Here is a 137,674-nt window from a genome sequence, read left to right on the forward strand (position 1 = left end):
ACATTGCTGTTCATCGCAGCTCAAGAATTAAGTCCTCGTTTTATGTAATTCCCTCAATCTCTTACATTGCAGACTATTCTCTTGCTCAATGCATTAACTTAGCATTTATTTTCAAACATCAAAGACGCTTAATTAATCATCCCTAATAGAATGCTTAATCTATTTTCACTCCCTAAAGTTAAATTTAATCAGCGACGAACGTTCCTTTTTTTATTTTTTATTATTCTTTTATTTCTTCACTGTTTTTCTTAAGCTAGCTCATATCTGGTAAATGTCTGGAAGGGATGTGAGCTCTAATTACCAGTCCTCCACTTGTGCTGCTGTTACTGTCTGCCTGCCTAGCAGCTCACCCCTGAAGGCAACCGTCAACCGTTCTCTCCAACCTGCAATTACAGAGAGCCCTCAACCTCTCGCCTCCTCCACTGGACCCCTCCAAAGGTTACTGACGGCAGGCCATACACCTGTCATCATTTCAGAGGCACACAGAGAAGGAAATAAAGAAATTAGAGGGAGTGTGTAACCAATTACTTCGCCTCCTTCTGTCTCAAGCCAGTCTCATGAGGAGGCTGATTAACTAATGCAGCAGAATCTGTACACTCAGTATACAACACAAACATACATTTGAAACACTTTCGAAAAGTCTTGCTGAAGTTATCTACTTCGAAGAACTAATTCAAGAAACACAGTATGTGGATGATGAAAACCATATTGTTCTCATATGCCTTAACTACACAGTGTGCTCTTCACGACATATATGCTCCTTCACCACACAACAGGGCTAATATACCGTAAACGCAATATCATTTTGTATTCTGTGTATTCTGGACGTTTTCATCACCCGTCTGGTGGGCAGATAAGTGTGTGTGTGTGTGTGTGTGTGTGGGGGGGGGGGGGGTCTAGCAGGATGGGGGGTGGGGAGGGGGTGGCGTGTGTGGGGGTGGGGGGGTGGAGTTCTCTAGCTCTTGCTCCTCTCCTGTCCTGCAGCTGTGATGCCATGCAGATGTGTGGGAAGACACAGGCACCGTCTGACCCCGCCAGCAGTTCAAAGGCCAGCGCTTCCTCAGAAGTCCGTCCAACCTTTGAAGCGAGAGCGAGAGCGTGTCTGCCTGGATATCGCACGCGTGAGAGGCGCAGCACATCCATGGAACGCCCTCTTAACCTCTCTCTCAACCACTGCTCTGAAAAAAACACTCAATCCTCCACTGATACACCGAGATTAGACTCCTTAGCCCCTCAGCTGACTTGATGGACATCAAAGGAGGAATTGACAGATCAGCAAACAAAGAGATGCTCTGGGGAAAGCTGTTGCACAACCTCTGGAGGCATTTACTGTTAGTGCTGTATAAACACTGATGAAACACAGACAGGCCCAGGGTGAGGCAACAATTCTAATTCCCATCCTTGCCGTACTCATTTGAATACTTGTTTTAGGCAAGAATATTGTGTTACATTATTATAGATAGTCAGGCATACATTGTATACAGTACATGTACGTAGATATTAGTATACTTGTATACAATGCATACACAAGCAGAACCTTTTCCTTAGTTTGAAGTTACAGTGTTTCACGTTGAAAATGGAAGTGTTCTGCCTGTGAAAAGCATAATCAAATGGTTCTCCTGGTGAAAAGCACGAAAAAACGTAATGGAGGACACCTACCAGCTTCCCTCATCAAAACTTGATCGACAAGAAGAAGCCACAAACAGAAAAACAAAATCTACCACTCTGTGCTGCACTGACCAAACCCCGTAATCGCTCCCTGATTGCTTGCTTGGTTTAGCACAGCAGGACTAACAAATGTGTGTGTATGTGCTCAGAGAACCGGAGACTGACACAGACAGTGTGGGAAGTGTAAGTAGTCTCTCAACCATGATTAAGCCCTGCCCTACAGTATGTAGCCCAGTACCACCTGAAAGCAATCTCCAGCTCCTGGGGTGTGAATCAGTGTTTGGACTCGCAGTCATTTACAGCTGGGGCTTCTGCACTCAATGTTGCAGTTCCATTACCACCAACACCGTGGTGTGAACAGGAACACCTTCCCTCAAGCACAGAGGGTCTGCAGGTGGCATACAATTCAAATTGCCATGTGTTACAACGGGCAAGGCCTTAAGCATGTCCTTCTCTCTCTCTCTCTTCTTCCTCTCCCTCCCCCTCTCTCTCCCTCTCTATCTGTGTCCCATATTGATTTGTGTTTGTTCCTGGATCTATCAAGGATAGTGAGAAGAAGGGGTTGAAATAAAGGTGAATTGCTCCAACAATAAACAAGATTTACATCAATAGTTGCTGTAGTTCAATAGCAGGGCAATCTACTAAATCCACAGTTCTGTATGTGCTGCAAAGCACCAGCCTTCACATTGCATACAATTGAGTAGCATTTCATTGAACTGTGGGAAGGCTAAACACTGTGTTTACTAGACTAATAAAGTGTCAGACTCAGACTCTCATTACAACTTTCTTCTGGAATTTATTCCAACAAATAAACAGCATTATCAACAGTCAGTGAAACTGGATACAGACTAGTTTAGAAAGTGGCATTCATGTAATGGCCTGGCTGGCTATAAGCTCCACATGTGTAGAAATAAAAACAGCATTGGACCACTTTGGCAAGAGAAGAAGAACAGCGGCCTACCTAAAATCATCCCCATCATCATCATCATCCTCATCATCATCAAAAGCAGCAGCAGCAGCAACATCCACATCACCTTCATCGTTATTGTCATCATCATCATTATCACCATCATCATCATCGTCGTCATTGTAATCAACATCATCAGCAGCAGCAGCAGCGTTATCAACATCATCATCATCATCATCATAATAATCTTCATTATTATAGGTGCCAACCAAAAAAAAAAAAAGTTCCAGTTTCCAAAAAATTACACAAGTAAGGAGGTACATAAAACGTTGTCGAATTGATTCTGTAGTACTTTGAAGCAATCCACAACAGTGATAAAATGAGGTATAGTACACTCAACTCAGTGTCAAACTATTCATATTACGCTTACAACCCATGACTTGCATTTTAATCAGCACATTCTGGTACACTTCAACAAGGTATTAGCTTAAATAACAGGTATATCAAATGACACAAAAATACTTTTTTAAACACAGTTTTAACAATCTAAATTTTCTGTGTATATTTTTTTCATGTATTAAACTTCTGCAGTTTTATATCACCAACTAACACATAAACATACTGTATTCATATTCATCATTCAAGTGAAAGACAATTCTATTCTATATCAGTGCAAAACGTCAGCGAGGAACCACCATTATAAGCAAAAGGAGGATTTAATATGCCACTGCAGGATCATACTGTATACTGTAGGATGTCAATGAATAAGAACCAATAAGGCAATGACAGACTATCTATTCTGTAATCTCTCAATTCATGTTCTATAATTATTTAAATCTCTACAATAGATCCCTTACTGCGAGGGGATTTATTATATTACAGAAAGGATACCATCATTAAGTTTAAGGCATTGTTTGTCATGAAGGAGTGTCATACAGTTCTGTGCAATCCATCAAACAACTAGCTCAATCACAATAATTGCAATACTTAATGATAATGATAATTACTTCAAAATCCTAAAAGAAATCATTACGTAACATTAAGCATACAGTAACATGGAGAACAACCGTAATAGTGTGCTATATATCACTTTTTTCATTTTTATAATGAGAGTAAGTACTTGCTCTCATGGTCGAATTCCACTACCAATTGCCCCTCTCTGCTTTTAGATGACAACACAAGTTTTAAAAGTTTTTTTTTTTAAATTCGAAAATATACAGAGTCAACCATTTACAGACGACAAATCTATCATCAAATTAGATAGAAATTAATTGTGTCAGCATTTCCCCCTTTAAATGTTCAAGTATCACATTTCTGGTGCCAGGTTTCATTATGTCTTCAGCAAATGAATCAGAGCTTCTGTGATTTTGGCTTACTGGACATTAACTTACAGAACCTAATGTATATTACTTTGGCACTCTGCATCTTTTCTCATAGAAATCTCACTGTTAGCACTTTGTGGACATGTCAATCCAAATGCACTTCAGATTCAGGTGCTAATTACCAAAAGCAAATCGCATTTCCCCGCCAAAATCTTACGATCAAATATCAGGTAGATATATAAGCTTTCAGTAGACAGTACAGTATGTCTAGCCTTTTCTGTAGCTACATGGACTGTTCGTACAGCTCAGTGAAATAACAATGAACCGAAATAGAATATCTATGATTAACAGGTCAAAATAAAACACCCACGTCTGTTTAAGCCAACCCTGTAAGATGCACATAATAACCCCTCTGATACAGAGTCTCCTTACTTCTGATACAGAAAACAAAACAAACAGTGATAACAACAAATACAATGTGTAGGACTCCCCTCTATCATCGTACTGATTATACCTTGTCAGGCAACAGGTAATCGTCCCTCAGGATGAAGCCTGTGGTCTGATTATGTCTATATTAAGTATAACTCTGGGAGTAGGAGGTGTCGCTGATATAACTGCTGCTTACTGTACTGTGCTTATGTGGGCTGCTACATTGTTTTGCTAATAAACAATCACATTATTCCAACCGAATTGTCATTGCAGGTATGCTGACACGTACGTAGGCGGTGGTAAGGGAGCAAGCACAAGGATAGAGATATTTTTTTTTATAACTGGACTGATTATAATTCTAATTGCAGCCAGTACTTTTCTCATCATTAACTTGTGTAGTACTGTATGTCATTATATATTTTTAATTGTACCATTATGGCTAAGTTGATTGTGATTGTCAGTCTGGCAGAAGAGTAAAATCTTTTGTATATTGTATTTTCTCTAAAAGACTATTTATCCAAAAGAGTGAGGGGGGGGGGGGGGGCTTCTCTCGATGGAGTGCAAGCCGAGGCAAGCACTGTCAATTATGCTACACTTGATCACCCAACCTGAGGGGCAGACGTCAGTCACTCACAATAGCAGCACTGCTAACAATCCCAACTGAGGAACTTTCTCATTAAAATTGTACTTGGCTAGTGGGCGAGGACTTCAGTTGGGCTAAGAAAACACATATAAGACATACAAAAAAAAACATTTAAATATGAGAGGAAAAGAAAAGGTCTCAGAGTGTGAATGCCTTCTGTCACTTCACTAAGTGTAAGTTCACTCCCAGCCTCCCGAACTGTGAAGTGAGGCTTGTATGAAAGACAAGTTAATGAGACTATGAATCTAAGGTGAGACAAGAACATTAGAATTGCAAGAGTTTGGTGTGCAAGTAAGTGACATTTTGGCATCTATAGACAGCTCTTATGATGTCTATCTAATGGCGAAAGGACCTGACTGAAATCCTTAAAATCATTGAAGTATAGAAGCTACAAGCAAAGACCGAATTACAACACAATAAACCTTGTTCCCAGGCTAATAAGAAAGGAGGTCTGGTGGGCCGGATCACAACCCAAATGGGTTCAGTTTGATGGCCAAATGGCATATGTGTATTAACAAACCATATTTTAAAATCTAACTTATTTTTTTGTATGTGCAAAAGGTCACTCACTGAACACTTTATTAGGAACACCTGTACACCTCATGGTGTAGGTGGTGTAATGGTGTGGGGAATATTTTCTTGCCACACTTTGGGCTCGTTAATACCAACATCATTGCTTGAATGCCACAGCTTATTTGAGTGTTGTTGTTGACCATGTGCATCCCTTCGTGGCCACAATTTACCCGTCTTCTAATGGCTACTTCCAGCATGATAATGCACCATGTCACAAAGCAAAAGTCGTCTCAAACTGGTTTCATGAACATGACAATGAGTTCAGTGTTCTTCAGTGGCCTTCCCAGTCACCGGATCTGAATCCAATAGAACACCTTTGGGATGTGGTAGAACGGGAGATTCAAAGTTTGAAAGTGCACCTGAAAAATCTGCAGGAATTGCGTGATGCCATCATGTCATCATGGACCAGAATCTCAAAGGAATGTTTCCAACATAGAATCAATGCCACGAAGAATTGAGGCTGTTTTGAGAGCAAAGGGAGGCACTACCCAGTATTAGTATAGTGTTCCTAATAAGGTACTCAGTGAGTGTATATATACATATATGTGCCTTTTAAGTACATTTTATATGTTTTTCAATATTTTTTTTTTAAGATTTCTTTTTACATTTTCACTGAAATCTAATATTTTAGAAAAACATTAATGGTTTTAATAAAACAATAGGCCTTCCAGTCCCAGTTTAGTTGTTGGCTCCTGTAACATTTTGAAAATGTCACTTATGCCCCTTGAGCAACAAACCCTTGATTGTATCATGTTGAGAGTTAAATTCCTGAGCCTGTCAAGTAAGAAGCCTCAATATTTTTCCTGTATCATATTTCCATCACTGTAATGCATCTGTTTTCTCAGCTCCTTTTGTGCCAGGTTTGGATTGAGCTACTTTGCTACATTTCAACATCATAACAGTTACTTATTACCCGTGAACACAGTGCACAAAATAAATATACTCCCATACTTTCTAGAAGTGGTATAAATACATATGAAGGTATTGTAATGTGAAAGCATAAAAACGCTGTGAAATAGAACAGTTGTCAGTGTCAACAACTAACACCTGACACTGGCCAATGAGCTCTTAAGCTGCTTTTAGGAGGAATAAATCTGCCTCGCCGAGTTACTTCAGGAGGTGGAGGAGTCTAACAAGATCGCTCATCTTCTTCAGAACAACTTCAGCGTACTGAGCAGCTCTGGAGCTGCAGTATGTGTTCTGACTGGATGAGCACAGAAATACAGCTGACTAATATCCAGAACTTCAACTTCCATGTGAACAAAAAACAAATGTGATCAGTCAGATGATGAGGTTCTGTCCTCTTGCAGCTCGATGCTGACATCGCCAATCAGGTCCAATCTTGTGAACCAGCCGTCCTGGGGACGAGGTTCAAAAAGTTCAAGCAGACTCTCTGAGGAACAGCCTCAGCTCTCAGCTTCCTGTGTTCCTGACATCTCACAAAGACATCTCCCCTAAGACACTCTCCTCAAAGACACTCTCCTCAAAGACACTCTCCTCACTCTGCAGTCTGCACTATGTTGTTCCCTCTGTTCTCGTGGCCCCGTCCAGAAGCGTTCAGAGAACTGCGCTTCAGCAGCCTGTTGATGATGTCACGGCACGTCTTCCTGTACTGATGGCGGAGCAGGGAGTACACGAAGGGGTCGCAGGCCGCCTTGCTGTAGGCCAAGCACTTGGAGACTATTCCCCAGTGATGGTTGATAGGCACTGCTGGAAATAACTCCAGGATCCTGCAGTCAAGCAAACGGAGGGGGAGAGAGAGAGAGAGGGAGAGAGAGAGAGAGAGAGAGAGAGAGAGAGATGGAGAGAGAGCGCAAATTAACTACATTATGTCCACAGAGCTCTTTGTAGAACATAAACAAAAGGCTCTGGGCATGCATATGTATGGACGTGACTCCCTGCCTATGCCATAGTGCATACATATCAGCCCTAACTCTCTTTATCAGCATGACCACATTCAAATGCGAAGAGAAGAGTACATTTTGAGAACAGGCTACTTCAAAGCTATAGCATATGTATAAGTTATTAGTATTCAAATTATGTATCGACAAAGCCGTTAGTGTAACAGTTACTTCTCTCTCATTTCAAGAGGTCTTGGGGTGCATCGTTCATTTCTGTTGTACATGACAGTCCTCTGTGTACAGCACTGTGAAGTCAAGCCACTAACCCACTACATACAATATACAGCAGCTTGCTGTCAAATGTGAAACAATGCGTTCCAAACATTTCTTCTTCTCTATCCAATCTATTCTGTTGACATGAGTCAGTGTTTCTCCCACCCAGAGATTTCTTTTCCTCATTTTTAGTTGCAACCATTTCCAGCACAGCAGAATTTTCTGTCAGAAAAGTGGAAGTCAGACCCAGTGGGAACACAAAGCAAACATCTGAGCGTTCGGAAAGTCAGCAACAATCCAATTAATTTGGGTTATAACTGGATACACTATGTGACTCCAGACCATGGGAAGGACTCTCTTTCTTTGAACTGGAGATAAAACGCAATTATGTCAAAATATCATTGTTTGCTTGTTTTGTAACTGTATTTTTCGGTGGATTTGTGGTGGCCTATTCGTTTTTAAGTGCATTTCAAAGCAGCTGTCTGTATTAAACATTGAGGTTTTTTTAATAATGCTAATACCAATATTGGAATTTTGTCAAAAAAGGAATATACACTGCTTATCAGTTGAATGAGAGGGCCGATAGAATCTCAAAATGGTGACAGCCATTTATCTGTTCATCTGTCGTTTTCCCTGTGCAACCAAAATCCTGAGCAAATGCCTGCACTTCCCATTATTATTACTCCTTCATTACTACACACACTAACCAATCAAGCGTTCTCAGCACATAAACACTGTCTACAGTATGGACCAACAGACCCAACATCACGCTGGCTTTTGTAAAAAAACATTGAGTCATGCCTGAATCACATGACTATAGCTGCCTGCTCACTTCAAAGTGTTGAGAGTCAGCTGGGAGTTAAGTGCTGTAAGCTACTTTACTGTATAGCTTTTACACTATATACTCTATCTAAAATGTCATATCTTTCAGAGACATGTATAGAATAGCAGTAGTCAAGTTTTTAGTGCTGCATGTTGTGCTAGTAATTGCTAAATTGCTAGCCATGTGTGACAGGACTAATATGTGGAGTCATTATGCACTGTACACATGCTGTAAGAGGGTGAGTCCATACTGTCAGTGTGGATCATCATAGAGATAAGCCTAGTCCTGGACTAAATCACACTTTCAATGGAGATTTCCATTCAAAATTAATTTTAGTCTAGGACCAGTCATCATCTAGGTCTAGAAAACCAGCCCATATAGTCCCAGCCATATTTTCTGTTACTATAAACTGTTTTCAGAGAAAATACGTTGCAAAAGAAATGGCAATACACAGTGTATTCTCTTACCATCAGCCCCGTATAATGTATATAGACTTCAATAATTGATGCTAACAAGTTGTGGATAAAGCTGTGTGTTTTTTCGTTCAGATAACAAAGCCAGCATGATATCACTCATGCATCTCACTCAGGCTTTGATACATCATCTGCACCCTCACAGTTTTATGTTTATGAGATGGGAAGGTTAGGGTTAGGGTTAAGGTTAGGGTTAGGGTTAGGGTTAGGGTTTATACATGGCTTATTACTCTACACGGCACAATCCAGAGAGGGAAACTGCTAACACAGCAGCGGGAGGAGCGGCATATCACTTATCACAAGGTCAGCCACTCTCATCTCTAGACTCTCTGGACTGTTCTGTTGAGATAGGCAGGAGGAGGTTGAGTTGCATGGGTGGGGGGGGGGGGGGGGGTTGTGGACACACACACACATGCACGCGCGTGCACACACACACACACACACACACACACACACACACACACATACACGCATCACACACATACCCACTCTGTGCCGCAGTGAATCTGCCTGCCATGTGTTATGTTATGATGAGTCAGTCATGCCCAGTGAGAGAGTCCCCCTGGGTCTCCCTTCGTCTCTCCACTCACCTCGTGATCACGTAGGGAGCGAAGCAGACCATGAAGGTGCCGATGAAGGTGCTGATCTTCCTGGTGGCTCTCTGTCGTCTCCTCTTCTGCTCCTCCAGACATCTCTGTCGGACACTGTCCAGGCACAACATACAGACATTACAACTGGGATGAGCTGGATGAGCTGACAGATGAACTGGCATGATTGACAGTTGTGGACATAGAGGAAGACAGACTGCGTGTCTGTGTGTGTGTGTGTGTGTGTGTGTGTGTGTGTGTGTGTGTGTGTGTGTGTGTGTGTGTGTGTGTGTGTGTGTGTGTGCGTGCGTGCGTGTGTGTATATGTGTATATGTGTATATGTGTGTATACACACAACCCCTTGGGTGGGTGTCATGCAGTCATATTTCTATAAACAGGTAATAACTACATTATTACACATATACTAGCATGCACACAGTGTGAGATGGTTTTGTGGTCTGGTGTAGAGTAGGTGATGATTGACATCATAATAATGCATAATAAAGCTGTATGCATTATGGATGACATTAATAGTATTCTAATAATATCAGATTGTCCCCCTCATGAATAGTCAAATAGTGTATTACTGTTATTGACAAAGCAATAAAAAGCCACTATCACTTATTAACAAAGCACAATGCATGCTAGAAAATATTATATTCATGCAGGTAATAGAGAGTGCCAAGCGTGATCATCAAAGGGGTTAAATATCTGGGGTCGCTGCATGCATAAAACCTATTGTTGTTTGCCTTTTTGGTTTGCTTTGTAGAGGATGATTCATCATAACTCATCATATGAAAGTCTATGTTAGACCAAGATCAAGCTGTGTTGAGCACTATACACTTTGACAAACAGGACTCAGTAGCCAAGACAGAGTCCTGTAAATGTGATTGACTATTATGCCTCGATGGAAAGATATAATGTCCAGTCTGATGATTTTTAGAAAGTCATGGACATCTTGAAGACAAAGCACCCTACTGTGAGATATTCAAAATCATATGGCTGGCTTGTCAAGATAGAGAATCAATGCAATCTTGAAGTGCACTGCAACAAATGATTGAATAATGACATAAGAACAGTTGCCTATAAAAACAATGACAATGTGAAGTGCAAACTAACAACACAAATGCTGACCACAGTGAGCTTGAGCGAGGTGCACAGTCAGCACACAGAACAATTTAAGTCAATGTCTAAGACATGCTCTTACCTTGGGTGAATATCAACGAGCAACACTAAAGTTTGCATTGTGATAACATCTATCCGTTTACAGTGGAACCTTGCCACTTTAAGCACTTTGAGGTATGTAACACATAAGACTATAAAAGACAGGAGAAAAGTGAGGGAGTGAAAAAACACTGTAAAGATAACAAATTGAGTCTGACTGTTCGCCCTCACGTCGGCTAGTGTGCATGAGGCGTAAAGTTGATGATATCCCACCCACGAGAGGCAAGCGGCCACTGTTGAAAAGGACATGGAATGCACCCATGTGTAGCCGAGCACGATAGCCGCGTCTCTGTGGCGCATTTTGGAGTGGTACCTCAGCGGGAAAACGACAGCTATCCACCTGTCGATGCTCAAAGCTGCCATGCTCAGCATCGAATTAGTAGTTAGAAAGGTCTCAAAAAAGCCAACCATCTGGCAGAACCCTTCACCTCCAGGTTGACCCTTATTGACGAGTCCCACCAAAGTCAGGGGCATGTTGGACACAGTCAGCAACAAGTTGCAAAAGGTGAGGTTGAGGGTAAATATACCGGGCACCTGCTTCCTGATCTCCGGGTTGTACAGAAAGCAGATCAGCACCAGCACGTTGGACAGCAATGACACTATGATAATCACTACCACCAAGAGAGAGAGAATTACCTCCGCAGTGTCCATGGTGTGTCCAAAAAAATTATTCCGACTTTTGGTAATTGTATCCAGCCACCATATGTGGTTGAAGAGTGGCCATGGCGTTAGCTGTAAGATTCATCCATAACCATGTCCATGCATTCCCAGTTATATCCCGAGGAGAAGATCCGCTTCTCTCCACGTCATTGCCCTGAGACTTTTGCATGAGCCGGCGGAAGAGATGTCCGTCCAACTGTTACGAGGATTCCATCATAATGAGCGGCGTCGGGATGTGTGGGAGAGATTCGAACAAGTAAGCTCCCCCATCTACAAAGTGCAAGAAACCACCTCTGTCAGACGTGCTCTGCCACTGCGTCTGCAGCGGGTGCTTTCTGTGATGCGCTCTAAAGGCATCACCACTCGCGCTCACTTCAGAGACAGTAGGCTACTGTCGTGGTAGTTATTATACTGCATGAGTTATAAGATATTTATTTTGTATGCCGTTCGAGGGAATTATTTATAGAAACAAAAGATTCAAGTTGAAAACATTGATCCTATGAGAGGGGCCACATCATCCTTAAACAGTAGCTGCAGGTGTGTGGCAACATCTGTGGGGGGAAAAACTACTGAGTGCAGGCAATTCACTGTGAAATATGGGCGTATTAAACACAAAGAGAATGACCTGAGAGGCGTAACACTATGTTGTTTTAATGAGTTGTGGTATTACATCACTATACTTAATATACTTTAAACATGTTTGTTGCCAATCATTGTCTGATGCACTGTACACAATAACATGTCAACAATTTCAATCCAGTGCCATAATCGAAGCTCCTCTTTCCCCCTGGTTTATCTCTGACATTGGGTCATTTGCAATTAAATCTGTCCTAAACCCTCTTAGTCGAATACTAATCATAGACAAATGATCCACTATCTACCTAACATAATCAAATTGAGTGTTCACCCAAACAAGTTGCTCTTTGGCTGTTTGCTAATGCGCTTTAGAGTGCTTTGCCCTGTACTCCTGTATTACTATTGCTTTCCAAAACCATGTATTTGTTTTCTATTTGAGATGCTTGGCTTGAAATCTCTCCATGAGTCTGCTGCTTCATCAGACTGATGAAGTGCAACATCTTGTTCAGATGAAGGCGGTTGATCCCCCCCCCCCCCCGTGCCCCTCCGGATACGAGCGTGTGGAGGATTTCTGTGTTGCACAGCGTCTTCCCCAGGCACGGGAATCGATCTGAGGGTGCTGCACGTGAGCCTCTGATGATGAGAAGGAAGGGATGGAGCTGGGGTGGGGGGTGGGGGGTGGGGCTGAGTGTGTGTGGGCGGCAAGAATCTTTGTTTCTGGCAACACACACATGTGCACTACCATACTGCAATATTCATATTCCTCCTTTGTTAAGAAGATACAGAATGAAATGATAAATATAGGAGAGAGTGATTAGAGACTTATTAGATAGGGCTCCATATTCTAGCAATTGTATGTTCTTAGGCTTCAATGCCTCTGGGTTATGGATAACAGAGTAAGTGCTTGCTTGCAAATAGAGTTGTCTAGAATAGCATCATATTTGTTGGGTGTACACCGCCGCAGAGTGGAGCTGAGCTGATGGAGCCCGCTGCTCTCTCTAAAGGGAAGCAAAGGGAAGCCTCTGCAGGGCAAGGGCAGACGGTCCTGCCAGCTGCTGGGTATTAATACCAACCCAAGGGGCACCTCTCTACCCAGGGCCTGAGTAAGGCTTTGTCAGGGCTGGCTTGTGGTGGGTGCATTTCCACATGATGGTGTTTCACATGAGGAAGCAATCGCCCTTCGGAAGAACGCTCCCACAAGAGCTGCCATGCAAGGGTATTAACAGTTCTCCACCTTGGCTGTTGCTGTCGACTATGAGAGTGGCTCTTGTGGCTGAAATTCTAAACTAACACAATTCTCCACCTTTAAAAGAGTTGAATATTTCAATATAAATAGTCCTATAAGCATGATGTTGGGTTGTAAAAAAAAAAAGTACTGAACCCTGGAAACATCTGCTTTGATTGCATAATGTCAACACTTACCAGGGGCGTAGAGCCATTAGTTGTTCTCAGAATGTCATTCACAAGTAGTTAAATGTCATTGAGCTACTCAACGCACCTCCTTGGTATCATCATCACTGCAATGACTTGCTTAATGTCAAATATGTACTCAACAAACAAAGATGCCATTCTATCTTTCTTCTGCAGGCACACATGATGCAGGCACACATGAAATACCCCTCTCCCCCCCCCCCCCCCCCCAGAAATACCCCTCTCCCCCCCCCCCCCCCCCCCCCCAGACACAAAGTCAGGCAGTCACTGCTTCAAATGTAGTGCATAGAACAAATCCACACATAACTGCAACCCCAATGATTGCACACCACATGAGTCTAGAGAGGTCTGCACTGAATTAGCAGTAATGAAATTTGCATGTACTTCAATACATTATCTCTCAACAGCTGCCTATATGCACCCAAAGACAATCAGTTTGAGGGGAGCATTGTGTCCACGTAGACGAATGAAAATGTAGGTTTTGTTTGGGGTGTACACATTGTTGAGTAGATGTCTTGCATCCACTTCTGGGCATAGGTGATATCCCCAACCATGGATGAACACTGAACAGGTCTTCCTGCTTCTGGTATGAGGAAGGAGGGGTTTATTCCTTCCTCTCCAGCTGTGCTGCGTTTCACGCTAACAGGAGGTATCGATAATTCACTTTTCAAGCAACAATGCTGTGATAGACCTTTCACAGTTTGTTAATTGAGGATAATGTGCTCAGAGATTTTCTATAGACCTTGATCTCTTGAGCGAAAGTGAACCTTAATGTGCCTAGTCTGCGGTCCTCTGTGGCTCAGTTGGTAGAGCATGGCGCTAACAACGCTTAGGTTGTGGGACCATATATACTGAAATGTATGCACTCACTGCAATGTAAGTTGCTTTGGATAAAAGTGTCAGCTAAATGGCATATATTATAGTCAGTAAACTCTAGATGGGTGAATCCTGAGGTATAATTTCCACCCTACGATAGCATTTGCACCAGGAGGTGTCGAGTATGCCTTCAGCTCAAACTGACAATGTTAGTTAAATGGTTCCACATATGTGTTATTTTTTGCCTGTCTTTACGGCTGTGATTTTCCATACAATATATGTGGGTCGTGTTTATGGTAATCTCCAATCAGAATGCTTTGAGGAGTCGTCTGTGTTTACTATCTTTAAGACAAGATCTTAAGACTTCAGAGCTTCACTTTGAAGATAATACCTCTTGTCAGAAGATTTAAGAAGTGAAGGACTCGACTGTGCAAGATGGCGATGAGAGAAAGAGCCTGCAGCAGTCTTCCTATTCGCTGTGACAGTGTGGGTTAGAATTAGCTGCCAGGTCCAATAACACACTTGGCTGGGCTAGGATTGGCATGTTAGAGGCACATTTAAAACATGGTTTTAAATGTATGTTTTACTCACCCAGCTGGCTTTCCTAACCCTAAAACCAAATGCCAACCGTGATGTTGTCTCAAATGTTATGCTGTACACTGTGGGTATATTTAGATACGGAAAGTGGAGTTTTGTGGTGCTGATTTCTCTGAGGAGTCAAAGACACAGTTACAATTGGGAATATATATTTTACTTTTAATTAACATTTTTGGACACTTTTATATATCGCCATTGATTCTTCAAGAATATAACTTATGAATGCAACTTATGAATGCCCCAGTGTGAGTACACTGGCTGACTGACTGACTGACTGACTGACTGACTGACATGACAGTGACTGAACTGATCACATCCTGTGCCCAGCTCCGCTCAGGAAGCTCCAGGGCTTTCTAATTGGTTCAGCTCAGATTCACCCCAGCTACAAATGATAACCACTAATGACAGCCATGACCATGGCTCACAATGTCCCCGTGACAAACTCAAAGCGCCTCTATGAAATCTCACACCTTACAATGCAAGTTATAGATGTGGACTTATCTGTAATGAGATGGTGTAGGAATAGTTGAGGAGAGCTGCTGTAGGAGCCGTGCTGAGAGAAACAAAGTGAAGATGAAAAGCAAGACTCCTTAATCTCACCTCAAATTTCTTTTTTCGGGCGATGATTACAGGAGAACTTTGTCCTTTCACTCCTATTTACTGAGGTTCTCATTTGGCCAGCCTTGGTGTGAAATGTTCTGTGATCAGTGTGAAGTTGTACCCTGCTGCCAGCCAGAGTATAACAACTTGATAGGAAGCAAACATAGGCTTCTATGTCTATAAATAACAGGTATATGTGCATGATACTCTGTGTATGAGTTGGTCCTTTTACTGTAGGTGCCAGAGCCTTCAACAGTGGCACATTCCAATTTAAAATTCAATATGCTAAACATTTGACTATCTTGATGTGATTATGTGTTAGTTATAGTTAGTAGTTGATGATGTAGCTATAGTTTGCTGTTTATTCTGCCCAACTCCATCATCATACAGTAACTCTCCACATGGCGTGAATCTGGAGAGGATTGTTGTTCAGGGACCTCCCTCTCCTCCAGCTCCAACTCAATGCCTGGATGAGCAGCATTTCTCCAAAACACTGATGGACAGGCTGGCGCCCTGTCTGGTTACATTAGCTCTGGTGTGTTCAGGGGAACCCGTTGCTGAAGCTAAGATCATGCTCAGCAATGTTACCGCTGTCTTGTTATCGCAACCACTGCTGAGCATATTTGAGCATTTTCATTGTATGTTGTAAAGATAGATGGTAATGTAACGGCATAGTGACACCTGTAAATTGGTGTATCTGTCGAAGAGGTGTATCCACAAAGCATTTCTAATGAAATCACGTCTCGTTCATTTCAATTCAATTTAATATGGGATGTGCATGGATTCCCCCTTGTTAATGCAATCTATACTGACAATGCCCTGTGATGAATTGCTGTTGGCCTGTTCATTAAAATTCTGCCAGCTCTAAAGGCAGTGGGTGATTCTCCTTATCTTGAGGCTTTGCAGTGCTATGCTAATGTGTGCAGTTCATTAGCAAGACACTGATGGGCAAGTTCAGGGGAGACTAATGACCCTACCTAGTAGTGTACTGTACAAATACTGCTGGTACAATGACCAAATAACTGTTTATGAAGAAATGCTGTACATTTAATACATTCTCTGTACATTTAATACATTCTTTTCATTTAATGTAGAATAAGCTATAGTGTAAACTGCCGAACCTTTCAAAATTGAATAGTTGCTTCAAGGAGCTTTCATCTGGACAAAAACGTTCATATATGAGACCATATGTTCAGGTGTGCTTATTTCTGAGTCTCTAGGGCATCGTTTATTTCACAGATGGTAGACAAGAGCAGGTTAGGAAGTCAGATGATGTCTGTTACACATGCTAGAAAGAAGACATGATTTAGTCCTATCTTTCCAAGAGAGAAAATATCAAGAACATCATTGCTGATAGTGATAGCTTGACGTTTCAGCCAACAATTGTTAAAGGTCACGGATTACAGTTTGGATCAATCGAAGTGGAGCTGGTCAGCCTCTCATCTCTTTATTTCCCACATGATAACACAATGATATTACTGTGAATACTCCTCTTTACAGTGAGCACCCTCTACACCAAACAGTAAAACCACACAAAATTAGTGATATCTACTAACAATCTTTTTGGTATAAGTCTATCACAATCACTTCTCCTTTTTTGGTTGCAGTATAATTTTGAGATCCTTATGTTGCATAGATGGCAAATCACTGGATTGTGTCATTCGGCTCTCTTCCAATCAAGAAGACACTGTATTACGTGATTCTGTTTGAATCACCAATTATACTAAATATTGAAGCTAGTTGTCCTTATGCATTAATACACACATTAGTAAATAAGATCATATTAATTGGAAACAGCGTGATTTCTCCAATAATGGGAGTTTTATTGCACTTTGGCAATGATATTTATAGTGCTTGAAATTGCTTATTTTTAGACGGCAAAAGTAGCTGCAGAGCTTGTGTGCAGTCAAGAAAGCACGCTATGTGTTTCATATGGACACCCCTGGGCATCTTTCCATAGGTTAGACAGATTCTCTCAGCTCTGTACTGTATGGGGAATGTCTGGATGATACACTGGTAGGGAAAAGTGCATTGCTGTGTGTCACTGCCTGGCTAAATCAAAGTGCATGTCCATCTAAGCATGCTAATAAAACCCATGTGCATTGAGGAGCCAGAAGCACTTGTCTTGCCTTTTTGAGATAAAAATATGTGAAATTATTCTCTTGATGTCACATTCCGCCTGGCACGCTCTCAGCCGGCCATGTGGGTGACATGCTTGGCTTTGCAAGAGGGACTGAGACCGTTCATCCTTCATCCTCAGCTTAAGCTTGACCACCTGTGTGTCCCTTTGATATACAGCACCTTCTTCCTGGAGGTGCCCGTTTTGAAAGGAAATAAATCCTGCATTGTAAAGTTGTAAAGGCAATTTTCTCACTCACTGATCTAAAGCCAGAGTTAAGTTGATAAACTCCTTAATTAAATGTCACAGTTTTTCAATAACTCTTGGAGAAAAAGCCATTCATTCTTCATTCACCTGTAATAGAAATGTTAATTAAAAATGTCATTATTCATTTTTCCCTTTAATCTTTTACATGAGTACCTCACGCAATAAAGTCACATTTTAGCTTCATTTTAGCTTCAAATATAGTAATTGCATTTTGCCATGATTAGAGAATGAACAGTGTGTATCCTCAGTACAGTATGTGGAAAACCTCCCTGCCTCACAATCAGTAGCTGCAATTAACCTTAGTAGTGGTTCTCTCAGCCTGCAAATCTCACACAGTAATAGAATCAATCACTCAACTCCAGGCACTGCTCTGCCCTTTTAATAGATATGGGATAAATACAGTTTGACGCTCTGCAAAGGATTGTACTATAAATCAGTCAAATCCCTATCACATATTGAATTTACAAAGTCATTCATGATATATATAACTTAAGACCAAGGCTATTCACCCCAGCCAATTATATTCAATGTCATACATTCATATGCAGAGTGAGAGAAAATTGAGGAGAAAAAGGAATTTGACCATATACTGTATGAGTAACATGATGTTCTATTCACTAAAGTATTCTCTCTAAGAGATTGTACAGGGGCTTAGTCAGGTTTGCATTTGTATTAAACCATAGGGGTAATACTGTTATATGGTTACTGTGCTCATCAAAAAATGGAGGCAATTGTTTCACATTTTGTCATGCTGGTGTTAATGTAAGACCCACCACTGTATGCTGTTCAATGGCACCTCCTTGTGGTTAAGTAATGTCAGTGCTGTAGTTTTGCAGGATGCTGTTTATAGGAGGTGATTAGCATAAAATACATTACCATTATTAATGCCACTTAGTTCACACCATTAGCATTAAATTATGGTTACGGCTGAATCATCCTCACATTACTGAGCATTATCTACCTGAGGAAATCATTTAGTGTCGTTACAAGGTAGCACAAAATTGGTCTAGAAATATTCTACAATATTGTCCTATTAAACTGTAAGCCATGAAATGAGGCAGTTGGGATATTGGGCTAAGTGAAAATAGTCATTCTAGATTTTACAATGTCAAGATGTAGTGCAGTAGTTAATTCATGTTCATGTCGAATTCAGGTTGAATCCAAACATGCACACACATTTATTTTATTTGGCAGAGAAATACTGAATTACAATGAATCCTTTACAATTCCACTGAGGGGTGAAAAACAGGCATGGCAGATGAAGGTGAGTGCATTGTTACATCACATTTGAACAACAAATAGGTCGTAGTGAAGGGTCCAAGACAGAGCTCCATTTAATCCCCACACTGTAGTAGGAGTGTGTGTCATGAGCACCCAGCTGGGATGGAGGCACTCCACTCCTTGTTGAGATTAATGGCAGGCCCACACGGCCATTAGAGTGTGGAGACTGCAACGGCAGTGCCCCCCCCCCCCCCTCACCCCCCACCCCATCTCCTCTACTGCCCCCTCAATGCCCCAGCAGCAATGGAAGCTATTACGGGCCCCACACTCTGAATTACAGGCATTTAGTGAGCATATGAAAAAGACAGATTTTAATTACAGGCATTGGTTGGTGATACCAGGGGAGAAAGAGAGAGAAAGTGAGAGAGAGAGATATAGAGAGAGAAAACCAGATGGGGAAGAGAGGTGGAAACCTCTTGTGTCCCCAGAGTAAGAGCAGCATATTTAATTGAAGCCTTCCACACATGTGGATCCCACAGTGAAGTGGGTCCGTCTCTGGTGAATTAGAATAGAAATGAGAGTGAGTAATGCTCAAACTAAGGCTCAAGTGCCCTAGCTCACTCCCATTTACTTGATAATTTCAGCTTTTTTATTACGGTTCCAGGCCTTTCCCACATACAGAACACCAAAGGAACAGTAGTTTTTGATTAAGAACTTCAAGATCATGAGACAGACCGTATCAAAGCCATTCATGAACCAATGATGGTGAAGTTCTATACTCTTCAAAGTATCTGTACAGTACCGTATATTTGGTGGTGGGCACACCCATTCACTTTTCACTTTTCACTTTTGTAGGTGCAAGTACTACTGGATTTGGGTGAAATAGACCCCCAAACCATAACACAGCTACATGCTTAGCCACCAGAGGGAGCTCATTCCCTATGCTGTAGCTTTACAAGTCTGGATAAAGTGGAATAGTATTGGCGGCCCCTTGGTCCCTAGACGCTGATCTGAGGTCAGTTTCAGTTCAGTTTTTCCCCAAAGCGTTAAAGGTCCAATATGTAACATTCAAGATTCCTAAAAGCTTCCTAATGGTTGTAATGATGATGTTTAATCTGGAGCAATCAGGGAATGAGATCCCTTGAAAGAAATATTTCATTTACGAACACTGTTTTGTTCCGGAAAAAAAGCACTTTCTAAAATAGAGTGTCCTACCTGACACTCGGTTTGCATATAAACATGTTGTTATTGCCAGGGGTGTTCTAGGGGAATGGACTTACCAATTTTCACCTTTCTGTCTCCGGTGGCTGCCTTTTCAAATCGTGCCCATTTGCAGAAACACAACAGCTAATGACCATTAGCAAGTCCATTTCAGGGGGTTATATTATTATTAGAGAGGATGTCTTGTTTGGAACTTCTAACTGAATTTCACAGTGATGGCCAGGGGTGGCAGATTTCTGACTAACTTATGCCCTGCTACTTTAAGTTTAGGGTTGAGATGGGTAAACTGATCCTAGATTAATGCTGATGTGTCATTTATATTTACAGCAATGTAATACCTCTTGGCTTACATGCCATTCTACAACAGAGGGGCCTATGGATTTGTTAGCTGTCAATCATGGATGCCATTCAGATCCACTATCAATCAATCAGAGCCTAAGACTTACCCTAGGGTTAGGGTAACACAGCAATCAGTTTCACATTTCACATAAATGCCTCCAAAATACAGTCCAAAAGAAGAGTCACTGTAGGTTATTTCAGTTCAAATTGACATAATTCCCTGCATTTGGATGGTTGGATCAGCCTGAGGTAGCATGTCAAATGGGTCGTTGTTTAGAAATGGGTTGTTTCCCTTTGTGTGTTGGTCATCTGATAGGTGGGACTGACTAGAGACTGCAGCCCTGGCTGTATGTGTACATGAAAGGCCAACTGTAGATGATGACCCGCTGACTGAACACATCCAGTCCCTCGCCAGCTCTGGCTGTCTGTCTGCCAGTTCTGCAACAATATCCATGTGGAGATGGACAGATAGATGCTGATGTCATCACCTGTAGACCTCACTAATCCACTATCAACAGTCAACACCCCCCCCGCCCCCTCCCTCCCCTCCCCACCCCTCCCTCTCCCCCTACCTGATTTGTCCCAGTTACCAGGTGGCAGTAGAGAGAACAGAAAACAACAACCCTTGTCCCACACTAGCATGCAAACAAGCATGGCTGGACATTGTCTCCAGGACAATATCACTCTCAGCTGAGATAGAAGTACTGGTGTTCTGGCTCAAGGGGATAGCAGATTTGTAAATGCAAAAAAAGAACAGAAAAACGTTGCATCATTCATACTGTTTGGACATAACAATCTGTGAGGGGAACATAATGTGAGTGGACCATAATGTAATTTGGGGAAAAGAAGAACAAAAAACATGTTCTGAAACTTTTACTTGTCTAACATTTTCTGGATATCAATGATGCCATGATATCATCATTTCCATACATCAGATGATGTGAAATCATAATTGCGGAGTAATTGTAGTGCAGGTCGTTGGAGCGGCTCAAGTTGATGTGGGCATCAAAAGAGGTCGGAATATTTTTCATTTTTGTGGCTGTAATAAGCAGGATGGTCTGACAGACACACAAAAGCTCTACAGTTTCCTTGTGGATCCCTTGAAATAATTGGCACGGGCCTGAGCAGCCTCAAGGTATGGACACTCATCAGAAAGACCCAATCATTGGGGATTTATCGTGATAGATATTTTTGAAGTCTCTTTGTCTTTGAACTGTCTTACAGTTCCGGATAGTACTTAAAGTACACTATGGAGAGCTTCTATGATAGCTCTATACCATACTCAGTATTGTTTGAGTATTGTCAGTACCTCTTCTGCCCTGTAGAGGGCAGGATAGACAATCTGTCCATTACACCACTCCCTCCCACCTGAAATTCAAGAGGCACCTCTTAAAGAGAGTCACTTGCAATCAGAAAGCCTCCATTTAATTACAACACACAGGAAATTACCTGGTGAATGGGCGAGGCGCTGATAAGGGGCTGAGCCCAGGAGATGACAGCTCCCGAAACCTGAGCGCCCCCCCCGCCCACCCCCCCACCCCCCATCACAAAGCTGACTTATCACAAAAGGGCCGTCTGGAACCCTGACAATCTGATTGTACTGTCAACCCGATTCATAATTAATATATTTATCAAATTAATCACTGAAAAAAACCTTGCCGCTGCGGCTGGCCCCTCCAAACAGTGGCCAAATTCATCGGCTGCTGGCTCCGCTTACGGCTAATAACGGCGCTGTCAGTGTAATGGGGCCAGAGTGGGCCGCTGCCCCCGGGGCCCATGACAGACAAATTGCTCCTCTGTGTAGAATGATATGGGGAATTTAGAGGCAAAAAAGAAATATGTCATTGTTTGGTGACAACCACAATTGCGCCCTTGTCTCAGAGAACTATGTATTGAGTTGGACAAACATGAAAGGATCCTTTTTTGTTAGGAGAAGCTGGATGAGGTACTTGTTGGAAATACTTCAGGCATTTTTACAAGTCCTTCATCAAAAGGTTTTTGAAGATGTAATTTCTGTGTCCTGTGCCGCCACATTTGGTTTAATTACATAAAGATGCAGGTACAGGTACAAACACAAATACAATGCACGGACAATGTGTCTTGTAGTCTTTAATTTCATACTGATATTGACAGTCGCCATGACGATAATGTTCATATAGCTGTCAACGGGACCCAGGGCTGGCCTTTCTGACACTCCCACTTGACCCCTCACCCCCGTCAACAAGCTGCTGCTCCCAGACTGACTCACTGACTAAATATTCCACCGACTAGGAGGAAGAGACAGATATAGATTATTTTTTTATCAGTACTGAGATGAATCACAAAGGAAAAATGTTAACCCTATGACTGAACTCACTGGTTTTAGAAGTAATGAATTTGCTCATTGAAAAGTAAGAAGTAAACCATTGGTTACCAAACCAACTATGAGGCCTTTTACTTTTTTGTGTTTTTTGTAGTAGTACTACAGTATCAAATACCTCCAGAGGTAAATCGATCCAACCAAAAGCAAATCCCATGTCAAGTCCACAACAACATCATCTCTCTAGCTATGTAGGGTAGGCGGGCAGGTGGTTACCTCCCTTGAGTGCAGAAGAAAGCTGGTCATTGAGGGCTAATATGTATTGCTCTTGCCATTCTAAACGGTCCATCTAATTTAACATATGCCCTTTATAAAGAGTTACATATCCCCCTTTTCAAAAAACCCTTTGAGGGCAACCTGGCTCAAACGCACCAGAGGAGGATATGCAATCCCCGCCAGTCCTCTATCAGGCCCCTGGAGAAGAAAGGGTGGGGGAGGTGGGGACCCCTTTGCTGCTCGCCTGCTGAGCCTTTCACAAGACGCTCATTCATGGGCACCCCCTCGCAGCTGAGCTGTTTCTACCTGGGCCAGAACGACCGAGCTTTAATCTGACCGAATGTACAACAAGGCACCTGAACTACCCAACCGCTGAGCAAGCTCCATGGGGGTCTAGCATAACCAAGGGATCAAAAACATCTGAACTTTATCCTGGCCAGGTTCACTGCACTTCCTCCCTTGGTTGTTTGTTACAAAGAAAGGCTGGAACAGGCAGTCGGTTATCTGTGTCAATAGGATGTGGAGAACCAGTTGATGGAGATATGTTGTTTTTCAACCCCGTTTTGTTGGATAATGTCGGCTTTTAATACTGAAGAGTATGCTCAAGGATGAATCACTCTCCTTTTTATTAATGTAATACTGCCAATGTGGACCCTTAAGGGTTTTTCAGTTGAGGCACATAAGCCTGGCTGCTCTGTCAGTTATACAAAGACACTTGAATGCAACATGGAGGCTTTTTAGGCTGCACCTGCTGTTGGTGATCAATCTCTTTCTTTGCTCCACTGCCTCCCTCTAATCCAGGTCACGGTGGGGTCGTAGAGACTTACACCTCCTATGGCACGATAATGTGTGGCTGCTTAATCTATCTGACTGAACTTGCATTATGACACTGCACAGGTATTACATTTGGAAGCTTTCCATTCACACTGGCTTGGGCTTTGAGAGTGTCACATACAGACCAGAGGCGATGAGATCTGCAATACTTGGAAACACCCTCTCAGATTTTTAAAGCTCCCATACTTTTTTTGGATAATTCAGTTTTCTCTCGCCAACAGGGTGGGGGCCACACCACTATTGTATCAACAGCATTTCACCTCTGCTGCCAAAATAGCCAATTAGGCAGTGGACACATATGGTTCAATTCATGGCACTAATGAGAATCTTGAAGGGCTGCGGGGTGAGCAAGGGCTCCCTTTGTATCGTAAGACCCCTTCTGGGTTGCTGAAAGGGCGTGAAATGGACCATGATTATTGGTCATCATCCTAGGTCATCAGGAACTGATTATGAAGCTGTAATTACATGATAAATGTCTGTATTACACATAGCTCATATCTTTACAGCACCCAGGAGACTGGGGATAATAGACTGAGAGAATGGGACATACCAGGGGTCTTTTATTCCAGCCTTGTGTTCTCTAAAAGCACACAAAACACATCCCTTCCTGCAGTTTAACCCCACACAGACACTGTAATAGCTTGTTTTGCATCTCTTTCAAAGTAGTGTCCCACAGAAGTCGCATTTCTTTTTTCTGTGTCTCTTCGGTCGGTATTGCACCATGCTTTATTTTGAATTAAGTTTGACTTTTTGTCTGTATTGTTTTTGTCCACACTGCTTCATAGCATAGACATGCAGGCCGTGTCCAATATCCTGCCTGTGTTTGTGCACAATTATATTGGTTAGAAGAAGCACATAATCCATATATTTTTCCACACTTTTTTTCCTATATTTTTGAAATTCTGAAATTCTATTTTTCTAGATTAAAAACATGTTCGTCAGTCCAATGCCTTCATCATGTTCCCATTTCTCTGAACACATAAAAGCTGCTTGTTCTGTCAGAGTCAATACTGGCCTCTAGGTGGCAATAGCCACTTTAGAAGTGTTGATTTACTTTTCACTGCAGATTTCTGCTTTATGAGGTGGGAGGCATAGATATGTACTGAACAGTGGTATACTAGGGTTATTGCTCAACATAGAAATCAACCTTGTTTTAGCGAGCCGTCCTCTAGTTTTTCAAACAATGTGTGTCATTTGATTATATTATGTGATTATTACTGTGGCCCAAAACATATATGTATTTCTAATCTAATAAGCAAATTAAGTAGAACAAAACCAATTGCCATATTCAGTAATTATATTGTATACTCACAAACCATGAGGCTGACAAACTAGCAATGTTCCATCAGAGATCCATAACTTCATAAAAAAAACATCCTTCCTATTTTTTCTGAAAGGATACGAGACAAAATGAATCATAGAAGCAGAAATGAAGTCAATCCTATAATGTTGTCAAGTAAATGTCAAGAATTCCCTAATTAATACAGTACAAGAGCATGATGAATAGCCCTCGTCTTGAATTCCTGAATGGAGCCCTGAATGGAGTTGCATCCTTTCATCATCTCTGTAAAAGCTGCATCTATTTGCATAGAAACATGCCGATGTGAATGTGGCTTATTACCAGCAGTTGGCTGGAGATGGAATGCGCTGGTATTTAACTATTTGGTAAATGTGAGTCATGTTGCATGTTGTGCACTTTGAAACACAGTGTGGGCCAGCTCATCAACCTGGCACATTAGAATGAGAGAGAATACTGTGGATAAATTACCTTCCAGGCCTATTAGCTACATGTGACTTATCTTAGGGATTGGTTAAAGTGATGTGAGTGTTGTATAACCAATAGTCATTTATGATTAAATAGATGTAATTGTGCCAAGAGCAATTTATTGTAAATCTTCGCAAATATGATGGGCACGTCTGTACCTATGTTATTATATATTACTATGCTATATTATCAATGGTCTGTACACAATTTGTGTCTGTCACTGTACATATATTTGGCATATAATACAACCATAAACAACTGTAACACTGTGTATTCATCCATTGACAGTTTTCAATATTTCTCAAAATATTGGGTTAACACATCGTCCCCAGTGTTTATGTGGAGGGGCATCATCAGCAGATGACTCCTGTCATTTTCCTCTATGGAAGCCAGCCAGGTTCACCTCTGGTGATGAGGAGGTCTATAATTCACCACTAACAACTGCTTCAGCATGGTAGTGGAGGCTGTTCACCAGGGCCAGCCTGCACCGGGAACAACTTAGTCAGAGGGCCCTCTCCCTAATGGTGGCCATTACAAATAATATGTGGCAGGCAGGAGGGGGTTCAACATTGTTTCCAAAAATTGTGAAATGGCATCAAGGCCCCCTCTCACATCCAATGATAATTGAACAATTAAACTTTAGCATGCTAATTACCTCTTCACCATTGCATACTGTCTAACTAATTACTGCGGCAGGCAGACGTGTCAGAATGAAGGTTGCCTGTGCTTAGGCTTACTCCACATCAGGTGTTGTATCAATGGCTTTTATGCAGCTCATTGGCAGCATTCTGTGTTCTGTATGGACTATCTTTACTCATCTGGTTTCGGAGCTTGTCAAAAATATAATTGTTAGACTTTGTTTCAAGGAACAGTATGTTAGCATATTGGATTGTTTGTTATTGTATTGGCATTTGGCTATGTAGTAAATGTAAATGTTCATTGGGGCTATAGAGATGGAGAAAGCTTTTTATTGTCCATTATGTGCTTTGATAACAATTAGTTAATCATAATTTTCCAACTATTTTTAATAAAGCTTTATCTCAGCAAGAACACAGTGGTAATACATATTTCAGATGTAATGATGATAGTTAGTCAGGTGATTGAGTCCTGGGGGTGTTTTCAGACCACTTGCTTTAGGTCAGCCAGCTGTGACCCTAATTACACAGGTTGATTAGACATGATTTAATAAGTCACCCCCTTTGATTGGGCCAGTTAAGCTACTTATACTCTTCACTATACAATGGCAATTCTCTTTGAAATAAATGTGCGATGCTCCTCTGGCAGCATATGGTGAATCTCTCTCACATTAATAATTCAAGTGAAATGAGCAGAAATTAGTGCGCATAGCCGCAGTGATGTCACTGCTCCATTAATTCTACTGAGGTTTGGCTAATGGGTCTATCAGGAATAAAGGTATAAAAAGCCCTCCAAGATGGGCCCCTCATTTTATTGAGCACTTTTACTCAACTGTCTCAACCCCATTTTTTTTCTTTATTACATATATATTACGTATCTTCTAGCGTTAGTGACCGTAGCGTTAGTAATCCTATTTGTTTCTACATTCAAAGACAGACGTGCCTCTTCACTCCTACCTACATTCAAAGACAGACCTGTGATATTGCATTCCTTAATATTCAAATATGACAACGCCATGATCGTGACACTGTCCACCATTGTCACCCTTGCATCCAACTTAGCGAGTGAGTGAGTGACCCTGGATGCAACCCCACCTCCGCAGGGTTTCCACAGAGTGTTAACTCATTACAACACAGAGGACGCCTGAAGACCCTCCAGTGCCAAGCGTACGCCCAGGGACTCGAGGGGGCTCTCCAGGGTGCATTAGGAGGAAATGACCTGACTCTGGACAATAGAAGTCTCAGGGCTTCAGATACTACAGAACACTGCAGTGGGCCTGAGAGGGTTCCTGTTCCATTTACACCGTGACGCAGGGCTGAAATGAGAAGACCATGCATGGGTTGGCTGAAGCCACTCTTGCAGCAGCTGCAGACTGAGATTATGGTTCCTTTAATGCAACGTTTTAATTCAGATGATACCATTGTCACATGGGATTGTTTACTAAAAGAATAGCTGTAGACTATATTAGCATTGTTATTTTAGGTTACAAGTGGAGGTTACGATTTAAGAGTGGAGAGGGGAGGTTATAGTGGAAAAACTATTGTACAGCCTCCTAATAAGTACTTCATATCCTCAAGTCGGTATTCGTAATTGCCCAAAACTGATTCTAATTAAGGGTGGACTGGAAAGTCATAGACCAGAAAGATTGTAAAATATGATTTAGAATCCAACTGAAAAGGCTAAACTAGGAGTGTAGAACATATTAAATATGAATGTGTCTTCTCAAATGCAAGTAATTTGCAAGTTCCAATACAAGAGGATTTTTTTGCCGTTGATAAGCCCTGGCGAGAGATGACAACGATTGGATGTGTATTATGAAGTGATTGGAGACAATATTAAATCCCACAAAGAGGCTTTTGTTTGTGAATTCCTGTTTCAGTTCAGCCAATATTGCCTCTGTTTTAATTTGATTTCTATTTATTTTACTCCATTGTTGGGATTTTATTGAGGTTGTGCCTGCTTTATCAACCTGATCTCTACCAGAAGTGAAGGTCATGGGAGCCAGAGTGCCTCTGTTTATTGGCTTTCATTGAGTCCATATGAGCTGATTTGGCTATCTGCTTTTGATATTAAGCTCTTTCATAGCATTTTGTGCTCTCCGGATATTGTTTATCTATGTTTTGAGATATTCTGTGTGCATTTTACGGTTGAATTAGATATTCTTCATCTTTTGTAATATCCTCCTTTTTACGCCTGGAGTATGTGGTGTGCATGTGGTGTGCACGTGAGTTTTTGTGTGTCTGTGTCTTTGTGGGTCTGAAACAGAGAGAAAATGCATCATTTTCTGTTTATCAGAGCCTTGCATCTAATATGAAAAGCATTACCCCCAGACATGTCAACTGACTCTTTAATCACTCCAGTATACCTTGAAAAATGAAAATAAAAGTTCTCCACTGAAAATTGTGGTGCTCATTAAAGCACACAAAGAGATCTATTTACCACTAAATATCTTTTTCCCCTCATCTTTTACCTTGGGACAGACAGAGAACATTCTAATCAGAGTGCACACAGCTTATCATGCTGAAGAGAAAAGACGGTCATTTCCACTGTCTTTCAATGACAACAATAGGCCTATAAATAAGAACATATTTCTTGTTTGCTCACTTTCCTCTGCTGTGGTCATAGAGAGGTACATAAAGATGATTGAGGGTGGAAAGAACATGTTGTTCCCCCTGTAATTGGACTAAGCATATCAACATGCATAAGGTCATATGACTTGCTTGTTGCTGCTTGCTTGTTTGTGCTTGTTCTCCTGCTGGATACATAGACCTACTAATGTATCCACAGTCAAGTACAGGGGGGGGGGGGGACAGGGGAGAGATTGTTGTGCATGCCATTTCAATGAAAGAATGCATGGAAACTCATACTGAATCAATTATGAGATTTCCATGCTTAGCCCCAGGGTCACTTGTCATCACATTGGGGTCTATCTATGACTTTATTCCTTGTACTAGATGGCACTGTGACAATCTGTGACAAGAAAATGTCTCTTGAGCCTCTGTTCTATTCATTTGTTTAAACATGGTCTCAATTACTTGTTGTGCTAAATATTTGGGGAAGTAAAAATAGAATGCTTAGGGTTAGGGTTAGGTCAATATCCCAAATGACGTCTGGACTGACGTAACTTTTTTTGTGGGAGAAATCCGACGCTCCACGTGGTTTGTTGTTTACATCTTCCAGGAACGAGAGAGAGGGGGGGGGGTCGATGATCTGGGATTGTGAAACAGCGTTCTTGGATAGTATTACATTGCTGAGCATTTGAAAACTATATTGGCTGCATCTACGGCAACGAAATGACAAATTGCTGATTCCTTTTTGCCACTCTCTAGCTATATACCACGTAAGAGCTCAATGTATGTCTAAATGTCTTTTGTTCTAAAGCTAATAATGCTAGATAGCATGTTAGCATGTATTTCGCCTAGGAGAGATGCCTTTTGTCTTTGTTTGAGCTTTTGTTTGAAGTTGATCTCATCAAGGATTCAAGTTCATGTTCGAGCTTTTGTCGTTAAAAACTAGTCAGTTGGAAATGGAAAATATAATGATCGTAACAATAAATGTTGGTAATACTGTCTCAAGATAATTTGATGATCATTTTACCTGCTCCAGTAACTGTTCAAGCATACTCTGGTTGAGGAAACATAGACAGTTCGGTGTCAAAAACACATTTCAGTAGAAAATTTGCTCTAACAGTGGTGTTGTAGTTGTTGTTGAGATTCCAACTCATGTGCTATTTTGTGGTCTTTCTTTGTTTTTCCATTTTTATCAATCAACAAGGAACCATATTTGTTGTTGTTTCAGATACACAAGAATGTTCCAACTTGGAAGCCGGCTGGCCCAGTTTCACATTTCCTCAGTTCCAACTGATCCAGCAGGTGCCAAAGAGAGCCCACAGCCTGTGCAAACACTCCAAGACTTTCTTCAACGTGTCAGGTATGTTAAGAAGGAAGAATGTTACTCTATACTCTTGTTCTCTTGAACAACAATGCTGTAAAACAATAATGGTTCCAACATTGAGAGAAGGATCACAAAGATCAGGAACTCTGTTCAGATTTACTGTATGCATCCTAGTGAATTTAGGGCATAGGTGTGTCCTACAGTTGGTTCATAATGAGAGGGTGTATTGTTTCATGTCATGCCTTTCAGTTTTTTTTTTTCCAACAATGTCAACAGGAGAATTGGCGGGGTGAAAAAAGAGGACATTTTTTGCAATCTGCGTATCTCAAACCAGTTTCAGACAGCCAAAGATGACATCAACGTTGTTTTCCTCACAGGTGCACAGTGAAACATTAAACTAACTGTCAGTGTCTGACTCCTCAGTCAGCACTGCATTTAGATACAAAGGGAACTTCAAAGAGATAGAACCTTTTTTTATGCAACAGAAAATGATGGTTCATTGAACTACCTGAATCTGATTATATGTACTTGTTCTTAGTGACAGGAGTGCTATGCAAATAATGACATTTCTACAGTCGGCGTATAAACTATACACTCACATCCTCTTTCTCTCACTTGTGGAGGCCATGGGGTGTTCTGCATTGACGTGAAACCTTGGAGTGGCACAGTCTCCGCACAGAACCAAAGCTGGCATGTACAACACAAAGAAGAGGACCAATGCTTCACTAACACCTGCATAGAGCAGGTGGAGGACCCCCTCCAAGCTATAAAGGTAAAATGTCCCCTTTGGTCCAAAAGCTTATGACATTTAATGCGAACTGGTGGCAAATGCAGTTGGTGCAATGGTCTGATTCACCTTAGTTTGGACTCACTCATCTAAATGACAGGTAGCCTAGATCCCGCGTCAGAGTAACAAAAATGGAAATGACTAACTCTACTCTTCAATTGAGAATGGCGGTAATTATGTTGACAAGGGGGGAAACAGGTGCCCGAACACAGATGTCACCTTCTGTGCCAGGGCTGGACTGGAGTCATTCATTTCCATATGCTGTACTAGTCTACATGCTGCGTTTGGGCATAGGTTCGGATAAGAGGGCCTTGGGAGAAGTGCCCGACAGCAAATGCTCTCAACAACAGTGAAATTGCTTAGCTTGGCTCAGATGGATATTTTTAACATCAAGTCATTATTCTGTAAAAAGCCGGTACAGCTTGACTGCGTAGCAATTGTGATTTTGGGGTCACATAGTTTCCTTCATAGCTGGTTTTATTTCCATATAGTTCAGAACATTACCCACCTCAAATAGGTATATGATTATGAGTCATCTTTGCGGTTGAACTCAAGCTACAAAACATTGAGCTTTCTCTACTGAGATCGAAGTACATTGGTAGAATATGTTAAACCGTTGTACCCTCCCGTCCCCCAGACCAAGACGACTAACCTATGGCAGCATATGAAGAGGAGTGGGGTGTCGGTCCGACAGAACCTCTTCCTCCCCATCGTGGTCTTCCTCGCCCAAGACTGTGAGCTGGATGAAGAGCTGAGGAAGAGGAGGGAGCTGGTCTCTCACAGTCAACTCGATGCTTTCCTACACTCTTTCAGGGAGGGTTATGTGGCCTGGATATCGGACGCACTGACGCCTTCGTGGCTGTCTGGTACGTATGGCACTGAGTGGACGCTGCATTTCAGTCTTAAAGTACAAACAACATTTGGTTTCTAAAATGGATGCATAGGCAACTACTGTAGCTATCCGATTTTTAAGTAGGAGGAAAAGAATTTATATTCACTTCTTTAACACGACGTTCCATCGTTCAACAATGACTATACTGGTGGAGGAAGACAACATTTGGCTCTAAAAATGAGCAATTTTGTGCCGTTTGTGTTTGCGTTCCACCTGTAGGTCACCTGTCGTACAGGCAGATAGGGGAGGCACGGGAGGTTCTGAGGAGGATGGGGACCTGGGACCTGGTGAAGCTGCACTGTGGGGAGCAGCTGAAGGGAGACTACCAGGGCTGCCAGTACATCGCTCTGAACCGCCAGGAGACGGACACGCTGGAATTCTCCAGGGTCAAGGCCCTGTCTGCCCAGTCATTTTGGGCCCTGCTGGGCCACGCCCCTCAGGTTAGACCCCTGTCGCCATGACAACCGGTACACAATAACAGGACGTGTCAGATTGTGATCTGACTCCTCCCACTGACCACTGACCAACAGACTTGAAGTGAAACTATCCACAGAGGTGTATATAGCTTGGTTTATATGCCACTTGAACAGTTTTTGTCTGTCACTCTGGGAATGATAGAACTGGGGCCCAGACAAAAGTGGTAGTATGACCATAACAGCCAGCAGATGGCACTGCTACTGTAAAGTTCTGTAAAGGGCAATCCGCTCTAACAGACAGGTCTGCTTTCTAAATACAGTAGGAAAGTGAACAATTCCTTATTTCCGATCCCTTTTTGATGCAGCCGTTGATTTTCTTCAGTGCATCAGACGGTGACTGAAAACACACAAGAGTGCCTTACTTATCCCTCCTAATTTCCCTTTGAAAATGACGAGATCAAAAGACCTCTCCTGAGAAATATGAGCAGTTACAGCCAGTTGATTTAGATATGTGTTGTTGAACATTATACAACAAATCAAGCATTGCGATTGGCCTAGAACAATTCCAGCCGTCCTGCTAACCGTGATGTGGTTACGGTCCCTCTTCACTTTCACTTGCAAAATGTGCCACAAACACTCTTCAGGATATTGCAGCTTTTGTTTTTAATAACGAAAACGTTGCTAGACAAAGGGAAGGAATCTGACAATAACGGATTATTCATCATTGTTTTTGTCATCCTTATGCTGCTACACTCCTCAAAAACCAACCTGGCTGGCTATAAGCTATAGCTATTAAGATATTCTAAGGGATTTGTTTCCTGGGTTGCCATTCCTATCGTATAGACCATGCGTTCCAGAGCTATTAACCAACCTGCGTCCATAACCATGGTTATATTTCATGCTTTCCAGAACTATCAACGAACCAATTACGGGTAATAGTTATTGCGGACTACTTTTATACGCGTAGGGCATAAACTAATACATATATATCAGGAAAACCACTAGCACCATTGTTTATTGTCAGACGTATAAAAGCAGTAACACACTCAAGGGTGTGCTGTACCTAGGATATCGGAACGGCTGTTCGGGGTCGACGGCATTCGGCTGTACCCTGTGCCCATGATCGCATCACGGCAGCTCCGATATCCACAACACAGCACACCCTCTTGTGCGTTATTGCTTAATCTTCACAGTGCCTGTATAATGTCCTCGCTAAAGACTGATGAAAGCTGGGAAACTAGTCAATTAAGAAACACATTTTAGTTTTAGATGTCCTCATGCATTCAGTGGAGAGGGATGGCTCCGAGAGCGGGTTGACTTCTTAAGTGAACGTTGGAACAATTTACAGGACCATGTTAAGCACTGAACCCTGGTGGTCTTGTTAATGACTTTTTTTTTGTCAGACGGGGTTCCTTTGATCGAATCTTTGTGGCTATGTCATGTGATTAAGCATCAAAGCACCGCAATGTTTTGTCAGCCTCCCCCCCCTCTTCCCCCCCCCCCCCTTCCCCCCCCTTCCCTGCCCTCCCCTGCCTATTTACTTCCCCCTCCGCTGTGTCGATAATTTCTCAGATCACTTCCATTAGCATTGGCATGCTGAGCGTTAATTAGTCACTCAGTGTTCTGTGCTGCTAATCTCTCACAGGGGTAAGTAATGTTGTTGCCTGCGTGCAAGATGCTCATTAACTGAATGCAGTTGATTGTTTAAGAAGGTAATTGCACGTAAACACTGTCTAAAAGCAGCATTCTAGCCCCGCTCGCTTTTTTTAATTGGTTGATGTTTTGGGATTTAGACTTTGTTTGTTTTAGTGCAGGGCAATTTATTGATCTGGCTAATGAAGTAGACATGGTGGATGCTCTCTCTCCAGGTGGCATTAGACCAAAGCTGGTAGTCGCTGTGGCAGAGAGCTGCGGAGAGCAGTTATGTACTGTGATGCACCTGAAATGAAAGGCATCGCTTAGTTTGAGATTCACACAAAAATATTGGAGTGATCATTGATTTTGGGTTTTTTTCATATACGGTATATACATTTGTTCAATTAGCATGACATGAAAATTAGGTTTCCTGATTTTGTTGTAGTCTGTTGGTCCAGTCTGAAATGGATTTTCTGTGTGAAGTCATGGGTACACAGAGACAGAGGTCACAGCTCACAAGGGCTAGTGGGATGACCCTGTATGGCATTTCGTTACAGATTTAGTCCTCAGAGCCCCCTCAACTACACACCCACCCCACCGTGGGTCTGTCTGGTAGACTCTGCACAAGACTCACAGCCCGTCCACACACACACACACACACACACACACACACACACACACACACACACACACCACACACACAAAACACTGTACCGGACCCCTCCAGCTGCTCTACACTCGATACAGGGCCCAGTAGTCATCATCAGTCCGTCTCCAGTGGGCCCTAGTCGGCCCCAAGGGGACGCGTTGTGTTACAACATGATATGTTATTTTCAAAGAAATATTTGGAAATGGAAGCTGAATGGCCCTCCATCATAAGGCGGACCTCCACTCCCCATATTTCACGGAGAAACGTGACACGGTATGATAGATAGTCACGGAGTGTTTTGCCGCAAGCCCCCCCTGCCTCGTGTGACACTTCTGTCCTCTTCACTATGCAATCAGTGCGACTGCTCACCTCATGTTTACATTCTAAATCCTCATGACAAGGCAATACATTTCCACCCTGTCCTTGTACCTGAGTGTACAGAAGCCAGGGAAGATCTATGATTCGGGTGGAAATACAATAACATACGTCTTTATAAGAAAAGGAACACACGTTAGATATATATTATCTTGGACACAAGCACATTAGGTTTGGCACATGATGTTTCTGTTTGCAGGTCTTTTGGCAGAGTGACTTAGGGAAATCGTCCGCATCAGAAACTAGGCGTTGAGGAAATATTCAGTGGTTTATTTCATTTTTGTTTTAGTGCATAAAAATCTGTAATCCATTACAGGTGTGTGCTCTTCCTAAAATTGGTGAGAAAGAAGTTTTTGCAAGCCACAAAATGACTACCCTGCTTTATGCAAAAGTTGAAACAGTAATCTTGTTTTTCCATCCAACTTTAATGAATGTAAAAAAAATATAGATATAGATAGATTACCTTGTGTTATAGCATGAAATGATGAAATACTGTTTATTTTATGAATACTAAAAGGCTGATATATTACATAAATATGACTCGACAAACAATACAATGCTCACAATTACTGTAGAACAAGGATGTGCTTTGATATATCGAAAAGCTAATTGTAATTAATAGCTTTTCAAGTTTGGAACCTTCGCTACTTAATTATGCACAATGTTGACCATTTCCATTCAGCTAAAGCATAGCTCTTAGTAGTCTGCACTAGCAGCTGCTTGGGGAGGCTTAAGTGTAGCAAAGACACTCGATATCTCCCCAGGCACGTTTTCAGAGCCCAGATATAAGGCGTGTCTTTGACTTGTTACTTGTAAACACACAGGCAAGAGGAGCTCTGATATGGCCTACAGTTTCGCTCAAAGTCAGGCATCTGTTTGGGTAGCAGGGGATAGCACCAGATGCATTTACAAAGCTACCACAGTCGGTGAGGGTCTGAAATGTGTATTTTCTGCAGCGCCCCGTTCTATTATTCTGATAAGGAGATGGGAGGACGATCAGAGCCCAAAGTGGAGAATGATCGAGTAGAGAGGCTGTAATTTATTAATTATGGTCTATATTCTTAGACTGCTGCTCTGGCTTCATTCAATTTGTATGGATTGAGCAGTAATTACAGCATGCCTGTGTGTGCGTGTGTGTGTGCGCATGTGTGGGTGGGTGGGTGTGTGTGTGTGTGTGTGTGTGTGTGTGTGTGTGTGTGTGTGTGTGTGTGTGTGTGTGTGTGTGTGTGTGTGTGTGTGTGTGTGTGTGTGTGTGTGTGTGTGTGTGTGTGTGTGAAATTGAGTCTCAGTGTGTGTGTCTCTGAGACCGTTGCACTGTTGTGATGAACCCATGAATAGGAAAGGCAAGCCCAGAGTGAGGGAGAGTTAGGGAAGCTTGATGCTTCTTACATTCATCCTCAGTTGAATATGAATTTATTTTCCTGTACTTGTCCGTTTGTCTCTTGGCTGTACAGCATCTTTCCCCCCCGACTAGACTTCTCATTGGCTGGGCCATATGACTCCATCCTAGAGGTATCAAAGGAGCACTCACACACACACACATGCACACACATATAGAGCAGAAACAGAGCCCTGTAATAAAACAGTGGCTCAGAATCCCAGTCAGGGCTAATGGCTCTTAATTGACTATCGTAGAAGCAGCAGTTGAGTTCCTTCGACTGTAACCTGACTACACCTCTCTCTCGCTTGATTAATGGAAGCAGGGAGAAAAGCTGTTAATTCATTTGCTGATCTATAAGAGGAATGGATAGCGGGGTCGTAGACGGCAGGAATAATCAAGGCCCCCTCGTTGCTACAGAGACGTCTCATCTCAGACCTAGCCTCCGCAGATTCCACCCAGATTTAGCTTGTTAATTTACCTCTGTGCAGACATTCCTCTCAGCGCGCCTGTCTCCCGGGCAGCACGCGTCACACACAGGCCCGTAATGGACAGACAGGGGTGGTGTGCTGGGTGTTTGGCACTGAAAAGGCACAGTGGAGCGACATCAACCGCTTTGTTGTTAATGAATGGGAAGAGCATAAAAGGGCAGGAGCTGGCCATTTACCGTGCCTGTGTGAAGCCTGCTGCTTAAACACATGATATTGGCAGGCAGGCAGGCAGGCAGGGAGGCAGGCAGGCAGGCAGGCAGGCAGTCAGTGTCTTTTTGGTTTCCCTTGTACCAAAAATAAGATTTCAGTTATGATTTTATCTATATAGTAATAGCCATACACAACAGTACATGATTAATCATTTTTACGAGGCAAACAATAGTGTCATGATGACCTGACTATAAATGTGATTTTCACTGTTCGTCTCGCAAATTGAACGTACCAAGGAAAAGAATCAGAATGAAGATTAATGTCCCTTCAGTTTCCGCGAAACCCATTGGACTTCTCAGCAGGAATTTGTTGTGCTACAGTAATACAGATATATATTTTCGATTACCAGAAAAGGTCTGAAAGCTGCACTCATACGGCCTGTTTCACAGAGGGAGTTAAATTACCGGGCTTTTCAGTTGAGCAGATTTCCATCGATTCTCTGTTGTATCTGGCCAAGTTTGATGGAAGGATAATTTTCTGTACTTCACTCTTTCGAAAAGTTTTCTGAAGAATTCGTTGGATTAAAACCCAGTGATTTATCAAATGCAAAGCATTTTTCAACAGATGAAAAACGGTGGAAATTACCATCATTTTCAGATTTCTGTAATTGGAATGCAGCTCTTGAAAAGAAGCAGCATTTGAAATAATTTGCTCCAGAGTGTGTGTAGGAAGGCACTGAGGAAGCTAACTATGCAATTACACACGACAAGAGTGCTGCAGAATCACAAGTGTCTGTAATGAACTAGGTAAGACACCAGCATATAGGCAATCATGCAGTGGAAGGCAATGATGAACGTCGCCTTAATAATAGTAATAGGGTGTGATTAAACTCTGTAAATCTATTTTCCCTCTCTGGCTCCATGCCTCAGTGAAGGGTATCATGCAGAGATTCCATGTCTGTCAGCATCAAGATGACTCAATAGTGAGTGTTCACCTTACCATGTACTTCCTCAAAAAATACACCGACCAGTAGTGCTTTGCCATTATTTTCAGAGGGGTTTCAAGCACTCTTTTGTTAATTGAGTTAAACATCAACATGTGGAATTCATGTTTTATATTTAACATAAGGGCAGAAGATGAACACGTCTACAGTTGTAATCAAAATGGAGTGTTAATATATTTGAATACATGTTTAAAAATGCGGCAGGAATTATCTTTACATTCATAATGAAACAGCGTTTCCTAGAATCTGTTGCGTGGGACATGGTTGTTGTATAAGAACAGTAATTATATCTATTGAAATACCTGTTCCCAAAATTGCACCGGTTCAATACAAATTGAACACATTTCTGCCATGGGCTACTATACATGTATTTGAATGTCACAAACAGTCAATATGGAAAATATATCCAATAAGCATCAAAACACTACAAACTGTCCCTTTAATGGAAGAGTGCACAGCACCTGCATATTGTATGGGGTCTCCTTTTGTCTATATACCCACAACCTGCAAGTGGCGTAATTTTGAACCATTGTCCAGAGCTCTTATTCAGATTTAAATTAGCCTTAGTCACTGTTGTCTCTCTTGTAGGGCATTGATTGGCTTTACATGCATCGCCAATTGTCAAACAATTAGGCCTAAGAGACTTTTTATTCAACATCATTACATGTCTCTGATTGGGCAATATTGAGCAGCGTAAGTGCTGGTGCTCTAATTGCTTACATAAGGTGAGCCTATCACTGGTTTGTGCTCAAGGCGTTATTGTAATGCGGTTTTAATTAAACCAGGGCTGCTATTCAAAAGATATAGGCCTATTTGTTTTGGTACTTCTGGATTGGAGGTTACATTTAAGCCACCAATAGAGATGGGGATAAAATCAACAGGGGTTTATTAATAAGGAGAGCCCAGTTGTCGCACAGATACTTAATTACAGTTTTAGAAAGACGTTTGCTTTAATTGGAAGATATAAATGCAGTGAAGTGGAGCGGGCGACAGGATTAACATATCTATCAGTGATTCCTTTCTGCCAATCCATGGTTTGCACAGACTGCCGAAATACACACCGGCAATTTGCAAGTCATAAGTTTGCAGCTCTAAATGACTATCAAATTAGACGTATGTCTTTGTGTGTGTGTGTGTGTGTGTGTGTGTGTGTGTGTGTGTGTGTGTGTGTGTGTGTGTGTGTGTGTGTGTGTGTGTGTGTGTGTGTGTGTGTGTGTGTGTGTGTGTGTGTGTGTGTGTGTGTGTGCGCGCTTCTGTGTGTGTGTCCCATATTCTATCCACTCTTCAAGGCACCTGTTTTTCGAGCACAGTCTCAAATGATCTGTGTAACATTATGTTATTACTCGAGGTTGATGCACTGACTGCATATCCCTGCAGTAGAGGGCTGTTGTGTATGCTGCAGTTCTACCCTCTAATTCACAGCCCTGCCGTCTGTTATGGCTATGTGAAATTACAGATAAACCAGTTAGCAGACACTTTGCCCCATTGTCTGTTGTTTTGATAATCACCCTTAATAACGCCCGGCATCAATATGGTCTTTAAACCCGATTTGGGAGTTAATGGAGTCAGATGGGGGCAGTCAGTGTATGCACTGGGGGTAATGTCATTAGAGATGTTTGTGAAGAGCAAATTAAATCAGTCATAGATTGTGCTCTCTCTCTCAAATCAGCCAGACGACCAGGCCCGTAGAGGAAAAAACGGGGATTCATATTTTAACCTCTCACAGAAAATGCACTTATGTGGATGGAAATAAAGTAAGGGCTCTGTGAATGGATGTAAATGGTTATTGCTGGGGCTCTAATGGCTTCCTGTTAGCCGTGGCAGGTTGGAGGCAGAGCTATTCAGAAGTTAACCACTGATTTGAGGTCATAGCTTTGAGCAAATGCAGTTATTGAGCTGAATTGGTAATGTCACCAAACAATAGATTATCCAGCTGACGGACAAAGCTTACCCAACACACGGTATGGAAGTTCTGTTAGACCCTATTTGTTAAGTCTTATTCCATATTTATAAATAGTGCTTTGCAGTGTATTCGTTTGTTTTAAGTAACCACTGCATTCTTTGCATTGTCTGTCTTTTGAAGTTGCATATCTCATCCCACTTTGGTGGCTTTGGTGAATTTGCGTTTTTTTTTCCCCGCTACGCCAAACTACACAATAGTCTGCCTAATTGCCCCTGAAAAATCCCAACATGACATTTGGTCACGTTTGTTGTCAGACACTTTGGTGCGACTCCACTGTGTTTGTCTCTCGAGTGGAGAGGCTTGGCGCGTCGGAGGTGTGTTTTTCAGCGTTCCTCCAGTCTGCGTCTGGTGAGACATGAGAGGGAACAAAGAGACAGCCGTCTCTACCTGGTGTGGTGTTACGCTCACTCTGAGTTCACCTGAAACACTGCACCTATGGCTCCAGGAAACAGGCCTGCCCCACTGATACTCACCCAGGGAGATCGTTGGACTTATCAAGGGAAGAATCTGTTTCTTATTGAATGGCAGACATGCAGGTGGTGACACGTCTTACCCAAATTAAGTACAAGGCATCATTCACACCAAACCAGACTTGTCAACCTTTTAATTAGTCACCCCTATAAATAATCATGGTCGGGGTCATTGATGTTGAAAGATGTAGTTGTAATAAGTACTACGGTTTCATGATATGTATCAGTTGACTCTACGCCCTGTTTTGGTTTGAGTGTACATACGTCTACCAGGTAGTTAATATGACTTTTTAAGTTTCATGTGGACTACATTTGTTGTCAAACCACAGTCAGGATTCTGTGCAGTGCAGTGTCAGACCCTTCAGGTAGATAACAAGGAAACCAGTCTCTCTTCTCAGAGAAGATAGCTATCAGCCATTTGCAATGACACATTTCTCCTTCGGGAAAGTGAGCTGTCGTCTTCACTCCGAGAGGGTAAAAGGTGAACGATGAACCAGCAGCAGGATTTATGACTAGAACCAGACGGTAAACAGGAGGAAAGCGGTTGTCATGTTGAAAAGTGAGGGGTGATGTCATTCTGACAATTCCCCCTACACAGAAAGTGAGAGGGTGAGCAGGGGAGACATGGTTAGGTGAGCTCTCAGCCCTTTGTGTGACTCCCTCCCTCCCTCCCTTTGGCCCCAGGGCCCGGCCCTGTCAGTAGAGTCTACAACACACAGGCCTCTCCCTGCTTGGACCAGCAACTCCCTGTGGCCTGTGGACATTACCTACTCAATACCTAGACACGACTGAGAGAATAGAGAGAAAGATAGTCATACCAAATCTAAACTTGGCCATCACGCACAAAACGCCCCCAGCAGAAAATACCTTACATGGGAGCCCTACCAAGCCCTACCTGTTCAATGGTATATTTCCGCTCATTATATGACCTAAATTCTTGAGTGCACTGTGGTTCACATACACCCACCCACACCCACACCCACACCCACACCCACACCCACACACACACACACACACACACACACACACACACACGCGCGCAGCACAACATACAGTACATATGATAGTGGGGGTCTTCTCCCGCCCACCGTTTGGGGGAATCCCAGAGTGTGTTGATAAAGATCACAGACATGGTTAGTGAATGCCAACAGCTCAGACTCTGGAGATCAGACACAGTTCGTCTTGCCTTGCCTCAGTGTCTGAAGGGTAACGTGCAACGACAGCCCTCTTTGTCTGACACCCTATATGGCTGCCGCTGTCTCCACAGCCCTCACGGAGAGATACCTGGCAGGCAGGTGGAGGTGGTGGTGGAGGTGGTGGTGGAGGTGGGGGGGGTGAGCAGACCACACGGAACTCCCCCTGCATTCCTCCACTGATTTATGCCAAAGTGGCAGGCCTCCCCTGCGTCCCCCCACAACCCCCCCTAGGAGTGTGTCTGTAGTTTAACGTTAGAACGGACTACCTCCTAATTTTTTTTTATTATTATTTTATTTAAAATCTTAGATGGTACTGTAAGTAGATGTTTTCTCATAGAATATCACTGTGATTGTAACATGCTTATGCAGTCTTACAGATCAGGTGTTTACTGTAGTCAGTTGTCTCCTTTTCAGCATGTTGACGTCCCCGTGCAGACGACCACCATTTCCATGCAGGTATTTTGCGGTGTGAAATTACTCAGGTATGTGGAAGCATTTCAGTATAAACTTGCTAAGCTTTACGGTTACCACCTAAACCTCAGAACTGTGTATTGTATTCTCTCGCCGGCATTGAAATGTCATTTACAGTCAGGGCAGGTTTAAATCTGATACATCTCCACTATTGTCACATGTCTAGTGCGATGACAATGCAGCAAGAGGGTTTTTTTTTTCAGTGACATTAAATTGGCTAATTGCTGACTAACAGCTGTTGTGTCAGGCTCTGATTTCTGAGGCAGACACATTTCATCCCCCTATTATTTGTAGTCGTGTACCTGTCTGTATGCTATTAGTGTCAAGGGGGTATTGTTTCATTCGCGCCCAAATTAATAAGCGCTCACTCATTCAGGGGTGTCAGATGCTATTGTAACACAAGCCATATTGTATTCAGCAGCCAAGGCAGCCTGCAAATAGACGGCGCAATTGTTTTTTTTGTTTTTTCCTTTTTTTCCCCCCCGACACCATGTTTTAAAGGACAGTATATCTAAAGTAAACGACTGAGCGATGTGGTCTGAAATTGCGGCTGCCTTTGTTGGAGATAATTAGGTTAGCAGATAGGGCCGTGCAGGTGTTGAGGAGGGTGTGCTGTGTGGCCAAGAGGAGATGTGTTATCTGCCTGCCTGCCTGCTCATATTCTGAGGGGCCTCGGGGGTGCAGTACTTCCCACTCTATCAGAGCCCCTGGAACCCACCAACCTCTTCACTATTAAAATCATCCCGTTCAATGGTAGACAAAGGGAAGAGGGACTAAATCCCACATTGGGGTATTTTTCCCCACCTCCGATGGCGATGCTTATCTGGCTTTTGATGTTCGGGAGTAATAAAAGGCCTATTGGGCGTCCACAATGGACAAGGGGCGATACACCGGGCTCCGACGGTCGCCACCATTAACTAAAAGGCCCCGGCAATTTATGAAGTGCTGGAGATGAAAGAACATGGGAAAAAAATAATTGAAAAATTTGTCTGCTGCTAAAGAGAAAGAAAATAGAACTGTGAAAGGGTGTCCTAATATCCTTCCATCTTCTGCAAATGCAGCCAAAGAAGAAATGGCCTAAAGTATTCTTTTGAAATGGATGTGCTTCCTATTTACCTGCATGTCCAAATCTTGTTAAGGGATCCTTTGTCAAGGCTGCAATTTTTAAGAAGTGCTAAGTGTATATGGGCTTTAAGACAGTGGGTAAGAAGTCTTATTCAGTACATGGAAAATGAGAAAGAAAAGAGATCATAGACCTTGATTGATACAGCATCACGGTATAGGCTGCCACTTGGATCCAGCAGAAAAATGAAGAAGAAACCTCCAAACCCATGCTGACTCTGACAGATTCTGATCAGCTACATGTCCCTATGATGGACGCTGCATTGTGTTCTCGTTTGATTGAAGGAAATTCAATATTTCCTTATTGAGTATTAAGGGTTCTTCTTTGCTATTCTGATCATGGAGTAGCCAGCCACCTGTTGTTGCACTGGAAGATCTTCCCCGGAAACAACTGTGTTCAGCAATACACATTGAAAAAGAAACAGCTTACATCTCACTGAGGTAAACATGATGTCGACCGGTTTTCTAGTTGTAGAACTTTGAACAGATCTCTGTGGCAATTTTAGTCCCTGACATGTGGAGAGTATGTGGTAGCGTTTGAAATGTATAGGCCTACCCATTGATATACCCAAGTGACCATCCCAATGGACCTGAATCAATACGTGTGCTCTAGCACACAGATAGACGAGGCCAGAGAGGAAGCGACAGCTTGTAAACGGACAGGTCAAAGGTGAAGGCCATGAGTGTCTGCCAAGGTCTAGACGGAGGTCAGGAGCTCTGCCTTCAGGGGTCATGACCCCACTGACCTCCTGAAAGGTCACATACAGAACCTCACCTTCAGCTCCACGCATGCCAGGGAAAGCCAGGCTGATTAATCATGATCATCTTTTGAAAAAAAAAAAAAAAAAAAAAGGAAGTTGATTATATAGATTGCTCTCTTAAGCCCTAATCCTAATCTCCTGGTCTCTGTCTCTCTATGTTGTCACCCCATCATCCATATAGGTGACGGTGAAGATGTACAGGCGCGGAGCTGCTAATGGCTGGCTGGGCAAGCCGTTAAGTGCCACCACCACCATCCCCTACGACACCCATGTCATCTTCAGGATCAACGGAGAAGATGCAGACGCCAAGATCCCAGCCAATAGCGTCCACAGCATTTCCCTCAGCATATGACGTCTTTCAGTTTCCTCAGAGAGGATGAAACCATCACAGGGAGTTTTAGAAGCGCATTCATTTTTTTCTCTGTGAATTACCAGGTTGGTATGGGTGGACTAAGTAATGATATCAGTTGAAACAGGCTCAGTTCAACCGACAATAACTAACCAAACCAACCACTGGTTTGAGAGTAGCTAACCCCTGATTTCTCTTCAAAATATGCCCTGTTGTAAGGCTTCAATTGTTTTTTAAGGCATACTGTAAATGCCAACATAAATATATAGGCCTATATAGTAGACTTTATGATATATCATGTTTTTGATAAGGCTATGTGAAAGGGTTCCTTTTATCACAGTATAATCTTTTTTTTTGTATCGATTGTTTAACCATCCTCACAAACATTTCTGTCATTTCACACTGCTTGTAACACAAACTTGATTTGTCACTCTTGTAGTTTACATTGTCATACAGGATATTGTGGCATGATCACTTGCAGTGTAAAATCCCCCATTCACCAGACTTGCCTAAATCCACAGTGGTGGCCTGTCATACTCAATGACAATATTATGTTAATGAAGATGATTCAGCCAATTAGCCTGATTAACTTTCTCTTGTTTTGAATGACAATTCTAGTGTCTGCCCACACTTTAAAGTAGCCATTAATCCTCCATTATGTCAGTTTAAAGTGTCACCATGGGTCAAATCTGGAGTGTGTTGCTAATGTGCTAATTGTTGCGGTTAAAAATCTGTGGCCTCCAGCATGATGATGATGAGGGGTGGAAAGTTATTGCCTGTATTAGTTAAATGGCTATTGATGGTGATTTAGGGTGTTTTCCAGAGTTACTGTAAGGTGCTTTATTAATACGGCCACTGGAAAGAGGATGATAATTACGTATTGAAGAGAGCTCACGTGTGGCTCAGTCAGCCAGCAGCAACATTCATTCATTTTTAGGTTTCCGTGTTACTTCCCATCACTTACCCCACTCAAAGAGCTGCGCTAACAGCTAGCAATTGTATTTACTGTGCCTGGTATTGGCCTAAATTAAGTTATTTCCATCAAGATATCAGTGCCTTGAGCTAATTCAAGAGAAAAAAAGCTATCTTTGTTTTGATGGTATCTCTCTGAATGGCATCTCTCTACCTGAAATAACATTATAATGTACTCAAGCTCCTCCTCACTTTCTCAAATGTCTGTTTACAAATTTGCCTGGGGTAAAGATGTTTGATGGCTGTGTAAACAGCACGACCCCCATTTTAATGTATGTAACCCCATGTTTTCAGTGAAACAGGTTGCCTTTAGGCAACTATTTTTCAAATGATGCCTAATGTCTATTTGTATGTGTGTTTTGTACCTTAATGGGCGTGTATTTATATGTCCTTGTCAGTGATTATATGCAACTATATACAGTGCCTTTGGAAAGTATTCAGACCCCTTCACTTTTTCCATTTTTTGTGTTATACTCAATTTAAAATGGATTAAATTAAAATAATTTGACTTCAAACACACAATACCCCAGAATGACAAAGCAAAAACACGTTTTTTGAAATTTCAGTAAATGTATTAAAATTGAAATACAGAAATAGGTCATGTACATAAGTATTCAGATCCTTTGCTATGACACTCTTAAAATTAGCTAAAATGCAAAAATGGCATCAACAAATCACTGAATAAGTTGAATTGAGTCCCTCTTAATGCAAGGATAATAGTTCATGTCATTTTGGAATTAATATCTTTGTTTTTATAGGGTCTCTAATTTGCATAGGAATCAATTACACACTGTGTAGATTAGGATGTTACTACCAACTCAGCAAATTTCAGAATTTTGTCTTGATCCTGACAAACTCCCCAGTTCCTGCCGGTGACAAACATACCTATAACTTGATACAGCTACCACTATTCTATACACGAGAGATGGTGTGGAAACTGCATTGCATGTGCTGGATTTGCACCAAACTTAATGCTTTGTAGTAAAACCAAATAAACACATTTCCAGCCACTTTCTTTGCTGTATCATTTGAATTCATTGTTGCGAACACAATTATGGATATGAGAGAGATTATTTTCCATTAAAGGATTCTTTTTGGCCACTTGGTTATAGACCAATTTTGTAGAGTGCCTGAGATGATGTCTTATCAACTGTACTTTTTCCTCTCCACCATTCAACTTTGTAGAAGTCTCCCCAGGCCTCAGGGTCGCATTCCTGAACAGTTTTGTTCCTCTCCATTTGCTCCGTTTATAATGACAACCTGATCCACACAGTGTGTAATTGATTCCTATGCAAATCAGAGACCCTATAAAAAAAGAGATATTAATTCCAAAATTACATGAACTCTTATCCTTGCATTAAGGTGGACTCAATTCAACTTACTGAGTGATTTGTTGACATTTTTGCATTTTGCTAATTTTAAGAGTGTCATATCAAAGAGTCTGAATACTTATGTACATGAGGTATTTCTGTATTTCAATTTTGATAAATTTACTGAAATTTCTAAAAACCTGTTTTCGCTTTGTCATTCTGGGGTATTGTGTGTGGATTGATGGCAAATTATTTTAATTGAATCCATTTTAAATTGACAAAATGTGGAAAAAGTGAAGGGGTCTGAATACTTTCCGAAGGCACTGTATGTACCATGTCTTACTATCTGAATGTATCAGGTTCTAAACACCTATCATTGGACTTGATGATTTCATTGTCCTGATCAGCCAACTTAATGGTATGTTCTCAGTAAAATGTATGTTTAGACATTATGCTCAACCAGGCTTGAAAAACAGATTGTCGTGGATTCTCTGGGATTTTTTTATCAAAAGAAAACTGTAGAGCAATGATTTTAACATCTTCATCGATGAGTAACAAGAAAGAGTGCATGCTCATGTTATCTTGGTCTACTGGAGATAGATATAGCCTGATTCCTCTGTAAACAGGTTTGGAAATACTACAAGCACTTTCACCATTTATATGATAAACTGCAATTTATGAGGCTGGTGAATAAAGGTATGGTTAAGCCATACTCTTTGCATTACGGTTTGGGTAAGCATGCTCATTTTATCATTGATATAACTTTTTATAGAAATGAAATCAAGTACTTTACTTTATTTACACGTTTGTACTACTTGGTGTTCCAAATAAAATGATATGATGGAAGTACCTGTGTACTGTACGTCTTTTTTTAAATTTTTTACAAATTTCTTTCAAAACGATTGTAGTGGACGATAAAAACATTTGTGACCACAGAGATTAAGGTAGAATGCCAGGGATGCAACTGCTAGAAACACCACATATCCCCCCTGCTTTCAATGCTTTGAGTCGGCTGTTCCTCTGACAATTTGCGCAGACCTCATACTTGTATATGGACCTGCCTCCTGGGGAACCCTACTTTCCATGTCATTTATCACCACTGGGCCACATGCCTTAATCACAGTCTTATTGAGGAGATGGAGCACATCCGTCAGCGGCGTTTCCTGGCCTTTGAAATCATGCGTGATGTCTCAAGCATGGTGGAGGGGCAGGGATTAGGGGCGGATGGCTGGCCACAGGGACAAAGGCGACTCTGTCAGGTAGGGGTGGTGGCCGTCGGGGAGGGGACGTGGTGGAGCGGAAATCTACACGGTGACCAGACCAGAACACACTGCTACAAGGTAACAAGGTAAACCGATCCTTGCTAGAATTCCTCAGGAAGGCAGATCAATGAGGGTTCTGTTGGAGAGGGAAATCCTACCGGACATTGAGCAGCAGTGAACCCATCAAATGATACATTTTCTTTTAGACATCATGATCCTCCTTGAGACACTCTCTTTGTGGGACTTTGAGCTCAGCTCTACGTGAACTGATGGACCCAGGTAAGAAAGGCTTGGTGACCTGACCTGTCCAACAAGTGGAGGACAAGAGGTCATGACCCGGGGGTAACACCAGGTGTCTGACCCTGACCTTTGACCTTTGACCTTGGAGATGGACGGTCACTCAGCACTGGTCCCCAGGGATTGACCTCAACCCAAAGACGGACACTAGAAGTGCAGAGCCCTAGACAGAAGGGACAGACAGACCCCTATGAGGTGCCATATGTGAGAGATCAGGCTGCTGCAGCATGGCCACAAAACACTGACCACTTGCTTCTCCAGCCACAGGCTCACAATAGCCAACAGGGTATATATACTGTATGTTATGGAGGTACTTCTTACTCAGGTGCAGTGTAATTGTATTTACTATCGGATATGATTCAGCCAAAGGTGCCATAGGGAAACACACAACAGGGAAAAAAACTCTTTTGAACATGGAATAAAAAAAGGAACTAGGTTATTTCGCAGCTGAATTCCAATTCTACCAAACTCACTCAGCGCAGAGTAGTTTGACCCCAATGTTGTCCTCTCCTGTAGATGTTCCACTGCAGTCACGATGTTACACAGGTTGTGATCAGACAGAGTTCAACATGCACTTTTTAACTCTAATATTTTCCGAGAAGCTAAGCCTGTTTCGGCGGTAAAGGGCCCTAGAAATTGAATTGTGTTGTTCTGAGAGTCTAACCCTGCAGTAAATGCTCTGTTTAGTACAAGTGGTGAAGCAGACAATGTATTCAGGAGAAGCAAAGGAAGGACTTTGCTGTAATTGCACCCTCACACACACACACACACACACACACACACACACACACACACACACGTACACACACACACACGCACACACTCATTTGTCACAATAGTATTGTATGTCCTCTGTTTAGCGTTCACATGAACTTTCAGATGTTTTCAGGACCTGTACTGGAACAGAGAGATTGCTCTGATTAAAATGAATGTGTGCAAAATTACCGAAGTTGTTGAGACTCCTCAATCATGATAACAGTGATGTCTTTGTTGTACATACTGTAGTCTGCTCAGAACAAATTTTAGTATGCAATGGATGTCAACTTAGGTCACATACTCCAATGTAGTAATAGTGACCTATACAAATCTGTGTAGTACCTCTGGTATGAGCACTTAGACCCATCCTCTATGACATAGAATACTGACAATACCACAGGTATAAGTGTTTTGTTTGAGAGATTACATCAAAATAAGAAACATATAACAGTAGATACACACAGCAAAGTATAGTTCATTTAATCCATTAATGGAAACATCTGTCTGGCAGAGAGCTGTAAGTAGTAACATGGATCCCTCCATTGACTCTTCTCTTTCTTACCAGGCAGTGTTCATCCAAAATGGATTTATCGAGGGGTTAAGAGTACTTATGGGGAGAGTAATGCATTACTGTAATACCTTTTTTCAAAGTGAAGCATCTTTTGATATATTTTTCTTGGTAATAAAGGTGTCATTGTGGGAAAAATGTAATAATTTGCTGTCCCATTTCACAGGCTTTTACATGGCTCCCTGTCATGATGAAAAGCACGGCGCCTTTCTCTGAAGCCCAAAGCTCTTCTTTCCATGACCGCTATTCCATTAAAAGGCAACAAAGCATTTAGAGTTTTTTAGGATCCAAAAGGCACTAAATGTTTTTCTCACCTCATCTCTTTTTCATGTTGTTCAGAGAGTAATTGAATGTGTGAAATGGATTGGATGCTCGGAGCCTTATCTAGAAATTATTAAAGGGGTACTTTTAAAGAGACCAGTGCGTAGGCTACATAAAAAGGATATGCTTTAATGCTGCATTAAAAGTGAGAGGGGACAGAGACAGGGAACAAGAGTGGGGGGCTTAGAGAATAGCCAGTACTCAAACCAAAAAAGCATCATACTTGTTAAAAAAACCTGCAGGGAAATAAAGACAGGACATAAGTGAATGAAATGAAGCTTTTCTGCCAATTACCGAAGAGAACGAGCCCTCGGTGGGGCTCTTTGTGCTTCACACAAGCAGCCTTTCTCCTCTTGGCTCAGGCTATTGAGGGGGATACATTAGCCATCAGCGCTGGAGAGGAAGGTGCGTTCACAGTCACACAGCTCACTTTGCGCCTGATGTTGGAGACCCCTATCTGGCCTAATTTACACTTTCACTCTCCAACATCATGTTTTTGAGGAAAGAACACACACAATGCACATGCACACACACACACACGCACGCACGCACACACGCACGCAAGCACGCACGCACGCGCGCGCACACACACACACACACAGACATTTATATCATTAAGGAATGTATGCATACTTTATTATCAGAGGTATGAATATTAGAATTCTCTCCAGTCAGAGACATGAATGAAACCAAGCACTGGAGAGGATGGATGTTCTCCGTCACACAGTCCTTATCAGTGTTTATATTTGTGCAGTATTTGAAATGATACATTTTCAGCTTTTGCCCCAAAACCACAGAATTAAGTGATGATTGACAGATGTCAATAGAAATAGAACGTAGAATGACCCACAGAAATAACCATGATGTATATCTTACACCTGTGCTCAAATACAGTACTAAAGCGAATACATTTCATAGGTCTCCTATTGCCTCAGACTAATCTTTGTTGTCTACTTTTTCCAGGCCTAGACTAATCAAGACACATGAGGTTATCATTGCAAAGGAGAGGACTTGGTTTTGGAGGGTTCTATTCTCAATTCTAAGGATCTTTCTTACTGCGGTTGGCAGCTATTCTTCTGCTCTTCATCATCCTCAGGACAATCCATCAAAATATCAATTGTAGCCCGGCCAATTTTCTGACTGTGGTTTCGCCACAAGCACCACACAGCACAGATGAGATTTTTGTTTTTGTTTTTTTTTGTGTCACGCACACATCAAGCTTTTGGAGAACCTCAGATAAAGGCAGTAGAGTAGTAGTGTTCTGGGCCTCAATTTAAAAATGACATTAGTTATGATGGGAGGGCTGAACAAAGTTGGGCTCTCATCACTGTGGCTTCATTACTATGCGGAGAAACACGGCGTCCACTACCTCTGACTGCTATTTGCAAAGTTATTGCTTTGGAAAACAACATCCATCTTTCAAACAGCTTCATTAAGCCCTCTCTCCTGACCCACTCTACATTATGTTGTCAAAATGTGACACGCATCAGATTATTGGGAAGTATGAAGATCAATAAATAAACAAGAGTTGTGTGTGTAGAACGCTCCTGGCATGGCTGCTGCAGAATAAACCTCCATCCAGCATGCTGTCGTCTGCCACAGATCTGCTAATAAATGAACTGGCCCAAGGCAAGGGCTATCAATAATGATATAACGACATGTGGATAATGATAAATTAGGCCCTGGCTTTTAAATAGGGCAGAGCCTCAATGCATTGCCACTCTAAATACATACACAGGCGCTGGATAAACACACTAAGCCCGAGTGGATTCACATTAGTTTCCTAAATCTGCATTCGGATCAATGGGTAAACACTATATGACTGAATCACTAGGTCTGCCCGACCTCTAAACAGACTGTTCCGCTCCATTGACATTAGAAATGTTAATAAGTCCAATAATCAAAGTCTTTTATGAAAGTACCTCTCTTTCTGTCATTGATTTTGCTCTCACCCTGCCGATAATGCACTCGGTTAGACAAATTACTCAGACATAATGCACTTTGTCAAAGCATATTCCAGTTTTTGAGTTTAACTATCAATACATTTTATTAAATCTATTAATTATAATACATTCAAATACATCAGGTTATTAACTATTAAACTGTTCTCACATTAAAAAAACGAAAGAAATAATACAATTCAAGATGGGCAGGCTTTCCATAGAATGGTCCCCTTTGGATCTCCTCGTCAATCTCTGCCCTTCAAGTGCATTTCTCTTTCATGAGAAAACATGTAATCACAGTCCTCAAAAGGATAGGAGACCCGGTAATTCAGAAATGGGTCCTGTGTGGAGTGGCTCTGGCAGACAGTCGATAAAAGCCGCCTTGTTCGCCAAACACCTACTCTGCTCCACAGCTGCCAGTTAGGGTTTTAGTTAAGGGGGAAGGAGAAGGAGTAATTACAGGCCATCATTGGCAGGAGAAGAGCTAGTATCTATTATGGCGCAGTAGACTATTCCCTGTTTAGATGTTGATGCTGAGTGCGGATCCAGCAGGTAATACTGGAAGTGAATTGATTTGTAACTATGCGCATCCCATTTTTGCGTTATCTAAATTCCACCCCTGCCTTTGATCAGAATTTGATTCCCACAAACAATGTTATCTACCCTGTGCCCTTGGCTAGGAATGGCCACTTAATTTGTAATATTTCATTTTAAAGCAGCTGTTTTACTCACTCCAATGAGTCTATAAGAACGGGTGACACTTGATCTTCTTTAACATTTGAATATCAATGATGATAATATATCTATCTGATCTATTTATAGGGAGATTGAAGTGATGGATGCACTTGTTTAATTAGCATTATAACTACATCAAATAATCCACCATACACATTCCATATTTCCCAAGACACTGGCTATGTGAACTGCCATGTGTTCAATCTATAGATTACACAACAAAGAAAGTAAATCATGAGAACAGCTCCAAGGTATATCGGCACTAATGTCACTTAAGACCCATGAGATCACAACTGATCCCACAATGGTGTTGCTGTAAGCCTTCCTGTGCTTCCTGAAAGGCTCCGTGAGATCATACCGCCTTGACCTAAATGCCAAAGGAACAAGCCGGAGATGCACTGTATGTTACTCTTTTACGAGACAATAAAGTGTGATTTGGGGGAAATGTATGAAAAGTACACTAACAATAGTCTGAAAGATGAATGGAAATGGCCCATATTGATCTGTGGTAGTAGTTTATGGTGGCCACAGGCAACTGTCTACCGCCTGCCATTGACTGTTCAGTCTCATATGCCAATACTTTTGTACTAACTCCATCCCTTCCATGTGCATGTATTTACCAGAAGTACTCACTGCAGGTTTATCATTTGTTCTCTCTTTTTTTAAAATCTTTTTTACAACAGTAACAATGTGACACCGGCACTTAGTGAAGGTAGTGAATGGATTGCTTTAAATTGTATTCTTAAGGGGATTTACCAATAACAGCTAATAAAGCAGGCTGAAATGGATACGTGGGTTCAGTTGAATTTTGCCTGCAGTCACTCCGGCAGAGGGAACTTGAGCCTCAAAGATGTGGTGCATTAGTTCTGCTAAGCTAACTGTGAATGCTAATTGCAGGAAGGACAAACTGCAACCCTTGCCCTGTGGCCATGAACCCATTAAATAACACTGAGAGTATCGTAGCCATAGACAACATGCAAAGAGGTTGGCTTGAAAGGCCTGCAATCTGATTTCGGCTTAAACGGGGATAACAAGAAACGGTTGCAAAGTCCCCTGTGGGTGCCGTTCCCCACCCTCTTTGACATATAATGACAGTGTATAGAAACTATCTGTCACTTAAAAGCTTACCGCAAATTGTCAACACAATGCAACAGGTTCCATCATTTTCTGTTGGAATTTGTTTTCTCAAGCGTTGGTACCACCCCCAGTTCTCATGAAACCTGACAGGTGGCTCTCTGTGGAATATGTTTGGCTAAGGCTTAGGGCAGCCTGTGATTTCACCCCAATAGGAGGTGTAATGATCTGCTCACTGTTTCACCTGTCATGGTATTATTCATTGGGAGGATGACCTTATTTGATGCCTTAAAAGAACCATCAAGACTGATTTCAAAATTGCCACTAAAAATGCACCTAAACTCAACAATAAAATAACATATATTTACTCAAATACCATGCTCTTGTTTTTTCAGTGGTTGTCAATAGATTAGCAAAGACACGTTACTTCAGGCTGTTAGTCATTTGAGTGGCTGGCTTGTTTTCTGAGTGAAAGGACTCCAGTGAGTTCATTGGTCTATCCATCCTCTTTAACCTCTAGTTCCCTCTGGCTACAAACACTGTCTCAAAGATGACACTGACTGCCCCTGTTTGCATTTCATGGATACTTAGTATGGTAAGCAGCCCTTAGTGAGGGAGGTTTATTACCACAACTTTCACATGAGCCAACCTTTGATCTAAATCAAACCACTGACCTGAAGGTTTAGCTCTTAGTAAAAGGTCAATGTTTGGTAGTGGACCTTAAGTGCAAGTCCTTCTCAGTCCCTTCTGTCTGTATTCTGAGTGACAGGTGTACGAGATCTCTGTGTCGCAGGCCACAGTGGTCACATTGTGCTGTAATGAAGCGGCCTCTCACCCTGCAGTCTAAGTGGAGCAGGTGGCACGTGTCTCAGTCCACTGGCTTGGAGAGCCTGGAGCACTCCCCCGCATAGCAGTGGACCATATTCTAGCTTTCTACACAGCATTACTGCCCTTTACTGCTCTTCAACTATCATTCAAATAGAGCTCATGAGAAGAATATACTGTATGATTGGGAGCTTCTTGAGTTAACCAGTGATTATGGTAGGAAGGATTACAGAAAGGCTGTCCTCAATGATTCATCCCACCTCACTCTGCAAATTTCAGGTCTTGATGATCATTCATCTTCAGCCAACTCCTCAGGGAGCTCCTACAGTATGAGACCTCTGGCCCTCATTCTGTGACCCACTGTCATACCCAGAGTCGCCTGATTTACTCAGCCAGGTGTGCTTGCCTGCCTTTAGAGAACAGCTCTGTGCTGCTGCTTCTGCTGCTGCTACTGCTGCTGCTGCTGCTGCCTGTAGACTGGAGAGATGGATGGCTCTGAGTGTGAAACTCGGCAGTAGTGGGATACATAGCCCTGAGCCTTGCCTTCTAATTAGTTTCTAATGTAACTACAATGCTCTTGAAGAGATGTTGTCTCGCCCACCGAATCTCTTTAAAAGCATCCCTGGGGCAGTGGTGGGTTGGAGTGAGATGCTGTGGCAGGCCGCGTCCATGGCCAGTGCCAGAGGGGAGGCTCAGGTTTCCTCTCCCCTGTCATGATGTATGGTCAGCTGTAGGACACCAAGACTCCATCGTCCATCCTTCAGCCACATCTTTAGTTCTACCATGGTTACGGTGGGTCTCCAAGTCTGTCCTGGTTTATCCCTATTGTAGACTATGTAGGTTTTCATCATGCCATTGATGTTTCATTATAGCCACTTAATAAGCGCACTTAAAGGGATAGTTCACTGTTTTAAAACTTGTAGTCAGATGGTTCCTTACCTCAGGAGAAACTGTATTTCATGGTTCAGAGTTGTAGTACTAGCATACATTTTTTTAAGCATTTGTGGCCAAATCACCTCAAATGAACTATTTGACTCTGTGGCTAAAGTCAACTAAAGTTAGTAGTGACTATTTAAACAACTCTGAACCATGGATTACAGTTTCTCCTGGCCCATAGACTACTTTCAAGTTAAGGAACCATCTGACTATAAGGTGTAAAATAGTGTAAGTATCCCTTAAGGATAAAAGAAACTATGCTAACAGTTGTGCTCCAGGTCCAACTCTGAGGCACTGTACTGTAGACCTCCCTCTGTCTCTGTCTGCCTTTAAAAACACCTTCAGCCATATCCCCTGATGAGGAGTCAATGAGCTACATGTAGTGTGCTCTGCTTCCTGTGAGAGATAGCTGTAGGGTGAGCGCTCAGAAGACAGCTTGACTGAAACACTACTCTCACAGCAGCTCTGCCCCAGAGAGAAGATCACTTGATCGTTACAAAGAGCCGTTCAACTATGCCAACAACAACATGAATAACCAGCAATCAGCACCGTGGCTAACCGCTAGCTCAATTAGCTGATTCCAAAGAAGGAATATTTCAATGCGGATAACTTCAATACACTTGGCTGTGCAGTGTTGTGTACTACACATTTTGGCCTGCTTGCTATCAATTCTGCCCAAATATAAAGTTTGTATTGACATATTTTATGAATTATTTTAAACACTAGGCTTAATTCAAATGTGGAAGTTGAGAGTACTTGATGCATTCATCAAACCGTCTTGGACTAATACCATCCATTTAAGTAATCATTTGGCTAATTTGAAATGGGGAAAAACCTATCAACCATATCAACCTATGCAGGCTAAATCAGTCTAAATGAGTATTGTTATGAATAGGGCTGTCAGTTAATTAAAAACATTTGTTGATTAATTTTGTTCTATTAGTTAATCTACCGATTAATCTGATGCAAAAATGTGAAATTTGTTGTACCTTGAAATTTAGGTACAATTCAGTGATTTTGCCAACAAAATCATTTCTAGACAAGCAACCAAAGTGGTGCCTAAACAATAAATGAATAATAATGAACAATAAATTACTTGGCTACTTGTCACTCACCATAGTTTTAATTTCTTGTCCTTCGTCTGATATATAGAAATCATATTATTTTGTTTTCAAAAATGAGTTGTCAACTAAAGCATTAGTTGATTAATCTGTTTCATTAATATTAATATTGATTCATATTTACAGCCCTGTTCACATCCATATTCAGTATCCAGCATTTCACACAATCTAGACTGTCAAAAATGACTCCATTAATTCCAGAGGACTGGTTTCTACTGTTGTTTATTTGAAAGAAGATGTATATTAGAGTGGAGGGTTATTGCCATTGAATTCCTATATGCCAATAACAAATAGGAGATATGTTAATTTTTAGAGGGCTATCAATATTTACTGGTGCATCATGTGATTTCTCCATATCTACATGGGTTACGCTGGATCGCATCATCAGCGTGATATAATATTAGAAACCATTCTTGAGAGATAAAGTATCTGGCTGAAGGTCATCTGGGCCCTCTGGGTAAACATAAGACCCTTTTGTGGTTGGCTTAAATGTACATGACAGCCTGTAGGAGCACAGTTATCCATTTTAATTGTCATGTAATGGTTTCATGTAGAGCCAAACTGTCTGCAACACTTCAGTGGTTGGAAACCAAACCCTGGCCACACAACCACAGCTGTGGTGAACTATGGCTTTGCACTTAAAGGAAAAACAAGCCGGAGGCTGAGGTCTGGGCAGGAGGAGCTCGGGACATGTGCTGGGAAGAACACACACATGCTCAAAAAGCAGCCAATTTTGAGTGGATCAGTGTAATGCGTTTCATTGAATTATATGCCCGACATAAACCTTTATCTAGTTGAAAAATAACAACTACAATAGCTATTTTTCCAGTAGCTTTATAAAAAAAACCTGAGTAAATTGCAGGTTCCTCACAGTCATCGCATGCCATTCATCTTAGTTACATTAAAAGGAAAACTATTGTAAATGTTAATTGTCATCATAATGCATCTGACAAAAGAGCTGCTAAATTACTTTTTCCCCAGAATAGACCTATCTTGGATAACCAATCCAAGAGAAGCAAACCCTAACAGTTCTAATGCTCACTCAAGGAACTCAATTCTCTAATTGGTGGAAACAATGACAGGAAACAAGGTAATTTGCTGCAGTTCTGCACAACAAATCCCAGCCTCTCTCTGCCTGCCGTACGGACCGTAATTACCCCGCTAAAATGAATGCCATTTCATATTAAGCTGAAGTCAGAACCAAACGAGAAAGACTGACTCATTATAAGCAATCATGGGAATTAGTAACATCATTTGACCAAACGAACAAATAATTTCCAGGATATTGAAGAAGTAGCCAGGCCCATTAGAAAAATTGTAGCTCTTAAATAGAATAATTGCCATCTTTATCTTCTCTGCTCCTTATGCTGAGGGGTTTCAGAAATGACATTAGTGCTCATAGAAAATCTGTACCGAGCACTGCTGGGTAATCAACAGATGGGGGGTGGGGGGGAATCCATCACTGCCTCAGTGTTCAAGTGTCATGTGTATTTTATTCTAATCAAAATGTAGACTACACTAAAAAGATATGTATTTCTGTCTGTCACCAAGGTAATAAATCGAAATGTTTGATCATGAAGGAAAAATGAATGATCATGAAGGAAAAATGAATGATCACATGGAAAAATGAATGTAGCAGTCGTCTGTCTAATGAAAAATAGAGTTCTCTCTGTCAAGCAGGTCATTCAGTGCAGTGGCTCTTCTTCCACACTAATATAGCAGAACCATGCCCTTCTGATGTCTATCAGCACAGGTCACAGTCTAGGGGCAAGTGGAGCCTACAGCAAGTCTAGTGGATCATACCTGTCCCTCAATACCACGGTAGAACAACAACTTCACTAACCTAACTAAATTCCTTCTGGGAATTTAAAGTTCTTCTAATTCTAATCTAACACATTATTTCCTTTCATATTGTTAAACATGACATTTTGACCAAAAATTATAATTAAAAAACTGTTGTCCAAAATCTTTTAATTGTTTATTTCAAAAGACAATTGGTATCTGTTCCGTCTCAAGCAGACATTATTGCAAAGACAGGTTTGGTATTAATATTTCTGAAAGACAGAATACTACAGAAAATAGTGACAAATACCAGAATTGTAATCCATCTAGGCTACATTGGCTAAATTTTGTATAAACTCCAACTATAACAAAAAAAGAATGCTGTTATTTTACAACATGAGAGACAGTAGAATTAAGAAAAGACAAATCGGCAGATAATGACAACACACAGATAGCAAACAAAGAACAGCCAGAAAATGACAGAGAAAATACATTAAATGGTACACTGGATGCCAGTAGATTCAAAAATTAATAAAGACTTCAGAGGTGACACGTGATTTGTTGTTTGTGTCAGTGTGTCAATATTGTTTGTTTGTCAAAACCAATTTAGAAAAGGACTTCAAGAGGGGCACATGTTAGGGGATCCCACTCCCAGAAGAACCAACTCCAAAGAGGTCTTTACACTGCCCTGTGGACCAAAAACATGAGAGAGCGTAGAAAGAGTAGCCACCCAACCAACTCATTAGCAGTACTTATGCCATGGGGACAGGAGTCACAGTCCACCAATGGGAAGGGCTTTCCTACTGCACGGTTTCCATTCTTATTACTATCTTATATGAAGTTGATTACAGGCTAGGGAAAACAGCCCACTTCTTCTTGAATAAAATCAATTGGGCAGAATGAAATACAATAACAGATGTGGCTTGGTAAGTCTGCAATTTTCCCTCAACTGCCCCTTTATCCGTGGATGTAAAACAGACTACTAAAAACACAGCTTCTGGCTCAATTCAGCTTTTTAATCAATGAATGAAGGGCCCCATCTGTTGTGAGATGGCGAGACGGGACCAAAAAACCTTGTTAGGGCTTTGTGTAATTCACTTTAAGAGAGAAACAGGTCCTGAGAGTTGCCTGACTTTATATTTGCGATTGCTTTAGAACTACAGGCTGAACTTGGTCCATAGCTCTGCATCTCATCACAGAATTACCTACCTAACATCCTCCTCTCTCCGCAGGATCAATTACCTACTAAATAGGAGGGCCTCTTGAGTCATTATCACGTCAATATTGACTATTGGAATCTGCATTACCGCATCAAATTGGATTTTTGTCTTGTAGCAGCAAGGGAACAAATCTATCATGGCATTGTTACAAAATGTTACGTCTCTTCACCAGGATGCCAGAAACTGAAGTTTATAACTTTTTTGAGGGGCTGAATACAATGGAATAGTCAATTGATCATAAAGCAAATAGCCTGTTTAAATACAAAAAAAAAAGTATAAACAGTATAAAACCTTAAATCCAACAACTACGGACTAGTAAAAACAGAAGGGGGACATGTTGTATCATCCAAACCATTAAACTCCTTTTACATCTCTTGTGGAACCATACATACGTATACATACACAGATTAAGGGTAGTATTTTCTCCGTTTTCATCTGTCTGTCGACTGTCGGATATTGAAAAAGTGGAGAGAGCAAGATACACATCAGCAGATGCCGCAGCTGCGTGTGCTCCTCGTCAATGCAGCCATTCACAAATGCAAAGAGTGAGTTGTTGGGTACAGGCAGGCGGGCGGCAGTACAGTCCGGACAATACCACAGGGTCCGACTCACTTTGGCTTGGTCTCAGCATCTGTGACTTGGCGGATGAAGATGGCGTCCTCTGGGTGGCTCACGTCTCCCAGCTCCTGCATGTAGGAGGAGGCGATGGCCAGTGTGGAGCCGTCGTTGCTGAAGGCCAGAGAGGCGATGCTGGTCGGGTAGCGGTGGAACTGACACAGACGCTTCTTGTTGAAGGGATCCCAGATGTTGACAAAGCCATCAGAGCCACCTGCGAGGAGGAGAGGTTCAAGGTCAACACTAGAGATGTACACAAACATTCTGGAAAGATTAGAATCTCGAGCCTAATAACTGAATGCTCCTCATGTAACCTTGGAAATACTACGCCAATAGGTCATATGACAATAGACTGAAACCACAAGGAAAAAAGTCTATGTAGAAATAATGAAATAAAATCATGCTGATAACTGAGCTTCATGGACAGGCAATATGTTTCAAAGCAGAAAGGCAAAAGCGGTGCACAGACACACTTGTCTATAGAAAAAGGTAGATAAGCAATACCTGTGGCAAAGGTGTTGTGCACGCTGTGGAAGGAGATGGCATTGACGGGGTAAACCTGCTCGATTCCATTTTCCTTCAGCCTGTGGCACTTGAAGGCATACTTCTTCTTCTGAACCTCCTGGCTCGGGTCCAAGTACTCCACAGCAACACGGCCTTCAATTGAACTCAGGACGTAGCCCTGCGGCGAAAGAATCACATTTCAAATCCCAGATCGCATTTTTCGGTAAAGTATGACATGCTCTGGTCTTTCAAGAATACTAGGTGCCGGCCACTCGTACTCATACTATGCCTACTAAATCGTATGGAGGTATGACGGCATTTCAAATGTGGCCCAGGATATATATGTATGTAGAGGCTCATGGTTTACCTGCTTGTTGGGGAAGGCTCTAATGGCACGTGTCTGGTACTTGAGACTGGACTCTCTCCTCTGCTGGACGTAGCCCATGTTTCTTAGGTCCCACACCAAGACTCGCCTTCCAGCTGTTCCCACTATCAGCCTGTCCCCAGCCACAGAGAGTGTGTATACCTATCACAAAAAGACACACATGGGAGGATAACAACCAGTCCAAAGTGTGTGCCATAATCCAATCAGCTAAATAAAAAAAGACATTTCATATCCACCAACACAGCATTTGGGAGTGTAGACTTGACTGTTTATAGAAGGTAGATATCTCTACCTTGTCAGGCTGGGTAAAAGTGCCAGCATTGCATGGGGTCCGAGGGTCCCACAGACGAACTGACCGGTCCCAGCTTCCTGTTACCATGACGTTGACCTCCGGGCAATACTCCACACAACGAATGGGGGCATCATGTGTCCCAACAATTGTATCTATAGTGTTGGAGAATATGGTTAATCAAACTCAATTCAATCATACATGGGAAACGCACACAATGTACTTGCATGGTATACTAGTACAGGTAGACATACCTTGATCAGTATTCAGATCGTGGGTTTTCAACTGTGTGTCTAAACCTCCGCTCCAGGCATGTGTAGGGTCCTATAAGACAGAAGATACATCTGATTCTCTGATCTCTCAAGTGTCACACTCAGACCTTGAGGATATCTTCTTGGCCTGAAGGTAGACCCCCCCCCATGGGTCTTCCATGTGGGAGACCTCAGTTCAAACCCCACCCGCTGACTTTCTGACAAGTACAATGTCATGGATTCCATAACTTACATAGAAAGCACAATCTAGGACAGGTGCCAAGTGTTGATACTTCATCCTCATGGAGTTGCCACCAACATCGTATAGTCGGACAGTTGAGTCCCAGGAGGACACCAGTAGAAACTGGGCTGTGCTGGGGCTGAACTTCACTGCAGAGATGCTGTCCTCTGGACCCTGATTCAGTTTGAATTCGTTGGAGCCCGTCATCTGGGGGGACATAACAATATCAAACTGTGTAGCTAGGGTTGCTAACTTCAGGAAGTGGATCTTGTGTCCTTCAGAACATGATTTGCAAGCCAACTGTTATTTACATAGCTAGGCGACGTCATAGCTGCTCACTGCAAGTATGATTAAAACAAGATCGTTGCTAGCTAGCTAGCTAGCGGTAGCTGGCTAGTGGTATGACTAGCTACATGCTAGCTACACAGCTGTGTTGTAGAGTCCAGCTTGTAGTATTATAAATTACGTCTAACATTAACTAACTGAGGAGTCTGTTACCTAACCGGCTAGCCACTGACACCCAGCAACAACTGTTCATCTTTGGCTAATAACAGCATGTTTAGCTAGCTAGCCGGTGAGCCAGGCAGCTCCCGCCGATGAGCCTGCTACAGCTAGCAAGCTAACGTTAGCGTTATGTCCAGCATCATCATCGTGAGCCGACTGCACTTGCTATACAAAACTCACCGTTCTTGATTCGTCTTGTAAGTGTTACGTTGGCGACTTCACTTGAGTTTACAAATGTGAAAATATTCTATTTGTTATCCAAATGTGTTGGCCGTGTTGCCTTGTCGTAGCTCCCCTGCTGCCCTTTCTCCCTTTCAAAGCAGCCTCGATGCAGTGTGTTTCTACAAAAGGGCTTGTGATTGGTTAGGACGAAAATCCCACGTTCCCGCCAGGGCTTTGATTGGTTGAAATATCCTACTAGAATATTTCCGTTGTCGGATATATGGATCACATGACAAGGGACATACCGTTGTTGTACGCCGGAAAAAAGTATATGGCGCACACGCTCTCTCTCTCTCACACACACACACACACACACACACACGCGCGCACACACACACACACACACACACACACACACACACACACACACACACACACACACACACACACACACTTGCGTATACTTGCAAGCAGAGAGAGAGAGAGAGAGTTACGCAACGTGCCCATCTAAAATGTTTGTTTGGTAAAATTGTTTCTGTGACAGGTAATAGCCTATAGGTTCAAGGCTTATATGTTGATTACTATGCTTTAAGGACTTAAACTACATAGCCCTATCCTTCGAAATGAAAATACACAGGCCAAATTCAATAATAATATCAATTTATTAAGAGGGCCAGGGAAATAGTAGCAGAGAACTAAATAACAGGAGCCTTAATAGGCTCATCCAGAGAACCACAGGCTAATAGTATTTGTTGCTTTTGTTGTTTTAGATAGTTGTCTTTTTTTTGGTACATTATGGTCTTCTCTAAATATAAGTACACTACTGTTATATATCATGATTGGTTGCTTTTGAATTAGGCTATACAGTGAGAAGAGTGGGCATAAGGCAAGGTACGTCTGTGTATACGTTCCATTTGTCTAGATAGTCTAAATGTTAATGTAAATAGCAGATGTTTTATTATCTTACAAATAGTATTTGTATACGCATCACATCAAGCATGAGAAAAAAATGTGTTACTGAATTATTTGACAAAGGTTGCTTTACTATTCGATTTTATTATAAAAATTGTACAAAGAAGCTGGTATGTTGTTCCCCGTAAAATACAGAGGTGTTGGGAACGTCATTGACCTATGGACTGCAATCTGTGGTCGAGAATTATCTCGGAAGATCAGCGGCATCCCAATCAGAGTTTGTGCGGACGCATGTGCCATATTTGCCGCCTCCAGCTGTGCGGAAAACAGACGCTTCCACTTGTTCCTACGGTTTTGGAACCATGTTTTCACCTGTGTCTCTGTAAGCTGAAGACTGGAAGCAAGGCATGCTCGTTCGGTACTACTTAGGTAACGTTTCATGTCGAACGTTGATTCAAGTTGATACACCTGACTTCGTGAGAATACGGTCCGGGACTTCTTTCTGGACGAGTTGCACGATGTGTCATCACCAAGATTGTCACTTTCTGTCAAAGGTGATGTTTGGATGCAGCATCTCTCGCTTCCCTCTTTATGATCTTGACAATCTTTATGTTGCCTTCTCTTAACCATTCCTTGTCCAAGTTGTAGGCCTATTCTCTTTTTATCACCTGAAATAGAGAGGGAAAAAGTTTAATCCAAATTGATAGGTCTACTATATGTGCCTGTTTTCATGCTAAAATATATCTTCAAACTGTGATTAAGATTGAGAATTTATTCCATCTTTCTAATAAATTCACATCGAATCGGGTTATATTGCAAGAACACAATCATAATACCAATAATAATTAAACTATTAAAACTATATAACTATATATAACAATAATAATAATAATAATAATAATAATAATAATAATGACACTTAATGTGAATCATTATAATTGATAGGCTAATAATAATCATTATAATTAGAAGACATAACAGTACAACAGTTACAACAAACAGCAACAATAATAATAATCATAACAATAATGTTAATAATAATAATAAAGTCATAAAGTCATATATTCACATATATAAGTTCACATATATATTCACATATATAAAACGACAATTTAGTTATTTTTACAGCTGTTTTTATATATCATTCAATAAAACGTGAAATAATTGCCTACATTTTCTGCAATAATTGAACGAAGCTTTTTCTACTTACTCGGGATGGAATCTGTAAGATTGTGCAGGACATTGCATGGATTCTTTCCTGGTGGTACAGAGCAACAGTAATCTATCGAATCCTCCCCACCGCTGCATCCTTCTGAGGTCACTGACCGCGTGCGTTGTCTCTGCCCAGCGCTGGAACTCTCCTTGCGCTCAACCTCGGACCCAGTTCCAAGAATTGACTGAATAGAAAAGCTGGACACAGAAGCAAATGAGCTTCTGGCCTCATTGTCCTCTGATTTCTTCATCTTCATTAACATTCACAGCCCTTTCAGATTCATAGACTGCCGTAGAAAAAGATGCGACTTCGTTTGGGGATTTGCGAGGCTGGGTTTGCTCCCCCACAGCAAAGACATGCCTGAATCCCTGCGTACCTTCACTCCCACAAGAGGTGGAAGGTATTACGTCGCTTATTGGTAAGCTTCTCTTGGGCCAATCACAAGCTTAGAACAGGCCCGGTACTTTCAAACCACTGTAGAGGCCTATATTACACATACAGTACGTCTCTGAGGGAGTTCCATAGTGCATAGATATTTCTCCTACTAGTCTATTAGGCTAATATTGTACAATATGCAGACTTCTTTTTTTAGTCCCTTTATGCACAAAATTGTGCCCAAAATATGCATAAAATCAGTGTCCAAATCATACCTGTTCATCAGTTTGGCACATGTGGAGCTGTAAAAATGAGACATGTTTATGTTTCTCTTTTTATTATTTTTTATTTCACCTCTTAAGTTATTGTCAATTTTGACCATTCACCTAAGATTTATTTGGATTTATTTAAAGTGCCCTATGGCGTGAATAAGAGAGGGAGTGTTATAAGGTCATGCACCTGCTCGACACTCATGTCATGACGATTGTCTTATCAGTGCTAAATACAGCGAAACGCCTTCGAGACTAAGATGGTCCTTTCAAGTAAATCAAATGGGCTCTCTTCATGTTTTAATGTTGGTGCATGAAATGAAACAAAATGATCGTACAGCAGGCTGTTGTCCTCTTCTTTTCCAATATTTTATCCAGTGTATTATTTACCTGCGTTTCTGTTTATCGTCTAGACTCTATTGGGACATGCGTCAGAAAATGGTTACTGAAACATAATGAAATGTGTCTCTCCTTTGCCATTCGTGTGAATCTTTAAGAATCTTCATGAAGGCCACATACAAGAGCTCATATTGAATTGTTTAATTCTATGACATTTTGCAATTAATATTGGATGATCTGAACTCTGTGAGGGAGAGAGCAATATGCCATATTGAAAATATGTGGTTTATATAAATGTAGCCTCTATAAAAAGAAATACAAACTTTAACATTAAATATAGATACTGCTGTTAAGGCTATAGCAATATCCAAAAGTCAAAGGTTTTTTGTGTGAATTTCTTTCTTAATATCTTTCTTCATAGGATGTCTTAGTGATTATAATTTTTTTAATTATTTTGTATGTATATAGCTTTCCTATTTCATAGTGGTAAGCAACACAGTCCTATAGCCCAATGTCCATGTTATATCCATTGTGTTCATAAAAGGAACATTTCATACGATCAAAATGAATCAAATGCAAGCACTCAAAATATTCGACACTTGATTGCCTTAAACCCAATGTATAAGCCCCGTGTTTTATTTTTCCACGAAAGGTATACAAATATACGTTTGGAATTATACACTCGGTGTATGGAACATATTTTACGATTTATTCCAGCAACAATATACTGTAAAAACAAATAGCCTATACGTACAGGGCCTCCGCCTGTTATTTGGTTAAGCTCTATCAACTCTTGAAAAATTGTACAACATAGAAATGCTCAATAACAGCAAATAGAGATCCAAACTGCGAATGTATAGGCTTCTGAAAGAGTTTCCATAAATTATAAGAACATGATTGTCCTCACTGTTGAGCTAAAAGGATTGTGGATCGAAGATCACTGGTGAGAGCCATATAGTGGTGTGAAGCGAACAGTATTGCACATAACAACATTGAAAATATCAAGTTTATACTAAACAAATCCTATCACATGTACAACACCAATGCAAGTCCCTGCTTCATTATAAAATACATTATGGAGACATTTTCATGTATCACCCTGTTCAAAACATATGCAACGGGAAAGTATAGCTCATATGCCTGTGTGTTAAGATATTTTAATGTAAAGGACACCCAATAATTTGAGATTAAATTTAACAGAAGAAACTAATTAAGGTTGGCTCCTTATGAGTGCGCATGGCGCGAATTAATAACATGAATCATAATAATAATAATATAAAATTATGGTAATAATAGTCTAATAATAATGACAATAATACCGTTTTTGTCATAGTGAAACTGCACAATCCGTTTTGACTTTCCAACGCATACAACGTTTTCAACATTTTCATTTTTTAAACATAGTGAAACTGCACAATCCTTTTTGACTTTCCAAAGCAAAACAACATTTTCAAAAATAATAGGCTATGTTAGGCCCATAGTACGAAATAGTAAAGTCTCAGACAGGTCTCAACAACGGCATAGATGTGACCATTGGATGAGAATAGTACATATGATGAGGAAATGTTAGTAGAGACTGGCTGGCTGACGAATTTCCTGTAGTTCCTCCAGTTTCTGAGCCTGCGCTCTCATGATACAATATGGGGACACGCACTATCCGCTGTGCTGCTGCGTGACTCAAATTGGCTGCTTCCAGCTCGGCAGCCAACTGCCTTTTCCACTTATTTCGTCTGTTCTGGAACCAAATTTTCACCTGGGTTTCCGTCAGGTGCAAGGATGCTGCTAAGCCTGCCCTCTCTGAGCTGCTCAAGTAGCGTTTCATGTCGAATGTGGACTCCAGCTGAAAGACCTGACTCCTAGAAAACACCGTGCGTGTTTTCTTTTTCCGACACGTTTTTTTGTCCGAATTTTCATCCATTTTCCTCCAGTCGTCCCCTACATCTTCCTTCTTAGGTTCTTCTACATCACTCTCCTCTAGCACAATATCATCAGCACTTTTGTCATCATCGTCTTTGACATCAGGGTTGGATTTTTGCAGCAGTTCGGGTGAGTCTCGATCCGCACCTGACGCTGGTGATGTATCTCTCACGCTGGTCTTTCCAGACACTAAACAAAACATAAGGTATTACATTCGGCTTTAAACATATTGCACAGAATAGGCCTAACATCGTTTATCATGTATTTGGTGCATACAGGTCTATAGTTTATTCATCCAAATGAACATTCCATACGAGATTTAGGCCTATATGCCGTTTGTATGTGAACACAGGCAGATTGGATAGCCTATTTAAGGGCATTTCTGCAACATTCAACATTTGACTTTATTTTCTCTGAGACTAAACAAACTACTGATGACAATTATTTGCAATGATTCACCTCGTGTCACTCGTTGAACTAAATACTTTCAAGCACCCAGGCAGATCAAATTGATATTTTATAATTCGATTAAGGAGCTATGCAATTAATCCATGATAAAAGGTAGCCCTAAACATTTGACAGTAATTTCTTAAATTCATGATTAATCGAATGACAGCTGCAAGTTAAAAATATTTGCTTACCTCCAGTCCGGTGTAAATGTCCTGACGTGCCAAGCGCGTAAGGATACCACCAGGTCGAGGCTCTTTCCAAATAGTGCGTCGATAATCCAAATCTCTGGGCTGGTAACTCAAAACGAGGGAAAGTTAAGTCACCGATCCGGGATACAGAGAAGCCCCCTTCCAATACTCCTTTCGTTGCTGCGAGAAGCGTCTTTGGTTTGGAGGGCTTAGTGTCACAGTTCAGAAGGTTCTTTATCGAGAAAGGTGAGTCTTTAGCGGACGGACGGGTCTCCTGCGCGGTGTCTGCCATCGCAGTTAGATGTACACCATAAAGAAAAAAGACCTTTGAGGAAAAATAGTTTAAATGTCGATTTATTCCGCTTTATATCGTCGCCTTAATGGACTGTTGGAATTATTTGGGCATAAATAATAATGATGAAAATTGGCGTAAATCTGCATCCAGGTCCTGTGATGAGCATAGCAATAGGTGGCACAATGATCAATGCTTCAGACCCGCACCGGATTATAATGATGAAATAAAAATGTCAACCAAGTTAAATGCGCGCAGTCCCCGGCGATTGGGCACGTACAATGGCAAATGGGATTTGAGATGAAACTGGGAGCAAAGTGAGGGAGGGGATAGGACAAGAATAGGCTCCAGAGAAAGGTGCGCCCAGACCATGCGCTCTTTAGTCACAGGCAAAGCGCGCGCCTGTTATTGGCCATGTCGTCCAATTAGCAAATGGAGCAAATGATAGGGCGTGAGTTTACCTCAAACGTCACTGAACTTAATGTCAAACTATAGCAGACGTTTATTGACACTTTTGTATGTAAACACAATTTACAAATTGGCTATAGGCCTATACGCGTGGAACTGCAAACCAGAGAATGAACGGATAAAAACGTCCAGCGCGCCCGCACGCACACACACACACACACACACACACACACACACACACACACACACACACACACACACACACACACACACACACACACACACACAATAATCAAACACTTGGGTTAATATATCACTTTCTCCGGACGATGGTATTAGGTGCATATTTCTATTAGGCGGCAACTACTCCATGTTAGTGTATTTATTTTCAATATCTCCAAACGAACGGTAACAGAAATACAAGTATATTTATCAAAACATTTACTTTTTTTCCTAGAGCTTAAATATATATATGTCAGTTTAACATATTTCCAAGCTTTTGGTTAATTCTAGGCATTAATAGCTATTCAGTGAAAACTATGGTAAACGCATCCCCTGCACAGGATACAGTAGGCTAGAAGATGCACTTGAAGTAAATATTCATTTTAGTGTTTTGTGAGTCACAAGTGTGTGTGTGTGTGTGTGTGTGTGTGTGTGTGTGTGTGTGTGTGTGTGTGTGTGCGCGCGTGCGTGCGCGTGCGTGTGTGTGCGTGTGTGTGTGTGTGTATCTGCCAGGAAACCACTCTGATGCACCCCTGACCATGTTGTGGGCTGTTATGAGGACAAGTTTGCTCCAACAACCAAACATTATTGCAACTGCTTGTGTGTGTGCCAATTGATCTTTGCATACTGACCCTCTCTCTGTTTCCCCCTCACACCCCATTCGCCAGATGGAGGGGGCTATTATACCCTGCTATTAGCATGCATGTTTTCCTCTGCAGTGAAGCATTCTCTTGTTGCTGGTATGAAACGTGTCCAAAAGCATTCAGGAATAACCTGAATGGATTAACTGCACTGTGTCAACAATAGGATCTCACGCCTTTCATACAAATAATGTCGTACCAGTTCATCCAAATTTGGTGTGTTTCATTTTGTATGATTTCATACGAGTTGAGCGTGAGATCCTGTTGGTGTCATCCATCTCATGTCCCCACTCTGTCACTCACATATCTAGCACATGTAATACTATGCCATAGAGTAGCTTAATTTTATAGTGTCATAATACTTCTTCACAATGGAAAAGAGACATAAAACATAAAAGTTTTTCAGACATCATCTATTTATCTGTTGTGCATTTATTTGACCAGCGTCTGAACAGTTTCACTCAGATAAAAAGATTTGATTAGCAAGGAAGTCCTTCAGGCAGTCAGTCAGTTAATTGAGCACTTGCCGTCATCGTAAACAACAATTTGTGATAAAGGGCTAACAAATCAACTTCATACAAACAATAATCCTCCCAAACCCCAGGACAGATGGAGAATATCACATATGAGGTTGTAAGCCTTGTTACTTTCAAAAACATTGACATTCATCTTTTTTCATTAAAGAATTATTGGTTCAGACATTCCATTGATCATTTGGAACAGCCATTAGGCCTGCTGTACACAGAGTACATGATAATCCGGTGGTGTGAGAGACAACGCAGAAATGTCAAAATGGTAGAGAAATAGCAGGAAGGAAAAGGAAGACAGTCACAGAGTGTGCAAGGAGCAGGGTGGGTGTGCACTGTGCAAGGTAAGAAACAGAAAGGCAGAGTATGAGGTATTTAAAGATGTGGGTGTGTAAAAAAAGGCTGTAGTGGAAGATAGATTTGAGAGGAGTTACATTAGGGATTGGTGAACCATACATACGTAACGTTGAAATAACCATTATTGTACCATTTCACTGCGTCCTGCATGTTCCTTTGTTAACTCATGACAAATGTGTGGCTACAGAATGTCAATACAACAACATTAGTGACTGTCAGCCCTACTGAGCCAGTGATAAAGAGGGTCCTTGGTCTCATTCTTCACACCTTGTTTCACACTAGGATATGGATGTTTCATGTTTATTTATGAGTGTATAGAGAGAGAAATAATCTCCTCCATGGCTTCGATTTTCATTTTCATTTTCATTGTCGGGACAGCTGACAGGTAAAGAAATCACTCAGTCTTTGAAAGCTCTGTACACTTGCAAGTGATAAACTCCATGTCTGTCTAAATGGTTTGGTGCTACATGTATGCTAACCCAGCTGGATGTGACAGTCACGGTCCAGTCAGTGGGGTCGGAAGTCAGCCAGTCATCCATCCGTGTGGGTGCTCACCACCAATCTCTTGGGTAATGATGCTTGCTGGCACACCACATGTCACGAAGACAGTACATTAAAAATACACTATATTCACTACTGGATTTAAAACGTTGATCTGTAAACTATGTCTGAATGGTTCTTTTTCTTAACAGAGCACAAAACCTCTGATTTGTTTGTGTAATATATTCCTTATTGTTGCTGTCATACCAAACATTTGTCTCTATCGCACAAACAGATCCGGGGCAGTCAGAATCCAAAACCTCTCATGAGTACAGGCAAGTCAAAGGATTAAAATTTGACGTTTCCCTATATGTTCAGGCATATGCATACAGCTAATCAAGAAAATTGGATTTGTGCAACCTACACAGGATGCAGTCTGTCCTTTGAGCTCATGAGGTTTGCTCTCATTCTCAAGGACAACACTCTCTATTGTGAAAAGCTACTTGTTCTCTGCATAATTAGAGGTCTCATGGACGTGTTAAAGATGAGGGCGGAGAAGGGGGAGTCGAGCTGTGTTTGCCAATGTAAAATGTGATCCAGATAATAGTATTTTCATCAAAGGCAGCAATTACATTCATTAGATGAGGTCTGACTGGCGCAGTAACTAGGACAATGAGTGGTTGGGGAGTGAAAAGCATAATATGGTCATTCTTTATTCTGATAATTTCCTTTTGTCTGTTTTGAACTATCTCTTGTTGAGCTGGGATCTCAGAGCATATATAGATAGATAGAACTAAATTATGCATCCAAAGTCCTTCTTCCCCTCTCCAAAGTAATGATGTTACAGTCAGGGTTGTAAAGATTGTTGCTATAGCTACATTTTCTAAGAAATGACCCTCTCTCTGAGTCACTTATACAGTAAGCACTATGTGTTAAAATGAGCTCAACCTACCACTGGCTGTGTAAGAAGCTCTACAACCTCTTAAAATGAATACTTAGTCCCTTTTACGTGGTAATGATTTGTTTTGTGCACTGAACAAAATATAAACTACACATCAACCAGTTTAGTGGACAAACAAGGTTTTTAATTCTTTAAATTTGACAAAAGGTAAGTGGGTAATATTTTCATTACTTCCGGAGCCAGCAAGAACATAAGGGGTGATAGAAGTCTCTGTAATAAAAATGTGAATGAGATATAGAATATGTTCTTCACAAATTAATTCACAAAGAAACATACATAAATCACATTTTGGATTAATTTAAATTATATATTATATGATTTCAATATAGTGCACTATTTTCCTCATACTTGGGATATCACTTGGCAGCAATATTAAAAAAATAATAATAATCTATATTTTAACATAATCCTTGCTTATAGCAGGGGAGTGAGGACAACATACAGAACTCTAGGTTAACTGAATGTTATGGAACAAACTGTGTCATTGATCAATGTCCTCTCACTCTGTCATACAGGTAATCTTGCAAGAAAAGTCTTAATTTCCATAAAAGGTTGTATCATGATAGCCAATATAGTTTCAAGTGTATATAGGCTGTGCTCACAGAGAACAATAGACCTTCTATTGCACGGACAGGACAGTGTACGGAAATCTAATCAATCTTAACTAACTGACAAATTGCCCCTCAGAGAATGAATTATTTAAGGCGAGATCCCTTAGTCTGAAACCCGAGCATAATTAAATTGCAATAAAATAACATTAGCGCTGACAGGCTATTAGAAGGTGTTGTAATGGACTGCTCTTCTGGGTAGTACAGCAGCTTCACTGTGACACATTCTAAAACCTCAGCTAAAAGACTTTATGATAGCAAGTAAAAGGCTGACACCTAGTGTCTGAAAATCAAACTTGTCACAGGCTCAGTAGCTGAACAAAAACTGAGACATGGAGAATGGAAACACTTTTTACACACCATATTTATTCATATCATCAAAGTAGTCGGGAGATAGAAATGTCTATCATCTCTTTATTAGTGCTCAGTGAACCATTTCCCCAGGTACCTTTATAATACGTACATTAATGAAAGAGCAGTTACAGTATTGGGATGAGCTCTGAGAAAGTAAGTTCTACACCAGGCAAATCAAACAATGTTAACATGAAAATGTACACACAAGTCATAAAGGAGACCACACAACTATCGTACTTCTGCCTTCTTCTATGGATCCAAGAGGCATTCATAGCTTATGGATTTTACAAAATCCAGAGAAACTACAGTTAGATAAAGGCACTGACTTATTTACTTGATATTAACTCCTCTGAAAACACATCCAGGTTTAATATCTGCAAATCTGATTCTTAAATATGTGGACTTCTTTGTATAGACTGTGTGGCATAATTCTACAAAAAAGCCCAAGCTGTGGAGGGGACGATTCTAGAACAGTCATAGGATGGAAATGAAAATGATAGGACAGTAAGCACTCATGACATCCAACATACAGTATGTACATTTTTGATGGGGACCCCCAGGGGAAACAATTAATAAACACTACCAATACTTTAGTCTGTATCTACATGGTCTGGAAAATGTAACATGGATCCAAACATAGTGGAAAGAAGCAACATACATTCACCTACTATACATATATATATATATATATATATGGGTATGTATACAACTTCACATTTAGTAATGAGAACATCACTACAGTGATATTGGGGATCAATAATGGAGTCTGCACAGCCATGGCGTTTTAGAAATGAGCTCTACAGCAATGTTTGTAACACTCTCAATCCCACTACAGTCTTCAGTTAAAATCAGGGAGTTTCACCAGGAGGAGTGCAAAATAGTCATCCTCCATCAGGAGGCAGCAGCCAGAGGTAAATTCAATGGTTGTACTCCTGATCAATAAACTTGGCTATGGTGGTTAGCTGGATGTTAGTTGTGCCCTCATAAATGGTGCCTGTAAAGATGAAACATGAAAACAGGTGTAAGAACATACACATTATACACAGTACACAGTATAATGTGTCATGAAAATACAGACTACATAGCATGTCCCCAAATACAAAAAGAATAAATGGACATACAGGGGAGGCAAAATCTGTGGGGACACTGGACAAAAGAGAAACAGTTAGCCTGGACTGCAACTCAATCCGCCGCTGGTCTGGAGAGCATGAAGAGCCCAAAGTGGAATTGACGAAAGGAAAAGTGACATTCTGTCCTGAGTGCTTGCTTCCTGGGCCATGCACTGGTTTAATGGCACCCTCTCTCCATGCACACCAAGGTCAGACAGAGGAATTCCTGTGGAGTCAGATTACCGGGCCTCCTGGAGAGAACCACCCCTCACTCCACCTTGCGTTGGCCCAATCGCTAACAACTGGAGTAGTTATGACTTCCCTAAACCCTCTCCCACACAGAGTCATGTTGCCTCCTCGGTGCATGGGAGAATGGCTTTGAAAAACGACCGCATCACTCACCGATTTTACAATCTCTGTAGAATTTTTCAACGGGGTAGTCTTTGGTGAAGCCTACCCCTCCCATCCACTCGATGCTTTTTGATGTGGTCAAAGTTGCGATCTAATTCGTGGAGAACAACAGCGGAAAAGTCAAGGCAGGAAGGCACTCAAATGTGATACACTGATAACATAACTAATATTTGTTTTGCCTGGTGTAGATACTGATTTGAACTGCTCCCTCTCCTAGAAGACAGGATGCATCAATCAGGTAGCTCACCTCTGCAGCAAAGTACTTGGCCATGCAGGCCTCCTTGATGAAAGGTCTTCCGGCCTCCTTCAAGCGGGCAGCGTTGTAAGTCAGCAGCCTGGCAGCCTCAAGCTGGGTGGCCACATGGGCAATCTGGTGCTGCATGCCCTGCAAAACATACCGTAACGGGCTCCTAAGCAGAAAGTTTCACAAAAGCTGCAGACTTCAACTCAATTCAGTTCCGTACAGCTTTATTGTCCCACACTTGGGCAATTGGTCTTGCAACTGTATAAAAAGACACATTCATTACACATACACATTATTTAAACCCCCCCCCCCCCCCTCCCCAACTAAAAACTCCATCAACAACAATTAATGGACGGGGGAAGGGGAATTATTATGGTGGAGGTGGATTTTGACAGAATGTTTACCTGGAAGTCAAAGATGCGTTTGCCAAACTGCACCCTCTGTCTGATGTATGGAAGAGCCTGGTCAAAGCAGCCCTGAGCCAGGCCCAGCATCTGTCATGCAGAGAGAACAGTCTTTGGTAGATGTACAAGATAATATACATCTCCAATAATGAGATAGGAGGAGGAGGAGGAGGAGGAGGGGCTGTTCTCTCTCACTGACATACCTGAGCAGCGATTCCAATCCTGCCCTCGTTCAACATGCCGATGGCATACTTGTACCCCTGGCCAACTTGACCCAAGATGTTCTTTTCAGAAACCTACAACAGAAAGCCACGGGTCAGTCATAATGTAGAATAATGTTATGTTTCCATGCATTTACAATGCAAGTGGATCTTAACCCACCGTGACATTGTCAAAGTTGAGAGGGCAGGTGGAGGAAGAACGCAGGCCCAACTTGTTCTCCTTCCTGCCGATGTGAAGCCCCTCTGTGTCCCTGTCCACGATGAAACAGGTGATACCTCTGTAGCCCTGTCAACCAAAAGGAAGAGGAAGGATTCTCTTTTATCTACTGCGTATACAGCTTTATGCTGATTGATACCGGTTGTGAGGATTGCAACAAGTTATTCCCTTGACCACAGGGCCACATACTGTGTAGGTGGGTAGGTTTACTCACGGCAGAAGGGTCCACGTTGGCCATCACCAGGAACACCCCAGCATGCTCTGCATTGCTGATCCACATCTTGGAACCATTGATGACGAAAGTGTCCTTGTGTTTTTCAGCACGTGTCTTCAGGGAGAAGGCATCACTCCCCGACTCTGCCTCAGACAGGCAGAAGCTACCAACCTACAAGGACAAGATATCGCTGTCATTCTCTGGCTGGAAAACATTACATAAATGATGGAGATGATGTAGATCACCATACTCATACTGTCAATCTGCTTAGCTGTGAAATAGATTGATATGAGTTTATAATATGCTTCATATACACCAATTATTTTGATGCTTGGTGTTATGAATCAGTAGCTCCATCTACTGGTAATAATAAAGACAAACAACATGATCATAAACTTCTTCCCCTCACTATATTATATTTTGTTGCCATTTCCATATTGACCTCCAGACCTGTGAACAATACATGACATGAAAATGACTCAAATTATATTTAGATCCATCACCATGTCTGTTGACAGTCTGTTGAGGTACTTTTCTTTCTGGTCTGCGGTCCCCAGCTTGGTCACCAGAGTGTTGATCAGTGTGTTCTGGATGTCACAAAGTACTGCCACAGAAGGGTCCACCTTTGCCAGTTCCTCAATGACCAAGATGGAGGAGAAGAAGGTGGAGCCGGTGCCACCATACTCTGGGTCAATCTCAATGCCCATCAGCTGTGAAGTTCAAATGAAGCAGTGGTCAAATGAATGGAAACAATGTTCTAGCAGCAAGGAGGCTAGGATGTGCTCTGTTGTTGTACAACACACGGTGAAAGCCTTTTGTCCATATCTCAGCGATAAACACATACCCCTTGTTCAAATAATGACTTAATCACTTCTTCATCCATGTGTGAGTTTTCGTCCATTTTCGAAACAAGTGGGGCAATGCGCTCCTGTGCAAACTTCTTCACTGTTCAACCATAGAGAAAGAAAACATAAAAAACTATTTGATTTATTAAACTTAGCCATCACACTTGCAATGTAATAAAACAATGTGCTCTATCATAGCAAGATCTTGATTGTTCTATAATTCTTAATAATGGCCTTGTGTTATATTTGCTTTTTCTCCCTGTTTAGATCATGTAGCCAGAGTCAACTCACCTGCGTCCTTCATCATGCCTTCCTCCTCTGAATAGGTCTGTAGTGGTGGGTGTGAGACCCCAGCAGCCTCCTCGGAGGCCGTCTCTGGCTGGGTAGATCTGTTCCGCAGCCCAAGCTGGCACACACTCCATGGTCGGGACACCTGTCTACCAACCTAAAATTGACCAATTACGATAATAATTGATCCGAATGACATCCAGTGCTGGATTTACTACGCTGAATTCTCTTAGGATATCTGTTGGAGACTGAACTGAAACACATGGCAAGATGGCGGGACTGTCGGAAAGACATCAATATTTGACTAGGTATGGGTGATGAACTATGGGGGGGAACACTGATCGAGATCATTGGGTGGGAACTTAATTGACCAGGCCATATATTCAAATAATGAACTCCCGAATAACAATACTGGCGACAGTGATAATCCAGTATGAGTGCATATTGGAGAAGAAGACCGTAGTCTGGTTGTGTAAAGAGACATCCAGGCATATGAATTGCACTAAATGAGCTAGTCGGGATGCTAAGAGCTAGCCAAGCCAAGCCAAGCCAAGCCAACATTAATGATAGCAATAGCCAGGTTACGTAATGGGGTCATTTAAGGGTAGTCTAACACAGAAGATCACCTTTTCATAGCTATGATCACACACATCAACCACTTAATACAAAACATCATTACCAAAGTGACTATCGAACAATACCTCATTTTTCCAATTACAATTCCTCTCACCTTTGAGAAGATCCTGGCTAGTGGGGCCGCCATGTTTTCTCTTGTTTACATACGGGTCCTTGGGAGAGCAACAAATTGTCCACGGCTTTGAATAGACCGGGTGGAACAGAGACGTATTGAATAGTACCGCGTTTTCTAACGTGTTTATGAATCTATCAAGTCAAGAGTGTCCTCAAACCTTCCGATGATCACATACTGTTTGATAAGACAATATTGAGGCCAAAAAATAGCATGCAACCTTACATTTTTACATGAAACGTAACGATGAAAATATGTTTTAATCTATTCTCTAATTGTCACTGTACACACACACACACACCAATGTTTTCACAGTTTATTGCCCATCCCAGGTTCAGTGCCATAGTGTTTCTCATGATGGCAGTATCCGAGCGGCTTTGGAAAAAGACAAGTGACCTGACATACCCCTCCATCTGTTGATTGCCAGCTAGGAACCTCCACTGACAGCTCATTGCTTCTAAAATGGGAGTCATTTTAGAGTTGCATTAGCTAGCCAGCAGCAAACCCTCTCTTTTGTCAAACCTCCCTGCTTTTGTTTTTACACAACCAGCCAACCTGCCAACTTCGAATTGCTAGTTAGCCAGCTGTCAACAATGTCTGAATTGACACATCGGGTTTAAAATCAAGAAAGCTTGTACGGATGGGAACAGGTAAGTTGCTGGCAGAACAGTACAGTGGTTGACGAGCAGATGGCAAATATTGCTACCCTACTAGGTTGCTCCCATTAGCAACGGTAGTGGGTGAGTGGTGGGCGGCTGTCATCATGCCATGTTTGTTGCCTGCCTGTGCCATTGTTTTGAGCTGTTGGGTGACATTACAGACTCATCGTTTTGCATTGGCAATTATGAGAATAATGTGCTTGCTTCCCTCAGAAACGTTCGTTGTAGCTACAGAGAATCAGGATAGCTGTCTGACTTGTGCTGATGATCAGTTTGCAAAAGGTGCAGAACATGAACATGGTAGTTTAGGTATGGGCATCATTTATTCTCACAACCTCGACATGTAATGGAGCAAAATAATCTTATTTAAGACGTGTTAACGTTACCATCATTGTTGTCAGATGTCCTAAAATTGCATTATTTTACAGGTTCAGGTAAGTCCTCAACATCAGGATACACCAAGATTGCATAATGGAAGATAAGATTAAGCCAGAGCCTCTGGATTTTGTGAAGGACTTCCAAGAGTACCTGACACAGCAAACTCAGCATGTCAACATGATTTCTGGTTCTGTCAGTTGTGAGAAAGACACAGACACACTTCAAGCTGGTGAGAATTATAAAAACAAATGCCTTTGACTGTTTGAAGCCACAATCTGTACAATCAAATGTCAATTATATGAATTCATAACTAAACTGTATACTACAAACTACTACTACTTCATGGTTTCACAAATACATTCATATTAATTGAGAAGAATAACTTTTGTACTACTACAGTCTTATGTTTTGTTTCCTGGCAGTTTCGACAGAGAGTGAGAATGGGCTTGACCATCCGTCTGTAGAGGTGTCTCTGGAGGACGGCTCAGGGCTGCTGGTGGACGGCTTTGAGAGGACGTATGAAGGGAAGCTCAAGTGTCGCTACTGCAATTATGCCAGCAAAGGCACAGCTCGCCTGATAGAGCACATCCGCATCCACACAGGTAGAGCGAGACAGACTCGTTTTTGGTATTACCTAAAAACTTGTCTTATTCGCCCTTTGTCTCTCGACTGTTTTGATTTACTTTCATTTTAAATTCTATCATAATAATGATGTATCTTCAAGTCTACGTATTGATTCTGCTTCATACTTTTTACCCCTTTTGCTTTGTGTAAAGGAGAAAAGCCCCATCGCTGCCACCTGTGCCCATTTGCGTCTGCCTATGAGCGCCACCTAGAGGCCCACATGCGCTCTCACACTGGGGAGAAGCCCTACAAGTGCGAGCTGTGCTCCTTCCGCTGCAGCGACCGCAGCAATCTGTCCCACCACCGTCGCCGCCGCCACAAACTACTCCCTATGAAGGGGGCTCGCTCCTCGCTGAGCAACAAGAAGATGCTCAGTGTCCTGCAGAAGAAGACCAGCTCCCTGGGCTACAGCAGACGCCTCCTCATTAACTTCAGCCCTCCCTCCATGGTGGTACAGAAGCCAGATTACCTGAATGACTTCTCTCATGAGTTGCCCCACCTGCATTCAGATGTATACGAGAGCATGGCCAAGGCGCATCATGGGGGTGGTGGTGGTGGTAGTGGTGGTGGTGGCGGCAGCAGTGGCAGGGATGCCCACGACATGATGGTGGACAACCCGCTGAACCAGCTGTCCACCCTGGCTGGCCAGTTGGCAAACCTGCCTCCGGAGGCCCAGATCCCTCCATCTCCAGACAGGATGTCCTGTCGGGATGAGAAGCCTTTCCTCATCCAGCAGACCTCTGGTCCACCAGCTGCAGTGTCTTCCAGTGGCGCCCACACCTCATCGCCCAACACCCCGGAGCCACAGCCCCTAGGGCATGGGAACTACAGCCCTGTGGCGGGCCCCAGCAGTGAGCACAGCGCACACACCAGCTCAGCTAGCATCAGCAACAGCCAGCCCAGCACACCAGTCCCAGCCTTGCCCACACAAGACCCACAGCTGCTGCACAGCTGCCAGCACTGCAACACCTACTTCGCAGACAACATCCTCTACACGATCCACATGGGCTGCCATGGCTATGAAAACCCCTTCCAGTGCAATATCTGTGGTTCCCAGTGTAGGAACAAATATGACTTTGCATGCCACTTTGCTCGTGGACAGCACAAGCAGTGACTTCCAAAGTAAACAAGAGGCATTTGAGATACAGTATGTTTGGCTCACAGTGCACATTAACGATTCATGTTCGAGTTACAATTTCTTGATCTATTGCACTACTCTGATCTAAATGAGAAATGGTTTATTTCAAGGAAAAAACAATCAGGATTTGTATACTCCCCTGTGGGACTCACAGAATTCAGTGTCAGAGAGTAGCTTCTTAGGGAGTAGGCTGGAGTAACAGATTTTCAAGTGAAAATCCTTAAAATCATGGAAAAATAAGGAATCATTTCTGACTGTTACATGACAGAGAGAGGAGTACTGTAGTTATTCAGTAAAACATGTCATACAAAATATATCTAATAACATGGTGCATATTTCCTTTAACAGATCATTTATTTCTTTGTTGAACTTTGTTTCAAAGTCTTAGCATAACATCATTTTCTACATCATTATTCGCTTGATACTTCATCAGGGTGAAGAGGCAAATATGTTAATGGTAACTAGCAAGGTATCTACATACCTTCACATTTCCATGACATAGAATGGGTTGCTGTGGCCAGTGTTTAAAGATGCAGTGATTTCTAGTCAAGAGAGGACAAATATCTAACTACTGCATCAGCTTAAACTGTATTCTCATTCTGCCTTACTTTCCTTTTTGCACATTCAGAGCTATTCCATGTAATCTTTGTTGCACTTTTTAGAGTCCTACAGTAGTCAGAAAAGGACCTACAGTACATGTTGCCTTTCTGAAGTGGCTGAAAGTCCTTTCTTTGAATGACACAAGTTGCTCTTAGCTAATACCTCCTAAATGACTATGGGTCAGTAAATGCAGATTGCATGAGCCAAAACATTCAGACTTGCCTTGGATAGATCTGACATTAGGCTTACTTATTACTTGACTTGTAATTTCAAGGCCAAAGTATTCTTATCAACTTTTGAACAAAAAAAAAAAGTGTTTTCTAAAGAATAGCATTACAGATGCCTTGTTATAAACCTTGTTGCAGTTCGGAGTCACCATGGTCCTTACAATCAGTAATTTTACGGTAGCCATTTTGAGCATTGAATTGATTTGCACATGTAAGTGAGAGTGGTGTTATTTTTCATAACCTTTATTGTTATTGTATGTTAAAGATGTTAAATGGGTCACTGTATGTTTGCTGAATGTGTGGAGGAGAAATCATGATAGATATAACAGTGTCAGTTTTTGTGTCTTGTGTGTGTAGTGAGTGTCTATCAGTTTAGGTCAGATGTAAAATGCTCCCCAATCAATTAAATATATAAGGCTATAGATGTAGATGTTAAAATAGGCTACAAAGTGACTGAAGGAAGCAATGTTGTAATATGAAATACTACTTATTTATATTTTCCAAATAGCCATTGTTACCGTAACTGAAGTATATTCATTTATTTATTATCATAGATTGAGATTGTTATTTTTTATCATAAGCTTCAAATATAATGTGTAAATAAATAGCATTTATATTTGGTGATGACTTTACTGAAAAGTTGAATTGATTGTTCCGAACAATTGATTGTTCTGATTTCAGAATGAAGACTTCTCAACTGGTGCTGATTTTATTTAAGGTGGAATATATTACAATATAACATTTAACATGTTGATTTGTACATGTGCACTACAGTTGATGACCCAATATAGAGTTGTTTATTTGTGATATCATAGTGTTTCCCTTGGAAGATTACCTTTTCTTTCAAGGAAGTGAAGAATTTGTTTTAACACTCTGATATAGGCTGTAATACTGTATTGTATGTGAACAGTTACTGATGTTTATGTATCCCTAGACTGTCACTGAAGTGTGTTTAGACTGACGTTGCAATGCAGTTGTTATAACTGAGGAGAGTGCATAGGTCTACTGGCAGCACTCAGGAACAACTGCAATGTGAAACCTCTTTGTACTTATATTGAAAATACCTGTGATTTATTAATCCTACTTAATGTCTTAAAAGGGACTCAAAGCTCTGCTTTTTGTACATTCTAAGTAAACTACTCTTAAAAGACTTGAATGTGGCGTATTTATTTTTTATTTGTTCTCAAATATCCAGCTCACTTATTACAAAGAAACTTTTTTACATTAAGTTTTGCATTGAAGAAAATATTCACATTTGTACCGGTTATCAAATAAATATCACATTCTGCAATTACTTAGCAAAATTATAGAATGATTATCAGCTATCCCTCTTTATCTGTTGCATCTACTCAGTCCTTCAGAAGGAATCTAGCCACAATTTCCTTTTTTTCTTGGTCAAAAACATCCACTGCTCTTTTCACCACCCGCTCCACATCAATGTTCTCTCCTTGGGTGATGGGAAGGCCATGGAGAACTTGTTTTCGCAGGTTGTGAAGAAATCTAGTTTTGGATTCATTTAGCTCTGCTGCCAGAGTCCTCATGCCTCCTGGGGACAACTTATGTTCTGCACAGAAGAAATAAAAGTAGTGATACATTAGGTCAAGATTACAAAAGTCAGAAACTACATTGTTATGTAACATAACAGTCAATAAATCACTTTGCTTTTTAAAGTTCTTTTTTTTTGCTTGGCTTGCCAGCTACCACCATGACTGCTTTATGATGATGAACATGATGATAGTACTGTATCACAATGATGATCCACAATTGGCCGGTAGACACAGCCCATTACTAACCTCTGGCCCCCTGCATGGCCTGAGACACAAGGCGTCGACAGGCCTGGTCAGCCTGGTGGACCACATTGGCGGCACAGCTCAGCCGGTCTGCCTCCTGTAGCATAGATGCAGCGAGAGAGACCAATCACTCACTAACATATTGTATTAAAAGACAGTTTAAAATACTGCTAGATGCAATGAAACAATGTCATATGTTCAATTTCCTGAGAGAAATCATGCTGTAAGTCAACCATGATGATGCTGAGACAAATTGTCACACAAGCTATAATCTTCCTTCGTCATCTCTGTGGAAAAAAACCCTGATCATGCCTTTTGTTCTGTGTTGTCCTGGACTGGGCTCAATGGGTTGTCTAAAGCAGCACAGATCAACTCCTTCAACCGCTGTCTGAGGGAAAGGAAGAAAAACGTTGGTGACAACACATTATCTACATTAATGTCATAGCTAGTTTCCTGAAGGGACTCACATGTCTTCTTTGGTGAAGCTGTCTGTGCTATCCAGTGTGACACTATTCCGCTCCCATGGATTCTTCTGAGGATTTGGGGGCTCCATGCGCTTGGCCATCTCCACTATGACCTCACTGGGTAAGGGCTGGAGCCTCCTTTGGTTCCTGCTGACACATGACTCCACAGGACAGTGTAGGTACACCTGGCAGAATCCCAGTGAGTCTGCGTCAAAGAGGCCAATATGTCAATGTCAACATCTATGCAAACCGCCAACTTACCTCTCACTTGAAAACAAGCACAATGCACTGGCACGAAGATTCGACTTACACTTCCTTGCAAGTTGATGCACTTCATATCTCATGCTTGGATAATAGAAGTTGTCATCTAGTAGAATGACAAGTGGTGGCCAATCTAGATGTGACAGGTCAGATTTAGATCCATCCACTGTCCCAGACACCTGTGCAGAGTGAATTAAACGTCTCCAGGCTTCACCATTGATCTGGCAGGTGGAAGTTGGCTGCATCATCGCTTGAGGATGCTGCAAGAACTCCTCGATGCATTGCAGAACTTCTTTTCTATGCAACTTCCATTTAGTTTGCTGAAAGAGATGGAAACATACTTCTATTTTGATTCATTCCACTAGTAAACAAATCAAAGCATAGCCGTGCACTGATGCTTTTTCAGCAGAGCCAGTTTGACTGAATTCCAGCCAACATTATGCATACTGAGCAATGACTGTCATTACCGTCTGTGGTAGGTCGCCATCCTCCTCTACTGTTTTAACATTGAAAGCATCATCCGGAATCAAATCATCGTAAGATACTACAGTGGATCTCCAGCCTTGGTCTGCAGTGAGAGCGCCGATAGCTTGTGCAAGCGTTGACTTTCCTGCTGCAGGTAAGCCACAAAGAACACACACGCATGTCAGTGGACATCGCAAATGAACAGGGTCTTCACTTGACTCCATCTCAAAGCAATAGAAACAAATGTCACTCTTGCTACATTATTCCTAAACAAATATCTCAAATACAAATCAGACTCCATGAGAAGTCCGCTTCCTTATCCTCTTCTTCGATGGTGTTTTTTTCGTTATGCTATTTTGTGGCCCAGTACTGCCATCTATGGGGTTGGAGAGCAACTGACCCCAGTGCCAGAGATGCAAGCCATTGAATGTGTCAAGTGCAGTGTCAAAGATGAAAGATAATGCAGATTGAAATGATGACAAGAATACATTGTATATTCAGTATATTTATTATAGCCAACATTTATTAATGAAACCAATTTAAACCTTTAAAATATTTATATTAAACAAGCTCATAAAACATTTACATATTTTGTAACCACTGAGTTCCATGTGACACTTTAACAATTCAATATCAACAATATGTATATTTTCTTACAAAAGCTCCACCCTGAATTTCCATGATGCAAATGTAAAAACATTGAAGTCATAAAGTCAAGTTAAATCTGGATATGATCCACCACTCTAGAAATATTTGCCACTGCCTTACAAAGGTGCTGGCAAGAAAGTACTAAAAATTACTAGCATCTAGTTTACCCTTCATATTCACCATCTTTTTAAAGTTAAATCTTATACAAATCGATATTACTTATTTAATTTCTATATAATGTTTTCCTTCAGTAAGCCAAATGACTGAGATCTAGAGATCTGTACAACAACAATGAAAATACAGCCAGGTCTGGGTTTTCCAATACAAGCTAAAAATACGCACATTTACAAAATACCAAAAGTGTATTGTTCCAATTCGGTATGAACAAAAGCCCAACCCTCGAGCAAGGGTGGCTGTAGATTAGAATGTCAGGGTGGGCTTGGTCTAGGTACCCCTGGATGGGATTGGTCTAGGTACTCCTGGGCCCTGCCGGGGATTAGCTGCATGAGTGACAGAGTTTGTCTGTGTATTCCAATAATCCTGCTCTCCATGCCTGAAAGTGACATATTAAAAACAAAACATAAACATAATTATGTTTCATGAAGGTTCACATTATCACACAGTGCACATCAAGGTCAAACAATGTTGTTAACCATCGCATTACAGCACAACCATCTTCTCCAAAACATATGTTCCACATGCAACAGAATCTCCTTTTATAATAAATGGTACCTGAGAGATGGGTCTGAGGTAGTTGATGGATATGCAGGCATTGTCTGAAATCAGAGACAGAGAGAATAAAGGTTATTACGTGTTTCTGGAAGCCATTCATTTGAGGGGGCTGCAAGTCCTTCAGACTCCAGTTGAATCCATAAAAATGTATACAGTAAAAGGATGTGCATCTCCTCATCTGCCTTGATGGATGACGGCATAGTGGCTCTCTTGAGCATTCGTTCATTCATACTCAGCATGGCAGGTTGTACTCTACGAATAAGGCAGTAGTTCTGTTTGATGGAGCTGTTTCTTCCCTTATGTTGACCATGGCAGTTGGTGGAAAAACCTGCTTGCCTGCTGTATGCATCCCTTGACGACCGAATTAAATAGTCAAATATGCAGTTGCATTGTAGTGTTTACCTCAGTTGGAGGGACTTGAGGCTTTGGTGGGGCATTTTTCTGAACATTGACATTTGCTTGGCTGTTTGCTTGGCCATTTGGTGCGTTCTGCGACCTGCGTGGTACATTACAAATTAAAAGAAGTGATATGCAACTTCAGAGCCATTAAAATAACAGGATGTTTTATTATCTCAATGTGACCTGTGAAACTGACTAAATCTAAATGAAACAACCAGTTTGTCCAGTTTGGAGTGACTTTGCATACCTGGAACGGCTAGAGCGACTTCTTTTAAAGCAATGCTTCAGGGAGTCCCGTCTAAACACGAAGAGCAGCACCAGAACTATGAGGATCAGGATGGGCACCACCAAAAGGAAGAAGATCAACAGGCCGTTCCTGAGGGAGTAGTCTGAGGATAGATGGAAAGTCAGTGACGGTGACTGATTTCCAGGGGTCAGGCGGCAGATTTTGGACAATTATGATGTATGTCACAGTTTAGTCAATTAGTGTAGCTACAACATATCAGATCATATCTAACCATAATGGCAGCCATTAAATGTATCTACATGAGCAGAAGGGTTGGAATGCATACCTATCTGAGCAGGACCGCTATCCACACTGCCACCTCTCCCTGACTTATCACAGCGAGGAGGTGCCCAGCCGTCACCACAGTGGCAATTCCCCTGGTCGTTGCAAACCTGAGGAAAGATACAGTACATACTTTCAATTCCTTCCAGGAGGCCCTATCAGGTAGCCTGAACCATGGCCCAATCTGTCCTTTCCTTGATTCCTCACATCCTCTCTCCTCGCTTCCTGCTCAAATGCATTGGAGGGGAGGGTCTAAAGGGTCTTCCCCAATGCGTTTTGAGAAGGAGATGAGGAGAGAGGAGGAGTTTTGAGATTCGGCAAATGTGTGCAACCTCTTTTAGAGTACATTCTCCTACCCCATTTCCGCTGCAGGTGCTTTGGGCATCACAGTTTAGGTTTGGCATCAGAGCTGAGGCATTTATACACTTGAAGTCAAGGCAGGTCTGAAAGAAAAGAGATTACAATCCTGAGCTGGTCGATTCAATCAAATACCTTAATCTTATTCTGAAAAAAGTTTGATCTTTACAGTTAGATGAGAGAAAATTGTTTTTGAAGAGACAGAGACAACAAAGTTAATCCATAGCACTCACCTTCCCCTTGGCACAGGGACTACCCGGGTTAACGTAAGCAGGGTCCAGCACATCAGTACCGAGGTTGAAGTCTGCGTTCACACACGAAAACCCCTCAACAACTTGATTACTGACTTGGACCCCAGGAGGGGGGTTATTGGTGTCGACGCCAGTGCACTGCACCTTCCCACACATGGCATCACTAGCAAAATAACAAAAAGACATTCACTGTTGGGAGTGTTCATTTGTCCATTTTCTCTCTAACATTGTCTATTTCCCAATCCATTCCAAAAAATGTTCTTCAACTATGAATGTATTTCCATGGGCCATAAAACAAACTGGTTCAGAATACTTACGCAACAGCGCATTTAATAAAGTCCCCTGCCGATGTTGTTCCACAGTTCCCAAACATATTCCCCTTTGTATTGGCATGCTGAAAACAAATATCTGCTGCCTTTGATGCACCTGGAAATAAAGAGATAAGAATAGGTTCTGCAAAATTCACTCTTCAGCCTGATTTGCTACAACTGTTATGCTCAGTCCCATATAGCCCCTAGCCCCTACAGTTAGATCTGAGAGTAACAGATGGGTCTAATTAATATGGTAGTAGCTCCACCTTGCCCTCTGGTAGGCTTGGTGGAATTTCCGGTCATATAGCTTTACCCCTTGATCTGGGATGTGTCATTTGATGCACTGGTGCTTCTTTTTTGCTGGAGGACATATAGTACTGTACCTGACTCAAAAAGGTGTCTGCACTGGAAGTCGTAAGTCTGACAGCGGCCCTCGTAACAGTACGCTGCGTTGCTTTCACAAGATAGTCCATCCATGACGTAGTAGTCTTCGGGACAGAATGCAGTCTCGCCATTGCAGAACTCTGGCAGGTCACATGAATTGACAGATCCTCTGCACGGTGTTCCTGCAACTCTGATCTAAAACACAACAAAGGCCGTGTCTAGATAGATATTACCACCAAATAGAGTCAGAACAGGAGGCAAAGCGCAACGGACAACGCCTTCCATTGTGTGCTGTTAAAAACAACTTCGAATGTCACAAATAATTTAATCCTTGTGATAGAGTGAGAGTTCAATGTTCAAAGTTCAATGAGATTGTTCACATATTATACATAGCAGACGTCAACCATTTTGTCTTGAGGGCAGTGTCTGAATTCCTTCCTTCTGATCAGTGGAATCGAAGCGGGCAATCACACTGTAACCGCACCCTGCCGGGAAAAAAAACGAGCCGTCTGGCGTCTCTGCCCCCTCTCCGAAAAGAGAGACCCGTCCTATGGAAAACTACGAAAAGCAACTCAAGCTCCTTCAAAAAATGGCTAGTGTTAATGGCCGCCAAGCCCTATAGTCAGAGTAAAGCTCACCTGGCAGTTCCTGCAGCAGCTTCCTTGAGCACAGGCAGACCCAGAGGTGAACTGGCAGGTGGCTGCCTCACAACACCTATCTGTACACTCCTGCAACACAACAACAAATACACTACTGGGTCAACTCTGCTTCACTTCGCAATAACACAGAGGAACAAAACAGCCTCTGATCATGAATCATCAAATACTACAGCGTAACGACAACGTAATCATAATTTCATTCATCACAAATGAATCCATTATGTGTTTTAACTTCTGTGTTTTGGGAGTACTGTATGTTGCGGGTGAGGAACAGTAGCTCCATTGTGGTCCGACCGGTACAGGAGGCAGGAGGCCATACCTCTGGTGTGCCACAGTCACACTGCTCTCCTTCCTCCAGCATGCCGTTGCCACACTTAGCCACGTTAACCACATCTGACGGGGAGGGCTGGTTCCTCAGGCACACCCCTCCTCCACGCAGAATCAGCCTCTCAAAGTCATCCGCACTGCAGGTACTGAAGTTGGTGGAGCCACTAGGAGGCAAAGGAACAAACAACTATGATAGTGTGTCATTGAGTAGCAGTATTATAGTCAGCCTGCATGACTCAACATTAGCAATAAACAAGTGTCGATGGAATACAGGAGTAATTCCATATCTAATAGATTGACATAACCAGACTGAATAGCAGATGGCCTCTATAAGGACAATGCAACCAGTAAGGGCAATAACAAGAAGAGTGTTGGTTTAACTTGTGGTGGTGACAGTTTACTTTACCTGGCACTGGCAGCCATGATACAGGGCCCCCCGTTACAAGTGCAACGGCCAGAATCATGGTTCATGCCCAGGTTATGGCCCATTTCGTGGGCCACCACAGTGGAGACGAAGGGCAGATTGTCGTTGCTAAACTGTAAAGGGTATTTTGTATTAGATCATGTTTTTCATATGCCTTTAATTTTTAGAATAAAAAAATGTCAATCATCTAACCACAGCAAAACGTTGCGTCATTCACTCAAAACTATTGGCAAGTACTCTCAAAGAGCCTTTGAAAATACAGGTAAGGAGAATGTCATGGAACATGACATTATCATCATAAGAATCTGTGGAATGCCAAAGGCAAATGGAATTCTGTTATTGTACCTATTGCAGTTGTGTATCAGTCTAACCTGTTTGATTCCTGTGTTATTCATGGCCTCGGAGAATAAACAGCAGTGCTGCCATTTACATCAGAGCTCCTCATGAATAATACAAACAGTATCAGTTTGCTAACATGAGCTCACAAGGCTAAGGAGCATGAAGTCAGATGGCGCCAGGTGTTAAAAGTGTTAGTTCTACTAACCACATTGATTCCTCCGGCTGTTGCCACAGAACACACAGTGCCCACAAACGCCATGCCCAGGACCCCGTTATACGAATCGGGCCGGCCACTGAGTAACAAAGACAGCGAGGCAGAAATATTTGAGATGTTACAGGACAAAAGCAGCGTAGATCAGCTTACGTGTGATATGATATGTACCTGATGAAAAAAAACTCTATTTTGTTATTATTTGTTTATTTGATAAACATCAACTTGAAACTGACCAGTCATTGCTTATAACCACTTGTTCTCAGTGCCGTTTTGATATTCATGGACATAGTTTCAACATGCCAGTAATTGATTTTGAACATGCCCTTTTTAATTGTAATATCATGACGGACCCTACACAGAGTATACACATAAATAAAATGTGCTGGTGGTATATGCAAATATATCCACACTCACACCATGAGCTGACCGACGTCATGCCTGATTCGGGGTATCAGACTAGTCTTCCTCCAGTTGACAAACGCCCCCAACACCTGCCCAGGAGAGCCGTTTACATCAAAGGGGTTGCGCTCGTTAAAGATCTCCAGGCCCACCAACGCCACTCGGATATTCAGCTGCTTGTAGTACTAGACAGATATTTAAAAATTAAATGACTGAGTGTTTATGTCAGTTGAGGAAAACGTACATACCACCAATGCAAACACAACCTCACGAAGCCCTGTATTTGTTCCTGTTGTGCAGTGTAAAGAGAGTGTGTGTCTCAGCTCTCACCCCATCCAGAAGATTGGCCAGTTCCACCATCTCCTCTCGCACTGCAGTGACATTTCTTTGCTTGAAGTTAAACTGTGAATAGTTATCCAAATCAATTGGTTCATACTTGTGTAAGTGGACTGCACATAGGTGTTATATCCTAAACCTATGATAACTTACACATCTGTACATTGATGAATAAAGACGAAAAAGTATCTTACCCTGAGATTGTCTGCAACCAACACCAACTCCACATATCTAGTTTCAGGTAAATTACGTTTTCTCTGTGATCAGGTGATAAAAGGGAAAGAAGAAGGGGGGGGGGGGGAACAAAATTCATCATCACCATCATCGTTACGTTCTCCCTGAACTTTCACATCTCTTATGACTGCTTGTGTAGTGCAAGCGTGCCAACCCTTAATAGTGCAGTCATGGAGAGTGTAGGGTCGAAGGATGAGTGGCTCTCCGTGTGTGATGTCTCACTGGTCACCCCACAGACGACGGGCTCTGGGTGGCTGTGCTTTAGGTGGAAAAGGCGGTGCTCATTGTCTGTGGACTGTGGGGCCGGTTCAAGTCCATAACTCTCGTTGCCAAAAAGAATCACACCCCTAAAGAGAATGCAACAGGTAAGTAAATAACCAATGAGTATGAGGAACATTCATACCATAGCATCCAGGAAGAAAAACAAGGAAATGTGGATGGGAATATAACATCCCTGTATCGAGAACAACAACAATGTGGTGAGACAAACCTGAGGCCTGAGCATGTGCTGAGTGCCACCAGCGAGCCCTCGTGACCTTCCACCTGCCCATGGTAGTAACAGTGCACCTGCAGAGAACATCACCATTGATTGTTATTTTAAACCAGACCCACGTACATTATAAGTGACTTGCCTTTGGATACTGAAATTGATGTATTTATAGAATACTAATTCTTACATGTGGCTTTGGATATGAGGGCTTGAGATCCCCACTGGCATCATGGGCATACTGAACAAAGTCTTTGTACAAAAAGTCTCTGATAAAGAACAGGATATACAAGATTACCATCATTGCACTATGATGAGATCATAAAAGATGTGATTAGGTAAATAGTTAACTAGTTACTTGTTCTTTGTCAGATGAAGGAAGTGTTCCTTGTGGTTAATACTCAACGAGTAAGACAGGCTTTCAGCTCCTTCCCTCTAAAATTAAGTGCATGACAAAACACAGTCAAACAACATGTGTAAACTACAATCAAATAGGCCTACAAAACCATGGTTTGGTACCTTTTCTGATTCGGGAGGTTTGTTGGCATCCCTTGTCCATCTCCTTTGAACAAGCTGAGGATATACTACTGTGTAGCTAGGGACTTCAGATGTCTGTCCTCCTAAAATATCAGAAAATAGAGAGACTGTTATATACACTGTATGTTGATGTACTGCATTGGGGACGGGGGGGACGGGGGACGACGACTAATGGTGACTGCCCTGAATGGACATGTAGTCATACTCATATGTGGGACCACACTTCCCAAAGTTTCATATGATAATTCATAATGTGTGACTAAGAACACAAAGCCAGTTTGTGTCATTCACTTAAACCCTTAGTTGTTATCTTACTCACAAATTCATCAAATAGTCATGGCAGCTCCCACACAAGATTATGAGATGGAAAGTACGTCGTAAGGAAAACATGAAGAAATTCATCAAACCTCGTGACTTCCAGATTTTATATCGACATTGTATATTGGAACTGAATGTTAGAAACAATTCTCCTAAAGTACATATTGGCTAGAAGCCTAACAATATACTAGCATTGGGCCTACTTTGTACAAAAGATGAACAAATCAAACACCAGAAAAACTAAGCAACAAAAAACAAGTTTCTTATCCGGTCTCAGGAATTGTTTTAATCCCCTCCACACCTTTGTAAACGTATGGAAACAATAGGACCAACTGGATCACACCTTCTGGGCGAGCCATAGCAATTCAATAAGAAGGAAGGAAAAGGAGAAGGAAAACATAATCATGGTGCGGAGTTCATAGCCTTATAGCAAATGTCTTTGTGCGCGTTTGTTTCCATAGCTTACTCCATATGGTTAGACTCACCTTTGCTATGTAGTCCAAGAATACAATAAAGAAGAAACACGAAAGTCACAACAACGCTTTTTACCCCCATGATCCTTGCCAGTATTCGTCCATTGACTGGTGCTGCGATGACTAGCTTCGGTGGCCAGGGGTGTACAGGTGAGATACCAGGGGGAGTGTCTAAAGTACGCTAACCAAACAGGTGGAGCAAGAATAGTGCCGGACATAAAAAAAAACAGGTACATAACGCTGAATATATTCTTTAATTACATGCATAGTCAATTATTGTCAATCAAAATGAAACTTTCCACTCTAATAGATTTTTTGGCTAGCCAGCCATTTGTTTTCAGATTTAAAAAAAATCTTAAACAAGCCTCTTTCAAAATGATAATGATTATTATTATTAATTCGAATAATATAGATAATCTCTGTCTTAAATTTCCAACTTCATCCATCCTCTACTCAAAGCCATTCAAAGAGGGTTCATGGATGCAGACATTCATAGTGAATGTCTGCATCCATCTATATGTATCATAGAGATACATAGAGTAGGCACCTGCTATCTTTTCCATAATTGCATTTGTGACAGCATGAGGAGCGCCACATAATATAGTGGGAAGGCATCAGCCAACAGGTCAACACATCGTCTTAATTTTCACATCTATATATTATAAATGGCTTTCAGGTGCATGACACCATCTACAGTGCCAATAATGACTGACCCGAGACACTGAGATGAGTTGATAATACACTCCAGCACAGCAGGTTGCAGTCAATCACCGACATTTGATTTACATCCACTCAAATAACAGAAGATGAAGAAAGTTGACTCTGTGCGCTGCCTAGTCACAGTTAATCGAAGTGTTTCTAACTCTATGGTGAATACAAAGGCGACTGGAATACGCTGCGCAGGTTGAGCGCTCGTGAATACGCGCCAGCATGACGTGAGCATAAGCGCCGGCTGGGTGTTTTGTTTTCGAAACGAAGTTACCGAGGACACGTCAGTGCGCCGCTCATGCTTCTTTACACCGTCGATAAATGTTACATGCCTAAACCGATATAAGATAGCTTATAGTATCACAAATGTAAAACTTTCTTGCAGCACGTAATATTTGAACTAACAACGCTCAAGATGTGGCGCTTAGGTGCGCTCTGCGCAACTTAAACGCTAGATCTGTCACACTCACAGCCAGCCAGCCAGTCAAATCTCGGCCACTGACTGTCACATCATTGTCTTTGGTAAAGCTCGCAGTTCTTTCTAATAAGCTATGCAAAGTATTTCATGTTATGAAATATCCTTTGCCACATGGCTGCAGACCGTATGTTTCTTTTCATACGATTGCTGAGGAAAGGATTCTGTGTGAAACCATTCTTGACACATCATCGTCTCCAATTCCAAAACACTTCAGTGGTATTCGCTGAAGTTGTATTGTGAGTACTGTATACCTCCAGCTTCGTTTATTATTACATTGCAGTAGCTAATGATCAGAGGACCAAGTGCTTGTTAGTTGGCAAACTAGACAGTATAGCTAGAATATCCAGCCTTAAGGGGCGGCAGGACATGAAGTCAACCAAGCCCCATACTGCGCAGCAGGCATATCACAAAACACGTGATGTTGTTTATTAACCATCCTCCTAGTTAAGGACACTTTTGTCTCACTAATGATCTCTTTGTTCATAAAGCATGACTGCACTGACTGATTTTGAGCCGGTTAAGAAGAAACTGAGGGTTGCTCCCCCCTCACCTGCCAAGAGTCCTGCGCAGCCTTCTTTGTCACTTGTCACAGGTAATATTACAGGCCCCCAAGGAGTTTAAAAAGCCTTTTTCCATTCCAGGTCTCCATCTCATCCATGCAATATAGTAGGCCTTCACACTAACACCATCTCTAATAACATTGGTGATTGAAATTATTTATGACATATATATTATATATATATTATGACACATTTCTTGATGTGTATGTCTGACCACCTCAATACAAGTTCAGTCATGTTATCTTGTGATTCATGTTTCTTCAGAAATGTCAAAAGAGGCGAGTAGTGAGAACATGGAGCGAGAGAGGTAACTGTACTCTACTTGTTGTGTTTACCTTCATGCCCCATTTGATGTTTTTAGTGCAATGACTAAGTTATGCATGAAAACACCCACTCCCTAGCATGACAAAGGTAGCATCTCTCAGCTAATTACCAAACTAAATGGAACCTTTTTCACAGAAAAGAAAATGAAGATAACGAAACGAGGATGGGGCACAGCCCAAAGACTGCGTTGTCGGGGCTGCATGGTGTGAAAACAAAGTCTCTGCATCCGAAAAGCAGTTCTAGCCAACAGAGATTCAGGCGTACACTTGAAGAGAGGCTGGTGAAGCCCAAAAGCACTACAAGCCCCGTCACTGATGTGTCTGGAGCTGTCCAGGAAGTAGAGATGGTGAGTCCAGACAGCTCTGACTGCACGCCACCTCAGTCTCTGAGCACAGAGAGACAGGCCCAGACCTGCCACCACTCTGAGGAAACGGTCCCAACCATAGACATGGAGGAGGAAGAAGAGACCCAGCTCTTGACACAAACAAAAGACGCAGAGGAAGACGAGCCTTTCCCGCAACCCGCCAGAGATTCTGCAGGGAATGGAGACAAGCAAACAGTGACCCAGAGCAATACAGAATTAAACCAGCAAGACATAGGAGGATCCTGCTCAGAATGGTCAAAGCGGTCTGTCAAACGAAATCTCAAAATAACAGACTTCTTCTCTTCAAGAACTCCGTCAAAAACCCCTCCTGCAAGGTATGACAGGCCGAAACTTGGTGCACCACCTCAGGAACAAGATGGAGACAGAGATTCCCCCCCAGCCAATGCCAAGTGGCTTGGAACCCCCATCAGTGAGCTGAAGAGAATGCCCCAGTGTGGCAGACCTCTTCCTGACCTGAGACATGTCCCTGACCGTCACACAGTCACGATAAGGGTGAGAAGAAAGCAGGTTCTTTGAAATTAGTGTTTTAATATGCATGCTAGTAATGTTGTAATCCTTCTTATGTACTCATTTAACTGTTACATTGTAAATGGAGTTGAGTGGTTTGTGTTATTACACAAGTAGACTTAGGAACAGTCCATATTCCCCTTTTTGTAATGTCTAACAACACAAACTGCTCAACTCCATTACTTAACAATTACAAAGCTGTTACAGTACTAATGTACAATGTAGCTGCATGTGAATTCAATTACTAGTGTATTAACAGTATTACCACACAGGTGTAGGAGCAACTCAATGAGCAGTGTTGTGACTTTTCTTCTATACATCTTCACATCGACAGACAGACCTCCTTCAAGATGGCAAAGTTCCCGTTCCCTATCCCACCAGGTTTAGAGATGCCTGGGATGAAGTACATGTGAAATTGCCCTGCTCAGAGAGAAACCTGTTCCCAGTCGCAAATGAGGTAAGGTTCTAATGTGATTTCATGTGTAAATGTAATTCACAAACTAAAAGCCAAGTTTATAAGTGAACTCAGGGCACACCGTAGACCGCTCTCTTTACAGAGAGGAGCTGAGCAGATGTATAATTCTCTTAAATCCAAGAAGGGAGTTGCTTGTGTGAACGTGATTCAAACTATTGCCACATTCTTTGACAAACTGATTCCTGGCTGTACATGATCTGGAGTGAGTTTCCCGTTTCGCAATACCAACATCTCTCGAGTCTCGACTACAGCCTGCCATCGATGCATAATGCCTTCTTGGGATGATCTTAGTGCAAGGTAACTTTCAGGAAGCTCAACCTTAGAGCAGATGATTTTTAATGGTCTGTTGCTACAGGAGGCAGGTGGGGTGCAAAGTCGCTGGGAGTTGATCCAGAAAGCATTGAAAAAGACATTTTCCAGCTCAAATGATTTGAAGGTGAGTTTCAGCGCTGTGTGTTGACTGTTGAGTAACTCTTTACCAAAGGCATTGTTGCATAATTTGTGCTAAGAGAGAATGGCTATGTAGCTGTCCATCAATTTCACCCTTTTATGGGGGGCCCTGCTGTTACAAAAAATGGCCAGAGGATGGCGTCAGGATTCCAGAAGTGAGCTCCTGATCATTTTGCAATTGATGAGATTTTGTGCAGAAATCTGTAGGAAATGACTGTTATTAGATGGAAATCAAGCTATCATGCATACTTAATTGATTACCAATGAGTTCAAAATGTACTCTTTTGGAATGAAATGGGACGTTGAATATTCCATTTCAGAATGCAATATTGAAGTACAATGCCGCTCATGCCAAGAAATGGGACTTCACAGCCATTCAGTTGTTTTGCAATAAGGTAAGCAATCATGTTTACATGTTCCTCAGATACAATTATAAACTTCTCAAAATGAATCCTGAGTGGTCAGATAGTCCATCTGGGCACAAGGATGTATGAAAAACATGTCTGCCCTTTTGGGATTTCGCATGCACGCACGCACGCACGCACGCACGCACGCACACACTGACCGACCTGATCATGTTTTAAGAATCACTGGACTGATCAAGAGTTTAGTGTCCACGATGATAACACTCAGAATGGCCAACAGAAGGTATCATAAACCACAGCGTTGGCCATCTACTCTGGGCTTGGTTCAGACTCAGCAGCACAGATGGCTCATTAGCCAATGATGATATTGTCTTGCAAGTTTGAGGCAGTCACAGTTATCTGCATGTTTGGAGGGACACTGTGTTTGTTTTAGCTACAGTATATCCATATTTAGGTGAAAATAATTACTGTTGTCAGTGCATTTTAGAATTCGGAGACCTGCTGGGAACATTCTGTATCCTGCTTTGAATACACTTTCAATGGCCCATAGTTGTTTGTTTCTTCCCCTAATATGAATCCAGTTCCTGCCAGTTACGAGCAATTCATTTGGCACTGTTTATAGAATAATTCAATGGCTAAAGCTTTCAGCATGTGGATGTGTAGGGGACTGTTTACAGTATTGTATTTATTGTCTCAAGCTCTATAGGGCAGTTTTTCTTTTCTTTTTCAAGCCCAGTGAAGACCTGGGTTCAATTACGGTGACAAGAGCATTTGTTTATTAGCTATGACTCTGTCGCCAGCCTGCACCTGCCCAGTCTCACAGCCCTCATTGAAATTGATTAGCAAGGAAATGTGCAAGGAAAAACCTGTCTTCATTTAAGGTTAGGGTTAGGCCTGCGGTTAGAGGTGAGGTTATGGATAGTGTTTAAATCATGTTTTAGGAGAAACTTTGTTTCGTTATCCTGTTTAGTAGCATGGTCTGTGACGACCCAGTCTGGTGGTCATCCATCCTCTTCTCTCTCATGTTGTGTCTGTTCATTCCTGTCCTGTACTATCCAGTCAAGAAACCTAAAGCTGAACATGGAACACTTGGTTTCTAACAGTCCCCAGAGAAGTTCCATTTAAAAAGACAATCAACGAGTCGACAAGTCAACTTAGAAGATCTACCCTACCTTATTTTGTCAGCTGAGCTCAACAAAAAAACCTGAAAGAGAATGCTGATTAGAGCTGGGCATTGGCAAGGACCTCACGATACGATCCATATCACGAAACATGGGTCACAATAAGATACTATTGAGATGCAATACTCAAAACTCAGGGACACAAGAAAGTAATGGATTTTATGTATAAAAAAATACATTAAAAATGGCAGTAGTGGTAGCAGGTCAACCATGGGGAAAGGGGAGTCAAGAGAAGTAATTTAATCTCCCATCAAAAGGTCACATTTAGTAGCCTGTCAGAAATGAAAATGCCTGACATTACATTGCAGAACATGTATTACTTCATTCGTATTCTGTCAATTGTGAACAGTATGTACTGTATGTCATACATCTGTTTTTGAGTGGATTATTTCCAGTGTTTTACAGTGACAGCAATTCAACATTTTGAAATGCCATATCCCTCCTGTAACAGTAGGATTTTAGCAAACCTGCACCAAAACAGAGATGCACTTTCCACAATGTGGACAATTATTTCATTTATGTCTGACAGTCTAATTTGCTAACCAGATTTGATTTGATATGACTTTTACTTGCCTAGCCAGATATTAATGGGTCAATATATGGCTAAGCCATCTAAATGGAATCATTGAGAAGCACCGCTGGACCCAAGTAGCAAAAGCAGCCATCTGACATATTAAAGTCCCAATGTGAAAAATATGACACAAACTCCCTCTCCCCCCACCCCCCTCACACATGTATGTACAGTAGTCATCATGAGCTATCAACTATTTTTATATCCAACGTTGTACTGTATTGCCAAGGTTTATTGCCAATTGCATAAGGTCTTTAAAATGTTAAGGTGTATATACCATAGAAAATGGAAACACAATTTAGGGCTAGTGTTGGACACTCCCTGTGAGCCCCTAAAATTAAAGTGTCAGCCTGTGGGTCCTGATAAATGTCATCATGGCTAACTCCAGGGCCTAGGCTGGGCTGTATTTATGTTTCATATCACTTTATGAAGATTTTTTAATGCCCCCGCTCCAACCAGTTTCATTCACAACTTGATGGAATAATTGAGCAGCAGTGGTGCTTTAACAGCCCAATTTGCAGAAGGAAGGGGTGAAGGGAGTGTGGCTCAGATGGTGGTTAAAAAATGTGATTTACATGCCCATTTAAAGACAGGCAACTTGTAAATCTAAGTTCTTCTTATTTATATATTTAAGTCCTTTCCCCACCAGCGTAAAGAGGTGGAGTGGAGATGTCAGACTGTGATGAGTTTGAGTGTCAGAAAGAAGGAAGGATGAATGGCAGAGAATGACAGGGGAAAGCACCCTCATTGCATATTCATTTAAGAAGATACACCTAATGAATAGTAGAAAAGCCTGTGACGGACAGCCTACGATTTTTTTTTTTTTTTTTTTTTTCCTTTTCTACCCCACCCCCGTATTTGTGGATGTGAGCGCACAAGTGTTTCATTTTTACACTGTCACATATCCGTAGAGTCAGTCAAGCATCGGTGCTTTATTGTTAAGACTGGAAGGGAATGAGAATAGGAGGAAAGAGGGAGCCGTGGTGGTAAATCTGGACCTGGGATCCTGTTGCCGGCTAGCCCCCTCTTGCTTGATTACTTTGTCGGTTTGATGTGATGTATAGACCTGTTTCAAGTCATACGGCGAATGTTAGTTCAGTTGATTTGATGCACTGTCTGCCGTTGATTTAGAGGCGCTGGGGCTATGCTACCTCAGCTATATCCCATCCGGCCCTGTCAGCCGCCTTCATTCATTATGCCCAAAGGAACAGTTTATGATGTCAACCAGGTCATTACTTATGACAGCGTTTAGTCAGGCCCCCTTTGCCATAATATAAATGTCCCACGCTAAATCGCCAGTCAAGGCTCCTTGTCCAGGGAACACACTGTCCTATCCCTCACACTTGGATATTTGCATCTGTTCCAGGAAGTCCGTTTAATCAGCCTGCATGGCCCCTGCAACCTTGATGAAATTGCACCGTGATTGATCATCCTGACATTTGGCAGCCAATACGGCTATAAATAAGTATATAGTAAATATCTCCTATGATAGAATTACTGCGTCACGGCTGGTTGGTGTGTTGTACTCTTTTTTTTTTTAATCTCACAATATTGTTATAAATGTACTGCAAAGGCAGAAAGTCTGTTTTGATACGTTTCTTATTTCTCTTTGAAAGCCATCCCGTATCTTCAAAATGACATTTTCAGTTGGTCTTCATGGTTTCGACTAGGGAATACTGTGTTGATATATCTGCCTTGTTGGTTTATTGTAACGCTCTATCTCTATGGAGTTATACGGGGGTACTGTAGCTTCTTGAAATATGGTGAAATGTTGTGTGGCTGTTCTTATGCAATACATTAACATCTATATTTCCCATAGTTTCCAATATAAACTGTTTAGATGATGATTTAAGTTCACAAGTAAACCACATGTGAACTCAATTGGCTAATAATGTCACAGCTGAGCTCTTGGAGGCTAACAAACATAACCACAATGTTCTTGTCTGTCTGTCCAAGGTTCTGGAACCAGATGCTGTGGAACATCTGTTTGGTTCTCTCCTGCCAGACATGGTCCAATTAGCACTGAGAGCGTCTGAGCTGTGTACCAAGGTAACTTTATAACCACCACTGCCCATGTAGGCCTAGTAGCCACTGAATCACTGACACACACTGGATTACAACTCTAGGTTGACCCGGAAGGTCGAAACATGACACACAATTTTGAGAACTGACAGAAAAAAAGGGAGGTCAAGGTGTTTGGCTATTGATGGTCTCTTATCAAAGGTTTATGGCCCTATTGGCCATCTGGAGCTGTGGCCAGCCGATGAAGGACAATGCACATCTGCAGCAGGAACTGTCTCATTAGGAGGCATGGAAATCTGTCTGCCAAGCAGCCAATCAGCTGTCAGCTGGTTTTTACACCCCTTTGGGTTTTAAGAGTTGTCCCCAGAGAGGCTCAAAATGAGCACAGACAATCTGCCCCAAACCTCTCTTTAGACAAAAAGTAGTACTGGGTAAGGACTGTTTACAACATGATTTTAGGATATGTTGTAAATGCATGATGTCTATAACTACTGTATTTATCTGGTTTTAATCAGAGTTTTATTCGTGGCTTGTTACATGTTATATTCTACATGTTTTAATGTTAGAACCTCTCTCCTGAAATGAGTATCTGTGAACCTCTCCAAAGTAGAAAGGCTTGGAGTACAAGTAGATTCTTGCCCCCTTATTTGAGCTAACTTGGCAATAATGAGACAGAAAATTGAGCAGCTAGTCCAAGATCGATTGAAATGCCACCTCTGGTCCTCAGAGACTATTGAAATCTATTCCCTGTCTGTGAGGTACTGCTACAGAGATTAATGATGGGCCAAAGCAGAATGGGGTCCCTGCTACATTCCTTCTCTGCCTTCCACAAAATTGAGAATGAGCTCACTGATTTATGCATTGTAAGGAGACACGCTTGACATGCATCCCATTAACCCTAATGCTAACCTTAACCAAACCCTCAACCATAACCTTAAGCAAATTTGGACCAATTTGGAAATTCAACATCTGTTTGCAGGTTGGGCGTGTCTCCTTAATATTTCAGATTTGTATTGCCTCAACAGAAGAACTGACTACCTACCTATATGAAATGTGAAAGTCTGATTCTTCTTCTCTTTGTAATGTGACTCGAATAGCCACTGTTCTTCACAGGACAAAATGTGCATCAATTAGCCTGTTTGTACCAGCACTTTCACTGCAAAATCATATTTTATGCCCCACATAATACGATTTGTGTTAAATCTGTTGCATATTTAGAAAAACACTTATTGTAGATTTGTAGGCCTAATTTACATCAGTTAGATTAATCATCCTCATTCTTGTGAGCATAGATGACCCTTGAATGTAATTATTCTGCCTGATTTGAGAATCCCAGAGTGGGCCTAAATTAGTCCAGTTAATTTAGTTAATGTAATTTAGCTTCTTTGTTTACAGAACGACTAAACTAATTGTTTTGACCTCCCTTAATCACTCCTTGCCTTTTCTTTTTCTCCAGCCGATACCTCTCCTTAAGGCAGAGATGAATCAGTCCATCACCATGTCTCAAGAGCAGATTGCCTGCCTGCTGGCCAATGCCTTCTTCTGTACCTTCCCCCGACGCAACTCCAGGAAGTCAGAGTACTCCAACTACCCTGATATCAACTTCTGCAGGTAGACCACCTTTCCTCTGTAGTCAGGGGCTCAGCTGTTGCAATGAATGGTTCAAATTGTCTAGTCTTCAAATTATCTGCCTCATTGCTGTATACAATATGGCAGTGATTCATATTCTGCTGGAGTGCTTCAGTTTTAAGAATGATTTTGACATAAAATTCCTAAAAAAGGGCAAAAAGGGCCATTTGAATACCTCTGACTAGGCAATGAAGTGTTGCACAAGGGAGAACAGAATATATTTGGAGTTGCACTGCAGTTACAAATATGAGGTGTGGGTATTGTTGGTACAGTAGCATGTCTGGGACACCGAGTGTCATTTCCATAAGGGGGCACTACTGCCTTTGCTTTCCTCACTAATCACTTTATCCCTTATCTCCTCTCAGAGCAGTCAGCCTCTCTCTACAGTCTGTCTGAAAGCAGTCAAACCATCATAGCTGAAGTAACCTCCTAAAGTAGCTGTATACTGGGGCAGTAGGGGTGCATAGACAGGTCACTATCTGTATCTGTGTCTGTTTATGTTCAACCCCTAATATCTGTATGCGGATCATTATTCGGGTAGGCGTAGCTTACTGCAAACTCATATAGACACACCTCCAAATGTAAAAAAGAAATTATGATAATAGACCATTTTCAGTTGCACTAAACATCTTTGCTGAAACATTGTATTATTTCACTATTATTGTATTATCTAATATGGCCACCATAATGAGTATAAATACCTCCGCCTTTGTGTGTTTTGTTTTCTTCTCTATAAAGAAATTAGATTTTGTAAATACGTGTATACTTATGATAACAGCAAGATGGGTTTTACTCAACCTACTTCCAGAGAAGGACAAGCTTTTCGTCCGGTTCTGGAATTCAAGATACATTCCCGAATTTTTGTTACTAATTCTTTACATCAAATTTGTGTTTGATTGTTGACTCTCGCAGTGTCAGAGTGTGCATATCACCTTAGTTGTCAGACAGCATTCTCCTTCTCTTTCGGGACTTCCAGCGGAAGGTGCTAGTGAAAGTTAGGACTTTCGACTTTTTGACTTTCCTCCAACTAATGGGGATGCTTGCAGTGGCCTCGGGGGTGACTCTGCTCAGCCTGCTGTCATTAAGACCACTTCAGGTGTGCTTCAGTGATTTCCGTTTTTCGGTGGAAAGAGGAGCACATCAGCACACTCGAACTCCAGGCGGTTCACCTGGCTCTGAAACCCTTCCTGTCACTTCTCAAAGGGCGAACTGACAGATGTATTTAGATATTATTGTAAATAACTGTATTTTGTACTGCCCACTGCCACCTACCCTTATATTGTTAATGTCATAATATATTGCTATTCCACTTGTACTAAGCTTAACCCTCACCCTAACTGGGGTCCGTATCCTATCTCCTCCCCCACCCCTGACCCTAACCATAACCCTAACTGGGGTTCGTATCCTATCGAAGTCCACTTGTACTTGTGTTAATATTGTGTATTTAGTTAGGGTGTGTTATAGCATTTAGGGCATTTATTGTATGTGTGTAACACTGTTCAGGTCCTGTGTGAACTAAGCATCTCGCTGCTCTGATCGAAGAGTATGTGACAATACTATGTATTAATAGTATTATGTAATACTATGTATTAATAGTATTATGTAATACTATGTAATACAATAGTATGTGTTCACCCACTCAGCCCAGACTGAGAGAAAATGCGCTTTGATGATACAATTTCAGTTGCTAATGTTATAAAATACATTTTAATGAAACAATATCATCCTTCTTGTTATGACTCAGTGGGGTATTTCTCTAACATATCATTAACATTTTATCGAAAAAGTCTGATTTCGTAACTGCATACATCCTATAATAAGCACCGAACACTCTTGACAGAGCATTGCCGCTGTCTAGCAGCAACTTTTGAGAAATTACATGTTGTGGTGGTTGTCTTCAAAGTTGTTTCCGCGGGTCACAAAAAAGCTAAATAAGGATGACATGAGCTTAATTAAATGTAAAAGGCTTTGAAAATAAAATGCTCGGGGTACGCTCAGTGCTCCTGTGACATTTCACAAAGATACGCTAGTCTTCGTGAGATGTCTTAAAAAAAGAACACTAATTTTGTCATGAATCAGTTAGTAGTTAGTTGCAGTTAGTTGCTAATTAGTTGGGATACTATTTTCCAGATTATCTTTTTTTTTCTGGCCTCCATTGATTTAATCACCCTAATTCAGCAATTTTTCAAGGGTAAACACTCCAATAACTTTTGAATAGATTGTGATAGAGACATGCGGTTTGGATCACTGGTTTTCTTCTAGGATTATCTACACAATGAACATTTATACCCATTGGTCAAAAATGCATTTTTGATTGAACACCCTACAATGAAGAACTTGGACATGTTCTAGAGCGATGTTTGAAAAATGAGAAAATAATGCAGTGCGCTGAGAACTAAATACAGTACCAGTCAGAATTTGGCGTAAACAACATGAAAGCATGGATCCATCCTGCCTTGTATCAACGGTTCAGGCTGGTGGTTGTGATGTAATGGTGTGGGGGATATTTTCTTGGCACACTTTGGGCCCCTTAGTACCAATTGAGCATCGTTTAAACGCCACAGCCTACCTGAGTATTGTTGCTGACCATGTCCATCCCTTTATGATCACAGTGTACCCGTCTTCTGATGGCTACTTCCAGCAGGATAACGCGCCATGTCACAAAGCTCAAATCTCTGCTTGCAACAACTTGACTTCTATTTCATTGGAGCCAATATATCTTATTCCATTGTGTCATTTTTTTTATCAATCTGTTCTTCATTGTTCTCCAAACATTACCATGATATTGTTTTAACTAAGCTGTTTCCTTGCTCAAGGAGAGGGGCTTAGTCACATTCCATTTATCACGGATACTGTTTACTTAGAATGGACAAACGGTTGGTTTAACTCTGCTGATCTGCAGTTAACAATTTAGAACCTACGTCTTTTCATCCAATGTGTGATCCACAGAGAAACATATGACCTATGAGAACGCATAGCTTGTCAAATTTCTTGGAATCATCAGTCCAACATCAGTTGAAGTTGCGATTTCCCACCCAAGGCTTGTCCTTGAGAAGATCCGATATCGCAAACACAATTGTCAGTCAGGTTTTCGTCGAGGAGCTTTTACTTCTAATGTCGTCTTTTATAGGATTAAAGTAATGTAATACATTCTCTGTGTAATCTCTTAAAGGCAACTGAAGCAGCGGTCTTGCTTTGACAGATCACTGCTCTGTAGTCCACCCATCTATGTCAGCCCCATAGTGTTATTACCTAAATGGAGGAGGGAACAAGATTAACATTGACTCAGATGGCTGCTCTGACAATGGATGAGAACAGTGGTTGTGTGCTGAAAAGTGTGACTACCTTTACCATCAGTATTTCATTCAGCTGTTTGGCTTTTCTATGCTCTTTCTTTGCTTTTCTATGAAAGTCAGTCCTCCATTCTGATATGAGAATGAAAGTAGACATAAGCATTTGTGGTGAGACATTTCAGTCACAAAAACACCAAGGCAACCAAAGCCAACATATACTCAATAACCCACAAACAAAGTTAACAAATATACTCAAAATCATCCCCATCACATAAAGTGGAGCAAACAGTAATTGGCCACCTCCACTGGTTTTTGGGGATAGTAGGGAATGCTTCAAAGTTTGAGCTCCACCATGCTGTTACAACTTGGAGCTGAGGCTACCCTTCAATACCCTGAATGAGGAGTCAATTTCTCATGTATTTTGGCATCACAACACAAGTGTGAGAGGCCTCCAATTTTCTAGATTGTAAGGAAAGTCCAGCAATACCCGCAAGGAAGGGATCTTTCGCAATACAGAGAGTTAACTAGGCGATCCCAAGGTTTCCCAGGCAGGACAAGAGATGCTACAGGATTTTTTTTATAATTTCAGCCACTACTTCTAAAATTAGTACTCACTAGCTAAGGAAATGGGTCTCAGAAATAGCCAGAGATATTGTCAAGAAATTGGCTTGATTGGACACCACCCTACTTTTTCGCCTTGAATTGAGGACTGTGTGGTCTAATGAGATAAGAAATGGATTAACATTATATCATGGACCATACAGTCAAAACTTAAGCCAAAATTTGAGCTCCAAGTTGCAATAACTTGTTTTTGGTGTGAAACCAAGGAGCCCATTCTTAAGAGTGCCATTTTGGCACAGCCTCTGGCTCCTCTTTAGGGAAATGTAACTGCAGCTTTCTTAGATCCTAAAGCAAACATCCTTTTAACTCAATGAGTAAATTAAGCTGTGATTTTGTTAATAGTCTAGTCAGGGGGGTGATTTTTGTCTTTTAAAAAGTTTTTGTTTGATTAAGTTTTCACAAGCCAGCATTTTCTCTTTAAAGTGCATTTGGCCGAAAAATGTGGTATACGTTTCTGGATACTCGGCTAATAAGAGAGGTCTTTGTAATGAAACAGCACTCTACAACTCTGCTATGTTACATCATTACCCTCTCAACATCTTTGATGGACTGTTGGCATTATATAATTATTATGTATTAATTCCCTATTCCCAAAAGACCGTATTGAAAGTATTGAAAGTATTACTGAAAGCCTGCTCTCACCAACAGCTAGCTTGCTCATGTCAAAGACAGGTTGCCCCCTGGGCTACATGACGCAAGATTGTTTCTACCGGCTACAATGACAGAAAAGAAAAACGAAAGCAGGAATCGACTTAAATGAATGAGTTTTTATTCCCCTGAAGGGCTCTCAGTCAGTGCATCAAGCCTTGTGTCATTATTTCATTTTTTCCCTCTCATGATTTTTTTTTTTTTTTTTTTTTTAACGTCTCTCTTGATTGTAATGGAATGCAGGGTGGGGGGAGGGAGGGAGGGAGGAGGAGGCGGCGGCAAGAGGAGAGAGTTCAATAGAATTGGCTTGATGGTGATGGTGGCCTTAATGCTTGGACCATAGTCAAATACCCGACAGCACCTCACTTGCTGCAGCTTTTGTTGTGCTCAGGAGATGGCATTCTGCTTCCTGAGGTCCTTTGCTCCTTAAAAGGGTCATGGGGCCTTGTTAATGCATCCCTGGGGAGGGAGCCCTGTTTTATTCCCTGCTCCCTTTTGTGTGAGTGCTGTGAAGTGGCACATGAGTGTGACTTTGTGATGGGAGGGCCTCGGGCAACTCCATTGTTGTAACGATGAGGGACTCTTACATAACTGGGCGAGTGAAAGGGAAGCTGAACGAGAGATGAACTAATTTATATCAAAAGTTGAAGCTTGACTGAACTCACATGGCCAAAGTTGAGGCCTTGTGTGGCTCTGCAGTGCTTGTTCCACTGGGTTCCTTTTCTACAGTTCTTCCCCTTAGTTATTTCATCAAAGAAGTGGCATTGTTAGTGGTCACATGATGTCAAGGCTTTATTTGGAAAAGGAAAGCACTGTGTCTTATTTGTTATAACAAATGCATGTGTTAATATTACAGAATGAAACCTTTATTTTAATTTTCACATTTTCCTGTTTCTTTAGAAAGACCCACTCCAACACTAACATTTCCCTTAAATCCCTCCAGGTTGTTTGAGGGGGGCTCCAAAGAGAAGATGGAGAAACTCAAAACACTTCTGTCCTATTTCAGAAGTGTTACTGAGCAGAGTAAGTTTTAACATGACCATATCAATGATATTCTATGATATCAACTATATTACTCTTCTAACTATGCAGTCTTTTAAATGAACGTATATGAATGGCATCCCTATTCCAGGGTCTCTTTGTGATGTACAGTATGCCACCTGTGTGAATAATGTACTGATCTTTCTTTTTCCTGTTAGGACCAACTGGACTTGTAACATTCACAAGACAAAGTCTGGATAATCCTCCAAATTGGAAAAAGTAAGTTACTGCAACTTTTTGCCTGTCATGTTCAGACATTTGAATGTGATCATGTGAAACTGTTACTTATCAGATGTTATTGCTATGCTGCAAATCACATCTCATAAATCCAATCATCACTGTCTTGTCAAATCCAATAATTCATATTGTCCTAATTGGATCACGGTCAATCATTTAAAAGGGCGATTCATTAATGTGTGTGTATGTTTCGATTGTTACAGCTCTCAGACTCACCTCACCAAGCTCCACATAACATGTGAAGGAACCATTGAGGACCAGGGCTATGGCATGCTTCAGGTAACAACATAATAAGCAGCACAGCGTCCTTGCATTTCAAATGAAGGTATCTAATGAAGTAATGTACTTGCGCAACAAATAGTTTGTCAACAGAGGTACATCTTCTCAAAATGACAGTTCAACACAACACGAGGCAAAAAAGCACGCTATAGCATGCTCCAGGTAAGAGAAAATGTTTGGGAGTGTAGACAGTTATGTGACCATATACTGCACAGTCTATACACAGAGAGAGGATGATTGTGTATTTCAGCTTCAACAGATCGTTGGAGCGTATCTTAACATTCCACGATCGCATTCTAAAGCAAGACATCTTGCTAGCTAAAGGAGATCTCTATTTGAAAGGTGCTGGTCCTCCCTGTTGTATCGGGGGGGCTCCCTGCTTTTTTTGTTTTTACTCTGATAGTCAATCACAGAGACACCGCACACACACACGTTCTCCGGTCTGTCGGCCAGAATGCTTACTGCTGCTGAACAGGCCTTGGAGGAAGCGTGTGACATGACTGCGAGAGTGTGTGTGCTGGGACTGGGGTCGAGGCACCCCTGTCCCCTGCCGCTCCCCCTTCTCTCTGCGCTGACCGCGTTGCGTTGGCTTTGTCAGGACGGACCCCCTCTCCCTTTCACCTTTTGTTTGCCTCTGGTTGCCACGGGCTGACAGCTGATGTGCACACATGACCAGCTCCAGGGCACCCTGCAGCCGGAGTGATGGACGCTCTGGTGAGGTGGGGCGCTCTGACAGCCTGTCAAAGCACACTTAGGAGGGCTGCCTGACTGTCCCAGAGTTGAGTGACCAGTTCAGTGAGATCAGCAGGCAGACTGCCACTCGGCTGCCGCCAACTGTTTGGCCGGGGTGAGACGCATTGGCCTGGGCTGTCTGCAGGCCAATGAGCCAAAACTGACAGTCCTGAAAATGGTGGATTATACGTTCCAAGCAGCTGACAAACCAATCTGTATTCTTGTCTGTGTTGTCTAGGTGCAACGAATCTCGTCCTTGTTTTGTTTTGAATAGTAAACAAACACTAGTTAATAAGCAAAGTAAATTGGCAACTGGCAGCTTCATTATGCCCGCCACAGAACTTTTTCCTAATTTGTGAAAAGAACTTAAATTGACAAAACGTCAAAGAAAAAGAAAGGGACGTCACAGCTGAAACGCTCTCGAGACTACTCTCCCTCACTTAACAGCGGTTCATGGCTGGACTGAGTGTCACTGTGGAGTGCAGGACTGCTCTGTTTTGATGTCTGCTCCTGGCAGCAGCTCCACACTAAGTGCCGCTCCCAGGGAGAGGTGGTTTTGGCGTGGGGGACAGATGTCAGAGTAACACCAGCACCCCTGGCCACCGGCCCAATCAGACCCAGAGAACGGTCATGGCTTCTGTCAGAACAGGGAAAAGGAGTCTGACGTTTTTTTATAAAGTGTTGCAGCGTTCTTTTCTTTCTTTTTTTTCTCCTCCACATCCAGGACACACTTTCTGAGTCACTTAAAAAAAAAAAAAAAAAGGGAGCAGGGACATATTTAAGTGATTTTTACTTTGCTTGACATTGATTAACTGTTTTGTTTTTCTCAGTTATTAGCAACCACTCTAGACCTTGAAATGCCAGATTTGCATTGTAGACACCAGTACACAATTGATGTCACAGGTACACAAAGACTTCTTCTTCAAAGAGATTCTGTTCTCTCAGCTGTCCATCATTTGTTTTGTTCTGCAGGTGGACTTTGCCAACAGGCTGGTGGGAGGAGGGGTCATAGGGTCAGGTCTGGTTCAAGAGGAAATCCGCTTCCTCATTAACCCTGAGCTCATCGTCTCTCGCCTCTTCACTGAAGCCCTGGCCCACAACGAGTGCCTGATCATCACAGGTCAGCCCCTAACTTCACCTCTACCCTACACACACACACACGTACACACACACACACACACACACACACACACACACACACACACACACACACGCACACGCACACACGCACGCACACACACGCACACACACACGCACACACACACACACACAGGGGCCACTGTTTACAACTAGTCAAGTCATTACAAACAGACACACACACACATACACACAGATGACAGAGAAACAGACTGAACGCCTGGCGTCACTCACAGCAGGGGAATCTAAATGACAGAACCCTTCAATCCAACTAATCATATCCTTGCACAGCAAGAGCCCAGAAAATGACTGTGGCAATCACTACCTGTACTTTGACTGTGCCTCTCACCCTCTCCCCTTCCTGCCCTCTGATTGGCTCCATCAGTCACTAGTTGATTGGGTGTTCTCCGTTCTTGATTGCTGTGTGGTGTGTGGTGTGTGGTGTTGTGTGTGGTGTTGTGTGTGTGTGTGTGTGTGTGTGTGTGTGTGTGTGTGTGTGTGTGTGTAATTACTGCCCAGGTACTCATTGTAAACAGTGGCCCCAACAAAGAAAGCTGTGTTTACAGTACAGTAGCTGCAGTTCAGTAAACTACCCGTGAGGTTAAAGATAACCCTGATTTATTTTAAATGGTCCGAAATTATGTTTTTGGATCTGCACTGACTATTCTTAATATTTACAGTACATCCTTATTATTGACCCATCAAAATGTATCAAAGTATAAATACACATTTTCCAAAGAGACGTATAGGAATTATATAATACATATAGTACTTTCTCTCTGAACACCCATGACTATGTTTGCTGAGCCGGTTGCTGGGGTGCTTTAATCAATACTGCGTAGGTTTTTACAGTTGAGTAACTGTAAAGTGAGGCTTCTCCTCTCAGATAGATCTCTGCACTTTTGATAAGGGGGTCATGTCTGAATGCATTTGATAACTGAAGTGAATTGAAAAGCTGCATGCAAGGACAAAGGTACCACGCTCTCTGCCTAGCGATCGTTGAGATGCATTTTAGCCCAGGGCACTGGCTCGGCCCGGCAAAACTCATTTCTCCCTGCTTAAGCAAGCGTTAAGATGAAATAAGTAAGTCACATGGGAATAGTATGATCAAAAAGGTAGATTTTGTTTGGCAAAGGGTAGATTTCAGCTTCACTTTGATTCCCGTTTCTCTCAGTGAGTCCTGTTCATCTCAGTTTGTTGGGATTTTGCTGTGATTTGTAATTTCCCATTTTTAGCTATTGCCTATTTGGATGATTTCCATGTTGGCTACTCCAATATACAATCTGACCCCAGCATTGTCTGTATTCGTATTGTATTTATTGTCTGTATCTGCCAGCATTTCACTTGGAAGGTAGAGGACTGGGTCACCCTTATTGAACATTTCTCAAAATACTGTATTGGCTTTAAAATTAGCCACTACCAAAATGTTCTAACCATTGCAGATGGATTGTGTTGCTCATGAGAGATCTTAGCCTGTCCAACAAGTGAGAATGAATCACTCTGAGGAGAGGAGTGCTCTGTGGTGGCTGTGGTGATTGGTGAGTTGAGAAGAGAGGGAATTCTGCCTACGCTGGTACGCGCTGTGAAGGCTCTACTTTATCATCCCACCCTCAGCCCACAATCAGCCTACACACACACATAAACACACAGTCTGCCAACTCACACACAGATACCCCCTCCCACCTTCCCTCCCATACTCACAAACACGTGTACAGACATAGCCTTATACTTTGTACAACAGTCCCATACACTCGTAAGTCCCTTTTTTAAATTAGATTTTGTATTGACAAGAAATCCTTTATAAGCATGCATAAAGTACATAAACATACACTGCACTTCGGTCAGTTCTATGTCCAGGCCATTGAAATGAATGGTGGGGGGATGTTCCGGGAACCCAGGCACCGGGAGGTCCGCAGCTCCGCCCACCTAATCAGCATTCAAAGCCCTCCGCCAGGGCACGTCCGTGAGAGGAGTCACCTTCAGGATCCCCTCCAGCTCCCTCTTTCTGTCTCTCCTCCACTTAAACTACTTAACTTTATTATACAGGCCCAGAATTAATTACAGCAGGAAGACCTGCCTAAGACCCACTCGGCTAATGGACTCTTCCATTCCATCATCTTTATTAAACCCTTCCACCGGTATTTGCTGTCCCTCCATTTTAAAAGTCCCAAGTCTCAGTTGTATCTTTGCCGGGGTGGTAAATCATATTCCCCCGTGATACGTCTTGACATGGGGGGTGGGGGAAGGGGCTAATGGATCTTACCGCCCCCATTGAAATTTGCGAAAGTGCCCAGGCATAATTGAATTTCCCTTGATTGCTCCATGTCTGGCTGCCATCAGGGCGGTCACAAGTATAAATAGGATCAAGGGGAAAGCAGATGATTCACCGATGCAATCCTGACCAGGAAACATGACGCAAACGGCTGGCTGGCTGGCTGGCTGGCTGGCTAGCAGGCAGGAGATGGTGGACTTTTAATACTCACTCTGTAAAACCTGCCTTGTCTTTAGATACATACTGTAGGGTTGGTGCTATGCCAGCTTTTCAGCGCTTCACAGAATGTATCCCTGCAGTATATACAGTGCCCTCCTTAAGTATTGGAAAGAGGAAGCATTTTGTCTTCTTTTAACTCTATACTCTAACAGTTTGGATTTCAAATCAAACAATTACTATGCGGTCAAAGTAGAGATTCACAGCTTTAATTTAATGTTTTTTTCTTCTTTCAGATTGGTTTCACAAATTCATAATGGCTTTCCTGACTTTCATTGACATCTCTTTGGTCCTCATGTTGCAGACACCAATAGCAGGCTCCAAAGGCAAACGCAAAGCCTAGAATGAATACTAGACATTGAGAGCTCTCTTATGACTGCACAAATTATGTGACAGAACACACCTGAGGAACCAGAAATACCTGTCAAGCCAATTGTCCCATCACTTTTGGGTACCCTGAAATAGGACTATGCATAAACAGTGTTGTAATGGTGAAACCAATGCTTCACTGTCCCATTACTTACATTTTTGTTTTTAGAAATAGCTAGGACAAACAAGTTGGCTGGTGTCTCTGTTTATTTTGACACAAAAGGCTTATTGACTTTCTGACATTAAGACTGTGACAATAACCTCTCGAGGGAAATCTTCTCCATGTGTCTAGTTTTTCCTTGAAAACATGCAGATGAGATGCGCCTCTGACCTTTCCATCTCCCTCCAGTGACTAGCCCTCAGCAAATTCTAGACTGCATCAGTCAGTGCAAAACAATGAATGGTTTGGTCAGGCATATTTACACATGAAAGCTGAGGTGAATGAATGGCCTACCCCTAATCATGAAGATCAGTCCATGAAGATCAGTCCATGAAGATCAGTCCATCTACCGAATGAGAACTTGGTCCTCCTTTTACAAGAGAATGCTCCATCTCTATTTTATTTCCTTCTTGTCTTTCTTTCTTCCTTCCTTCCCTCCATGGACGTTAGCCTATTTCAGACACGCAATTTCAGTACTCCTATGGAATTATTCAGAGAGTCCACTTGTGAAGGTCAGAAGTATCTGCATCCTGAAGACAAGGAAACTGTTATCTCAGCAAGCTGCCAATAAAATCTATTAGAAGACCTCTATTATTGGAGCTTGTCCAGATGTTAGCATTTCCTTTTACGATTTGGAGATGCCTTTCAGTGTCCTGCTGCAGGGGCCATCCGCTAGACTTCTTAAGCTCTTAGTGCCTTGGCAGTCTCTCTAACTACATATATTTTATTGCCTACTTTATCGTCAAGCGATACTATCAATTGTGGTGCTGGATAATGTCTGACTGTTGGAATCCATTTGACTGGAAGAGAATATGGAAACATTACGAGACTTCATATCAATTTCTTTTCACCAAGATTATTTGAAAAGAGAATTGATATTTAACTGTCTTTACGTAGCAGGTCATAAGCCTAAAATAACCATATTTTATTAACTTAAAAGCCCTTTTATGTAGCCTATTTCACTTGAGGCAGCCAGAATGTCTTTCAATGATATTGAAGTATGTCTCTGGCTCCAAGGTGCACTTTGCATAAATAATTTTCCTACAGATCAATTGTTTGACCTGTTAAAGTAGATTGCACGTATAGTAGCACTAGAGCAAGCAATGCGTCAATGTCTCACGAGGCAGTGATTGTGTATGTTCTTTAAAAGGGCCCAAGATGATTATAAGTGACGTCCCTGTCAAATGGAGCATGCACTAGAGGCTTCCTCCCCTAGGAGAAGAGCACTCATGCCCACTGACCAGGGCCCTGCGCTGCTAATCAGCTCGTTTATTCAGCATGCCGCGTGGAGGGCCACCGCAGGTACTAATAAGCCCTAATGAATGGGAAGTTAATTTGTGGCCTCGTTTGTTTCAATGTGCTCTCTCCCCCCCGCCCCCCCCCCCCCCCCCCCCACCGTCCATGTCCCTGTCCCCCACCGTCCATGTCCCTGTCCCCCCCGTCCCCCCCCCCGTCCCCATCCCCATCCCCATCTCGACTGTGTTCCCTGTGGGCTGGGCTGTTGCTAGCTCTCACATCTTTCCAGGGGGGTAATAACTTGACCTTCCTGTTGTTGGGAGACAGCTGCTCCTGTTTCATCAGTTCACGTGGAATAATTACTAAAAGAGATCAGCTGTAAAAAAATAAATAAATAAAAAAGCAACATTTTTTAAAAAGCACACAAAAAATACACTGCTCTGACGGTGTATCAGTTGTATCATCTCTTTTTCACCTTTATCTGTCACTGATGCAGTCATTCTGTAATTGATGCTTAATTTCCTACTTATTCAGCGAGCGTGTCAGAGTGTTTAGATGCTCTGCTGTCTAACATACATTTTCTTTAGTTGTTGACATTGGTCTTCAATTATGGACAAGAATCTTATTTTAAGTTGTCTGTTACCAGCTGGGTTCTGACTTGATTCTGTTCTTTTGGATCCCCAGGTACCGAGCAGTACAGTAAATACACTGGTTATTCAGAGAGTTATAAATGGAATGGCAGCCACGAGGACAAGACTCCAAGGTCCAGTACTATGGCAGCATTTTACACAATATTGATCGCCCAATTAGCGAGAGGATAATCAATGAACAAGTATAATGAATTACTTCCATTAAATGCACCTGTGCCTGTCATCCAATTTAGAGACAACTGGCAGAGAAAGTGCACTGAGATTGTGGCGATTGATGCTCTGAGGTTCAAGACATTCCGCGAACAATTCCGCCCTGACAAAACGAACCGAGAACTGAATAAGGTGAGTGTTGTGTGTGGTAGGATGTTTGGAGAAGATCTGGAACCAAAAGTACCAATTGCTTCTGTTTTGAAGCTCTAGTCATGATGTAACCAATTTGCAACTTACAAAAGGACCAAAGGTTGTTTCAGGGATTCTCTGGTTATAGCCGGAATGCAGCTTTAATTATTGGTCCATTGTAGACACAAATATGAACATTTTGTATTATTTATGACAGTGGAAGTAAGGAGGGGGACACAGTCTACCGCTGCTCTTTGATGTTCTGCTTTGATCTTGCCTAGTTGAATGTCTCTGTAGTCACTGCACCGCAACAGGCCGTATGCCTCACATAATTATATGCATCACTGGAAACTTTAATTGGCATTTAAGTTTAAATTAGGCTCGTGCACATGTAATAGCTTTAGTGTCGTGCCATTGCATACAATCAGAAAACGCAATCTCATAATGGCTGCCAAGTGTAAACTGACATGAATTGACTAACAATTGACATTCCTGGGTAAACGTTTGGCTTTGACAAGCCTTATGAGCATGCAGCATGCGATCTAGTATGGGGACATACACTCACTGAACACTTTATTAGGAACACTATACTAATACTCTCAAAACTGCCTAAATTCTTCGTGGCATTGACTCCACAAGATGTTGGAAACTTTCCTTTGAGATTCTGGTCCGTGATGACATGATTGCATCACGCAATTCCTGCAGGTTTTTCAGGTGCACTTTCAAGCTGTGAATCTCCCGTTCTACCACATCCCAAAGGTGTTCTATTGGATTCAGATCCGGTGACTGGGAAGGCCACTGAAGAACACTGAATTCATTGTCATGTTCATGGAACCAGTTGAAGAATAGGCATACAGACTTTTCCAGATGTGTATAACAATTCAAAGATAGTTGTGGGTACATTTCATTGAAATAATTCAGGACACAGGTTTCATACTCTCTGATCGAAATTCACAATACAAAATCAAGACGTTGGGGTTGTCAAGTATCACTTCAGAAAGCATGGAAAAAGCTGACAGCTCTGACAGGTGTGTGAAAAATGCCCTAACATGGAGATCAATCCTGTTCGGGAGATAGTTTAGCTAAACTGTCACATCTGCCCTTTATCCAAGGGGATTTATGACTGGTCAGGGGGAGGATGGGTACTTACCATTCATTTTCACTCTATCCGCTTCATTTCCTAGGCGAAAATTAATGTCCAGCGCCCCTTCAAATCCATCATTTAATTTCTGAGGTCCTTAAAATTGATGTCAGATGACTTACAACCCACCTGTCATTTTTTTTCTAGATCAAAAACAAGCCCTCACAAACCCTTGTTTATGAACAGACAAAGCCTCATACTGTAGGTGTAATTGGCAATTATAACAGTAATGCCTCAAATGTAAGCAAACTAATATGTGCAAAGTTGTCAAATGATAGTGTTAAAAATGTATGGTTAGTCAGGGCCAACCGGATCTCCCTAGGCTTTTACGGGTGCATGTGTTGAATAATGTGGTAAGCATTGGCCTGCAGGCAAATTAAATTACATTTCTGTGTTATATTCCATTTTCATGTGAATGTATGGGACACAGGCCTCATTATTATGAATTGTACCAGTGATCTGGAACTACAGTGATACAAGCCCTGGAGGCAAATGAGAATGCTTCCGGCTTTAGTCACCAAATGACATGTCATTTCCCACTTACTGGAACCCTGCCCTGCCCTGCCCTGCTATTGCTTATGATATGTCATAATGTCACTCCATGACATGTCTCATTTCAGCATTGGTAGGAAAAAACTCAGCTTTGTTTCTCTTTGGTAATTGTGTGCTATTAGACTTACTTCCCTTGTCTAGGATCATATGAGAAATGTTTGCCTGCTTTGTAACTCTTTCACTCTTGCATTGTGTACTGTACTGTCTCTTTTCTGACTCTCTCTCTCCCTGTCTCTGAAATTGTCTTTATCACTGTCTCTCCGTCTTCTCTCTCTCTCTTTTACTCTCTCTATCTCTCTCTGTTTCCCCTCAGGCCTACTGTGGCTTCGCTCGCCCTGGGGAGAGGAGCCAGGATCTCTCTGCTGTGGCCACAGGGAACTGGGGCTGTGGGGTTTTTGGGGGAGACGCCAGGCTAAAAGGTAAGCTTGGAGAGAGACATTCAAAATGGTTGGTGTATGGAATGAAAAAATGCACCTGCTATAGTGTTCACTGACATCCTTCTCTGGTGTTGAGTAGTGGTCCATGTGGACTATGCTGAACATAACAGCATGAATCTCAGTTGGAAAGCAGCAGAGCCTCAACAGAGCAGTGTGGCCTCTCATTACTCTTGCTGGGAATACGTTCATTTACTTAAGGCCTATTTGTCCACCTTCCTTATTATTGATCAACTGACAACGTTAATATTTTCCATTAATACCTGAATTGATCGCCGGTCCAAGTCCATCAATCCGTTATGGACCTCTGTCACACTGTGAATGGGCAGAGAGGCTCAGGAGTGCTTCCACACAAGCGTACCGCGACTCAGGCTCAGCTTGTAATGCTTCTAGGCTAATACAGCGGCTGAAACTGCTGAAATGTGTGTTTTTCTTTGTCTCTCTTCCTTTTCTACACTGTTATCTCTTCCCACGTGCCCATAGGAGCCATATAGCAGCGGGGTCCATCCCTGCATATTTACATGCATGCTAGAGTTGACTAATTAGCGGCCAGTCAGGGCCCTGTATACATTCAACTTGCAGAGTTACCCACTGTCTTCTTAATGACATGCCTCGGGGGAACCGGCTCTTAATGCCACCGTCGTTCTCCTCTATTTACCTGCCACCGCTTGAAAATCTCCCCATACTTGAAAGATTGATGACAATATGAGAGAAAAGGCAAAAACTCCAGGAAAAAGTCTCTACTATCTTCAGCCAACGGTGTGCAGATGTTTATTCAGCCTTGCTCGTTAATGGGCCTCTGTCTTCAGCCCCTGGCTTCATTAATCAGCAGACTTATTTCCAGGCTTGTTAAATATTCAGAAGTCTTCTGGGGCCAGACCTTCCCCTTCTCACTCTGTGTGACTGCAGCCTGAGTCCTCAGTGGGGGTGGAAGCTGTCCCCTGTCTCCGGGATTATTTATCTTTCACACACTAATGTGATTGGTGTCATTCACAGCCTAGTCTTGATGTATGACAGACACAGGGACATCAGTCAATAATACCACTGTCAATGGACCTTTTTAAATGATTGGCTGAAATGCTTTGGAACTTCTTTTTTGTTTCTTAACTCACTAACTGACAAAGAATTCCGGAACACTCGCCACCTATAGTGCCAAGTGTTTTATGTGGTATTTGCCTAGCAACAATACTTTGATTGGCTACAAAATGAAGCATCATCATTTATGCATTTTTGGTGAATAAAGTCACCCTTGGCACTCTAGAACGTTGACAATATGGGTGACTTTATTCACCCTCAGCACTAAATGAGTTAATGAGATGTTTGCAGTAGGTGAACTCATGATATGGGCCTAAAGGAAGAATCAAAAGAAAGCTTATGTTAATATCAGGGGATGCTGGTGGAGGTAGAAATCAGAGGACGGGCTCATTGTAATGAATGGAATGGAATGGGGAGTGGTATCAAATATATATAAATATTGATACCATTCCTTATTCCATTCCATGCATTACAATGAGCTCATCCTCCGATTTCTTCATATATTTGTACTACAAAGATTAGTTTTGTCGATTGGTACTGCTATTGATGATGCTTTTGAGAGCTGCATGTCAACAGTGTTGTTCTTGGTGTTGTGTTGAGTGTTAAGTGCTCTGGTTACAGGGTGAATGTGAGTCCTGGTTCTGGTTATTGGACTTTGAAGCTATGGTTATCCTGGTTGTGTTGTATCCCTAAAGTGAGCATTGGTCCTGTAGCGACAGTTTGTCTCTCTCTCTCTCTCTTTCTCTCTCTTTCTCTCTCTCTCTCTTTCTCTCTTTCTCTGATGCAAAGATGAGATTTAAATGATTGTCTCCTTGCAATGCTTTTGTGGATGGTTGAGTCTCCTCCTAAGATGATGGCATGGCAGAACCATTTAGTCTCCTGACTCTCAACTCTCATCTAGTCATGTGCAGAGAAGCGCTCTTTGTCTCTCCCACCCACCCCCTGGAGAGGTGCAGTAACATGCTCTGGGCTTCTGTTCCCGTAGCTCTGCTCCAGATGCTGGCAGCTGCCGAGGCGGGCCGAGACGTGGCCTATTTCACCTTTGGTGACAGCAGGCTCATGAGAGATGTCCACGCCATGCACTCTTTCCTCACGCGGAGACACGTCAGCGTCGGTAAGACACATCGCCCTCTCCCTGCCTGGCCGGCTCCTATGACGTTCAAGACTGTAATGCATTTGAAGATTTGACACATTTTGTGAGCTTCCTCTTGATTGTGGAATTTAGATTTTATAATGATTTTACATGGTTAACTCCGAGCTCTTTAAGATACTCCACTCATAGAAGTATAATAACACAGATTGCATATAATCTTTGTGGCTCCACTGGGCTTGTGTCAGATAGTTTTGGTGCTTTGGTGACTGAGTGGCCAGCTGACGTAGTGTCATGGTTTCCCCCCGTAGGGGAAGTGTATGGCCTCCTGAGGCAGTACCACCGCTCTGTGGTTGAGAGCTGCCTCACCCGGCACCCTGACGTCAGCCTCTACTCCTTCATTTACGAGCAGGTCGGCTCCCCCGGCTCCTCCTCCACACCCTGATTCAGCGACAGTGGCTCGGCCAGACAGACCGTCCCCACAGAGCGCCATTAAGGTCAGGTGGCCAATGAGTCACCGTGCCTCCCTCGCCTTCCGAAGAGAACAGCTACAGCACTAAAACACTTGCTCTGCCATTCTATCGAGATTTATTTTTCTATGAACTTTGGTTTAACAATTGCTTATGTATCAAATGCCATTTCCTCCATTTGGGGTCGCAAATAGAAATTAATGAATCACACAAATCATATCAGAGGACAAAAACAAAAAAAGGTACATGACAAGTCGTAGTGTAACTCATGTGATATAGCATTCTAGTGAAAGTTTGTCTAATTTTGCTGCTGGTAATACTGAAATGGATTGCGCTTCAATACAATGCAATTGTGTTTTTAATGGTGAAGCAAAGGTTGCCATCCATCTCCTGAGTGTGTCATGTTTTCCTTTTTTACACCCACACATATCCAGCTTAATTGAATTGGTTGTCAGATTCCCGTAAAAGGAAAAAATGAATAGAGCAGGCCTTTAGAAGCTTGGAGCGATCTCAGAAAAGAGGTTTGACGTTAGTTAGACTCTGCACTAGACATAAGCTTATGTTGAGAATCAAAGCTGAAATGTGTGTCATGACGTTTTTTTTTTTTTTGCTTTTACTTAGCTATGATAATCAAGGCCTTAAACACGTTTTGAATACTGTAATGATAATTTGCTGTTGCTATATTTTGAAAATAGTGTGGAAAATGTAATGAGTAAAGATTGGTGTGTGCTTAATTGCATCCTGTCCTTTTATGGAATGATCAACTCAACAGTGTTTCAGTGTGGATCTGCGTCATGGAGGGTATTTTGGAAAAAGTTTTTTTTGCGTGCGATTACCTCAACATCTACTGAAAGTAAGAATTGTTGATCTTTGTCTGATTCTCATTCATTCTTTACAACATGTAACTAGATTTATATGAATGTTATATTCCTTTTTGCAATATGATCTTAGGCATCATTCAAAGGGTTTTCACCTCCCATACATTAATTATTCAAAGACAATTTGAATCGTGCAGGATGTAATAAATACATACCTCAACAGTCTCATCTGAATGAGTGATGGTTCTTCGTCCAGTGGACATTATAGGTTGATTGAGTCCCAGACAGCACAGCTCTGCCTTTCCGTTCATCCCTTCAGAACTACTGGCTTGCCCTTTAACTCATGGTTTAATAAGGTCATACCTTTTATATAAACTGTACATGGCACCTCATTAAGTAAAGAATAGATCAGAGCAGCTACCTTCACAGGCTGGAGTAAGGCAGCATGGTTCCTTTGTGATTTCTTGCCACCCTGACAAGTCTCATCTTCATATGGATCAAGGGCAGGCTACCTTTATCAAATATTCCTCAGAGGGTAGCCTTGTATGTGTGTGCAGTAATGTCAACTGTGTAAACCAACATCATGAGACACAATATCTGACACTTCTGCTCTAAGCACAGTGCTTAGAGACGTCAAGGATGGTAACAGCTATTTGTGATATTCAAGATGTCTCTTGATTCTTTCTACAGAACTACATCCATGGGCTTTTCTGCTCATGTCCATTTTTAGATCTTATCAGTTGTGAGATTTTGGATATCCTGCCGCTCACTAAAAACGTTAGTATGTACCATTTTATCAAAGGCTTCTAACATTGATTGTTATTGTCATAGTGTTCGTTATTGTCATCATATTTCTACTCCAATAAAAGCCTCCACAGAGTGTGTAGTACTGAGTGCGCCCCTGGTGTTAGTGAATGACAGAGATGTTAGGCCTGTTTCCACTAGAGCTGGACGCTGTTGTCTGTCTGTCTCTTTGGAGTCAGGGCCTGGTGTGGGGGCTCCCTCTTTGTAGCCTGCTGATATCAAAGGGACTTTGGTGGCATCCTTCACAAACAAGTCCCTCAGAGCAAGGGAAGGGAAGCTCATTGGATTGTTCTCTATGCAACGGACCCCATACTTGTATGACCTTTTGGCTGCCATCTGTCACTGAATACTGATCACCTACTGTACATACAGTATTCATCATTCAGGGACATCTTTTTTTCACAGAATTACCCCCCATAAAAGCCTTATCTAACTTACCGGTTGTACTATACAGTGTGATATGGCTAGATGTTGATTGGGAAGGAGCCCTGGCTTGTACATTTGTGGTACAGTAGTTCTAGATATCCCAGTGACTTCTCACACTTCATTAGAATTCTAGATTATTTACGTTGGGATTCATTTATCAGTTGTCTATTCAGGAGATCTATTCACTGAGGCTCCTCCACAGTGTTTTGAATGAAGCAAAGGGAGGTCAAACACTGTAAAGGCTAACTCCTGGAGGGTGAGCTCTCTGGGGGTGTATTCTAGTGAGTGAGTTGCTCTGCAATGGGAACAGGAGAGGAGAGAAAGAGGAATGCTTAAATCAGAGCTCACTATCACAGCACACAGGACTGCTGTGATTCTTTTGTCATCGTTTGATTCATACTGTTATCCCAAAAGGTCATATCTAATGCTGATGTATATATAATGAATGGCCAAGACTATTTGAAATTCAGATTTAGCTTATTTGCATCATATTTGCATAGTATTTTTGATCACTTACGATAAATCTTGCCAGTATTTGGAGGAATGATGCAAGGTTCTGTTGGCCACAGATTAGAGGCATTATATTGAATGTTGTATCGTTTGATGAATCTCTGAGAGTCATTAAAATGTGTTTGGATTCCAGGCATGAGAATGAAATATACATTATTTATTGTCATGCGTCCTAGTTTGTTTTCGTATGCCATTAATCATGTGCACATTCATCATAGTTTAGGCAAAACAAGATATATTTTTTATTACCATTTTGTTCATTTACAGTAGATTCAGCCTCAGTTAGATGTTTCATATTACCTGTTGCTTAGTATGGTGCTGCTAAAAAAGACAATATTTCAAAGAGATTATTCAAATAATACAGGTGGTACAGTTAGTAGTCCCTTTTCTCTCCTTATTAATTAATGCAATTATCCAAGGGATTTATTAAGAAACTGGTGTTTTGGCAAGCTTCCCTTCACTGCTCATGGGAGCAGAATACGGTGCTGAAGCAGCCAAATACCTCCAGAACCCGTAGTCCCTATGATGTTTATCTATCAGCATCGGTAACAAGTTGGTTTGGTGCAATCATGAATACCATCTTAATGTTTGTTCGTAGAGGCTTATAGTGAGTGCTATATCCTTTGATGGTATTAGTTTAGTTTACACGTACACCACAGCATATGTGTTATGGCACCATCTGCGTTTCCTTGTCTTGTAAACCCGACTTGTCTGTATCGTAAACTACTTCTCTGTCAACAGATGAGTCTTAGATCAACAGTGATTTCCCAAACTCCTGAGTATTGCTGTGAGGGAGCGTTCACTGTCTGTGACCTTAATGTTTCACTACTTCCTCTGTCTCCTTGGTGGATCCTCAGCAGTGGTATTGCCTGTCCTGTTTTGATGGTAATTACTCTCTCCTGTGGCCACATACATGCTGAGATGTATCCTGGTCCAAAGGCAGTTCCTTCAGAACAACTAATTCTGCTTGCATTGTTTGGTATTCTGGTTTAGATATCCTCTAGTCAAAAGCACACGTCATCCTTTCTAGTTAGAAGCAGCCTTAATCCTATTGAATTTATAATCCTTACTGGATTTTATTCACTTTTCCCCTGAATTGATTCTAAGGAAAACCAATGTTTATGAGATGATGGCACCTTATAACCAGACTCCTTGCTTTCCGAGGTCAAGCGATTAGTGAGGTTTTTTTCTGGCTTTGGTCCTGATGTCAGATAGGCCATCAGAGGGAGGGCCAGGTGATTGATATTGACAGAGGAGGAGTAATATACGGAGAAAGCTTAGCGGCTGCTTAAGCAGCATTCACATTTCAAAATAAAATGCACGATTGTACATAGTGTAAAAACAGCTGGGTGGCCACATTTTGTCTGGTGATCTGCATGGAAAATGGGACGTACAGTATTGCTTAATTAACTGAATGTGTGTCTTTAGTGTAGATAGTCTTATTAGGATGGAGTGTAGTCTGCTGACCTCTTATGTTTGTCATCAGCATTTTATATGGTAGCATGTTGATTATAATATTTCACTAGACTTCACTCCAGCTGTCAAGTCAAGTGGGAAACAGTCCTAAATTAAACGACTGGATTTAAAGTGTTGATTTCCCCCTTATATGATTGCGTTGAATAATCTCCCAGAGATCTTATTTGTTTTTGAACCCAAGCAGCACCTCTTTGGGCCTATATAATTGCACACTTGTTGCGACTTCTCACCATGCGCTACATAACACCATCTGCTCTCTGTCCACACAAGACCAATCATAATTTCAGAGAGAGAAAAATATATTCTATTCCCTGGCAGAGATTTCAAAGTGCCACAGGCAGCTTATTAGTGAATATGAAGGATTATTTTGCCTTAAGAAATAGTGGTATAATGTTTTTTAAAAAGGCTGCGCATTTGATCCCAGAGTTCTAGATGGAGGTCCTTGAGGGAGAAGATTGGTGCACAGTATATCTTTATTTGACTATATTACTACATTGGGCGATTTATGAGCCATGTAAGCCAGTCAGAATCAGACAGATGTGTTTCCCACATTTCAAAGCTGCCAGAGACAGATGTTTCCCTTCGCATTTCAAAGGAGACATTTTTCAGGTTTTTTGGCCCTTGATCATTTCTTACGATATTATTAGATTCCTTCACATCTGTTAGAAAAATAAACACGTATTCCAAACACAGAAAGTATGATGATGAAGTTCAGCCGAGTGCATGGACTTTTTGGTCTCATACTTGGCTAACTTAGATTTGTAGAATGGGTCATTTGACTGGTGCTACACTTTCTTCCTGTTGCCAATATTTGTCAGAGGGGATGTCATGCTATGGTCTGCCTTTCTCTGAGGAGACTGTGACAGTAGCCTGTGGAGAGAGCAGAACTGAGGGTCTGGGAAAAGAGCTTGTCACATGTACTGTAGCATAGTGACAGAGTAGTGTGTAGTCTGCGTGCGTGTGCATGTGCGTGCGTGTGTTTGCATCCCTGTGGGCATGCATATACTGTACGTGTTTGCCCATGTGTATGTGTATGTGTACAGTGCGTGTGTGAACTGTATGTATGCGTGTGTGTTTTACAGAGAGGAGGCTGGCTGTGTAAACAGGGCTTGAGTGGCTGTCAGGCCAGAGTTGGCAGAGTGAACCTCCAGGACCTCTCATGCACTGGACTCGTTATGGAGCTGTCACTGCTGGGATGGCAGCACACTACACCACAACGTGCCATAGCCCCTGTGTGCAGCTCTCTGCCTAGGGCCGAAGGGAGGGGGGGGGGGCCTCAGGCTCTTGCTAGACTAGACCCCTTCAGAATCGTTTTTTTGGCATACCCCTCCGACTATGCAAGTAAAAATGATGATATTATAAACGTATTTTAGCTGATATGCCTCATTAAAGTCCACTGTGTCAGTCACTCTGATTCGTCACTTCTTCTCTGAAAAGGTTACTGTGTTGGTGGAGAGGGGCTGTTCCATATGTATGGGCAGCAGCTGAGGCTTGGAGACTATCTACATGGTCGTTTTAGCATTTCACAGTTAAAAATGATTCTCCGCTGGGGCTCCCTTACTGAATGTTAATTGGATTTCCTTCTACCCTCAGGGTATACCAGAGACATCTCTTTTAATCAAAACATTTATGAGACATGTTAAAAATGATTTCAAGTATCTACTGAACTCTGGGGGATTTTATGACTTCTAATAGAGATGAGGAACGTATCGATAGATCCTTTTTATCTTTGCACTCTGCTCAACATCTCATTTCAGTTAAAAATGCTGACTTCATCCGAGGACTATTCCGAGGCGATTACAGGGATATGGACGCACATCACTTCTAATATAATGACTCGGAATATGATCTGCTCCATAACTCAACATCCCGTGGTGACTCACTAATGAAGATACACTGATGATATAATATGCTGGTGTGTCAAAATTACATTTGGTGGTGTGTCACCATTACATTTGGCTTTGAATACTGTACAGTATGTAAAGCGCCTTCGCAACATTTACGTCATTCCCAGTGGCAATGCAGTGACTTTGCAATATTCAAACTCACTGCTTTCCCAAACACATCCATTGTCTAGCCCAGCCTGCTCCTAACTAGGTTTCTTGACAAGTTTGCTTCCAAAAGCCATAAACTGAAGACACAGTCATCCATCTGACACAAACCGCTGTCCCCCATCCCATCTGTGGACAGGGGTTATTTATACTGGGACAGATATCCGCCTGGTGATTGGCTACCATTCCTCCAACGCCAGTCTCCACTGGAACAAGACCACATCTCAGTGATGAAGTAATCCTGAAAGTAAGACGAGAGTAAAAAAAAAAAAAGCAAACACTCTTTTTAGCCAATCTTTAGTGAGTACACTTCCTTTACGAATAGGTGGATTAGACCTCTTTACCTCCTGCTGTTCAATTACACAAGCCCCCGTAAAAACCTGGCGCGGTGTCCCAGGGGAGGCATATCGGTGGGCTGTTCGGAGCAATAACACTGTGATTTAGGACGAGCCCTTCCACCAAGATGGAGACTCACTGGAGGACCCCCTCTCTGTCACCAGCCGACTCTGTCCCCAGCCTCTCATCAAAGATGGACTCATCTCTTTAACGGCGGCGTCTCGCTACCTTCTCCACCTCCGTCAGCCGTCTTCATAGCCCCCTGGAAGTAAATAAAAATAGCTCATTTGTAAACATATCTGAGGAAACCACTTGAGCCATAGCTGTGAAAAGCTCCAATGTTTCTTTATTGCTGTACGGCCCATTGGTTGTTTTAATGCCTCTTATCGTATCTCACAACTTCCCTTTGTGTTGTGGTTAAGCCAATTGCATAGTGCTCCCTAGCGAACCATATTGTGTAATGTGTGCGTTTGATCATAGACTCCCATGTGTCCAGGTCCCTATGGTCCCGTGTGATCATCTTTGCTTCGCTCTCCACAGTACGCCATCTGTTTCTCTCACCAGCAGGGGGAGCACTGTCACCTCAGCATAGAATGTTGTCAGCTGGCTACATGATGTTTTGCTCTCATGATCCGAGATTAATTAGACAGAAGTTTAGGTGGATATTGAATTTATATTGAGTTATTCAGAGAAACATATTAGTATGCGTCACATCAAAGGAAACCGCCCCTATATGTGCTGTGTTTTTTTTTACCTCGAGGCCGTTTCTGTATGGATGACTGTATGGATGGCAAAATATGCAGTGACTCCAAGAGCCTCAGTGAAGCCCACGTTCTGTTGTACCAAGCTAAGTGCCTCAGAGCTGAGGGAACTCTTAGGGGAGGCATCCCTGTCAGCAGGGACACATTTATTCATAACTTAATACATACAATTTTACATTGATCCACACATCACACAGTATGTTTCTACATCAAGCAACCCTATTACCAATTTTGCTTTGTTGGCCACAATTGTTGGTTGGCCCATGTGAAACTCCCATTCACTTTTTGAAACTGCAAACTTTGCTGCCCTTGTGTACATTTTTTTGATGGATCGAGCAGGTAGCCTCATACCATTACACCTGGGCTACTGTAGTTCCGTCGGTCCTGTTTAAGGAACATTGAAAAGGTGAACGTGGACACAAACACGCCAAGCAAGACATCCTTCATCTCTCTGCGCTTTTGATTTATTTTTCTCCCGTGTTCAGAGACAGGAAGTGCATCAAAAGCAAAATAGGTTTTGTCTCCTCTGTCAACAAACTGGCTAGCGATTGAACACGCTGCCGTGAGGAGCAGCTCCCAGTCTGTTGGAGCTCTGCTCCCTTCTTAATGGATCACTATAATTGGCCAAGTCGTTGCCGGTCGGTCCGGCTAGTGAAGCTCGATGCTCCACGGCGTGTGGCTGCTGGAGCCTCTGATTGATGGATTAGCTGGCAGCTGTGGGGTTGAGGAGGAGGAGGAGGAGGAGGAGGAGAGCGGCTGCTCACACACACACACGCACACATACATACGCACACATACTCACACATACACACACGCACACTCACACACACACACACACACACACACACACACACACACACACACTCACACTCACTCACACCCACACACACAAACTCTGCTCTCAACACCGCTCCCCAGGGACACGCCACTGGGACAAATGGCCGCCTGGGAGCCTGGCTTCCTGGCACGTAATGAACAACACACTCGACGTACTCACTCCTCTCCTCGGTCAACCTCTACCACGGCCGGACGCTCCCTCCATCTCACATCTCATCGGGCACCGGAGCAGAGTTGTGTGGAAACGTGGGAAATTGCCATAATAACAGGATATAGTCCCACATAACTCGAGTGACAAAGTCTACATGCATGCAAAGTCATGTATTCTTGTTTATCCCCTATGACATGAGGCTGTTAGTGGCATGGTGTCTCTGTTCACCTGTCAGGCTTTACAAGGTGAAATGTCCTTGGCTTTTGGAACACACAGCTCAGTCCACAAATATGTATTAGTGAGATGGAGTTTGTGGAGCCAAATGTAGAGGAGAGTGCATTGCTTTTAATGAGGTCCCTCTATCTAACTTCTCTCTCCTCCTGTCGACTTGGATCCTTTCAGATTTGATACTTTATGCAACTGGCTCTCTGCTGGGCTGCGACGGGGGAGAGACCAGGCGCCCTAGACATCGTTACTCTGATGCGAAGATGAGATTTAAATGATTGTCTCCTTGCCATGCTTTTGTGGATGGTTGAGTCTCCTCCTAGGATGATGGCCTGGCAGAACCACTTATTCTCCTGAGTCTCCACTCTCATCTAGTCGTGTGAATCTCCCTCTCTCTCTCTCTCTCTCTCTCTCTCTCTCTCTGTGTGTGTGTGTGTGTGTGTGTGTGTGTGTGTGTGTGTGTGTGTGTGTGTGTGTGTGTGTGTGTGTGTGTGTGTGTGTGTGTGTGTCTCTCTCTCTGTCTCTGTCTCCCTCTCTCTGCATTCTGATCAAATGTCTGTGGAGGGAGAGAGAGACTAATGCAGAGTGTGGTACTGTAGCTGAATGCATTTGGTTTAGCATGGGGGAATATTAAACTGTCCCTCACTCCCTAAAGGTAGCTGTGGGTTGCTTTTGTAGTTTACATAGCTGAAATGTTTTGACTGTATTTTCCTAATGTCACACTTTCAACTGGGTGTGTGAAAAGATGATGATGATGATGATGATGATGATGGTGGTGGTACAAGCCACCCTCATTAGTGCTCATATTTTCTCCACACTAGTCGCTGCGTAGCCGGGGGACTTCCTGCAGGTGAATCAGAACCCTGCTGTTAACTGTGGGGCTCCTGGCTCTGAGACCACTCAAATTAGCCCTGACCATTTGGGGGGGGCTAAACGCTGCAGCCTCTCCCAGGGTCCAGGCATAAATCACTCCCCGGAGCAGGCAATGGCAGCCCTGCAAACATCCAACAACCCAAGCAAGATTTACACTGCATGTCTAACCATAGCCCGCAATCTAGAGCCTGTCTACCAAGTCATCCTCAAATTGCTTATTGATCTTCCAATCAGAAAATGAATCACACGTTGCCAACACTGTTTGGATACATCTGCTGTGTTATGGCTTGTATCAGAGCTGATATGCAGCTGGAGATCACAAAATAAATGCTTAGATGGCACGACGAATGGGGGGAGGCATTATGACCTGAAATAGATAATCCTGAAATAAATACTCAGCCGTGTGTTTTCCTCGCTCAGCCTCATTACGGCCTGTCATAATATAGCCGAAGCACGTGTAACATCATACATGCAAATAAAGGGATTGAAGAGAAGAAATTAACTACAGTAAAAAACAGTATCCTACCGTATTAACTCTATCTTTAATTTTTTTTATCATCATTAAATATTCATATATTTTTATTGGATTATGGCTAGTTTATAAGCACTTGTTTACGTCTTTGACTAGAGGGCATGTTATTGATGATTCATATGGATACTGTATAATTCCCCTCAGTAATCATTATGGAAAGAAAGTTCTTGAAGTATTTCCAGGTCGATGGCTTAGGTACAGTATGAGAAGTCTGGAAACCATGCAGCCCAATGGAATTATTCAATTATTTTGCCGAATTGAAATGTCTGGGGATTGGAAAGTGAGAGGCACTGACCCTCAGTACAAGACAAGTACTTTAATCTTTGACTTTTAAATATAACTGGGGGCTATCGTGTCCCAGTTCTTGGCATATGCTGTATAAAGAGCTATTAGTTAATGGGGCTTCACTTCTTGGCCAATTAGGCACTGAGACTTTGTGTAAAGTGTAGCCAGATAGCTCCTTCTTTAACAACAGCTCCTTCATAAATGCCAGAGGGGTTATTATCAGAATCCTTTGTGAGGCAAACAGACAGACCTAGTCTGCCTTAATTGAAAGATGTTAAGAATTGCAGGCAGTGGCAGGTGGCGGTACTTTCTTTACATTTCTTTTAAAATGTCAGCAGCGACTGAATACCCGAAACACAAGCCTATGAGACTGCTTTCTAGGATCCATTTTGGAGGGAAATGTCATGCTTGATTTCATTTCCATGACCATTCCTGAATCCCATAAATATGTTAATTCAGTGGAAAACATATTTGGATGGATGACAGCTTTAGTTTTGGTACAGCATGAAACGTGCTAATTGCCTTTGGAATGAACTCCTCATTGCTGTTATTTTTGATCTGCGAGCAAATGCTAAATTATAGAAGGTAATTAAAACTACAAGGTGATTAGCTATTACAACATCAGAACTGAGACTGTATAAGATAAGGAGTATTGAGGATGATCATCATCATCATCATCACTTTGTATGGGACGTGGCGTTGGTCCAGCTTCTGTGTTGGCTGAGATCGTCTCCGGGGCAATGTCCTGTACACTATCGGTCCTACAGAGTATCTCTCTGTTGCTCAGAGATAGATCTAAAAATACCCAATGCACTTTCATAAAGCTCATAGCTCTTTAGTTAGAAAAAGAGAAGAGTGAGCCTTGTGCAGCAGAGAGAGATGCAGGACTTGCCTCCTCTTTGTGTTTCTTAACTAAAGCGCTGCGTGGTCTCTCTGAGTCTGTCTCCCACAGTACCAGAGAAGACCGGCTCTGCCTCCCCCTCCTCTCACATCCAGTCAATAGCAGCCAGCCCAGCAGGTGAGTTTCTGTCTCTCCTTCATGTTTGCTGCGTGGCAGACACTGATCAGCACTAATGTTCCCTCATCATCCATCTCCAGGTGGGCTTCCTCCATCGATCTCCTCCACTGCTAGACCTGTCCCTGCCTGCTTATCAAGGCTTACACAACACATGTTAGAGTCGCCTCCAGCACCGCCCACGGCCAAGGGCAGCCTTACATGACCTGCTTTGATCTTATGTCGAGTGACTGTACTGTTGTTCGCAGTTAACTTCAGGAACAAAAGGATTTTGTGACTGATCTATGCTGATGTTATTGGTGATTTGCATAATTTTCCTATGTAATAGGCTGATCGTGAAATAGACACACATTTTAAGTAGATTTGAATTTTCATTTTGCACCGCAGTCATTGATACTGCATAAATATACAGTATCTGAACCCAATTTTTCTGAACATTGGCTGAAAGTCACCAAGTTCAATACTGTTCTATGCCTACCTTGTCTGTATAGTACTAAAGTGAGATTCCATTTTTTGTTTATTCTTCACAGTTTGAACCAAAAATCTAATTGGACCAGGTTTCTGAAGCCTGACTAAATGCTGTGTCGTTATCTGGGCACTTGGTCGACCTGGTTCAGTGATTTAACCAATGGAGAATTAAATTCCGGTCTCTCCCTAAAGACCCCATCAGATGCCAGAGAAACTAAGCCATCTGTTGTGAGGGGGTTAGAAATGTGGCCATACAGCAGACAGACTGACTCATGCAAATCAGGCCAGTTGTTCCCCAATTACTGCTGTACTTGACATAGACATTCATCAGTGAGTCTTGTTACAGAATATTACCATTTATCTGATTAGTTATGGTGTCCATGGTCTCTCTTAACCCTAACTCACACCACAGAGCCGAACTGAGCTGAGTTGTACTGGGCTGGCCAGTAGCTTAAAGAGTACTGGAAAGCACACCTGAAAGGAAAATATCCGAGCCAGCACAGTACGGCCCTGTTGTATGTAATGGCCCTTAGTTGTATGGCTTATTTAAGTTCTACTATAAACACAATGAGCACAGTGTTTTGGGGCCCATTTGGGTTGTGGCACAGCTCAAGACTGTGTCTTTTTGGGTCACAAGAAAATGCCAAGAGTGATATTTTGGAATCTATTTTATTTCTGGACATAAATATATATTTATAGCAGTATTCTCCATAGCACATGATTACAATATTTTCACACACTACACTTCAATGTGTGAATACCATATAGATTCTATCATCTATGAGCTACAAAAATAAATAAGCTATTTTTTTTTGTTGCACAAATCATTTCATAAGCACAGATTCATGTATTCACTAACTACAACTATTGAACATTCATTGACTATGAAATTAACTTGATACATACAGTACAAACTATTCTGTTTTGCAATGAGATGAAAACGACACAGACTAATTAGGCTGTGAGGAGGGAGAAGAAGAGCCTTGATACCAGCATATCAATACAAATACATTCCTTTTCTTTTGCATACATCACCACAAACAGTTTACAAACAACCGCATCCACAGCATGACCACATCGACTTGATAGTTTACCTCCAGAGATCAAACAGCATTAGACAATATTGGATCCTGAATAAAATCTCTAGCTACCTACAGAAATACTGCCACTACATCAATCTCAAGTTTAAGGCAAATAACTTATTTATGCACTCCTGTACAATATGTAGCTTTTCATTTGATCCCTGCTTTTTAATGAGAGAGAGAGAGAGAGAGAGAGAGAGTAAGAATGTGGTTGGTTATTTTCCACGTTGTCAAGGACTTCACCATCATTGACAGTAGTTGACATTAAAATATACAGTAAAATACATTATAAACACAAAACAAGCACTCATTACGGCTTTGACACCATGATCACATTACCATGGACAGACATACAATTCTAAAGCAACACAAGATTCAGAACGTTTTTTCCTACCTCTGTCACAAACAGCATGCAGACCTTTGATGTTTACATTAGAACTACAACTCACAGAGTACAATACATTCTATGACAAAAATATAGCTGACTTCCAAAATAGCAAAGTTTGAATTGCATGTTTAACCCTGGCTGCATAAGTTTTTTGTTATTGCACTAAGTACCCTTAAACGACTGTTTCATTCAACATGTCAACATTTCTAAACACAGCTAGTAGCCTATAGCCTACTAAATGACACACACAAATGACTCACTTCACATTATTACTATTGTGAGCACAGCTCAGTGCATCCTGCTGATATTTTTAACACCGACATTTTCATGACTCAATCTATTGCTTCACATACAGTATGCACACTCTTACATACAATAACAGATGTTTCAGACCACAAAGTTACAAATGGACAACAACTGTGCCACTAGGGCTACGCATGAAGGACCGTTTACCACATGATCTTTACAATATTTTCTCTTTTCTTTTTTTAAAGATCTATTCACTATTTAAAGATCGTGTTCCTGTATATCCGTCAAATTATACTATGTTCTGTTCTTCACTCTGCATTTATATTTGTATTTTTATACATTTAATTTAAAAAATATACTACATTAAAGTGCCTCTCATTCTTCAGGCTTCACATCATAGATAGTCCTCTTTGGCAACCTAATCGTGTTTTATACTATGTGATAATCTATTGTGAAACAATTCTCATGAGCGCAGGTTGGCAACATGAAATGATAACACAGGATGTGGATGTAAATGTTGTTACAATAACCCTAACCCTAACCCTAACCCTAACCCTAACCCTTACAGAGTTGGTTACACAATGATCTATGTTTGCATGATAAATGTGAATATATTTTATATATATATATATATATATAAAGTTCTTTGATTAAGCTAATGTATTATGTTGAGCATACATACACTGAGATCATTTAGGAGTTCATTCAACCTCAGGGTGAGGAGCTGTCCTTCACTTCAGTGCTGAAAAGCAGGCATGGCTTCAGTTTCCTCAGCTAGCAGACCAGTTAGCTCAGTCTACACTACAAAGTGTTAATGCTGGGTAGGAGATTATTGTAATGTCTACACCTGCACTGGAACACCCTAAAAATACATTGAGACATTTTCTTCAGTATCCTGTGATTCTTGATAGTTCCATTAATATCTAAATGACATTACTTTATCGACTCTTGGTTTTATATACATAGTTACAGGAGATTTTTAAGGCTTCGTACTTTCGACTGAGGCAAGAGAATGTCATCAAAGAAAACATGATTGCACAAATAGCGAATACACACAGAGTACACCACTGCTATCATCACTAGCTACATGTAGTGTGTCCTAACTTAAACTTAGTGTTGAGGAGAGCCGTCGACCTTGCAAACTCCATCTTATGGCTTTCCCTTCCCTGCTTTCTGAGGCTTGCTGTCGGCTCCTTGGCTGAGGTCTACAGGCTTGGAGGCAGGGTTGTTTTTATTGCACAGGTCCCTCATATCCACTAGAACCTCCTCCAGAGCCTTGACGAACACAGCCGAGCACGTCTCTGTACTCTCCCGGAAACTGGACACACAGAAGATGATGTGGTCCGACTGCGGGTTGTAGCAGGCCCCGTAACCGTTGGGAACCACAGGGCCATAGCAACAGAACATCTCCACCGTGGTAGGGACCTGAGGATGTATGGTAACATGTCAAAGCCAGGTTAGAATAGCTCTTCTACTCAGAGTCAATGAGACTAAATTGCAATGAACACTAAAGTGTAGAGAGAGAATAGGATAGATTGTAATGGCAGTGAATAGAATAGAATAGAATAGAATAGATCATACCTGACTGGTGGAGAGAATGAACTGGTTGCTGGCTAGATACGTTTCGTCAGTGAACATGTCAGGCCTCTCCATCTTGAGCTCCTGTGCAATCCCTTTAAGTCCCAGAAGATGATTGTCTATTGCCATTCCTGTAATAGCCTGAAAGAAATAAACCTGATTTAGAGGTTTTACGTTCATTTAGCTAATATATCTAACAGTTATCAAATGCAGTGTTATGCAGTGTTCGGTTGAACAGTTGAATATATTGTACCAGTGCACTGTACTTACTGCAATTGTGTATTTTGTCTGGGCATTGATTGCATCCCACAATCTTTTCATTTTTTCAGACTCCTAAAAGAGCGGATAGATACTACACCAGTTAGCTGACAACAGACCGAATACAATTCCCCAGCATTTCACATTTCATAAGAAGATACCTGATGACACATACTACCCCACAATGAGTGTACAGCTTGGAAACTCTTTTGAAATCTTCAGAGAGATCATCTGCTTTCGGGGGAGGGGGAGGGGGAGGGGGAGGGATAGAGGGACTCTGGCAGGAGGCAGTGGCACCAGTTTTTTATTTAAGTGGACATGATGAACAGCATTATGGGAGATGCCCAGTAATTGTGGCCTAAGTAAGAAAAATGGCTCACAGAGAGAGAGGCCTTCTCATCTGTCATGGACTTCACAAAGGCCAGGGCCTCGAGGGTAGCTGAGCGGATGTTGTCCACCCTCCCCTCCTGGAAGCGGCGAATTGAGGCACTCTCGTAAGTGGAGACGAGCCTTCCATTGCATCTGGGCATAAAGTTAAAGTGATCATTACTGCGCTGTCCCTTCTTGTGTGGACAATGGCACAGAGTTCTATGAGGATTTTGTCACACACACTGTGGTTATTTTTTTTTATTTCTAGGGGAATGGAGGACCTGTTCAGAATGTTACCATACAGACACATCTCTTACAGACTACTTCTGTGCCCTACCTGTAAAAGGCAAGTTGTAGGGCAACTTGTATGTATGCATCTGGGCTCATCTTCTGTTTCTTGATGAATTCTTTTCCATAAATCGTGAACTTGTGTGCGTCCATGTCAAGATCTCTAACCAGCCTGAGGGAAAAAGAACCTGAATATGAATACATAGTAAGAATGTTCAGATTTATTAGTTGTTGTCGTGGAAAGAGAGACTGTGCTTTCATGTCGTTAAAATGACTTATAGTGCTTGGTAACACTAAGGCATGTGTGTGTATGTGTGTGTGTGTGTGTGTGTGTGTGTGTGTGTGTGTGTGTGTGTGTGTGTGTCTGTGTCTGTGTGTCTGTGTGTCTGTGTCTGTGTCTGTGTCTGTGTGTCTGTGTGTCTGTGTGTCTGTGTGTCTGTGTCTGTGTCTGTGTGTCTGTGTGCCTTGCCTCTGGAGTCTATCAGCGGATGCGGCCAAGAGTCCTTGGATGTAGGGGGTACATTTCCAGAGCAGTTTCTGAGGAGGAGGAAGCTCTGTGACGCTGGATGCCCTCGCCAGCTTGGAGGGACTTCCTGTCCTGTAGAAAGCATGGCAGCACATTTAGAGAATCCTCAAACACCCTCTCTACTACTCAGATGATAGACTAGGTAAAGAACTGGTAATCAAATAATCAAAGAGGATTTCATGCAAGGTAGCCAATTTGCTTACATGTACTTCATCAGGTATTCACTGCACTGCACCAGAACTATCCCCTCAAATGGGGAATGCTCGCATACCACTCCACAGACCCCATCCATCCCTATGACAAACTGATAAACGGTGGGTTAGGCTACATATTGCCATTGTCTCTATTCCAATCTATGGGCTCAGGACTGCACTGTAGTGCCACTGGACATGGCCCTACCTGCATTGACTTGTCATACCAGCGGTTAGCCCCATTCTTCTCATGGCCTCCTCCGTGGAGCATCAACAGGGCCCGGTTGGTGTCGCTGGGCTCCATCCCGCTCGGGTGGTCCAGACATACCAGACACAGGCAACTCTCAATCGCTCCCAAAGAGTCTCTGTTTGTTGTTTCTAGTCAAGAGAGAAACCATGTGGGTTTTAGTATAGATTTGTTTGTGATATTTTTCATTTCCAGGTCTTGTAGTCTCGCCATGATGTATGTTGAGATATACTGTATGTATATATATATTTTTAAATTGTATTTTATTATCATAGTTTCATGACACTGTATTTGATAGTGTACTGTAGGTGCTATCAGAATTCCATTTGGTTTGTTTCATGTAATGACATCACAATAAACAAATGGAGTTAATGGTAACAGATAGATGCATGAATCTGTGAAATGTGTTATATAAATAAAGTTTGATTTGATGTTTAAAGTGAGACCTTTTATGAGGACTTCTCTGGCCTGGGCCCACTCTGTTCTCCCATCAGAGGTTAGGAGACCAAAAGGAGGAAGTCTTTCTTCTGCATTCTCCGCCATTTTCATGATTTTATCCAACTGGGATAATATATCCATTTCATTGAGCTGCTTGTTGTTTGCCACTACAT

The 137,674-nt window shown here is 42.0% G+C and overlaps 11 protein-coding genes across 12 annotated transcripts in view; 3 read left to right on the plus strand and 8 right to left on the minus strand.

The window, feature by feature from the left end:
• Positions 1 to 7,040: 7,040 nt before the first annotated feature.
• On the minus strand, positions 7,041 to 11,414 carry LOC310817511 (G-protein coupled receptor 26-like; the record flags this gene model as incomplete). Its single annotated transcript, XM_083688142.1, has 3 exons — positions 7,041 to 7,272; positions 9,543 to 9,656; positions 10,747 to 11,414. 3 exons carry the CDS (start codon positions 11,412 to 11,414, stop codon positions 7,041 to 7,043), a joined length of 1,014 nt encoding a protein of 337 aa, XP_083544268.1.
• An 18,225-nt stretch (positions 11,415 to 29,639) lies between these two features.
• On the plus strand, positions 29,640 to 47,531 carry LOC310817552 (uncharacterized protein). The gene is made up of 7 exons (XM_083688188.1): positions 29,640 to 29,760; positions 30,219 to 30,350; positions 30,591 to 30,691; positions 30,938 to 31,086; positions 31,739 to 31,967; positions 32,213 to 32,433; positions 44,255 to 47,531. Exons 2-7 carry the CDS (start codon positions 30,229 to 30,231, stop codon positions 44,423 to 44,425), a joined length of 993 nt encoding a protein of 330 aa, XP_083544314.1. The 5' UTR covers positions 29,640 to 29,760; positions 30,219 to 30,228; the 3' UTR covers positions 44,426 to 47,531.
• A 10,976-nt stretch (positions 47,532 to 58,507) lies between these two features.
• Positions 58,508 to 62,649, minus strand: bub3 (BUB3 mitotic checkpoint protein). The gene is made up of 7 exons (XM_083686952.1): positions 62,514 to 62,649; positions 61,842 to 62,036; positions 61,592 to 61,661; positions 61,341 to 61,492; positions 61,031 to 61,189; positions 60,664 to 60,841; positions 58,508 to 60,373 (listed from the first exon to the last, which is right to left on the minus strand). The coding sequence occupies exons 2-7, from the start codon at positions 62,034 to 62,036 to the stop codon at positions 60,153 to 60,155; spliced, it is 975 nt and encodes a 324-aa protein (XP_083543078.1). The 5' UTR covers positions 62,514 to 62,649; the 3' UTR covers positions 58,508 to 60,152.
• Positions 62,650 to 63,539: 890 nt separating this feature from the next.
• LOC310817553 (homeobox protein HMX2-like) lies at positions 63,540 to 64,870 on the minus strand (the record flags this gene model as incomplete). Its single annotated transcript, XM_083688189.1, has 2 exons — positions 63,540 to 64,075; positions 64,708 to 64,870. The coding sequence occupies 2 exons, from the start codon at positions 64,868 to 64,870 to the stop codon at positions 63,540 to 63,542; spliced, it is 699 nt and encodes a 232-aa protein (XP_083544315.1).
• Positions 64,871 to 67,101: 2,231 nt separating this feature from the next.
• On the minus strand, positions 67,102 to 68,450 carry hmx3b (H6 family homeobox 3b; the record flags this gene model as incomplete). The annotated part of the gene is made up of 2 exons (XM_083686962.1): positions 67,102 to 67,709; positions 68,162 to 68,450. 2 exons carry the CDS (start codon positions 68,448 to 68,450, stop codon positions 67,102 to 67,104), a joined length of 897 nt encoding a protein of 298 aa, XP_083543088.1.
• A 4,565-nt stretch (positions 68,451 to 73,015) lies between these two features.
• acadsb (acyl-CoA dehydrogenase short/branched chain) lies at positions 73,016 to 77,755 on the minus strand. Its single transcript, XM_083687088.1, has 11 exons — positions 77,692 to 77,755; positions 76,965 to 77,118; positions 76,673 to 76,773; positions 76,332 to 76,538; positions 75,829 to 75,999; positions 75,558 to 75,683; positions 75,380 to 75,472; positions 75,177 to 75,266; positions 74,776 to 74,913; positions 74,520 to 74,619; positions 73,016 to 74,002 (listed from the first exon to the last, which is right to left on the minus strand). The coding sequence occupies exons 1-11, from the start codon at positions 77,722 to 77,724 to the stop codon at positions 73,926 to 73,928; spliced, it is 1,290 nt and encodes a 429-aa protein (XP_083543214.1). The 5' UTR covers positions 77,725 to 77,755; the 3' UTR covers positions 73,016 to 73,925.
• Positions 77,756 to 78,177: 422 nt separating this feature from the next.
• Positions 78,178 to 82,356, plus strand: LOC310817247 (zinc finger protein Pegasus-like). Its single transcript, XM_083687714.1, has 4 exons — positions 78,178 to 78,359; positions 78,797 to 78,975; positions 79,169 to 79,348; positions 79,523 to 82,356. The coding sequence occupies exons 2-4, from the start codon at positions 78,840 to 78,842 to the stop codon at positions 80,482 to 80,484; spliced, it is 1,278 nt and encodes a 425-aa protein (XP_083543840.1). The 5' UTR covers positions 78,178 to 78,359; positions 78,797 to 78,839; the 3' UTR covers positions 80,485 to 82,356.
• A 135-nt stretch (positions 82,357 to 82,491) lies between these two features.
• Positions 82,492 to 84,632, minus strand: pstk (phosphoseryl-tRNA kinase). Its single transcript, XM_083687715.1, has 6 exons — positions 84,318 to 84,632; positions 83,900 to 84,170; positions 83,593 to 83,794; positions 83,438 to 83,513; positions 83,129 to 83,222; positions 82,492 to 82,899 (listed from the first exon to the last, which is right to left on the minus strand). Exons 1-6 carry the CDS (start codon positions 84,537 to 84,539, stop codon positions 82,685 to 82,687), a joined length of 1,080 nt encoding a protein of 359 aa, XP_083543841.1. The 5' UTR covers positions 84,540 to 84,632; the 3' UTR covers positions 82,492 to 82,684.
• A 179-nt stretch (positions 84,633 to 84,811) lies between these two features.
• Positions 84,812 to 92,849, minus strand: adam9b (ADAM metallopeptidase domain 9b). Its single transcript, XM_083687902.1, has 22 exons — positions 92,725 to 92,849; positions 91,904 to 92,004; positions 91,743 to 91,819; positions 91,575 to 91,653; positions 91,388 to 91,464; positions 91,052 to 91,244; positions 90,858 to 90,920; positions 90,658 to 90,729; positions 90,343 to 90,512; positions 89,920 to 90,007; positions 89,358 to 89,488; positions 88,944 to 89,115; positions 88,604 to 88,693; positions 87,965 to 88,160; positions 87,588 to 87,696; positions 87,253 to 87,433; positions 87,019 to 87,105; positions 86,667 to 86,772; positions 86,342 to 86,483; positions 86,098 to 86,191; positions 85,696 to 85,739; positions 84,812 to 85,516 (listed from the first exon to the last, which is right to left on the minus strand). The coding sequence occupies exons 1-22, from the start codon at positions 92,792 to 92,794 to the stop codon at positions 85,408 to 85,410; spliced, it is 2,451 nt and encodes an 816-aa protein (XP_083544028.1). The 5' UTR covers positions 92,795 to 92,849; the 3' UTR covers positions 84,812 to 85,407.
• An 854-nt stretch (positions 92,850 to 93,703) lies between these two features.
• Positions 93,704 to 121,362, plus strand: LOC310817359 (poly(ADP-ribose) glycohydrolase). Of its 2 annotated transcripts, XM_083687907.1 has the most exons (18): positions 93,704 to 94,134; positions 94,387 to 94,490; positions 94,723 to 94,765; positions 94,918 to 95,659; positions 96,009 to 96,131; positions 96,505 to 96,585; positions 96,920 to 96,994; positions 100,673 to 100,765; positions 102,195 to 102,349; positions 107,873 to 107,952; positions 108,129 to 108,189; positions 108,411 to 108,486; positions 110,191 to 110,338; positions 115,293 to 115,371; positions 115,492 to 115,600; positions 117,604 to 117,709; positions 119,745 to 119,873; positions 120,161 to 121,362. In XM_083687907.1, exons 1-18 carry the CDS (start codon positions 94,010 to 94,012, stop codon positions 120,292 to 120,294), a joined length of 2,463 nt encoding a protein of 820 aa, XP_083544033.1. In that variant the 5' UTR covers positions 93,704 to 94,009; the 3' UTR covers positions 120,295 to 121,362. The 2 variants fall into 2 exon arrangements, with proteins under 2 accessions (XP_083544033.1, XP_083544034.1); XM_083687908.1 differs by lacking the exons at positions 96,505 to 96,585; positions 96,920 to 96,994.
• A 13,393-nt stretch (positions 121,363 to 134,755) lies between these two features.
• Positions 134,756 to 137,674, minus strand: part of chatb (choline O-acetyltransferase b) — a gene marked incomplete at both ends in the record, with an annotated part of 8,907 nt that continues 5,988 nt past the window's right edge. Inside the window, 9 exons of the mRNA XM_083688190.1 lie at positions 134,756 to 135,031; positions 135,188 to 135,325; positions 135,455 to 135,517; positions 135,823 to 135,964; positions 136,149 to 136,271; positions 136,569 to 136,697; positions 136,829 to 136,929; positions 137,025 to 137,194; positions 137,510 to 137,674. The exon at positions 137,510 to 137,674 is cut by the window's right edge and continues 13 nt beyond it. Coding sequence (XP_083544316.1) covers positions 134,756 to 135,031; positions 135,188 to 135,325; positions 135,455 to 135,517; positions 135,823 to 135,964; positions 136,149 to 136,271; positions 136,569 to 136,697; positions 136,829 to 136,929; positions 137,025 to 137,194; positions 137,510 to 137,674 — 1,307 coding nt within the window. The remainder of the gene's footprint in view (positions 135,032 to 135,187; positions 135,326 to 135,454; positions 135,518 to 135,822; positions 135,965 to 136,148; positions 136,272 to 136,568; positions 136,698 to 136,828; positions 136,930 to 137,024; positions 137,195 to 137,509) is intronic.

The sequence above is a fragment of the Argentina silus genome (assembly GCF_951799395.1).
Source record: "Argentina silus genome assembly, chromosome: 16".
Classification (NCBI taxonomy): Eukaryota; Metazoa; Chordata; class Actinopteri; order Argentiniformes; family Argentinidae; genus Argentina; species Argentina silus.

What these genes read in the sequence shown, in the direction of transcription:
- LOC310817552 (XM_083688188.1), top strand. Translation starts at nt 30,229, where the DNA reads ATGTTCCAACTTGGAAGCCGGCTGGCCCAGTTTCACATTTCCTCAGTT. An exon ending in CAACGTTGTTTTCCTCACAG is followed by an intron (nt 30,692 to 30,937) that starts GTGCACAGTGAA and finishes TCACTTGTGGAG; the next exon opens with GCCATGGGGTGTTCTGCATT. An exon ending in ACCCCCTCCAAGCTATAAAG is followed by an intron (nt 31,087 to 31,738) that starts GTAAAATGTCCC and finishes CCCGTCCCCCAG; the next exon opens with ACCAAGACGACTAACCTATG.
- bub3 (XM_083686952.1), bottom strand. Translation starts at nt 62,036, where the DNA reads ATGACGGGCTCCAACGAATTCAAACTGAATCAGGGTCCAGAGGACAGC. An exon ending in GAGCCTTCCCCAACAAGCAG is followed by an intron (nt 60,842 to 61,030) that starts GTAAACCATGAG and finishes CTTTCGCCGCAG; the next exon opens with GGCTACGTCCTGAGTTCAAT. An exon ending in GCACAACACCTTTGCCACAG is followed by an intron (nt 60,374 to 60,663) that starts GTATTGCTTATC and finishes TCCTCCTCGCAG; the next exon opens with GTGGCTCTGATGGCTTTGTC.
- acadsb (XM_083687088.1), bottom strand. Translation starts at nt 77,724, where the DNA reads ATGGCGGCCCCACTAGCCAGGATCTTCTCAAAG. An exon ending in AGTCATTATTTGAACAAGGG is followed by an intron (nt 76,539 to 76,672) that starts GTATGTGTTTAT and finishes TGAACTTCACAG; the next exon opens with CTGATGGGCATTGAGATTGA. An exon ending in CTACAGAGATTGTAAAATCG is followed by an intron (nt 74,003 to 74,519) that starts GTGAGTGATGCG and finishes TCATCTTTACAG; the next exon opens with GCACCATTTATGAGGGCACA.
- LOC310817247 (XM_083687714.1), top strand. Translation starts at nt 78,840, where the DNA reads ATGGAAGATAAGATTAAGCCAGAGCCTCTGGATTTTGTGAAGGACTTC. An exon ending in CACAGACACACTTCAAGCTG is followed by an intron (nt 78,976 to 79,168) that starts GTGAGAATTATA and finishes GTTTCCTGGCAG; the next exon opens with TTTCGACAGAGAGTGAGAAT. An exon ending in GCACATCCGCATCCACACAG is followed by an intron (nt 79,349 to 79,522) that starts GTAGAGCGAGAC and finishes CTTTGTGTAAAG; the next exon opens with GAGAAAAGCCCCATCGCTGC.
- pstk (XM_083687715.1), bottom strand. Translation starts at nt 84,539, where the DNA reads ATGGAGTCAAGTGAAGACCCTGTTCATTTGCGATGTCCACTGACATGC. An exon ending in GCATCAACTTGCAAGGAAGT is followed by an intron (nt 83,795 to 83,899) that starts GTAAGTCGAATC and finishes TCTTTGACGCAG; the next exon opens with ACTCACTGGGATTCTGCCAG. An exon ending in GGCCATGCAGGGGGCCAGAG is followed by an intron (nt 82,900 to 83,128) that starts GTTAGTAATGGG and finishes TCTTCTGTGCAG; the next exon opens with AACATAAGTTGTCCCCAGGA.
- adam9b (XM_083687902.1), bottom strand. Translation starts at nt 92,794, where the DNA reads ATGGGGGTAAAAAGCGTTGTTGTGACTTTCGTGTTTCTTCTTTATTGT. An exon ending in CTTCATCTGACAAAGAACAA is followed by an intron (nt 91,654 to 91,742) that starts GTAACTAGTTAA and finishes GTTCTTTATCAG; the next exon opens with AGACTTTTTGTACAAAGACT. An exon ending in CCTCATATCCAAAGCCACAT is followed by an intron (nt 91,465 to 91,574) that starts GTAAGAATTAGT and finishes TGTTCTCTGCAG; the next exon opens with GTGCACTGTTACTACCATGG.
- LOC310817359 (XM_083687907.1), top strand. Translation starts at nt 94,010, where the DNA reads ATGGCTGCAGACCGTATGTTTCTTTTCATACGATTGCTGAGGAAAGGA. An exon ending in CCTGATATCAACTTCTGCAG is followed by an intron (nt 102,350 to 107,872) that starts GTAGACCACCTT and finishes AAATCCCTCCAG; the next exon opens with GTTGTTTGAGGGGGGCTCCA. An exon ending in CGAACCGAGAACTGAATAAG is followed by an intron (nt 115,601 to 117,603) that starts GTGAGTGTTGTG and finishes GTTTCCCCTCAG; the next exon opens with GCCTACTGTGGCTTCGCTCG.